A 135394-nucleotide genomic window follows, 5' to 3' on the forward strand; every position below is an offset into this window, starting at 1 on the left:
TCCTGAGTGAATGCGGGCGTGAGTCTTCAGGTTGGCTGGTCGGTTGAACTGGGCGCTGCACACGTTGCAGCGGTACGGCTTCTCACCTGTCAGAGCAAAGGTCACTCTTGAGATAAAGTTTCGTTTCTAAAACAAGCACGGAGACGGATAGAAAGACAGAATGGGAGATATAAAATATATCCTCACCTGAGCTGGTAGACTTGGCTCCTTGCAGGTTACCAGAGTAAGAGTAGGGCGCGTAGAAGTTCTCACGTTTGATTGCAGGTTGGTCAGTGGTGCAGGGTGAAACTGGAGATACAAGCATGGACATGTTTAACACACCTTTACATTGACTGACACAGAATAAAATGCTTAAATCTACTGTTTTGCTTCACACCTGTTCCCTGCTTGTGAGTTGGGGGCACTTTCAGGGGATCCACAGAGGGGGGTGGCCCGAGGGGAGGGGCTCGGCCAGAACCCTCGTAGCAGGAGGCCTGCCCCTGTCTGAAGGAGAGGTTCACAACTTCAGATTAACAAACAAACTTCCTGTTTTGAAGTTCTCCCAACTCCTTTAATTCTCACTATTTCAGCTCCGTACCTATCAATCTGACCGGGCACTTCTCCAGACCACGCCTCTGCAGGGGCTTTGGGGTCCTTGACGGGCGATGTTTGATTTTGGGGTTCGTCCATCTCCTCCTCCTTCACTGTGGTAGTAGCACAGAGAGGGTTGAGGACGATGTACTTGTATTTCTTCCAGTTGCAGGCCTTTGGGTCTGGTGAGGCTTTGGTATCATTCTGGAGAAAGAAACAAGTTTCATTTTATAAACTTATAAACTACAGTTAAAGGAGACAATGACATGATTTCCTCGAGACTCACCACAAGGTTCTTGTTACACGTGTTGGACTCGGCTGGAGAGCTGGGTTGGCAGCTGGAGCGGGCAGGGCTGTCCGGCGACGGGGTCCGGGTGCCCACGAGGGGCGACCCCGGCCCTCCTCTCTGCTCCTTTGACCCCGGCTGGCCAAACGGGAAAGCCCCTTGCCTGAGCGAGCCCCCACCCTCCAGTGGGAACCTTGCAGGAGAAACACAGGAAGGGCTGTAATGAGCTAAAGCTGCCGGACAGACAAAGGGACACGAGCACAAACCGCCAGCAGACACACTCATGGAAATCTGTGTACGTATCCTTACACATGTTAATATACTTTCGTTGCCAGTGTATCAATCGATCGGAAGATGAATCAAAACCAATTTTAATAAACAAAGAAATTAGATTTTAGAAAATGTAAGAGACACGCCCCTGATGTGATGCCCTTCCTTCATCTCAATGAAGGGTTTTTGATTTCTCTCACCTTGCTGCTGCTGCCATCGGTCCTGGATGAGGCAGATCTCCTCCTTTAGGGGCCACAGAGGCGACAGACACTCTGGAGTCCAGCTCCAATCGGAGGTGTCTTGCACTTTTATTCTCCGTGCTGAAAAACAGAGAATCAAGTCAAAAGATGGATTTTTCATTTCCATTTATGAATCCACAATAATACAGATGTTTTGACAACAGATGTTTTGCTTCCAGCCCCTCACCAGTGCATGTGCATGAAATCCCGGCAGGTCTCGGCCACGTGGTCCATCTGCAGGTAGGTGGCCACGGCGAGCACCCCGGGGACCACGCCCGGGGTCAGAGGGAGGCGGGAGGTGTACATGAAGTCGAGCAGCAGGGAAACGCTGGACGGATCCAGGGAGTTGGGGAGGGTCACGGTCATGAGCTGCTCCCCACTTCCACCAACACCACGCCCCTGGAGCAGCACACGGCGGGAGTACAGCGAGTAGAAGAAGCCACTGAGGGAGAAGTGAGAGGAAGGGAGAAATATTCTAGATCAGATTTTTAGTTTATCTGCATTTTGTGGATTCAACGCTGAGTGCATGGTGGAGGAATTAAAGTAGAAATGCCGGGGAAAAGATGAGCAATTGAGCAGGAAGAAGTGACGGAGAAGCAGCAGAGGGAAAAACAACAAGAGTGAGTCAACCAGAGGAGATTGGAAGAGGACATTACAGAGGACTGTGTCATAAAAGAAAAAGGTTATTGCTTCAAAAGGCACCGACCTGCAGGCCACGAGCACAGCACAGTGCGCCTGCAGCTGCACGTTCCCAACCACCAGGGTGAAGTCGGTGAGGACGTTGCGGTGCCTCAATTCGTTCAGGTTCAGCAGCACGTCGTGGGAGTGGCGTGTGAACTCCTTCACGTACCCCTCCGGCCTCAGCTCCATGTCTCTGTCGCCCCTGTAACCCCCCAAGACCTCCATCATGCTTGTCTGAAATTTAGAAAACAAATGATTTGTAAAGTGCAGATTTGTTATTAAAGAATTTGTGACAATTTGGATTCAAAGGCCCAAAACGACAACCTACCTGTGTGTAAATGAACAAATAAATAGACTGGAGTGTCCCAGACACATCTGTTAGGTGAGACCAGCTCCCTACTCGTACCTGCACCAGAAAAAACAAGGAAAATCCGACTTAATCCACTTGATATTTACTGTTATTAATATTATAAATATCAGTTGAGTTGACAAACAGCAAAGAGATCATTTCAGATAACTAGTAAGATATTAAATACAACAAATTCAACCATTTCTAACTTAAAACATACATTTAAACTCAAATATGTGGATCATTTGAAAAAGATCAATCAAAAACACAGAAAATCCTCCTCAAAACCAACCCCAGCAGTTATCAAACAGACTAATAATAAAATAATATAAAGAGAAAACAGTTTTCCAGCTCACCCCGACCAGCAGGGACGAGAACTGACGTGCACCAGGCCGACGTCAAACCCCCTGGCCTCAGTGTTCAGTCTACAGTCAAAGAAGTGGAGCAGCCTCCACTGGCGCTGGCCGACACTGAAAGGGGAGGCTGCAGGGAGGGGACTCTTTATAATGTTGCGCAGGAAGCCCCCGTACAAGCAGGGCTGCTGGTGTCTTCCTTCCTCAATGGCCCACGCGCACACATGGAAGCAGCGCAGGAAAAAGGCCCCGGCCCAGGCTCAGAGTATTTTTAGTGGGCTATTAGTTTGTCTAAACCCCCATAGCTCTGAGCAAAGTAATGGCAGGAAAGCAAAGTGTGTTTGTGTGCCACGCTGAGAAAATATATACAAGGACCCCTCGGGGGGCTGCAGTACGTGCCGGGCTATCCAGGGGTAAGCCAGGGACCGCCAGGCTTCCCCCACCAACGCTTTCCTACCCTTCACCCCTCTCCAGGTTCACAGGAAACTGACTGACAGGAAGCTGGAAGTCGTTGCAGCGTAAACAAGCGATGCCCTCATCATTGAGATTCTGTCTCATCAAGCAACTTTTTAAATGATTATCACAAGTTCCTGAGATGTTGGTGCATGATTTAGTATTTCACCTGCAAGGGTATTTCTTGAATATAACAAGCAAGTCGTTTTCAAATAGGAACTGGGTCACTGCTGAGTTGACTGCAGGTAAATGGGGATAATACAGTTCTCCACAACAGTGTCCGGAAGCTTCTGGCCTGCTGCCTGAGAGCAGAGGCGTTGTGTTATGAGGATGAGGAGGAAGGAAGCGAGACAAAAATCGATCGTTGTGGACGGGAGACACCTTCTCCTGGTGCTGAAAAACAACCTTTAACCACGCCCCGGCCGGGAGAGCTGCGACCGACAGATGTACAGGAACTGCGCTTCAATCCCCCCCCCTACAACCACCACACACCACACACACACACACACACCACACACACACACACACACACACACTAATGTAGGCATCCTGCAAGGCTGCTCAGAGACATGAATGAAAACGCCTGCGCAGGACATCCGTCAACAATAAAGTGAGCAGAAGACAAGGGAGGAGAAATGGAGATGGGGGGGTGGGGGGTGTCAGAGGTCACCAATAACTACAAAAACAAGTGGAAAGTTACCTCATCCGGACGGACTGCAGCCTCTGGGTTCACAGAAATGAACTGTGAACTGTTTTCCTTCGCATCAAAGTATTTCACAGGACCTCGTCAGAATTGGAATCGTCAGATAAGCGTGCACACAGCGATTGATTAAGTGCTGCAGCTACAGTGGGAAAGCAAACAGGGAAACATATCCTTGTTTGATTTCCAGCTGCAACTCCCACTACAATGTATAATAGTGTTACAGTTTGCAGGGAACCGGCAGAGTGGTAAAGTGGTTAGCACTCTCACTGTTCTCCTTGTATCTGCAAGGATTTTCCTCCATGGAAAGAAATAAATACGCAGAGCTTTGGCTCCTTAACAAACTATAGTAATTTACATTTTACATATTTTAGGTGTTAAGTGTATTGTGGAGAACGGCACCTACAGTTATACTTGTGCATTTAATCAATCAAATTTGATTTGAATCACCCAAATTCACAATTTTGTTTCGACAAAAGACAGAAAAACAGAAACAACAGCCAGTAAACTCTCGGGATTTCAGAATCAGAATTAGAATTATTTTATTTGCCAAGTACATACAGGAAATTGCCTTGGTGTCATTGGTGCACTGAACATAAAACAACAATATAAAAACAACAATATAAAAACAACAATATAGCACAAAATAGAATAAAATATATACAGTAACAGATTTATGGGCACGGCATGAACACGTATGGAATGGCAGTATATACAGAGACAGTCATTAGACAGAATGTCAGTCAAATCCTGTGTAAAATGAATCGGAAGTGTTTGCAAGCGGTGAGGAGCTCGTGTGTGTGTCTTTCTGCTTTGATTTGTTTGGATGGAGGTTGGATCTATTGTGCGCTTTGTTAAAAGTAAAAAAAAAAGAAAAAAGCATAGGTGTCAAGTGTATTGTGGAGAACAGCACCTACAGTAATACTCGTGCATTTAATCAATCAAATTTAATTTGAATAGCCCAAATTCACAATTTTGTTTTGACTTACGACAGAAAAACGGAAACAACAGCCAGTAAACTCTTGGGATTTCAGAATCAGAATCAGAATTCTTTTATCTGCCAAGTATGTTTGCACATATAGGAAATTGCCTTGGTGTCATTGGTGCACTGAACATAAAACAACAATATAAAAACAACAATATAGAACAAAATAGAATAAAATATAAATATCCAACTACATGAGTGTATTTTGATATAAATCCTGTGTAAACGTGAATCGGAAGTGTTTGCAATCGGTGAGGAGCTCGTGTGTGTGTCTTTCTGCTTTGATTTGTCGGATGGAGGTTGGATCTATTGTGCGCTTTGTTAAAAGTCAAAAAAAAAAGAAAAAAGCATAAAGGAAAACAACAATTAAGAAAACAGAGAGGGAGATGTAGGTCTCGGCTACTTCCAGGCATTGTGAGAAGAACGGATGAAGGGGGGGGGGGGCGGGTTGAGGAAAAGTGAGAACATTACTAAACAGGTTCACCAATGGGCGGAAAACCATTGAGCCTATCCCGTTGGCAAGGCTGGGCAATGCTCATAGTGACTTCCTGCATCTCATCTCGTCTGTCAGCGCCCGTCTCGACCCTCTGGCCCCGTTTGGTGATAAATACAAACCCTCAGTAGACTCCTGAAGTCCAGAGCAAAGTCAATTTAGTTAAATATCACGATGATGAACATATTTCACTGCTGTCACTGCCTGTCACGCAGAACAAAGACAGGGATTCCCCCTGGTTTTGTTGGTTCCTGGTTGCCTGCCTAGAACCACATTGTTCATCTGATAATGATGTGGACTGAGGCCATGCTTTGACTTCCAATCCTCCCGTTGGTGCCAAAGTGTTGATGTGCTCCTGCAACAATAACAGATCTGCCTCAACTCCCTCTTCCTGCCACCGCAGGGCACTCTGGACATATATGGGCAAACGGCACACAGCTTCTGGAAGGAAGAGGAAGCCGGGATATCCCAGGGAGCAGCCCGGGTTGTTTGTTCACTCACCGGCAGAGATAAGGCAAGAAATAAAAAGATAAGTGATGGTTATGAAACCTTTGCTTTTTGGAGATGTGCCTTGGGGGGAGCAGTGGGCGAGAGTTGAGTTAATTGGGTGGGGGGGATAAGAGAGGGACAGTTGACCCAAATCTCATTAACTGCAAAATAATAATAAGCCAGCACTTGAACTTCATATACCACTGCGGCTTATGGAGTGGTAAACAACAAGGTACAACAAGGAAACCCATATAGAGGAAAAACTCAAAGTAGAGCTAATATATTTACAATCAAATCCCAAAATAAAACAACCTTAAATATCAAAACAATAAACATAAAGCAAACTTTGACAGCAGGGAGCCAATCTGAAAAATATAAAACACCATCATGTTGATTATGATTCAAATATTTACTTAAGGAGCAGATTGGGATTCGTTTTTGTTCACATTTATTTAATTTTCGTACATAGTTTATTTTTAAATTGAAACTTGAAAAACCTTCTGCAAGAGAGTTTATTATTTTTTAGTTTTCACCTGTTTATTTAGTTTAGAGTTTATTTAAATTGACTACATAGTTACATTTTGAACGGCAACTTGTAAAATTGTGAAATGTAAAAAAATAAAAATAATTTTACTGTACAAATTGATATATTAGTATACAGTTTATTAATATGTGTGTATATATATAAACACTGTTAATACAATTATTACATTTAATTCATGCATCACCCCATAGAAATACAGTGGGGTCGTATTTACATACAGCTGACTCTTGTATTTCTATTTTGAAAACTGTGTGTGACAGACCACCCACCTCTCTGTCTCCCCCTACACACACACACACACACACACACACACACACACACACACACACACACACACACACACACACACACACACACACACACACACACACACACACACACACACACACACACACACACACACACACACACACACACACACAGCAGCTACGTCACACGTCGGGAATGCGGAGCTGCCGCTTTCTGCTGAAGGCCTCGGGATCCGTGACAAAGTAGGTTAACGACACCCGGGTTAAAAAAGAAAAGTTTTCCCGGGACAACTTCCTCCGACCGGCGGGCGGTTGGACCGGGTTAGGGGGGGGGTGGGGCAGGGTGTGTTTTCTCTGGCCGGGATCGGGTGCTGGTTGTCGGGTTAACTTCCTCCTCCTCCTCGGTGGGTCGCTAGCCGGGAGGCAAGGCACGAGTTCCACACCAGGCTAACAACCGGGTAAACAAGCCAGTAAACAAGCTCTTGTATTAAAGTTAACTAGCCGCTAATCGTGCTAACAAACAAGTAAACAAGTAAACAAGCCTCTCGTTAAAGGGAACCCTGGCGGATCGTCCTCCATTAATGTGTCGTTCCATCATGTAAGTGGCTGGTTTCACACACGGTGACAGATTCGGCTCGAACACGACGTTGATCCCGATGAACGGAAGAAACTTGACCATTGGAAACAAATCTTGTAATGTTTAATATTGTTGTTGTTGTTGTTTAATGTCGCCTTGTTGTTGATGTTGCAGATGAGACCGAAGTGAAGAGGAGCCCCTGTGAAGCTGCTGGAGAAGGTAGGGACATGCTAACGGGATGCTAGTCTTCATTAGCACTGGTGTTCACGTTTTATTGTTCATTTATTTAATTTATTACATTTTGCTTTAACTCGTGGGGGGCGTTTTTGCTGTTTTAACCGTGTTAGCTAGCACACCTAGCCACGGCAAGCTACACGGTGTCAACGTGCTAAGCTAGCTCTGGACTTTCGCCTTCAAAATAAAATAGAAGCTGTGTAAAATCTGTGAATACCAACAATGGAGGATACCCTCCGTCGAGCTAACTTTAGATTCAACGTATTTAAGCGTCACTGCGTTGATTCTCCATTGTTTTGTCCGTATTTTTGACAAGCCTGAGTTAGAGATATTTTACTTTGAAATTTAAAAAAAGCAAACACCGGATGTCCTGTCCACTGTCATCAACTGTGACATCCCCTGAGTTTCAGCACAAGAAGCCAATAAACACACTCCAGCTTTGTGTACATCCCACTTTTCCTTTAACATTGAGATTAATTTCCGAGCCTCATCCATCCTCGGATTTGATCTCATCCGGATTCAGACCGCCGGGCATCAGGTGGACAGTGGAGGTGGTCGGTGGTCCCTCTTGTCCTCCACATGACCACAGTGTCAGGGTTTAATCGTACCTGCAACAATCTCACGACCAGAAGTAATAAAAGAAGGAAGAATCAGATCAAAAGGCTTAAATCCTGTGTTTGCATTATTGTACGGCTGCATCATCCGTCATTATAATCCTCTTACCGACAGGGATTTATAACGGCCACACACAATCAGTCTGAGTGGGAGATTCACTTCTCCGCTCTGGACAGCCCAGATGTGCTTGTGTCTGTGTTTTGTGGAACTGTGTCAATCACACCGTGGATTAGTTTGTGCGTAAGCCTGATCTGCTTCGTGCACCAACGTTAATCACAGTAAAACGTGAGTCAATCATTCGTACTTAAGTCCCATCAGAGATTCCCAGAGCACAAAGGGATGTGTTCAAATGTCTTCCATCGCCAAGGGTTATATTTTCATCTGCATTTTGTTTGATAGTTAGCAGAGATACACAAAAACAACGGGACAGATTACTACTTTGTGGAAGGATTCGATGTGGGTCAGGGAAGAACCCATTCCATTTTGGTACAAGTACAAAGTACAACAATTTACAAATCAATGATCAACATTAGATTCATTCTCTTTCCTTCTTTTTGTTTCCTTCACTCACACCACTGTCCCGCAGTCAGCTCCTTGTCAGCTCAGCTGTGTGCTCCCAGTGTTGTTATTTATCCCACAGAGAATACATCATATATTGTTATGAGCCAGGTGTCCACATGAACACGGACGCACATCATTGCACAACATTTCCTGCCTTGTTTGTGTGTCCGCTCTGTTTGGAAATCGGTGATACTGGTGTGTAAACACCCGCAGACAATAACCATTGTGGAGGATCGCAACAAATTTGCACCTGTTTGTGTATCTGTATGAGTGTGTACGACATGTGAGCTGGATATATATATATTTTTTTGTTTTGTGTGTGTCTCGAAGCGCACAAAAAACACACTCACACTTTTTTTTTGTGAGCAATGTCTGAACTGCTGGAAATCCCCATGTATTTCAGTGTGGCTGCTCTCTTCCTGCGCCTCAACTAGAAACCTATTGTTCCGTGTATGTGTGTGTGTGTGTGTCCTCGTTGCCATAGGAAACTAAATCTGGAGCATCCTGTAGTTACCATTGGTTACTTATGACATAAAAACACACTACAGCTGCAGCTCTGTTCATGCAACTCATGGCTAAAAACTTAAGTATGCACTCTAACCTTCAGCAAAGCAAAAGCAACATTGTATTAGTTTGCATTCATGATGCCATCGTACTGATGCAAATGAAATGCGTGCAGCAGTTATTCAACAAAATAAAGGTGCATGTACTTTCCTCATTCTGATCTCAGACACGTGCCATGTCCGGTCCCACCTGGCTTCCACCGAGGACTCTGGACAGCCCAGAGCGAGCCGTCCCACAGATGTCCCACTCGGCCGGGTCCGCAATCTACCGAGCCCCCAACAAGAAGAGCGTGTCCGAGTTCCGGCCCAAATATGGTGCCTATGACCAGAATGGAGGAGGAGGGGGAGGAGGAGGAGGAGGGGAAATGGTCAACAGGTACATGGCCACTGGACCCACAGGTAAGACAATAACACAAGTCACACACTGGAGTTGGTGATTGGGGTTTAAACGCTTAAGAAAAACCTTTTGTGATACAGCTACACAGGAAGTAATTTTGAATTATTACACTTCAGATTCATATTTCCATTCATTTGTTCTCGCTGCACACACAGTTCCTCATCACTGCCTCAAATGTGGTTATTTATGGACATTTTGGGGAAGAGATAACTTGTTCTGTGAAACCTCCTTCCTCGTGGCAGCGTCATCAGTAACTCTATCTCTGCCTGCTGATATTTATCTGACATCACTAAGTGGGAACTTCACAGTAAGGCATTATAATTTTATTTTTTTTAACAATATATTTATTGAGTTTTACATATAAGAAACATACATTCAAACATTTATAAACATACAAACGTTTATCAACACCCCCAACCCACAATCAAACACTCAGGGTAAAGAAAAGGAGGCAGAAATTAAATAACTTAAATAAGATTAAATAAAATAATACAAAAAAAATACATATATAAAAATATAAGAATAAATGGAAGTAAATAAAGACATAATTATACAAATACACATAAATAAAATAAAATTCCAATCAATCAAATCAAAAGCCTAGATAAAATAACGTTCTCTTATTCATAATATTAGTTAGTTACAATTAATATTCATCCTATTAGGTGCTGCTATTTTATTCTGTTTCGCTCATTAATTTCCACTTGGCTGCTTTCCAAAAATTGCATGAAGGTGTCCCATATTTCCTTGAATTTGGTAAGACATTATTAATCTATTAATCTTGTAATCGTGCTGTGTGAATCTTTAAGGTGTAACGGTAAAACTTGAAAATGTCCATTTTCTGCCAACTACTAATCAATTAAGACTCAAAGATGAATAGTTTTGCGATGTCTGTTCTTTAATCTAAAGGTGGACCCATTCATCATCCATCTAGCGATCACTATTACTCTCCTCCCCACGCTCCCAAGGAAGATCGCCACTGGGGCCCTCACATGGAAAGCTACGAGCTGATGGTGGGTACATACTCAAACCTGGATCTCCACTGGAAAAGTAGTCTCGATATCATGCAGTAAAACCTGATCACGGTTATTGTGTAGTAATGTTTTTCTCATTTTATTCCGATGTAAGCACCGTGGATCTGAAAAGCCGGTGGGCTATCACTCTAAAATAGATGCCGATATCGACTCCCTGACCAGTATGCTCGCTGATCTGGACAGTCACCCGCAGGACCCCAACACACAAGTAGGAAAATACTCTGTGTGCGCGTGGTTGAGATAATATTTGCGTCGTTGTTTTTGTCATCATTATTTCATTTTATTATCTCTCCATCTCTCCACAGCTGTACGACAACGTGCCTTACAACAAATACCTCTCAGGGGATCACTACAAGCCTGCACACCAGAGTGTAGCCCCTCCTCAGAGTCGGCCATCCATGGGGTACCCCCCTCACACCCACAGTCAATACCACCCCGCACCGCCCTACCCCAACGAGCACCACACACCCCAGTACTCCACCTCCCACCAGCAGGACTACTACTCCCCCTCCCCATCACCTAAACCCTACCCCCAGCCCGTACCAGCCTCCTACACCACCTCCTCCACCCCGAGCGGGCCCAGGTTCAGCGTCCAGGTCAAGACAGCGCAGCCCGTCACCTACTCGCAGACGGGCAGGCAGGCTGAGCAGGCCTACACTCCGCCCCCGCCTCGCCAGCACGTGTCACGCCCCCAACACCAGACTCAGGCAGGTCCCCAGGGCTGGTACCCGCCGCACCCGGGTTCACAAGGTCAAGATTTGCACTCTGACCCGGGGTACAAGGGGGGTGGCCCGGGGTCTGGAGGAAGAGTCAACCAGGCTCCGATGACTAAGAGAGGGATGGAGAATAATCAGACGGGGGCCGGAGCTGCACAGAATCCTGCTTATCAGTCCGGCAAGGTAAGAGCAAGAATCTGTATCTGCATCATGACTTAGAGTCTGTAACTGTTCTACTAAGATAATAACACAGTTAAAAGTTTATAATCTTTCAGCACTTGTGATGTCTTGAAAGTCCGTTTTTGGTTTTCCAGTTATATACTTCACGTAATTGTATGAATTCTCTCTTTTCAGCAGGGTTTACCAACAACCCGGCCGGAGGAGGAGCTGGACCGACTCACCAAGAAGTTGGTCTATGATATGAACCACCCCCCTGCAGAGGACTATTTTGGTACAGTCCCGTCTTGTCCCATTAACGACTTATGACATTAGAAAAGCGGTTCAAATAAAACAAAACCGGTTTGTGTTTGATCCTTTCAGGCCGCTGTGCCCGCTGTGGGGACAACGTGGTCGGGGACGGCAGCGGCTGCATCGCCATGGAGCAGGTGTTTCACGTGGAGTGCTTCACGTGCATCACCTGCCACGCCCGTCTCCGGGGGCAACCCTTCTACGCCCTGGACAAGAGGAGTTACTGCGAGAGTTGTTACATTGTGAGTTCATTGTTTTGAGGATTTATATTTAAATATTTCCTGGTGAATTGGGATTGTTGCTGTACTTTCTTTTTACCATTTCCCTGTTTGTGTTCAGAGTACACTAGAGCGCTGTTCAAAGTGCTCCAAGCCCATCCTGGACCGGATCCTGCGCGCCATGGGGAAAGCCTACCACCCTCGCTGTTTCACATGTGTGGTGTGTAACTGCTGCTTGGACGGCGTGCCCTTCACCGTGGACGCCACGTCCCAGATTCACTGCATAGACGACTTCCACAGGTACCAACACCTTCACACACGCCAAGCTGAATATTGCTAAATATGCCTGGTTTATCGTTTCTTGGAAGTAAAGCAAAGTATCATAGATTTTCACTTAGTGCGAATTTGATGGTTGTTGCAGAAAGTATGCTCCGCGTTGCTCGGTGTGTGGCGGGCCCATCATGCCTGAACCGGGCCAGGAGGAGACGGTCAGGATAGTGGCTCTGGATCGGAGCTTCCACGTCAACTGTTACGTCTGCGAGGTGAGTCAACTTCGGAAAATGCCAGAATCGCCAGGAGCTAGTGTTTTTAAACGTATGAAATAAGTCTGAGAGTTTAATTTGAGTCGACGCTGGTTCCTTTTGGTTTTTAAACGTAGGTAAAACAAGTCTAAAAAAATGAGTCCGTCACTGTGACCTCAGTGTTTGGTGGCTCAGTCCATTGCACAGTTAATTTAGCAAATATGCTCACATTTCATTGGTCATTATTAACGGACTAATCACAGTTAGAGCTTCAATTGAACGATGACACTTTGAAGTTAACGTTTCTCTGTAGCTCTTTTAAACTGAATGGTTCTAGGGACTCGTAAATAATGTATTCAACGATTCCTTAGTTGCCTGGAAAATGTCGGATTAAATTTCCATAAATTATCACATCGTCTACAGTTGAATTCACTCGCAGTGTGCAAATATTGACCGTCCGAGTCCCTGTGAAATGACTGGAGTGTCTGTGTTGAACAGGAATGCGGTCTCCTGCTGTCGTCCGAAGGGGAGGGCCGCGGCTGTTACCCGCTGGACGGCCACATCTTGTGCAAGAGCTGCAGCGCTCGCCGCATCCAGGACCTCTCGGCCAAAATCTCCACTGACTGCTAACAGAGCTCCCTTCTCCTCCCAACCTGCAGCCCCTCTGTTACAAACCCACTGACAGTCCACGTGGTGTACACACGATCGATATCACAGACAGGATTCACCCCCTGCTTTGTTCTGTGATATTAATCGTTCTTGTTTCTTTTTTTACATTTTTCTTTTTTATATGTGGTTGCTCTGTTGGTGAATTGGCAGACATTGCTGCAGCGCCCTCTGGTGGTCTGCTGCTGCCATTACATTCACAGAAAGACATTTTCAGACTCGGCGTTACCGATCCAAGGGACGACAGAGCAACCATTTTGCTTTTTCCCATCACTCAAATATCCTACCACATTTTCTGTATTTTTCTTCATATACAGCTGCCCCTGCTTTTTACACTCAGCTCAGTATTAGTACAACATCAGCCTGACCTGCAGGCAGCTTGGGCTCCACTTAACATGTATTCATTCTGGTACTGCTCATCTGGAGGCTTGTACGTTGTTATTACTGATAGAGATCATGGAGATGGAGGGATATGACAGTTTACGACCTTAAAATTTGTATTTCGGAGAGAGAAGCGACATAAATAAGAAGAAGGCTGTGAAACTATGGGATCTGTACATTTGTAGAAGTGCAGAGCTGCCTCAAAGCAAGCAACTTAAACACACACAAAGCATCTGTGACTGTACACAACAGCCTGGGTTGGTTTGTGCAGCATGTAGTGCAGTGAATCTTTGAAGTGAGTAGCGTCGTAGCACAAGAAATGTAGACGAACGGAATGTGTAGTTACAAAACAAGGGTTTTTTCTCCTCTATAACTTTGTACTGAACGCTACTACAACATTTGCTAGAACAGATATCAACATTCAAAGCTCTTAAAATGTTTTTTTTCTTTTTAAATCCTGCAGAATAACGTTTCTGAATGTCTACGATACACAATCTTGCTTTGGTTCTGTTTTGATATTTGTTGATTTGGTTGATACTTGACTGTTACGTTGAAGACAATGGTGCAATGAAGTCCAACGCTAAAGGAAAACAGGGTGTCAGACGCACATGTGGCGCGAAAACATCAGAAAACACGCGAAGAGTCTGTAAACAAACTGAAGTTGTCGTAAATTTCAACGACTCATTTACTTGACAGATACTTTTACATACTTTTCTTTTTTTGACTTAAATGTAATGAATTCCCCTCTAGAAAGAAAAACATTAATAGTATCTTAGGATCCTCACGTGAAGTTTCTTTTGATTCGTCCTTGCACTCACGTTGGCCGAGTCTCACATGTTCGAAGACTTTGGCGCTTCAGTGTTTGTCACGATCGCGTTTAACCGCCGTTTTTTTTCCGTCCTTTTTTGTACATGTGTAACTTAAAGGGCTAGACATTTGAAAGCAGCCTTACCTCAAGGACGTCATTCAGTTTCATTACGACCCTCTTTTCTTTCTTTTTGAAACTGTGAATTCTGCTTATTGTGCGACAGAACGTGATCTCGCTTACAAACGGTATTGAGTTGTTAATTTATCTCATGTTGTATATACTGCTTTTTGTCATTAAGGTGATCATTTCGATAAGGTGTCATTTTAAAAACCTGTAATCATGCCAACTCATTCATTTTTTTTTTTTTTTTTTTTTTTATATCCTCACTGGGTGTCTAGTCTGAAATGCTGTGAATTGGAGCTTGTAGATCAGAGCCCACGGTACCGCAGCAGACGTCAGTCCGCTGATGAATTCATGCCGAGGACAAGGAGGCATCCGGGTCTGAGTAAACAGACTATTGAAGTAGAAATGACACTTACATGCATGTGAACCCCGTGGTGGATTTTTCTCCTAACGCAGGTTGTAGCAACATGATTTGATTATTAAAATGTCACCAAGTTTATCTGTGTGTTTGTCAATTTTTATACAATTGCTGTCTTTCAAAACCTGTCATGTGTGGAATTCCGCAACAAGATTATTTATCAGGTTATTACATCTTGGGCTAATTTTCTACGAGTTTATTGAATTTTAACAATAAACTTAGCGTTAAAACACTATGTAACTTTTCTTGAGCCACAGCGCCCTCTGCAGCCACACATGGGGATTCATTCGGTTGGGCTCTGAGCAAGTAATTGGTTTTCCTGTACAATGGATATTAGTATTACCCATGATCCCCAGTTTCCTGAACCACAGGAGCTGACGTGTAATTAACAAATCCACCAAAGTCTTTAGAATTCTTAATATTTTGAAAGTTTCCTCACCTAATATAGAAAATAAACACTTTTTTAACGAGGTATAGTTGTGCATCATTGGAAATGCAGTCCTCTGTGTATTTGGTGTTTGATCTTGGGGAAAAAAAGGATAATCTCATGTTTGCCGCCTTAATTTTGACACCTTGTTTAAATATCCTTCAAACTTCATGAATTGCCCCTTTACCACACCAAGTATACAGCCTGACAAATGTTCCATTTTAAATCAGAAAATTTTATTTCATGTACTGTGTACATCCCTGCCAGTCTTTAAAACATACATCCATATTATTGTTTACAATCACCGAAACCTGTATATTTGACATCTTGCAGTGTTTACAACAAAAGTGACAAACATGGATCAATCTATTCTTAAAAGTTTCACACAAAACGATTCCAGCTCTTCTCTTGGTGTTAACACGAGGTGAACGTCTTCCAGAAGAAGTTGCGGCAGCCTGCTTTGCGTTCTCTTTGGGAGAGGGCAAGGTGCCGCCGCATCACCTCCACTCTTCCTCCCGTCTCCACGTCCTCCTCCTCATCGTCCTCCAGCTTGGGAAGCATCTGTTCTACTCTCGTCGCCATCAGCTCAGAGACAAACTGCAACAGTAGCAAGTGAGCGAGAGCCTGAAGGAGGACGGGAAAGCAAATGATTGGAAAAAGAAAGAAAAATAATTTCAAGTCACACGAAAAAAGAAGAGTGAATCTCAGAATATATCTATATATCCATTCAAGATTCAAGATTCAAGATTTGTATTGTCAAATGCACAGAGATAACATGTAGCAGTCACTGTCAATGAAATACTTGGGTCACAGGCTCTCTTTAAGCAATGCTCAGTAATTTCAACCCAAAAAAATAAAATAAAAATAGTATAAAATAGAATAAAAAAGAATAAAATAGAATAACAATAAAATAGAATATCAAAAATTTAAAATAGAAAATAAAATATATATATCTAAATATATATCTTTATAGATGAAGAGAAAAATAGAGCAACAATATCCATGCTTATGTCAAATAAATGTTATTAAAGCTTGCACAAATACAACCAGATATACAGAACTTAAATTAAGAAAACAATATATATTTATTTTTATGTCGTTATGAGTTGTTTATCCTGTAATATAAAAGTTTTAATATCTGCAAGCAAACATGAATACTGATATATCTGTGAAAGGGTCAAATCTGCCTATAACACCACCCAACCCATACATAAGTGGCGCTCTAAAGTGAAATAAACCAGTGGCTTACCTTGTCGTTTGTGAGTTCTTCTCTCGGTCTTCCCGTCTGCATGTCCGTGAGTGGAGCGCCACTGACCAGCAGCCCAGAGGAGAGCAAAGCCACCAGAATCACCTGCACCTCAGAGTGGAGCATCTTCACCTTGTGACGCCAAACCAAAGATAAAACCTGCTCTTATAAAAAAATATATGACCTCTGAGCAATGAGCAATGAGCGAGGAGGTGGTGCAAGAGTTTTAAAGTCGTCAGTGTTTGAGTGAGGAAGTGTTGAGCTGATAAATACGTCTTGTCATCCTCGCATCCTCCTCATCGCCGGGCCGAGCGAAGGATGTGATTGGTGGAGGGAAGGAAACGCTGCTGAGGGTGTGCGTGGTGGAGGCTGTGGTCATAAGTGTCATTGGACGGGATAAGGTCATCACCGGTTGTGACAGCGAGGACAAACAATTCCTGGAATGTATCCAACCGAACCTCCCAGACCTGACTTTTGCGTTTCAAGAACTTTTTAATTAAGAAAATTGAAGTGTTAAACATGGAAAACACGACGTACTGATGCTTTGTTGTGTTTTACTTGTGTCGGGCTTGATTAGCTCGTTAGGCGTCCTGCACAGCACGACTTCCTGTATTGTGTGGAGTGTTGCTAATGACACAATGTGACTCAAATGTTAATGAGGCTGCCTGGACAGTGGGAGCCAGTCCAGCTCTCCACCACCAGGCAAGCCGTCACTTTGAGCGAAATAAACAAGGGAGATTCACGTGGTATTCAAAGAAAAACCATGATGCAAGTGTTTTGTTTGCTGATTTGAGTGGAAGGATTTTCGATTTTCGACCCCTGAAAGGTCATTAATTCATCAATTCAATCTGAGGAGTCAAGATATGATTCCATTTGAGATATTCTCTCAGAAATTATACATTTCTGTTGGACAGAAATAAAATCTGCAAATTACTTTGTGATTTCAGCTTCATTTACTCTAACTACATCTTTACTTGCACCTCTGCAGGAATCTCACATGTTATCTGTATTTACATGATTTTTTGAATGCTTTGTTAGTTAGAAAGCAGAAAAAAAATCCTGCTCCTTGCATACGCTTTAAATCAATTTTCGTTTTATTCAGCCTAATAACAGAGATAATAGATGAATACAACCTGATACTAACAAGTACATGACTCCGATCTTTGCCACATCATATTACAAACTATTCTCCGAGCTTTCTCATTTTTTAATTCTTACTTTCATTTGGAAATTATTAAAATAAGTGGGAAAACAGCTGTGTATTTGAAATATTACAGGTTTAAAAGGAGGACATAATCAAAATCGATATCTTGTTCCTTAAGTGACATCAACCAGTATCATTTTCTCGTTCTTTAAATAGACACTGACCTTTCCCCGGGGCTGCGTCTTCTCATTTCTTCTCCACAGGACGCTCGCTGATCAGTCCAATTACTGCGTCTTTAATCACGACACGACTTGTTCTCGACTAACATTTGCTCGTGGAGTGAAGGAGCGGAGGATGTGGTGACGCCAGGCGTCCAGCTGTGCCGCCCTGGATGAGGGAGAGAGCTCCAGCTGTGATGATCTCACAACACACACACACCCAACGCCCACATATGTGCGACTCCATGATACAAACTACTGCCAACATTGTGTCAGGGAGGATTAAATAACTACATTAATAAAAAAAAATATCGAATTTACACACAATCTTCCTCAAATAATTTCCCTTATTGTAGATCACGTTGAGAGGGAACGATGCTGGAACATTTTTATTCCCTTGTCACAGCAAAAATGATTAAATATTAGAAGTTTAATAGAAGAAAACTGTTTATTAAACCATTAAAATGAAGTTAGTTAATGTATATTTAGCATAACCTGCGTTTAGAGAGAAAACACTTTGTTTTAAAAGACAAGAACTGACAATTTGGTTGAATTTGACTTCCTCAATTGACCAAAACTAGAATTGTATTCACATTTAACATCTTTATAATAATTCACAGCAGAAAAGCAAAAGATTGACTGAAGAATAATGTGACAAGGAGATATTGTCCTGGCTCCTATGGGATACATATTTTAACTGGACATGTGAATATACTCTGTTCATTAATATAAAAGGTGTAGCCAGAGGTGGTAAAAGTACACACGTTTTTTACAGATACTCGTGTTAAAAATGACTCAAGTAAAAGTACTGATTCAATCTCTTTACTCAAGGGAAAGTATAAAAGTGCATTCAAGCAAAGGTGATGAGCCTGTCTAAAAAAATATAAGAAGTCAAAAGTTCTGATATTTGTGTTAAAATGAAGGAAGTTAAAAGTTGTCAGAAAAATAAATACTCAAGTAAAGTACACATATCTTAAAAATGTACTTAAGCACTGTAACAAAGTATTTGTACCTCACTCTGGGTGAAGCCTATCATATAATGTACACAGATTGTGTTGTTTCTTCATGAGCCAGATCTCACTCTGACCACTAGGTGTCACTGTAAGACCACATCTTAATCCAGCACCTCACTGCGTTAAATGTGTTTTTAAGCTAAACGCAACTTTTACGTAAAGTCCAACACAAACAAAACGTTAACAACGACTTACTTTGACTTTGTGTACTTACTCAGAGGTAATGAAGTGTGTCTGCGTTCATGAAGATGGAGGATGTTCCTGCTAATTAGCTCCTGCAGGTGAGTCAAGATGACGTCACTTCCTGCGAGGTAAACGCAGGTCCCAGTTTTCACATCCACCACTTCCTGTCTAGAAATGAAAATAGCAGCGTTCCATATTCAGAGTGGGTGAGTTTCTGTATGTGAAAATAAAGTGGAGTCAGTGTAGCAAACTCATACAGTGTGTGTGTGCGTGTGCGTGTGCGTGTGCGTGTGCGCGTGTGCGTGTGTGTGTGTTTCAGTGTTGTGTTGCTCCTGCTCTCCTCTCTGAGTGTCTCCAGTCCAGTGTCTACAGGTGAGGACAAAATACATTGTTTCATTAATGTACAGATGTTCACATTTCAGATAAATCAAACATGATCACACGGGGGAAATATTTCTTCTTTGTGAGATAATGCACAGGATGTGGAGGTAAACAACACATTATTAAAAAATGCAGTCTGCGATGTTATTAAAGCAAATACTGGAGAGAATATTACATTGTGTTGTGGATTCAGTAAATGTGAAAATGCATCGGACCCACACGATAAGAAATTCAAAGGTTAGTCTTATCATATGATTTTGATTATGAAATGTATTTTATATTTCAATGTGTTTATGAAGTGTATTTTATATTTTAATGAATGATTATGAAGTAGATTTTATAGTTCTATATTTTACACAAGCTTTTTCTTTTTTTTTACCTATGTAAAGTGACTTTTCGCACTGTTAAAAGTACTATATGAATGAAATGTATTATTATTTTGTATGTGTAGGGACAGGACATTATAATAGTAATAAATACATACTACAAGTAATCAAGTGTATTCTATAAGAATCAAATGTATAGTTCCACTGTTATTCATTGCAAAAGATGTAAGTTTTAACATGTGTAAAAATCTAAATATTACTCATTAATATTACTGATCAAAAATGCCTTTAATAATATTTTCCAGGAGCTTTTCAGACCAAATGTCTGGAGCGTCACTTCTGGTTGTCGGTCAGGTCCAGCTTCCTTGGCTCGACGACCCGCTTAGACTTCGAGGGTATGCGTCTCAATTCTCATCCAGATTTGTTGATGTCCATTTACTTCCATGTACTGTAAACGTCTGTGGTCCATAGACGGGTCTGGATCCCACATCCTGTCTGACCAGGAGGCCGCTCTCTGTGGCTACACCGTCCTGATCAATGAAGTCGGAGACCTGGTGTTTCGAGCCTCCTTCCGGGCCTGTCACGTCCACACCCAGGTACATGTGACTGACATTGTGTGCTTCAATATGTCATACATTTGGTGCCCCTTTATCTTTAATCGTGTATCTGCCCTACAGACGGGCACAGACTATCACCTGCGTGTCTGGTTTGTGAACCTCCAGTTGGGGGGGAAGGTGCTCGGGCTGCTCCCCCTCCAGCTCACCTGCTCCCTCCAGGAGCGATGGAGCTCCAGAGAGATCGTGTGTGAGGAAAACTACATGGAGGTGATTCACTAACACACGCAGTCATGTCATCAGGATGTTTTGGCAGGATTATCCAAAAACATTAAGAATGGAATTTGTTTTGCTGTGCAGGGCAGTAATTCTTGTATAAAAACTCGAAAGGTTACTTTTCAAACCCATGCTGCAGAATGGATGAAGCTGTCAATGTGTTATTTTCTCTCCAGGTGTCCCTCTATCTACCCGCCCTGCCTCTGAAATCAGAAAATGGCGAGAAGGTAAGTGTTGGCAGATGATCAGACATTTGTTTGTGTCACGACTTTGCAATTATTGTCTCTATCACGACGTAGAATTCCTAAAACGAGAGGAAATCTTGTAAAAAGTCGAGTTTTGCCAAAAAAATGTTCATCCAAGATGTTTTCAGCTGCGTGTCGTTTAGAATAGTGTCAGATGAATTGATTGGATGTCCCTCACTCAGGCAGAGATGGCTGTGATGTTCCACAGAGCGGACCGGCCGTCAGAAAGAGCCACGGTGTTCTCCCTGAGCGAAGCAGCTGCTCTGAGCTACCACGTCTCCATGAGTGAATCACGTCTCACCCTCCGCTGCCCCTACTCCTCCCCTCTCTCCTACAACACAAAGGTACTCGGAGGAAATATCCTTCACTCAGGGTTCAACCAGTATCATTCACTTATTTTTTTTATTTTTTTTAGAACTTTATTGAAGAGAAACACAAACATTCCTTGACAACATCACAAATTATATATGACAGACTGATTAGTGAAAAATAATAAAGAAATAAAGAAATAAGTGGACATTTAAGACATTCCATCGTACCACAGGAATTCCCTCAGCTAGAGAGGTATCCTGCAATAGGTAGCCACCTCCTCACAAAAACATCAGACCTTAATTGTAATTGAGCAGTTAAAGCCTCCATCCATACACCTCCCTTAGCTTCTGTTTCCACTGTGCCACTGTAGGTGGCTGTGGATTTAACCATTTTATTGTCACCATTTTCCTAGCAGTCATTAAGAGTATATGTAACAAGTGTTCTTGGTCTCTTGTGTACATGCCTTCAGGAGTTAGATTGAAAAGAAACTGTCTTGGGGTGAATAGTATATTAATTCCCAAAACTTTATCTATCTCGCTCTTTATCCCCTTCCAGAAAGGAAGCATCATTGGGCAATCCCAAAATATGTGTGAGTGGTCGCCAACCATTCCACATCGTCTCCAGCAGTATATTGCCGCTGGATTATCTGCAAATTTAGAGACCACGGAGGGGGTCTTAAAGAATCTTTCACTTATTTAAAGTACTTTTTGTTGTTATTGCAGGTGAAGGGAGTAGATTTGGAGATTGTCAGTGCAACCATGCTTTACCAACTCCAGAGCAACTTCCTCGCTGTTGACACCACTGTCGCCTGTGTCCTGAGTCAGTACAGTTTAATAGGATTAGGCTATTTTTGTAAATACCACAGGGAAGGGTTTCGAATGTTCTCTCCCCTCTCCCCCAGATGAGGCGACAGCAGATGGGTCGGACCTGCTGTGGACTCTCCCTTTCATTCCTTCTCCTCTAGTTCACGGGCAGTTCCGGGACAGAGGCGTGAGGGTGGGGGTTAACGGCCGAGCTCTGAGTGAATCTGAAGCCAAAGAGAGACGATACAAGATCGGCCTAAAGGAGGGGAGAGTGGAGGTCAGGATTCCCACAGGAGCCTCTAGTGGACACATCAAGGTACATGGATAAATAAAGTCATAAATAGCTAGTAATACTGTTCTCATAGATATTTATTTTTGTTATATTTTATTAATCGTTTATCCTTTTCAAATCTCTTTTAATAATTTGTCTGTGACTTCAACAAATCGACTCCTGGGGGTTTCGGCCTCTAGTACGACTGCTGTGATTTATTTTTCAGAGCGGTGTTGTCAGGGGACAGTACGGACAGCACATGTCCGTGGATCTGTTTTTCATGAGGCAGTGGGCGGATGAGCGTTGGCCTCTCACACAGCTCCGCTCCCTCAGGCTCCTGAAGACTCCACTCATCCCTCAAACCCTTTTCTTAACCAGGAGTAAGGCTTTTTTTTTTAGATCTAAAATCATATTTAATGCAAATTCTGTTGCTAAAAACAAACAAAAGAATTAAAAATACATCAAATTACACACAGGAAACTCGTTGAATAGTTTCCACGTGTTTCTTTTCACAGAAACATCCGAGGGATTCTTTTCTGTTACCTTAGGCCCGTTTGCTCCTGACGTCTCCGTTCAGAAGGTGACTGTAGATGGTGGCGGTGACCTTTTGACCTGGACCCAAAGCCGCCAAACGCAGAGTGGCGGAGACATTGTTGTTTCCAGACTCTCCCAGGTCAACGGGAGCGTCTCCGTCCAGCTCAGTTTCCTGTTGTCGCACCCAAAAATAATCCCAGAGGTGAGAAACACGAGACATGAAACATCTTTATCAAGTGGAGAAGTTTAAAATAACATTTTAAACGATGTGCGGTTCTGATCCCAGTTTATAGGTGCTGGTTACACGACGTACAGCTTCACTTTCATCTTTACTCTAAACATCTCACCCAATAAAGAAGTGTTTTACCATCAAGTCTCCATAGAGCATAGTGTGGAATACACAGGTGAGTTATTCCTTCTTTTCGTTTTGGGGTTTTCTAAACTTATATATGAAGGGTCAAACATAGATTTATATATAAAGACTAGATGTTTCGTCTGCGTTGCCGGCCAACGGAGCCGGACGTCACCACATGGCGGCCATCTTGCTAGAGGTTGCTCGTTCACCCATAACATTGTGTTGTAGTGGTAAATAACCATAACTTGCTCAATTTTCAACCGATTTTGAAACGGTCTGGATCGTTATAAACGTCAGAGATGTAGTTATGACACTGCATAAATTATTAAATTTTTTAGAGAATAACATAATCATTCATAAGTATGCAGTGTCATATCTACATCTCTGACGTTTATAACAAACCAGACTGTTTCAAAATCGGTTGAAAATTGAGCAAGTTATGGTTATTTACCACTACCAACACAATGTTATGAGTGAGCGAGCAACCTCTGGCAAGATGGCCACCATGTGGTGACGTCCGGCTCTGTCGAGAGAGGCATCTAGTCTTTATATATATCTATGGGGTCAAAGGTCAACTTAACTTTTTGCCAGTATTTAAATCTAGAACTCAGGAAGAGAAGGAGAGATGACTTGGTTATTCTTCGTGGTTATTCCAGCTGTAACTATACAGCGTTTGTCTGATGATCAAATTATGATATTTGAAATATACTTGAAATGGGTCATCTATTTCACTAATTATTGAAATGTAATTATAATGAAAAAGTACATTAAATTCATAGTTAATGGTATGAAACACCTCTCCCGCTGCAGCACCAGATTCACCCCGACTGGAGGGGAAGTGCACAGCGAGCAGCCTGCTGGTGCTGCTGCACCACGGGGCCCAGGCCGAGCTGCAGTGGGAGCTCTACCTCGGCCCCCGGAAGCTCGACTGGGAGCTGGTGGAGATGGGCGGGTTCTTGGTGGAGTCTCAGGACGACTACTTAACTGTGGAGATCCCTCTGTACAGCCCCGGGATGAACTATGAGGTCAATCCATCCCCCCTGCACACAGACATAATTAAATTCTCATCTGTCAGGGCCTTGTGATTTACAGGTTATCTTTGTTTTCATCCCCTGGACCATATTGAGTTTTATCTCATTTTAGTTAGATACTTTCTCACCAATGCTTTCAAAACATATCCACTCTGTTTGCTCTTGTTTAAAGTGTAATTTCCTTCACTGTCACTCTACTTTGCAGCTGTTTGAATGCCCACGTTTCCTCTGTTCCTCCCGTGTAGGAGTTGACTTTGTGGAGTATCGTTGGCGGGGTGCACGTGTTGGTTGTGGACGCAGAGTCTCTGAAAGTACGGGACAGCCTTCTCCACAAATGCACGTTTCCTGTCACAGAACTTTTAGGTACGACACAGAAGCTCAAACTGCAGCTGAATCTATGAATCTTCCATAACATCCCTCACACTTCGGTTTCTCTCGGACAGTGTGTTTGCCAGAAGGGAGAATGCTGGCCGTGGTCGACACCACCCACACCATCCCGCCCACTCACCCCAACCGAACCACCCTGCTGGACCCCAGCTGTGCTCCGATGGAGACGGGCAGTGCCAGAGCTCTGTTCAACTTCAGCCTGGACTCCTGCGGGACGACCGTCACTGTAAGGGACTTTCATTATTCAGACTCCACTCAGAAAACATGCTGTCGGGGGCCCCTGCTCTGATCTCCTCCTGTTTCTTTAGACTGAGGGGAATTTCCTGCTTTACGAAAACCAGATCAGCTACAACCAAGCTTTTCTGCCTCTGGATGATCCTGTTATACACAGAGATTCTCCGTACAGGTGAGGAAACAACGCTGAGCTCTGTTTGCTTTTTGAAACAGTCTCATTATGTTGGATTCACATCTTGTCTGTTGTAGACTGACGATCCAGTGTCGCTACCCTGCAAACGAAAGCAGCACTCTGTCTCTCCCGTATCCGGTGTACTCACCTCGGGACCTTTCACCCACGATGCCGGTCAATCGCACACGCAGGGAAGCAAACGCAGGTAAATATGTGTTTGTGTAGTAGTAAAATAATTTGATCTGCTCATGATTTGTGGAAATGATCTATAGAAATGTGTTATATAAGAATTCCTCCCTGTCCAGGTCAAAGAAAATGGAGGGTGAATTTGTAGGAACAACATCAAGGTATCAGTGGTTCTAAAACTATTAAAATCATTAACTGTGCAACATTTTATACATATTTACCTCAGTCTCAGTTTTCCCTCGGATTTGTCTGTTCAATCATTTGAATACAGTATTTGATGTTTAACATCTGTCTCTTTTCTGCCCATGTCTCCATCCTGCTGCTGCTCGTGCTCCACACATTTGTTTCTACATACTGGAACTGAAGCAAATAAATAACAGCGTTACATTTTCTTTAGTTTCTTTGTTTTATATCGGTTTCTTCTCTTTATATATTTTATTATTGGAAAACTAAAAAGGAATTTTCCTCTGCTTTTGTTGAATTTTCCAATAAAGAATATTATGATAAACTCTAACAGAGGCTTTGACTTCAAGTTATTCTAGTTATTTAGACAAATGACTTCCCAGAGGAACATTTTGCTTCTCATGATTGTCTTGATTTATTTCGCATTAGACAACATCTATTTAAACATGATTGAAATCCTGATCTGTTTCTCACAAACGCGACTTAAAGTTATATTTTTCAGGAGTAAAATAAATGAAGGCTAAAGGAAAATAGTACAAAATCTAGTTCAGGAATGTCTAAATGAAAAAGGCAAAGCAATCTTATTCAGATTTTCCCTCAACTCTGGGTTCTCCTGAAACACCAGTGCCAAGGAAGGTGACATTTTAAAATATGTATTGAATTTTGGTGACCGACTCCAGTGTATTGATAAAACCGGAACAATTTGTTACACAGAATGAAGTGAACACATTTGGTTCCGTCTCCCTTCACCTGCATAAATTAAGCTGTTATTGTTCGTTCACAGACGTTCATCGTACAGAGTGTCGTGATCTACTTCATGATAGCTGTGGATCTCTCGTTCGCTGGAGGGGAATTTCACTTTGAGGCAGTCGTGAGTCCAGCGTGAAAACCCAGTAGTGAGTCCTGAAGGAAGTTCATGATCAAACTGATGTGCTTCTCTTCCAGATGGAACAGGCCTGTGCCCCATCAGTGAGCAGTATGCAGCCGAGTGTGGCTACACAGTCAGTGTTCACCCTCGTATTTCAGCTGTCAGACCGACAAAAAAAGTACACATACACAGGGTCTTCTGCGGCAAAATAGGAATGCATATAGAAAGCCCAACATTTCAACTGTCTTTTAGGATGATGAAGTTCTCACATTCAACCCGATTGTAACCCATAGTGGTCGGTTCATCACCTATGCCTTGAATGAGACTTGTTCTAACTCGCTCCCCAAGAGGTTACATGTGAGGCCAACTACATGGAAGTATGTTTGGTTAAACTTTTGAAGTAATCCATTCTGGGATCAGTGTCAAACTGGAGCACCGGCCTTTTGACTACCTGTGGCGCAAGCAATTATCTTACCACCAACTACAAATATTTGTCTATCATTTAAAATAAGTCAGTTCAAGCTTTATGAGTTTGAATTACAGGTTCAAATAGGAGAAACGAAGGCTGGAGTTTATTTTTTTATAAATCATTTTATTATTCATTTAAAAGTCAAGGCAATCTAAAACAGACCGAGATTGACTTTGACCTGTGAAGATCCTTCAGGTCCTGGATACGGATTTGGGATACTGTAAACGTGTCTGCACTTTGTTGTGGTGACCAGGCTTCACCAACACAGGTCTGGTACGTCTGGTTGCAGGCACTGGAGTTTGAAGCACCTTGTCGTACACCATTGCGGGTTTTTGTAGAACTAGAGGCGAGAAAAACAAATAGTAAGAAATCAAGAGGTTTAGGAGACTTGTGCATTCCGACCAGTGCGCTTCTTACCTTGAGTTGAGAATACAGAATGAACAATGTTGCCGACACCCGGTGCGTCAGATTCAAACTTGTAAAAGGAGAAGAGACGATGGAGCCCAGCCAGAGGATATGTACACTGCACTGTTACCCTATAAGACAAAGTCAGCGATGCAGTCATAGTAGTTCAGAGAGGAGTAAATAACTGAAAGAACTGGAGGCTGTAGATCTGTACCGGTCAATATCATCGCTGGAACTTGATGGATTTTTCTGAGAAATGGGCTTCCTGCTGAGGGAAATCTCGTTTTCGTACGTCACATATTCCTTACCGAGCTGGAAAGACAAACATTTTAAGTACAGTAATGTTAAAATGTAGTTGATGATAGAGTGCTGTGGCTATGTTAGCCCTTAGTTATCAACTCCACCTTTATTAGGGAGCCACAGCTGTTGAGAACGAAAGAGAACAGAGCCCTGGTGTCGTCGGCATCTTTGGGTCGACACTGCGTGCTCAGGAGGTTGGATCTAGCAGGGATTCCTCCACTTGAGATGGCCATAGACAAGTCAGCCACCACAGTCATCTTGCCATCAGTGGAACACACTGCAGAGAGACGACTTTTAGTCAATGTGTCCAACCCCACCTGTTCTCATGGTTCAACAGACAGGATGCCCTTACAAATGAACTCGGCAGTAGTGAATGGACACGTCTTGACAGTTGAACCCTGGACCTCTGATGTTCCTTGATATTGAATGAGGATTTCAAAAGTGCCAAGGAATCCCGTCAGAGTAATGTCCTGTAAAACACGGCTTGTTAAAACTTTACATGTTCAAAACCACTTGCTCCCTGCAGTAAGAGTCTGTGCTCAGGTAGTTTTCCACATCGTACCCCATACACGTATCCAGGCGTGAAGAGCGGCACTTTGAGCCGCAGACTCTGGCTATCGTTGGTCAGGATGTAGCCCTGCTGGGTTGCCAGTTCTGGCGTCAGCAGGTCAGAACCGATACGGATCTGCCACAGGTAATCAGAAGGCCGGTGCTCCAGTTCGAAGATGATTCCAGACCCGGAACAGATGGCGTCAAACTCTGGAGGAGCTAAAGGATACAGTAGAATGAAGAACTCGATGTTCCTATTCGTTTGACAGTAAAAATACGAGGTGTGTGACTTACCGATGTCCGATAGTGCCATGACTGACGTCACGTGGAAAAACGGCTCATTCTCTGGCAGAACGGTCAGTGTGAAGGTGACTTCCAGTATGTGCTGCATAGCTTCATCTTCTTTGGAGAACTGCAGACAGAAAATACAGATTCTTACTGATTTAGCTGGACGACAGGTTGACAGCACCACTTGTAAACCAGAGATGGTTTAAAAGACAATTTACCTTCTTAATGACAGCAGGGTCATCAAAAGGCACCTGCAGAGTGTAGCCATGGGTGTTGTTGGGATGAACAACCTTTGTGATGCTGTGGCCACCCTCAATTGTAAATATATAAATAGGTGCCTCTTCATTTAGCTGAACAGCAGAGAGCTCGACATCCTCGGGAACATCTCCCAGGTAGATTGTGAAAACTCGTTCTCATCGACTGTTCCTGAAATGAAATGAGTTTAGATTGGGCTCGTATCAATACAGGTTAAGTCAAAGATAGACTTACGGTTCTCTGTATAAACATGACGTGGCAGAAGAGGAGTTACGAGTGTCCTGTGAGAGCGTTGTCTGGTGTCAACATGTTCCTCATCCCCTTCGATTTGCTCCAGGTGGAGATGAAAGATGTAGTACTCGTAGAGGTCCCCAGACACAAAGCTCTGAAAAAGATTGAGTTTAAGAAACGCCATCATGTCAGAACACACACCACAACTGATCAAGCTCCTCTAAACCGCACCTTCCTGTATCCTCCTTCCGCATTATAGGGGATGCTGATCTCTACTGAGCCGTTGTGCCTCTCCACAATGAAGCCGCTCTCCTCTGCAACCGACTGCTCCAAAAGTTCACCATTGAGACCGACATTGACCTGTGTGTAGGTCAGACCAGACACCAGCGGGTTCAGCATCTCAGGAGTCTCCCACACCATGTATCCAGCATCATCGTATGATCCTTCAGCTGTGGAGAAGGCACCAATAATAAAACCTTCACTTATATATCAAGGACAAGCCACTGCATAAAAACATCAGGATACTGACAAATGGAGCAAGCAGCCTCAAGGTGGACCATGAGGACAACCCAGCTTTGTCTGGAGAACAGAGTTGCATGGATGACCTCGACTGGAACACCGTTCACCTGGAGAGAGACAAGTCAAAACCTGCTTTAGAACAAATGCTTCACAAGCCAGACTGTACAGATACCGCTAGTGTCGAGGACTCAAATATTATGAAATATAGATAAACAGCCGTGGTTTACCTCCTTGTTAAATGAGTGCGGTTGTCCATACGGTGTACGAAACAAAAGCCGTCCCGCTGTCATGTCAAACAAATAGCCCTGTGTGCGAGCTTCAGACAGTTCCATCGGTTTCAGCTGCCCTTCCTTCTGGAACATCACCTGCCAGTCTGAGGTGGCTGAACCATATGCCTGGGAAAAAACATTTTAAACCAGTTTTTTTAAACAGCCATTTCAAGTCTTTACTTCCTCATCTCCCAGAAAGCAGAAGGGTTTATACATACAGTTTGGACGGCAGCATCCCAGTCTTCTTTCTTTGTCCCAGTTGGACACACCACGTCACTCCTCACAGAAACCTATGGCGGATGAGGGTTAGCAAGCAGCAGAGACAGTTCTTAGATATAAATATTACAATGCAACCAAGCGCACCTCCATGTAGTTGGCCTCACAGGTAACCTCTGGGAGACCAGGGCAGACTAGGAGAACAGGTCTCATTCAAAGCATAGGTGACTTCCTCTTCTTCATGGGTAACCACCAGGTTGAAGGTGAATGTGAAAAATGTATCATCCTTAAAGATAGTGAACAAGAAATGTCAATGGGGCGAGTAGGCCTCATGTCCTGTAATTGTCTTTGTGTGGATAAACGACTGCGTACTTTGTTGTCAGTGTGACAGCTGAAGTAGGAAGCTCGGAGCTCCAGAATGCCTTTAAGAGGGAGAACACTGACAGAGTATCCACACACAGCAGCATACTGCTTTGTGATGGGGTAAACACCTGTTCCATCTGCAAAAGAAACATTAGCTTGAGGCCCAAACTCATATTGCACTGGTCAATTTAATCCTAATGTGAAACAAGTCAAGAACTACGTTAAAATGGAGTTACAGATTCATTGGTTGGGTTAAATGGCTTCCTCCACCCCTGGGACATGTTAATCCCTGCGGTAGGGGTTAAAGGTGCAGGACTCACCAACAGCTTCAAAGTGGGATTCATTCCCAGCCAATGAGAGATCAGCAGTTATCAGGAGGTAGCGATCACGACACTCCGTACGAATTTCTGTATGAACAAACAAGAGCTTAATACATGCTGATGGTTGCAGATCCGTGTGTCTGCAGCCTATGACTCTTACCACATTTTGCAGTTGACCACACTGACAAGAGAAGGACGAACCTGAAAGACAAAAACCCTATGTGTGAATAAATCAAGCAACAGGTCAACAAAATACTTGTAAATGATAATCAGAGATTCTTACACGAGGCTGGAACCAAACACCATAGTTGCTGACGTGTTGGCACAGTGTCTAAAGCTAGCCTGGCTGCTAGCAAACTACACCTGCTACCACACACAAAAGTCAAACACTTGCTTGATAGAACCTGATCAGGCTGGCAACATGTGCTTCTGTCTCCTTCACCTGCTTTTATAGGTCACTTCCTGCACCAGCCAATCAGGTGACACACACATGTGCGCCTCATTGGCAATCACAGGGATGACCAATCACCTGCAGCTGATCAGGGCAGAGTTGATTCACGTCATGAGGTCAAGTTGTTATCTTATAAAAGCAGGTGAAGGGGCGACAGGGCCTCATTGTGCCAGTGTGATCAGGTTGTATCAAGCAAGTGTTTGACTTTAGCTTGTGGTAGCAGGTGTAGTTTCCTAGCAGCCAGGCTAGCTTTAGACACTGTGCCAACACATCAGCAACTATGGCTTTTCTCTTTTGGTTTGGGTAAGTTGGTTTGTTGGCGATAACACAGGGTCATGTGTAAAATGGATGTTCAGGAGTGTCAGTGTAAATGATGTGCGTTTGTCTTGCAGCATGGCCTTACTCCTGTCTGGATTGTTGCCTGCAAAATCGGACGACATCCCTGACGGTAATTGAAGGAATGCTTGTGGGCTCGTTAGAATCGTGTGATTTGTAGAGAAGTCAACCTGTTTGTTTTCACAGGAGCTCACAGTACCGAGTGCCGTGACTGCTACTTTGTGATGGCTGTGGATGTTGCGTTCACTGGAGAGGAACTTCACTTTGAGGCCGTAGGTGAGTCCAGCACTGGTTCATTAGGGCCTAAATCTGGGTTGAGGCCTATTGTCAGATAGAACCAATAGCTGATGGGCAAACATTGACCCAAGAAAACTTACTCTTATCTTTTAAAACTGTAGATTTCGTTAATTCAATGTGATTGTGTGATTCTTTTGGGGGGTTGTACAGGCTGGTTTTGGTTATGGTGGAGTTGCACCCCCCCTTTTGCTGTAAAATGCCCTATAGCCTGCAGAAGGGGCAAGCAGCCATTACAGGGAGCTAAACAATTTTCTTTTTCATTAAACCATGCTTCACATAATCCTGACACCTGTTAAATGACTCTACATCCACTATTTAGAGAAGAAAGGTTCCTCTTAACCTTTAAATGTTTAAAAAATATATATAGATTTAACCTGATTTTGCAGAAACTGATTTTTTTTTAATAATTTGTGCTGGTTTTATACTACTTTCCATTTCTTTCAGATGAAACAGGCGTGTACCCCATCACTCAGAAGTATTCAGCTGAGTGTGGCTACACTGTCAGTGTTCTCCCTCGAACCGGCCAAGTGGAGCTCCGAGCCTCCTACTTCAGCTGTCACACTGACAATAAAGTACAGCCAAACGCACACACAAAATACAGGTGTTCTGTGGTTAAATGGGAATAAACTGAAAGCCATCCTATTTTATTTTTCTACACCTTCAGGATGATAAAGTTTTCACTTTCAACTTCAACCTGATTTCAAACCAGGAAGGAAAGGAGGTCACCTATACCTTGAACAAAACCTGTACTCCCTCTCTGCACTTGTCTCCCAGGGAAGTTACCTGTGAGACCAACTACATTGAAGTAAGCTTGTTTATATTTTGAATACTTTTCATTCCGTATTCAGAAGTTGACTCATTTTGATTTCTCTGCAGGTGTCTGTGAGCAGTGAGGTGGCCTGTCCATCTGGAGAGACCACTGATGATTGGAATGCTGAAAAGCATGTATGTTGATACCTGGTTGACTGCAACTGATTTTGGTTATCTCTAGCAGCCGTTTGTATATATTTTTATTATATTCCAGGCTCCAGCTGCTTCAGACTGGCAGGTGATGTTTCACACAGCGGAGGAGCAGTTGCAACCCATGAACCTCTCTGAAGCTCGTGAGCAGGGCTACATGATTGACCTGACGGATAGACGTATTGTATTTCGTACGCCCTATGGACAACCTCACTCATCCAGTCTGGAGGTAAACTGCAGTGATGCAACGTCTTTCTTGTTGGGCATTTATTCCAAAACGAGTTCTAACTAGCTCTCTCCAGGTGAACGGTGTTCCAGTAGAGGTCGTCCATGCAACTCTGTTCTCCAAACAAAGCTGGGTTTTCATCATTGTGGACCTCATGGCTACTTGCTCCATGCGTCAGTATTCCAATCTTTAATGCCGTGGCTCTTTTCCCTTGACGAACCAGTAAATGTGCATTGTGTTACACTCCACAGATGAAGGATCATATGATGATGCTGGATACATGGTGTGGGAGACTCCTGAACTGCTGAACCCGCTGGTGTCTGGTCTGAACAACACACAGATCAACATCGATGTCGGGGGTGAACTTGTGCAGCAGTCGGTTGCAGAGGAGATGGGCTTCATTGTGGAGGAGCACGACGGCAAAGTGGAGATCAGCATCCCCTATAATGCTGAAGGAGGATACAGGAAGGTGAGAAGGCACTGACATCAGATGGATAACTGAAGGTTGACGACACATTAGACTTTGAAACATTTGCTAAATTCAAGGTCCAAAAATTTAAATGGTAAAATATGTCAAGATTATCTTATTCGAACTTGTATGGATGATACATAAAATATGATGCAGTGGAGGTAAAAATGGCTTTGAGAGGATCTTGCTACACCATAGATGTCCTTTTTAAAGAGACTGCATGGTAGCTCTCCAAAACTGAAGCCAAAACCCCTTGAGCACCACCTGGTGGCTGATGTGAATAATTGTAATGCATTCAATATTTACAGCAGCCAAGTGTATCACTACAGAGGAGTGTGCTGCTTTCTTTGCCTCTAGTAGCATTTAAGAAAAGCAATAGAAGAAAACAATTGATCTGAATTTTGAAAGTTACCATCTCTTGCAGAGCTTTGTGTCTGGTGGCCTCAACGAGTTTTACGTCTTCCACCTCTACTTGGAGCAAATCTTTGTGAATAAGGATCAAGAAGAGACCAGAGTGAAGTATCACAGGACGCTGGCCAGTCCCATGCTGCCGCTCGAAGTCTTCACTGTAAACCAAACTGTTGTTGAAGAGCACACGTTCACCATCTACCTCGGCGACATCCCTGATGACATTGAGCTGTCTGCAGTTGAGCTGAATGGCCACAAGTGTGATGCTCCCTTTACAAATACAAGCGGCCACACCGTCATCGAAGTCTTTCATCCCAACAACACCCATGGCTACACTCTGACGGTGCCTTTCGATGACCCTGTTGTCCTACATCAGGTAAAAGGTCTTATGATTGGAATATGAACTTTAAAATACTAGTTGAGGTCAGTGAAAGCGGTTGAATGCTGAAGACTACTTTTGTTGAATATTCAGCGTTTTCTGGACTTTGCATTTTCAGCAGGAAATGCATTCTCGAGTTTTGTTTTCTGTCTGTAGTTCTCTAAAGAAGATGAAGCTATGAAGCACATCCTGGAAGTCAACTACACACTGACCGTTCTGCCTGAGAATGAGCCGTATTTCCACCTGACCTCAGTCATGGCACTATCGGACATAGGTAAGTCACAAACCTCGTACTTTTACCGTCAAACCAATTGGAGAATTGAGTTAAATTGTACTGTATCCATCAGCTCCTCCAGAGTTTGATGCCGTCTGTGCCGAGTCTGGCATCATCTTCAAACTGGAGCACCGGCCTTTCGACTACCTGTGGCACATCAGTATCGGTTCTGACCTGCTGACTCCAGAACTGGCAACCCAGCAGGGCTACATCCTGACCAATGATAGTCAGACTCTGCTGCTCGAGGTGCCGCTCTTCACGCCTGGATACGTGTACAGGGTAGGATGAGGACAATTGCACTTAATATGAACCTGCAGTTGGTTAATGGAACAAGTCTTTGTACTAAGAGCAATTATTGTATCTGCAGGACTTTAGTTTGAAGGGCTTCATTGGTACTTTTGAGATCCTGGTGAAGGATCGTGAAACATCAGAGGTCCTGAGATCAGCTGTCAAGACTTGTCCATTCACTGCTACTGAATTTATAGGTAAGAATATCCTATGCTTCACTGGGTTATTTGTGGACTTAACACACAGATGACTTGTGTTTTTTTTTTTTTATATTTGTCTCTGTGCAGTGTGTTCCAGTAATGGCAAGATGACTGTGGTGGCCGACTTGTCTCTGGCCGGCCCAAGTGGAGGAATCCCTGCTACATCCAACCTCCTGAAAACATTCTGTGAACCCAAAGAAGCAGACGACACCAGGGCTCTGTTCTCCTTCCCCCTCAACAGCTGTGGATCCACAGTCAAGGTTGTGCTCATGACATTAAACAAATTAACCCTGCCTGGAATTTATGAAGTTAAGATGCGTAAATATTCTTTTTTTAATTTAGCTTGTGAAGGAAAAGGTGACCTATCAAAATGAGATTTTCTACAGCAAGAGGCACTCCAGTGACAGCCAGGTGGCTTCCGAGCCGATTACCGAGAGGTGTGTGTGTATATCACACTTTCATTTTCAAAATTCCTCTGATGGATTGTGGTGGTAATTCAATCCTTGTCTTCCAGGTTGATAGTGCAGTGTGTGTACCCTCTGGCTGGGCTCCACCGCCTCTTCTCTGTGCACAAGTTTGAGTCTGACACGCCCGGCGTCGGCAAAATCATCCGCACTTCCCAGTCCTCCACAGGTACAGTAGAGCGCCACCTGATGGACCTCATTGGCTGTCAGTCGTCAAATTTGTCGTAGATTTTCAGCTCTGTTTGTGTTCCTGTGCAGAATTTCAACAGACCACCACCGTCAAGCCGAGTACAGAACATCGAACCACACTGGCTGCCAGAAGGACAACCAGAGCACTTGCAGTTTTCCACCCAACTGCTCGCTACATCAGAGTTTATCCATTTCATAAATATTCATTGATAAAAGGCAAAAAAAACAACAATTGTACAATCAAATTTAAAGGCTTTTTGTGACCGTTTGTTAAATTTTCACATTTCTTCACAGGACCTCAAGGAGCTTTACAAACCAAACTGAACCCTGCCCTGATTTAAAGGATGTAAAATTTCATATTTTTAAAAGATGGAATTGAATAAAGCTGTTTTCTTAAATTCTGTTTTTGCACCTTTTAATTAACACCTGCATCAACAAAGAAAGCTGTTAAAGGTGTCTGGGGTTACATCTTTATTTAAAGATTCAAGTTTAGATTTTGTACAAAGATGCAACTTACTTAAAATGGTTTAGATGTGGATACAAGTGGGACTTCGTATTCAAATGGCAGTTCAGAAAAAAAGCACATTTATTAATGAAAAGTTCCCAGTAAAAAAATGTGCACAAATTAATACTGATGTGAAAGGCCCTCGATGCATTCAGCTGTTGTGATCCAACAATTTCAAAGTATACAATGCACTTAATGCTCCTTGATATCATGGCTCTTTTTATAGATTGGCACACTTTACATATTTTGCTGTATAAGGGCTTGATCATCACTCTAAACAGATTTTTAGGAATCTCTGTGCAGATTAACTTGTTTTTAAATGTGCTGATGGAGGAAAGTTAAGGGCTCATACCTGTTTCAGTTATATAAGACATTTATATAGCACTCACCTAAACATGGTTTAAGCGCTTTACGAAACAAGTCAAATATTAAAATCAATCGAAGGCGTCCTTATTAAAAAAAAAGCAATTTAAAATCAATATAAGTGTTGATAAAATTAATACAGCATTTAAATTGTTTAAGGATTAAATAACTAAAATTATCTTTATCTGGCAAAGGTATTTTATCTTCCAAATATGTTTGGAGGGGATCATTAAGTTTTTTGTCCGACCATCAACTAACATTTCATTTTAAAAACTGTATTCAGTCTTTGGTCAAATATCTTTGGCATTATCTGGTGACACCCGGTGCAGATAGCTAAATAATGAAAAAGTAACATGACATTTACCCCAAGTTAAAATGACTTAATAAAAAATGACTTAAGTGTTTTTGGAATTGTATGTGTAAGTTTGGATTCATTGGAGCGGTTCAGTCAAACATACATCCACCACTAGGGGGCGGTAGTTGTCACTGTTCCCACCTGTTAGCAACCAGCATTGGTAACTTTTTAGGTTATTTCTTCTTCTAGCCACGTGTGACTGTTTTGGAGCCTCAAACCTAAACACACGGGTCCACCATGACCCTCAGAGAAGACCATCCACCCGTGAGTCCTCCACCACTTTTGTTTTTCACCTTTAATGCAACCTTGAAAACATGCTGCTGGTTTATCACCTCCATGTCCCATGTCCCCCCCCCCCTGTCAGAGGTCCAGGCTGCGGGTGGTCCCCCCTGTTTCCTGCCGGACCCTGCAGCATCCCTCCCTCCTGCCCCTGTACCTGGCCGCTGGGCTCGCTCGACATCATGGAGGCTGGGACTACCACACAGGTGAGTCCACATCTGGGCGACAGCTTCACGCAGCCTCTCAACATCTGTCTCACTCCGGCGTCTCCTCCCCAGTCCACGCCATCACCCCCGAGGAGTTCCACTACACTGACCCCACCATGAGCTGTGGGAGGAGGATCCCCAACATGCTGACTGATTTTGGGGTAAGTCTGCAAAGTGCTGGGCTACTCGTGTTGGGTTTGAAAGAACTCCTCCTAGAGCTTTCATCAGGTCAACTTTAAATTCAGAGTGTAATCTCAAAAGCATGGAGACTAAAATGACCTCGATGTTTTAAGTTAAATACTTTAATACATGTTTTTTTCTTTGATGCACAGCTCTTGGTTACTTAACAATACACAGCTCAAATAAACTCAGAGAAGTCATAGAACCATGGTCAGAATTGGGACATTTCCTCAAACCTTGATTTTGTTTATGAGTGGGCGATGCATCTTATGTTATGACATCTTCGTCAAAGATGTCATAATAACATAAGATGCATCGTCCACTCGTCAACAAAATTTTGTCTCATGATCAGAGTCCCGGACTGAACAGATCCATTAGTCTGTATGTTGTGATAGGGATAGCGCCCCCTACTGACCAGCGTGAAAACTAAGTAGTTGTTACGCCACTGTACATTTTCCAATCAGCCCCAAATTGCTCATGCTACATCATGACCCCGGACCTGAACAGATCTTTTAGTCTGTATGGCTGTTATTCCTTTGATGTATGATGATATATACGTTAAAAACATTACATTCGTCAGAGGCGTGCCTTTAATCTTGCCTTTGATCATCATACAGTAAACCACATGCACAGCTGAACTTCAAAGTCACAAGCCAGCTGCTTATAACTGTACAAACACGGGACAATCAGTCAGACAACTGCTGGATGCATGCAATCTTCTTGAATTAGGTAATATTCAGAAATCCCAATTGGGAAATTGATCAATTGAATCCTGGTAAGGCTAATATCTGTTGATATCTTTAGTTATCACGTCACATTGTTATTCCTTTGAAGTTTTGAGACAGATTTTGAGGGTTGAGTAAAAACATATTTCCTGTTTACTTACCTTTTCTGTACCTTTCTATGTTTTTCAGCATTTAAGCTCTTAAAAAAACTTTTATTTCCCCCTTTCAGTTTTACGATTGTTTCCAGCTCAACACTCCACCGCCTTTGATGTCCTCTTTTGTGAAATCATCGAACAGCCCAGACCCTTTTAGTCTCGGACCTCACCCCACTAGAGAACTGGGCAGCCTGGATTGGAACATGAACCCGAACTATTTACCAGTGAAGACCAGCCGGGCCATTATCCAGCTCACCCCGGATGAGGACGTGGCCGTCACTAGCCTCCTCAAACTGCGCTACCCGGAGTCTGGATCAGATGATGAGACCCCCACTAAGGAAGTGCACCAGCCCTCCTCTGGGGACGAGAAACATCAAAGTCAGGAGGATTTGGGGAATAAGCCGCAAGCGGGAAAATGGACGGAAGAAGAGCTTGAAGCGGCTGACACCCTTCTGAGTTTGTATAGCTGCGCGAGGGACGAAAGAATCAGTGCTCAGTGCCTTCAGGAAACATCAGCGACACCTTCTGATCCTCCGCCACAACAGGATGTGGATTTGGAGTTAAGCAACAAAACCAAGACATTGAATGCCTTAAGAGCATTCTTATCAAAAAGTGACTGGTTTCAAACCTGAGGATCTCATTGTCACTGGGTGTCTTTTAAAATAAATATTTTACAGCATGTCTTTTATTTAGTAAATAAGTCCAGCATTTTTTTTTTTGCTCCTTGCCGTTGTTTTTTTTGCATTCAATTGACCTAAAAATCCTTTATTGGTTCATGATGAAAATGTATTTTCTATGTTTCACTTTAAAATCCATCAGTGTTCATTAAAAATCTAAAAAGATCCACACTCTAGCTTGTTATTGAGAAACAAACACCGACTGTAGCTAAAAGGTTTTTATTAAAAGCACTGCAAGTGTTTTTTTCGAAGGAAAAGAATCCCCCACTCATTATTTACAACACATTGTACATTTGCAGTTAATACATAAATAATACAAACTCTTCACTGCAGGTGGAGCTGCAGCATTACTCCACAACGGAGCTTGTCTCCTGAAACCGGAAAAACATCTACAGCTCAGCTACCATTCACACATGCATGTCCAAAGCTCTTGTGCTTCATAGAAGTCTGGGGTTTGTCGTTTTTGATTCATTGGAATTACTGACTAGATTCTCCAGCAGTCAATCTCCAATCTTTCATATCCAATCACAGAATGTGTCTTAGACTCGCTGGCAGCTGACGTCTTGTCATGTGTGACAGGAATGAGGAGGATCTCTAATCGGGTATGCATGTGTGAGGTATTTTTTTTTACAGGAACGCCCGTCTCATTTCTCTGCAGCAGGTTTGACTTTTGTGCGAGCTATTGCCGGAATGATTAGCACGTCGGTTTGGCTGCCGTGCATGCTTCCAGGAAGAGGCTGGTCTCAGTTATGGAGTGCAAACATGCACATACCTCATAGTTGCTTGGAGCATCAGTGATAAATGATTCACGTGTCCCCAGGTGCTTAAAAGCACGCATACACACACACACAGTATAAATAAATTGATGATTGCAGGTCTTTTGTGACGTCACCTTTTCATTTCCCGGGTGATAGAAACTGACACTTAAAACCAATAAAAGCCCCTGAATAATCTTTGTACAGCGTAAACGTCCATTTCAAGTGAGGGTGCGGGTCTTCGAGACCATGCTCGCAGCCTGAATGACTCTGTAGCGTTCTCGGAGGTTTCGCCTCCGTACGTGCTCGTTGGTGATCTCTATGACGTTTCCCACAGGGAACCAGCCCTTCTGCCCGTCTGACAGGCGGCTGCCTTCGTACAAGCCTGAGAGGAAAGAGAGGAGAAGCAGGGGAGGAGAGGAGAGGGAGGAGAACAACAAATAGGGGAAGATTGGAGTATCGTTCATGCAAGGAAGTCCAAACAAATCAATAAACTGCTAAGGTGGAGGGTGGAGGATTGACACAGTTTTGAGGATCAGGTTTAAACGAGCAGAGTAAAGAGAGAGGGCATGTTAATGACAAAATCCCATCAGTTAATTGGACTATTTCAATAGGAACCCTGTCCCTACTGCAATTCACACTGATAACATCTAATTCGGGCACATAGAAAAGTCTTCATCTTGTTTAGATTTAGAAAACCAGCTTTCCTCTGCTACAGATAAATAATTGAACAACTCTTCCTCTGTCGGTGGAGTTCCCAGACTTTCTTACCTTCGTTTGTTTTGCGGATGATGTTCACGATCTCAGTGGGCTCCAGGGTGAGCTCGTCCGCCTGCTGGGCGACGTACTGCTCCACACACTGCACCTGAGGACAGTCTGACACACAAACACAGGAAATTTCAAAAAACTGTTGATATATTGAGATATATGCTTCACGTTTTACTGCTTGCCATTGTGCTTCCTCACCCCAGTCTTCATAAATCACTTCGTCTTCATCGGTGGTCACTTTGGTGGGGTTCGGGAACGCCGCCATCCACCTGTGCATGTCTGACCTGTTGAAGATAAACGGGTTGAATGTGTCATGTGTTATGACAACATTCCTCCTTCTCCCTTGTTGCAACATGAGGCTTGTGTTCTGTTAACTCACTGGGAGGGCGCTTTGAAGAGTCGCTCCATCATTCGCCCCTGGTGGTTTTCCAGCAGCGTGAGATTGAAGCAGTGGTCGCACGGGCCGCTGCCACTGCTCCCGCTGCCGCCGCCTTCATCCATAGGCTGCAACTGCACCAGAGAGCGGTGGGCGTGGTCCATTACCACAAAACGCTCCGCACTGCTAAAGAAAAAGAACGATAACTCACAGGTTAGTGCTCCTGTTAGTGAAGCTGCTGAAATGCTTCTTCATCAGTCACCCCCGATGGGTCCTCAATCATCGGCTTTGTCTGACACACCCCCAGCTACATCAAGGAGAGCGTTATCAGAAGGTACAGCTGGATATCATCAGCGTAGAAGCTTTAGGAGATACTCCCGTATTTCATATAACAGGCACGTTGCATTTGTTTTGGAGTTTCTTCTCTGTGGCATCACTACCACATCAAAATTCTGCTCTAGTCTGCAGTATCAGTTCCCATCACCCACCACTTCCTGCTCCCCGTGAGGAAGTGTGGGGTATCCCACCCCCCCTGCTGTGATGGTCACATTCATCATTGTTGAAGTGGCGTCATGACAGCTCATTAAAAAGAGACAGTGGGAAATCTCCCCCAATCTCATTGCTACTGGGCAAATACGACATAGCAACTGAAGAGTGAGATGAGTCACAAGGTTAATTATCAGCGATGATTTATTGTGGCTTATAGTAATATGTCCTGTTTTCCAGAAGATGCTGGAACGAGGTTTACTTTCTCTTTCATAGTCAACGCTGTGTCATGACTTACATGCAAAGACACCTGATTGTTTAGGGCACTAGAGCAGAGAGAGATGCCTGAATGAAGCTAGTAAATTACTGTTTGTGACAATATAATGCGATAAGGAAGATGGTGTGTTTTGAAAGGTGCTATATAAATACAGTTTGTTGTAATAATAATTAGTATTATTGATAGAAGTATTGAGAACCATGAGCTGAAAATGTTGGCATCACTCGCCCTTGCTCTCTTGCGATTTATTACTGTGGCAATGTTTATTTTTCTTATCAGTGTTCAAACACCGCCCGATGCCGCCTCACCCCTTCTTGACGGCAATGACAAGCAGGTCGTTGAAGAGGAAGAGGTAGACGGGCGTGAACTTGGCCCTCATGTTGAACAGAGTTCCTCCTTTGGACATCTCCTGCAGCTCTCCCTTCTTCTCCAGGAACCGGTTCTGAGAGATGATCGGGATGGCCTGAGGACGGAAGAGGCCACGGACAGAAACGTTAACTTCTTTATTCCAAGTCCGGCTGAAACCTACGTATTCATCTCTGCCTGAATTTACCTTGAGCTTGTCAAACTCCAGCGTCTGAGAGACGTGGATCAGCTCCTCCATCTGTCTCATCTTTCCCACCTGGGTGTTGCACTCGTTGATGATCTTTGAGCGAGGACAAAAAACAAAATGATCAAATAACAGCGTCACGAGGGAAGAATGTCAGTATCTTTCCACACCTCATGTTCCCTCCAGCTGTCATTATATAAAGCTGGCTGTGTCTCGCAGGGAGTATCAGGTTCATTCACTCTTTTGAGGAAAAAAAAAAAAAAATCAGGCTCTAACTGCCATTGTCCCCACTGACACGAATGAGTCACTGTCACCGCAGAGCTCGTTCAATAGGAAATCCTTCACAGAGACAAAGGCTGACGTCAAATTTTCCCTAAGGCGTGTGCAGCATTTGAACACATGGACCTGTGGTCAGAGGAGAAGGGTGAGGAGTGAGGGACGCTTACCTTCGACATGGAATCCAAAGCCTTCGAAGCCGTCTCCTCCTCTTTCGTCCCCTCCTTTGTCCTCTTCAGAATGTTCTGCAACGACAAACAACCACTTTCCATTTCTGCGACGGACAAACAGCATCAATGGGACGCATTTTTTCCATGTGCGTTTGAAAAATAAATAATAAAAGGGGGTCATGAGGTCGGGGCGTGTCAGAGTGTTTGCTTGTCGGTCAAGCGGCGGCGGCGGCGGGATAGATTGTGTTGGAATGAGGAAATTCCACACAGCGTCACACTCTGATGGATTCAGACTAGGGCCTGAACAAAGCTGAGGGTCAAGTATACTAAATATTCTGCAGACTTCTGTTCAGAGAAGTATTTAAAGGTCGCAAAGGCCAACTGCATAGTAGTCACGCTCCACTCACATTTCCATGACACTGATCGTCGTTTTCCACCATCAAACCAGTTTTTTTCTCTGCAGTGAAAAGGTACTGACTACACACCATGGATTTATTCAGACATTTCAGTCTATATACCATCACGTAGTCATTTTTATGCGATAATAACCCCATTAACAATAGTCATGTAAACCTCAATGAAGCTGTTTTCTAGCAACATGTGGAGTGTGTATAAATATGCCCCTGTTTTTAATAATTATATATTATCACATTATTACTTAAACCCACCTCTGTGAGCATTTTGATTCGTGTTATCCGCTGGAAGGGCAGCAGCAGAAAGGACATGAAGGGCAGCCGCTGGCACTGCGGTGACTCCTGGAGACGAGTGATGACGCCGGCGAACGCCACGTTGTTCTTCCTGCAGACAAACATATATAAACAGATTAATGCCGTATGCAAGGCAGCTGAACTGTTCCTATTCTTATGCAACAGGATTTAAACTAAGTCTCCCTAGCCTCTTTATATGTGTACTTTTATTCTGTCACCTTTTTATTCCTCTGTTTTATCTATCTCTTACTTTTGTCCCTCTTTTTTTACCCTATATTTTCAGATAAACCCTACTATACTCGCATCAGACTGCTGTTTTCAGTTTGTCTATGTACAGTGTGTCTGTTCCTACCAAATAAACCATGAATACATACATAAATAAATAGCGACGAGCTTTCCTGCCATTTGCAATATGATGTGAGGCAAAAAAAAGCTGAATTCCTGGACTATTAGGCTAAAACCAATCATTTTATGAATCTCAAATTGGTGAGAAAAGTGACATTTTAGAGATTTGAAGCTTGTGGCAACGTTTACGTAGTTCTGCTTCTTACATGAGAGCAGTGAAGGTCTTGTCTTGGTAGATCTGGTTGCGGACGTAGTCGATGTAGGCCGGGAACTTGTGTTGGGCGTGGTAGTGGATGATGTCACAGATGTCGGGGAAGACCCCGTCCTCGAATATGCGCTCCTCCAAGTCTTTCAGGAACCTGTGGGAGTCAGACAGCAAAGCTTCAAAACCAACAGGAAAATCTGTCTTGTAGTAGTAGCAGCTTTTATCGTCATAACTTCTCCCTGACCACCGCATGGCCTCGAGTCAGCAAATGACTCATCACCAACGCCGAATGACCTCCCGGTGGCTCAAGTCATTAATCATCCCCTTATTTCCCCTTTTCCTTCCTTCTGCCGCTTCTCTCACCTCTCGCTGACCTCTCTGACCCTCAGGATGTTGGAGAACAGAGTCTTTTTTTCCCGGATGATCATCGTGACCTCCAGCTCGCGGCTGTCCAGGAAGTGTTCGATCAGGACGCGCAGGGATCGAAGGTACGAGGCCTCCGACGTCAGGACCTCAAACATGCTCTGCCAGGAAAACAAAGGGTGGAGAAGTGGGTGGTTATTTTTTTGGAGCGGATCTGATGTTGCAAAGTCAGAAATGTGACTGTAAAAGCTTTCATGAACTTCATATGGGGCAAATCAATATAACGCGAGTGATACAGAGAGGGAGCATGGAGCTTAACTCATGTAAGAGCTCCACATTATTACTTTAAGATGTGATTGACAACTTTCATTATAACTCTACTGGATCTCGAGTTTCTCTCCTCGCTGCCTCATTGATTTTTTTCTTTATGGCATCGCTCTTCTGTACATTAGCCCCTGCCCCTCCCCCATCTCACCTCCTGGTACTTGCACTGCTCGGGGGTGAGTTGCTCCAGCACGCCGCTGTCCCTCACAGACGGCAGGTCCTGCCACAGAGTGCTCTGATGGGGCGGGGCCACAGGGCTTCCCCTGGGGGGTCCGGCACCGGCCCCGGAGCGACGGGCCGTCAAATCCATGGCAAAGTCCACGCTGGTCTTACTGATGTTCCGGCAAACGGTCTGCCGCCGGATCTCCTTGTTGATGACACTGGCGCGGTATGTTTGGTAAAGAGGCTCTGAGAGAAACAAGGAACACCAGGAGGTTCAGCGTGGAGCCGGGACACGTGTTGTCCTCAATACATGACACAGACATGTTTGACTGACAGGATTCCCTTCGCTCTGAGCCGGAGCAGCGAGTTACATATTGAATTGCTCACTGAGTTACTGGTTTACTACCAATGGTTCAAACTCTACCAGCTGTACGCAGTCCATAGTATGTTTGGTTGCAGTATAGAATTGGGACATATGTTACGACTGTGAAGTGTAAACATTAACCCCTCAACGTGCAAAGAAACCAGAGAGTTACACACAAACATTAAAGCTTAATCTGAATGTTGCCTTCACTGACATTAAGGGTTGCAAAATTCCGGGAATATTCAAAGTTGGAAACTGGGAATTAACAGGAATGTACGTGAATTAACGTGAATTAACGGGAATAAACTGGAAATTTTGTGGATTAATGTATACTAACTGTATTTACCTTGTCATATACAGACATAAATATAAACATTTTGTTTTGTTATTGGCTGATTTGAGCCCTGAGGAAACTTTGGGCACTTCTACATTGGATGGGGTGAAATGTCTCCACACATGAGATAGTGCACGTGGCATTGTTCTGTAGAATAAGATCAGAAAAAAGTTTGTAAATAAACACTAATGCAATGCCAGAGATATAAATAGTTAGCAGGCAGCAGGCCTCAATAGCCCTGCTGTAGTGTGCAGGATGCTGGGAATTATCTGTGCATGTGATGGAAGAAGAGCAGGGTTGAAATTCAACGTGCAGTGTTTGCTGCATTCCATACATCTTTAAAATAGAGCTTTGAATGATGTTTTTATTGCTCAGCGTTTAATTTGTGTAGTTTTTTTTTTTTTTTCAAAATTCCCAAAATTCCCGAGCTTAACTTCCCATGGAAAGTTTCCGCCCCTTTGCAACCCTACTGACTTTTTATGTTGTGTTTGTTGTGGTGGATATTTCTAAATCAGGGGCTGCAATTTAAACAGAGCGTCCAATTACATGTCCAACATCCAAGTCCTGATACAGTACAGGCATGTTTGAGTCTTTCCTTGTTTACTGGGAGCTGTGTGTCAGTCTTACCATCCTGCAGACGGGACTCCCAGCTGAACAAAGACCCCCGCCTGAGGGAGCTGTTCATGTAACAGGAAGTAAGGACAGAGGACAAATGGATCAGACAGTGAAAGAGACAGTTAAATATGTTTTCTTATTATCGACAGATACCATAAAAAGACGAAAACCATTATAACCTGAATACGTCTTCTCTTTATCTATCTCAATTAGATTCATCTTGTTAAAAATGAAAGGTCTCAAAACTCACAGTTCTTCCATTAGGTCGTCTTTCTCTCCTTCACTTCCTCCATTCTCCTCTGCTTCTAAAAAAAAGAAAAGTAAATCACGTCCTCGCTTTCAATTACACAGAAAATTGAATTTGTGAATCGTTCACATTCTCATCTCAGGAGAGGATGAAACTGTGTGTTTGTAACAAACCTCTTTTCGGCGTGAGGGACTGCATGGAGGCGCTGCTGAGCCTCCGGGCATCCGTGTTGGGTGGCGGTGGCGGGGGTCTGTGAGGCTGCAGGGGGGGTGTGATGGCTCGCTGGAGGCCCAGGCCGCTGGGCGATGAAGGGCGCAGGGCCCGCCACTCCTCCATGGTGGGCTGCGGGAGAGGAATCCCGACCCGGTGCATCGGCGAGAGGCAGTGGCCGTCTGGAATCACAGGCATCCTCGGCGGGATGGCGGGCGGCAGGTCTTTCTGGCCCGGGACGTTTTCGGCCTTCATCTGGAACTCGGACGTCGGGTCTGAGGTGCTGTAGGACAGTTTAGATCGACGCGCCGGTTTGCGTACCAATATGAGAGGAATATCCAGTTCCTTGCACACGGGTGTTGTCTTTTTAGGAGCAAGGCTGAAAAATGGAAGCGTGGCCTCGTAAATATTGTCTTCTTCTTCTTGCAGAGATACTTGGTGGACTGTGGGCGACTTAGTTCTTTTTGGGGGAACAGGGGGGGACTGAGAGCGAGTGACAGCGATAGAGGCGAGGACACTGTGGGGCCCGGGGTCCGACCTCCGCCTGTGACCATCGGCGATCAAAACGTCCAAAGTCTGGTTGAACTTCGACTTATCTTTCCTGTTTGGCATGTCGGTCTCATCGAGCTCAGAAAACCTGTCCTCTTCCTCACCGTCCCCGTCCGGCTCTATCTCCTCATACTCGTCCCCCTCCTCCCCCGTCTGCTCCTCCACATCAGTCTCATCCTCCTCTTCTCCTACCTCCTCCTCCTCCTCCTCCTCTTCCTCACCATCATCCACTTCCACCGGCACCCATATGAGTTTCATGCCAGGCCGCTGGCGGTGGCACACGCAGCCGCAGCTGGGGTCACAGCCGGGACTGAGAGGCGTGTCCGGGCTGTGGGCCGCCTCCGCGTCACCTCCTCCAATCAGCTGCAGATCCACCTCCTTCCCATCAGGCGCTGCATCGAAAAAAAGGCAACACACATCAGCTGCTTTGAAATGAAAAGGAAACTAAATGAATTTGACTTCTTCTTCCTGTTCTTATTGTCTCCAGACAGAACGGCTCACTTTGATTAAGAGCTCCCCTTTTTTTCCCACATCTGCTTTTACGCCACAGGCTGGACTGTCGAGTCAGCAGTTTCTTCACTATACAACGCGTAATGTGTCTTTAAATATTCATGGGAAAGTCTGGATCATTGAAAAGGAAACATCCAGTATTGACGAGAGGAAATGGACGAGGGCCGGAGTTGAACTAAATGCTTCACAATTTCTCTATCTGTCAGTACTAATATATTTTGAACAATATAGTTCAACCAAACAAAGATTATTCTTTTCACTCCCTTTTAAATTGTTCCTCAGTGCTTTTGAAACTTTTAAAATATAGTTGTACATGGATACAAATCATATTTAGCCTTTCAGACATTTTTAAGTGAGTTTAAAAAGCCACTTGACCCTTGATCAGCGTGTTTACGTCTATATTAATAATTCATTAGTCAAACCATAATCAATATATGTGTTTGTTGCAGCTGTACCACTAAGTATAATATTATTTAAATCAATATATATTGGCAAAGAAAGGCCTGCTGAAATGCTTTCTGTTTCGGACAGAAAACCAAAACAAGGAAGTGAAAGGTGTTACAAAGAAGGAAATATTGACACGCAAACAATAAAATGTCAATTCTTGGGTTTCCTCTTTTCTGGAACCTGGATGAGGTTGATCAGTTTGACATATTGAGGAACATCCTATATCATACAGACTGAAACGGAAAGAATGTCAAAGTGTTTAATGGGATTTATATAACATCTATATATGCTGTATAATCACCAAGCAACAAACCCATTTCTGACCTAAAAACTGAAAACTTAACCAGAAAACAATCGTTTCAAAGTGTCAGAAAGGACAAACTGATCCTCACAAAGACACAAGTACACACACACACACATGCACAAACATGTGTGTGTGTGTGCTCAGGTAATCAGCTGACCGGCAGAACCTGTTAATGGCTGTTGGAACAGATCAATCAGCCAGCAGCACCACACCCGTCTCTGCAGAACACTGACAGTCCTCTAACTTTAGCCTTCGCTTACTTTCAAGACGATGTTCTTCCTTTCAGTTTTATCAACGCAAATCAATCTTGATCAAAAACTACATTCAGTCTGACGTCTGTGAAACGCAGTGTACCTGATCGACCTCCCTCCACGCCGACGCCCTCGTCTCCTCCCACGCTCTTCGTCTGTTTCTGCAGGATGCGACTCCTCTTCATGGGCAGCGGAGGAGCCTGCTCTTCCTTTATCTGGAGCTGCAGGCTGCTGCGGCCGGGTTTGGGCTTTATTGTCGGCGGCCTCTTGAACCGCTTCTTCGTCGTGAGTTCCGAGGTACCGTTGGGTCGCTCCTCTGCTTCCTCGGACTCAGAGTCCTGCCTGCTGAACTTGTGTACAATCCTTTTGACTTTCCCGGAGGAAATGCTCGTACCGTCGCCTCTGTCTCCCAGAGGTGGGGAGCCGGTTTGAGTCGAGGGTTTCGGGGGGATCTCCGGCCTTTGCTTGGCCTCGGGTTTGAGGACTGGAGGCAGCATCTGACTCCGGGTCACTTCCTGGACAGACATCGTAGCTGGAGGGTGGTCGTCTCTCACGGTGTGTTTCACTCAGCCCTGACCAATCACAGGTCAGGCTTCGAGGGCAAAGGTCAGTGTGAGTGTCATCGCCACCTGATGAAGACAGAGAAAAGAAAGTTGATGCTTTCATCCTCTTGTGAAACAACTTCTAACTTTAAAAAGTGCTATACAATTATTATGATTATTAACATGCATTTAAGTTCCCTGGTTAGGCTCAAAGTTTCAGTTTCAAGGTCCACGTGTCATAGTTCTCAAACTTTTCGTCTCGTGGCCTCTTACGTAACATGGTTCACTGTAATTATAGTAATTTTCTGTAGCTGAAGCAAACATCTGCTGCAACGCAATAAACACAACACAATTTCATTGTGTTCATACGTTCCTAAGATGAGACTGTGAGACGAAAAGACAACAAATCCCTCAGTTGGGCCTCTGAGCAAAATGAACTTTGCCCATTTAAAAAGCCCACTCCTTCGTCAGTAGATTACGTTTTCACAGCATACAACAGGAGGTAATGTTAAACCAGACGAGTGGCTGAAGGTCATTGGTTTACAGCCCTGGAAGATGACAAAGGGGAATTCCTCTCATAGTCTCTGACGTCTCTCTGCCACTTCTCAGCCTTTTTTCTGATGATCGGAGCTCAAACACACAACTTGGTTTCTTCATTTACCGCCTTAAAGGCCGAGATGTGAATGGTCGGATGTGGTATTAATAGTTAACCACTATTTCAATACAGATGTACATTAAGAACCACACTGTCCACTGTTCCCCTCGACTGGTTGAATCCCCTCAATCGCTTTGTTTTACCTCTCAGACACTTTACACTTGCTCATTAACTCCTTATGCTGTTTGTACAAATTGTCGCTGAGCAGGTTTTGTTTTCACCCCTGTCTGTTTGGTCGTGAGCAGGTTTACCCGTCCCGAGAGAGCCAATCACAAGTGTGGAGCTTGAACTATGTCACTTCACATCTGGCACTGGAATAGTTCCCCTGTCAGCTCACTTCTGTCCTTTCTGTCTACCAGTACAAAGTGTTGTCTTTAGCTAGTCTGACTGCACAGATCGTAGACTGCTTATAAAAACGGACGACACGTTTCCACTTCCTCCTGCTATCCTGTAATCTGCCATCTTGTGCATCTCCCATCCAATCACGAGTCAGTCTCAGCCGTCAATCATGAAGTTTCACCCTGTTTTTAATGGCTTCACATAACTAATTAAAACCAGAACTACATTAAACGACAGACATTCATTTTTTGTTTTAGTCTGGTCAATGTCCCACCCATCAACATGGAGGAAGCAGGGTTTATGACCTGTACTACAGCTAGCCACCAGGGGGCCATCAAGACGTTTTGGCTTTACTGCTATGTTGTCCATCTTTATAAACAGTCTATGAATGAATAAACAATTACGGGATTTCTGTTGGCCAACAATAAATGAAGTTGCTTTCAGCCAGTCTACAGATGTGTTGTGTGTTTCTGCCAAATCTTTAATCCTTCAAAACTTAAACCTCGACACATTTCTTCACTCAAAAAACACTGAGCCTCTTTTCTTCCGCCTGTAAATGTCTAATAAAAGAAATATGAGAACATCAAATTCATTTTTCCATTCTGGGCGACCAAATGTCCACGCTGCAGATTCCTCTCACCATGTGTTTTACTGGTGTGTGTGCCTGTGTGTGTGTCTGAGTGTGTGTGTGCGCGCAACAGCTGATGCAATATCAAACCAAACGAGGGTTACTCATCTTCTGACTCATGCACAAATGAGAGAGCTGTTATACTGCACTGATCTGAGTGACTCTTAAAAGAGGTCGCACCTACTGTATTCTGGATGTTATCTAAGAGAAGCCTCCATCAGAAAATCCCAGTTTAAAACTCGAGTTGTGGAGTTTGAAGGAGTTAGAAAGAGGAGGGAGTCGTTAAACAGCAAAGGTCTGGAAGATGGAGTTGGTAATGCATTGTAGGTTGTGTGTTTTTGGAGCTTGATCAATAAATCTGAATAAAAGTCGGGATATCAGGGCCTCTGCTGCCTTTTCTTATTTGAATCTGCCCCCCTCTGCAAGTCAAATCTGCAGAACACACCTAAATAGGACATTCACAAGGTGCTTTACTGCTTTATGACACATTTAGAGGCTTTTCATTTCATTTTAGTGTCTGTGATTTTCATAGGAAGTTGCGACCGCACCAAACAACAGGTTTAAAGACACGCAACACAGCCAAAGACAAGCAGGTAAACAAAAAAAGCTTCAGGGTTCCTGATCTAACTTGACTGGAGCTGCATGTTTCTGAGAAAGTGCACCGGCGAGTCGGACCAGTTTGGAAGGCGACGTTCCTTCTGCGGCTGCACAGTCACCGACCTCATGATGAAGAGACAGACTGGGTGTCACGTTTCAGTCTCAGAGGGAAACATTTTTGTGTTTTGCGGCCGAAACAAACGTACAAAAACAATCACAACACGACAAAGCAGGACGGAGCGGAATGAAAACTGAGTGGAGTCGATTATAAAAGCGACTTCAACCTGTGCATCTGATACATCACAGTGTGTGTGTGTTGTGTGAGTGTGTGTGTGTGTGTGTGTGTGTTGTAGGTTTGTAAAGGTTTCGGTTTTGGCCCTCTGGTTATATCATTGTCCACAAGGTGACACATAAACCTAAAAAGGAGGGTGTGTACACAGATAAAGCACTCACAACACATTCTGATATGTAGTACACTTGAGGACACATCCCACCCCCCCTCCCTTGACTTTCTCTCCATCAGCCCCCCCCAGACTTCAGGTCTTTTGTCCGACCATCTTTGTCGACCTGGTTCGTTCAATAGCTGCATCCTGCGGTCGACTGGACTGGTCCCAGTCCGGCTGGGTCAGTGGGCCACTCATTCATTCCAGTGGGTTTATTTGTCCCGGTGAATCCAACACGTATCAGACACGGTGTGACCCCCCCATTAGGGGCCGCTCGGCAACAATCCTTAAGTGCTTTGAGAGGGGGTCCATCAACACAATGCATGTGTGTGTGTACAGTTTACCATCTGCTCTGGAGACTAATGGGTCAGTGTGTGTGTGTGTGTGTGTGTGTGTGTGTGTGTGTGTGTGTGTGTGTGTGTGTGTGTGTGTGTGTGTGTGTGTGTGTGTGTGTGTGTGTGTGTGTGTGTGTGTGTGTGTGCGTGTGTGTGTGTGTGAAAGTAAAATGGGTAGGGGGTCTTTAAGAGAGCTGCAGCAACCATTATGATACATGTGATGAGCCTGTTAGCTCCACGCTGGCCAGGAAGCAGGGACGGAAACAGGGCCGGGTCTAGGCAGGGGCAAGAGGGGGCCTGGCCCCCTCAAATAAATGTTGTGCCCCCTCAAGCTAAATCCCAATTTATAATAATAATAATATAATGAAGCACAATGCCCCCTCAAGATTTGTGGCTGCCCCCTCATACATGCCTGTCTAGACCCGGCCCTGTCACGGAAAAGGTGTGACGGAATAGAGAATAGAAAACACACACACACACACACACACAAACACAAACACACAAGGGGTGTTATTGTAAAAACATTGGTTGTCTTATGAGGCTGTGTTATAGGTAAATAATATATCACAACTTGATCACACACTGAATCCTCCAGTGGTGGTTTAACCGGTGTGTGTTTGCAATGTAAATAATCATAAACATGAGTAAAGTGTCATGGACATGTTTGTGTATAATAATAATAATGATAATAAGCATGTATTATATGGTCTGTAGAGTGGGAAATTCTGGTTAAAGAGGTCAAATAATAACAGAAAATACTGTAGTGAAAATAATAAAAATTACTTTACAGTAGAACAGTGTCAGTTTAATCTTAAACCGGCTTTCACAGGTATTTCTCTTATGTCTATGGTAATTCTGCGGTCTCCCAATAGGGAACAGGTGCTTTCAGACTGGGAAACCTCCCAGTTCAACCAAACTCCAGTGGAATAAACCAGTAATAATCAACATGAACATGAACGAAAGCAAATCAAACTTACCGGTGTTATTGGGACATGTCTGCTGGTGTCTCCTCAGCTATTCGGCTCTAGTGTCCTCGGTCCCACATTGTGTAGTTTAGTGTCTCCAGGACAGAAAGCTGCGGGTTCGAATCTGCCAGCGACGTCAGAGCAAGTTTATGCCTGAATGTTAAAATGATGCACGAAGGGGTCTCATTGTCTGAGTCTGAGCGGAGCTGCCATCATCCCCCTCCTGCCCCGACGTCTCCCCTTTGTTACCCGGAGCTCCGGCTCTGTGAGAGGGGAGGAGAAGGGAGGCAGCAGGGGAGGAGAGGGAGGAGGAGGAGGAGAGGGAGGAGGAGGAGGCAGGAGGGAGCGACCAACCAGAGAAGCCCAGAGGAGAGGAGACACGATTTCAAAATAAAACAGTGGTTCCTACTCTGGTTTGACAGAAAATAATATTGTGGGGAAAAAAACAATGAGAAAGAATAAAAGATAAACTTGAAGTTCATGCCTGGTGTCTGGCAGATGAAGATCCACCACAAACAATCCATTTACAGACAATCAAAGAATCAAAATGACAATTGCAATGTACAAAAAAACTATTAGAATATATTATAAAATGTATAACAAAACAGATGTCTAATAATTTTCCTTTTTTTATTTTTAGGCATCTTTCACAGCACTCAAAGTCTTGTCAAGTTATGTATTTATTAAATATATCAACTAATTACAGCTTCATATGTTATATTAAATATTATAATATTATATAAAACATTTGCAGAGCCATGTAAAGTTGTACTCTTTACATGTGTTGAATAATTACAACTTTACACGAACCCTAACTTTACATACTTATACTATATTTAGTATAATACAATATATGTTATTACTTATCTTTCTTTCTGGTGTCCAGTTGAATCCACTCTCCATCATTGGGAAGTTTGATTTGAAGAACATCAAAGTGTGTACTGTATTTACTGTGTTGGCAAATTGTAAGTGAACGGAATAAACAAGTGACTGAAGAGGGATTTAAATAAAAAATAAGACAGGGTTTGTACAAGAGTGCGTGCGATTAGCTAAAAATGTTATGTGTAGACAGATATTTACATGTAGGATTAGAACCTTTAATTCTTTTGAATGAGATTCACAATTGGTTGAAACCATATTCATTCATGGTTACGAGAAGGAACTCTGTAAAAGTCGTGCCACACACATATAAAAATTACTTTAAAGATATTTTCTGTTATTCTCTCGTATGTCAATGTTTCTGGATCTGTTCTCAAACAGAAAATTTGCTTCAGTGACAGCAGGGTGATATGAGGCCTTGTATTGAGACTTTTATTTTGAAGAACAAAATATACAAATAGCAGTTTCCGGCTCTTCAATGTAAAATTCAACAACTTCTTACTTCTGACAATCAAGTGAACTCATCAAAACCCTGAATATGTATTTTACTGTTGATATTACAGATCTATCTTATTATATTACTCTTTATTAATCATTATTTAATAGAGATCAATTATATTTTATGACACGTTTTAATATGGTGATTGGAGCCTGTAAATAAAGAGCATATGATATAGTAATAGTGGTATTTATATATAGTACAAATAAACTTGATTGATAGTAAATAAAGATACATTTAAATACATAAAATATCACTGTGCTTGTTTTCATGTTCAACAACAGGTGTATAGAAGCAGGTGCTTTTCTTCTACGTCACTGCCCATCACCTCTGTTTAAATCATATATCTTACCGCCATCTAGTGGCTGAGTTGTGAAGTGTTAAAACTGAAGAAAGGATTATTCAGGGTTTATTGTTCTTTAAATCTGTATTTTATAGTGTTGGAAATAAAAATACTCTCAAGTCAGAGTTTAAAATTCAAGATTCTTATTTATTTTGTATTTATTATGTCAAAAAACTGACTGGAAACTGATTCTCACAACTTTCTCATAATAATAATAAACAATCTCATAATTAGAATGTACAAAGCCAAAAGTTTTAGATTGTCAATCTCATTAACTGACTTCCCATCTTTTCATTTTGGGTTAGGGTTAGGGGAGTGAATTTTTCCACTCAAATTACATTCATAACTTTTATTTAGAAGCTCATACATGTTTTCCATCTCATGTTGAACATCTAATCATTTTGACTTATACTTTGTCACAATGTTAACTTGCCGCCTCCTTACTTTTACAATATATATAATATAACTACAAGTACTATTCCGTCTCATGAAGCACTTGACACTAAGTCAGGATTTTGATCTGCAAATGTAAAGATAAACATTATTATATTAGTTGTAAATATACAAAGTAAAAAATATCAGATTATTGACTAAGAGTGAAGATTTGGATAACATTTCTTAAAATGTTATGTTGGAGTTGATAATTTAAACCTTTTATCATAATTCTGACTCAAATGTCCCCTGCTGCAGTTTATCATCACTTTATCTGTTCACATACATAACTTATATTTCGTGGTTAAACAGTTGTTTTAGTGACACATGAGCTGTAGAGAACTTGTTGAAGTTCTGTGCCTCCTGCAGAGACGCACCAGGACCGTTATGAATGAGAAAGTAGACCCGGTCGCTCTGATGGACGTGAGACGCTGCGGGACCTGATCACTTCAGACCCGCTTCCACTGATCGATCAACTAACAGGACACCGCCTGTGACCCCACGTCGGTTAAATCGACCACCAACTCGCGTTGAGGGACCCACAAGTGGCTCGACGAGGATCTATTCGACGTGGAAGCTCCCCGCTGCGCACAGACACTGCGGCATTTGCTCTAAACCCGGGTGTGCGCTCGTATCCCTCCGCGGACAGAGGAAGTGCTTGCGGACCAATCACATCTGTGTTTACACCATCACCTGTCACACGCACACACACCCTCCGCTACATTTCTCTCTGTCAGGTAGGAATCCGCTATTTATGTTTATTCTGCCTGTTTTATTCCCTGGAGGTCCGGAGGGGGTCGGAGCCCTGGAGGTGGCCGGCGGAGGAGCCGGTGCGTCCGGGGCGAGCTGCGGTAGCAGCAGGCGGGTTAGCCGGGTTAGCTCCCCCGGTGCTAGCGGGTTATCTAGCCCGGCTTGGGCTCTTTCTTTTTTTTTCTCCCTCCAGCCGATTATCAGAAAGTCCTTGCGCCTAATCATCCCCGTGCTGAGGTCGGAGCTCCGCTAGCTTAGCCTGCGAGGCTAGCGAGGCTAGCGGGGCTGGCGGGGCTGGGCTGCAGCTCGCCGGGCGTTCGAACCTCCGGAGCTAACATCCTCTAGCTAGCAGGTGGAGGGATAAAGGTGGAGAGGTGGAGAGATGCTGGTGGAGGGATGCTGGTGGAGAGATGCTGGTGGAGAGATGCAGGTGGAGAGATGCAGGGATTCTGGTGGAGAGATGCAGGTGGAGAGATGCAGGGATGCAGGTGGAGAGATGCTGGTGGAGGGATGCAGGTGGAGAGATGCAGGGATGCAGGTGGAGAGGTGGAGGGATGCAGGTGGAGAGGTGGAGGGATGCAGGTGGAGAGATGCAGGTGGAGAGATGCAGGGATGCAGGTGGAGAGGTGGAGGGATGCAGGTGGAGAGATGCAGGGATTCTGTTGGAGAGATGCTGGTGCAGGGATGCAGGTGGAGAGGTGGAGGGATGCAGGTGGAGGGATGCTGGTGGAGGGATGCAGGGATGCTGGTGGAGAGATGCAGGTGGAGGGATGCAGGTGGAGAGATGCAGGGATGCAGGTGGAGAGGTGGAGGGATGCAGGTGGAGAGATGCTGGTGGAGGGATGCAGGGATGCTGGTGGAGAGATGCAGGTTGAGGGATGCAGGTGGAGAGATGCAGGTGGAGAGATGCAGGTGGAGAAGTGCTGGTGGAGAGATGCAGGTGGAGAGATGCTGGTGGAGAGATGCAGGGATGCAGGTGGAGAGATGCAGGGATGCAGGTGGAGAGGTGGAGGTATGCAGGTGCAGGGATGCAGGTGGAAAGATGCAGGTGGAGAGATGCAGGGATGCAGGTGGAGGGATGCAGGTGGAGGGATGCTGGTGGAGAGATGCAGGTGGAGAGATGCAGGGATGCAGGTGGAGAGATGCAGGGATGCAGGTGGAGAGGTGGAGGGATGCAGGGATGCAGGTGGAGAGATGCTGGTGGAGGGATGCAGGTGGAGAGATCCTGGTGGAGGGATAAAGGTGGAGAGATGCAGGTGGAGAGATGGAGGGATGCAGGTGGATAGGTGGAGAGGTGGAGGTATGCAGGTGCAGGGATGCAGGTGGAGAGATGCAGGGATGCAGGTGGAGAGATGCAGGGATGCAGGTGGAGGGATGCAGGTGGAGGGATGCTGGTGGAGAGATGCAGGTGGAGAGATGCAGGTGGAAACATGCAGGTGGAGAGATGCAGGGATGCAGGTGGAGAGATGCAGGGATGCAGGTGGAGGGATGCAGGTGGAGAGATGCAGGTGGAGGGATGCTGGTGGAGAGATGCAGGTGGAGAGATGCAGGTGGAAAGATGCAGGTGGAGAGATGCAGGGATGCAGGTGGAGAGGTGGAGGGATGCAGGAATGCAGGTGGAGAGATGCAGGGATGCAGGTGGAGAGATGCAGGTGGAGGGATGCTGGTGGAGAGATGCTGGTGGAGAGATGCAGAGATGCAGGGATGCAGGTGGAGAGATGCAGGTGGAGAGATGCTGGTGGAGGGATGCAGGTGGAGAGATGCAGGTGGAGGGATGCTGGTGGAGAGATGCAGGTGGAGAGATGCAGGTGGAGAGATGCTGGTGGAGAGATGCAGGGATGCAGGTGGAGAGATGCAGGTGGAGGGATGCAGGTGGAGGGATGCTGGTGGGGAGATGCTGGTGGAGAGATGCAGGTGGAGAGATGCAGGTGGAGGGATGCTGGTGGAGAGATGCTGGTGGAAAGATGCAGAGATGCAGGGATGCAGGTGGAGAGATGCAGGTGGAGGGATACATGGATGCAGGTGGAGGGATGCAGGTGGAGAGGTGGAGGGATGCTTGTGGAGAGATGCAGGTGGAGAGATGCAGGGGTTGAGGTGGAGAGGTGGAGGGATGCAGGTGGAGAGATGCATGGATGCAGGTGGAGAGGTGGAGGGATGCAGGGATGCTGGTGGAGAGATGCAGGTGGAGAGATGCGGGGATGCAGGTGGAGAGATGCAGGGATGCAGGTGGAGAGGTGGAGGGATGCAGGGATGCTGGTGGAGAGATGCAGGTGGAGAGATGCAGGGATGCAGGTGGAGAGATGCAGGGATGCAGGTGGAGAGGTGGAGGGATGCAGGTGGAGAGATGCAGGGATGCAGGTGGAGAGATGCAGGGATGCTGGTGGAGAGATGCAGGTGGAGGGATGCAGGAATGCAGGTGGAGAGATGCAGGTGGAGAGATGCAGGTGGAGGGATGCTCGTGGAGAGATGCTGGTGGAGAGATGCAGAGATGCAGGGATGCAGGTGGAGAGATGCAGGTGGAGAGATGCTGGTGGAGGGATGCAGGTGGAGAGATGCAGGTGGAGGGATGCTGGTGGAGAGATGCAGGTGGAGAGATGCAGGTGGAGGGATGCTGGTGGAGAGATGCAGGGATGCAGGTGGAGAGATGCAGGTGGAGGGATGCAGGTGGAGGGATGCTGGTGGGGAGATGCTGGTGGAGAGATGCAGGTGGAGAGATGCAGGTGGAGGGATGCTGGTGGAGAGATGCTGGTGGAAAGATGCAGAGATGCAGGGATGCAGGTGGAGAGATGCAGGTGGAGGGATGCATGGATGCAGGTGGAGGGATGCAGGTGGAGAGGTGGAGGGATGCTTGTGGAGAGATGCAGGTGGAGAGATGCAGGGGTTGAGGTGGAGAGGTGGAGGGATGCAGGTGGAGAGATGCATGGATGCAGGTGGAGAGGTGGAGGGATGCAGGGATGCTGGTGGAGAGATGCAGGTGGAGAGATGCGGGGATGCAGGTGGAGAGATGCAGGAATGCAGGTGGAGAGGTGGAGGGATGCAGGTGGAGAGATGCAGGGATGCAGGTGGAGAGATGCAGGGATGCAGGTGGAGAGGTGGAGGGATGCAGGTGCAGGGATGCAGGTGGAGAGATGCAGGGATGCAGGTGGAGAGATGCAGGTGGAGGGATGCAGAGATGAATATCTCTGCTGAGATGATCCTTCTTGCTGTGGGTTGTGTTGTTCAGCGTGAGAAGAGAGAAATATGATTCCATTCCATCCAGATGTGCATTTGGAAACACGGCCACGATACGAGTCGTTCAACACTGATCATTTCTGCTGTAGTTGCTCCTTTCTCCTTCTTAGTTCCTTCTCCTGCTCCTCCAAGCAGCACGTGCCATGGGTGCAGTGTTCTCTGCTCGAAGTCGTGCAGATGATGTTGTAAACTTGCTGCCTTTCGACACATTACTCTCCTGACCTGAACTTTTATAGGAAGCATGGGACTCAACATTTCAAACACTGTCCTGAGGCTCCACCTTAACCATCATCATGAATATCGACACTTTCAGCGTTAAAGGCAACTTTCATTACGCAGAAATCCAATGATGTCCTCAATGAAGCGGTTTTGGACTTATTACCACGCTGCCAATGAAGAGAAGCCATCACGTTACTGATTAATTGTGTTTTTAATTGTTTTTGACGCAATCAGAAAGTGTCCAGCTTCAAAAACAACAATCCACTTTCAGTCTATTTCCCCCGAAATAACATAGACCCAAGAAATCCTAACCTTCCTTCCGCAGACATTACTCCCATTAACTGTTTTACCAGCAACACCTTTGTCAAGTGATACATCAACCTCTTGCCTCATTGACAGCGACACAACGCCCCCTAGTGGTGGGAAGTTTATCAAAACAAAACAATAACTACTCTAACAATCAGTCTTTGGTCACACAGCAGGAGTCTGTGATAAGTTCCCCCCCCCCCCCTCCTTGTGAACTCAGTGTAAAACAACAGGGGCTGAATTCACTTAATATTGAGAAAGAGATGCCTATTTTGAAAAGGTTAAAAACTCCCAGGGCCGTTTAATCGGTGACAGGATAACACGGTGACCATTGGTGGAGAGATGTGGACGAGGGAGGGGAGAGGGAGTCAGACCCACACAGTGGAGGTGCACTGCGGTGTGGGTGTTTACAGTATCACACAGTGTCTGTGCAGTAGAGCCTTTCTGGATTCCACCATGTTCACACTGCTCATCTGTTTCCCCCCCGTGCATCCAGGAGCTGGAACACACACTCACACTGAAGCGACCGCGGTAACCACTAACTGGACGGACTCTCTGGCAATCGACCCTTTGCAGGTAAGCCTGGACTCGCTTTGCACCGTGGAGACGGACTGAGTTACTTCTGCTTGAGCCTGACTGTATATTTCCCGAATGGTTTGTGTTTTTTTATTCCTCCACATCCGTCTTGCACTCCTTCCCTACCGCTCTCTCTTTCTCTGCTGTGAGGCTGCGTCTTTACTGGATTCCACATGACAGTTTATAATCTGACTTCACACCGGGAGCAACACAAAAACACTTCAAGAGAAAAAAAAGAAACCCCGCTGGAACATTTGATAGATTTGAGATAAAGACACAAAGTCCCTGTTGTGCTCAGCGTCACACAACAGATCAGCACATGAATTTATTTGCATGCCTGGTTATGAAAAGCATCTCCGCCGTCGGCACCAACATGAAATAATATTGAATAGAAGTAAGTGATCAACGGCATCGTGGACAACAACGAGAACTTCACAACATGAGTTTAACTGGAAAACAAGTAGGAGACATAAGAGACTTGATTTCTTCATCAGCTGTTAATTGGAGACTCATTTTGATGAGGAGTGCGTAAACATTTGGTTTTTATGCTTTGAAACTATTTTTAAATGGCTTATAAAAAAGCACAATATTCTCCCTGAATTCCCAAGGCTGTGTTTGCTTTCACAGAGTTGGTCTCTCGTGCACAGTCACTCGAGCAGCTCAGAGACCTGCAGATTTTGTTTATTTTATGGGATTTCACTTCTTCTGCATAACAAGGAATGTGAGCATCAGTTGTTTATTAGCGGAGGTTCAGCTCTGCGTGTGTGACTTGTGATAACCCTCTGCCCCTGAGGCTTTGTATCACTGTGTGTTTGTTCGAGGCCGGTGAAAGTGTTGATTTAGCACCTCAGGTGGGGTGGGGGGGGTATCAATACCACAGAGGCGACCTCAAGCTCCAGGAGAGAATAGACAGCAGCGCATTCAAGGGAGGGACAACACGAGACACACTTCGAAGAGGAGCTTCTGTCTGTGTTTTCCGATTGTGCTGTCAGTATTCGATGAATATGAGATTTCATGCAGATGCTGCAGCTAATTGTCTCATCAGAGGTAATAGGGTCTAAGTAATTCTTGTTTTTCGTCCAACAATCTTCTCCACATTCAGTGGAATAGCGGAATAAGTCTTGAACGATGAGCTCAGTGGCAGTGTTGACCCCGGAGAGTTTTGCGGAGCATCGCAGCGGCCTGAAGGACCAGGACCTCACAGGTAACATCCACATTACCTACTATTATCACATTATCTACTCAACTCTTTTTACTTTAGTTCCTAAGAGCCACCATCAGCCTGAGAGATTAGGGAAAGGAATTTAGATTTTCTCTTACTTGTCGTTATGCATTTGCTTGTTCCTTTTTATCCTGTATGTGATGTTATCTAGAAACAGGTTTTATCGGCATCTCTCTTTTCATCTCGGTCTTGTATCTTGTTTTCATTCTTACATGCACTCTGTTATTCTCTCCTTCATCTTTACCTTTTTTTTTTTAATCTTGATCTCTCCGGGCCAGGCTGCGTCCCGGAGGATGAGGCCTACATCCCCACCTACCTGGAGGCCTTCCCCCCGCTGCCGGAGAAGGGAGCACCAGGGGAGAAGACCGGGGAGCCGGCTTCAGCGTGGGGGGGCAAGATCAGGCCCATCAAAGCCTCTGTCATCACCCAGGTCCGTCAAGCAGCCACGGGACACACACATAGTAGTTACTAGGGATGGGGGGAAAATCGATTCAGTTACAAATCGCGATTCTTGTGGATGACGATTTTAAATCGCCATGCTGCCTCCTTTTTTTTTTTTTTTTTTTTAAAAAAAAAAAAAAACAACACATTTATTCGTTTATACGGGGGGGATATATGGGGGGAGCAACATCACCCCAGAGCATGTTGACCAGCTCTTGTTTTTGCACAAGAATCTAAACATACCCAAGCACTAGCTTTGTATCGCCTACATTAAAACAACAATAGCCTACTTTTTGTTTATTTTAAAGTTTATATTTTAAGTAAACTTTTATTCATTCTATTTAATTTACCTTTTATTTATTGTTAAAAAGAAGCCTAAGTGGCATACATTTCTTAATCTGGCAATTTGTGTGCATGTGACAGGAGCTATACAATAATAGGGCACATTTTTATTTATTTTCTCTATTGGCTGCCCAGCAGTCATTAAGTTAATGTGAATATTTGAAATAAAACTTGTAAAGCTCTAAGTGAATTTGACTGTGTTGTATTTGAAGGTATGATTCAACATTTTTCCATGGTCCAGTTATAAAAAAAAAAAAATAACGAAAATAAATCCCAGGAAATCGTAATATCGAATCGCAATACTTACAGAATCGCAATACCCACAGAATCGCAATACATATCGTATCGCCACCTAAGTATCGTGATAGTATTGTATCGGGAGGTCCCTGCCGATTCCCGTCCCGTTACATGTACAGATGTTTTGAGTGACACACACAAAAATATTGAGGAAAGATGAAACTGGCTTTCAGCTTCTGCTTTGCAAACTTTAATGTCTAAAATGTGTGCAAAAAATGTAAATTCACTGCTATCACACGTTGAACATCTGTCTGCTGAAATTTGGAGCCATTTCAGTGCTGTTAAATCTGCTCGATCCCATGTGCACCTCCTCCCCTGCCACCTGCTCTGTCCCCAGGTTTTCCACGTGCCCCTGGAGGAGCGGCGCTACAAGGACAACAGCCAGTTCGGGGAGGGCGAGGAGGCCAAAGTGTGTCTGGAGATCATGCAGCGGACGGGCGCCCACATCGAGCTGTCGCTGGCCAAAGACCAGGGCCTGTCCATCATGGTCACGGGAAAACTGGAGTCTGTCATGAAGGCTCGCAAGGAAATCGTAGCTCGACTGCAGACGCAGGTAAATCTAGATAGATAGATAGATAGATAGATAGATAGATAGATAGATAGATAGATAGATAGATAGATAGATAGATAGATAGATAGATAGATAGATGGATAGATGGATAGATGGATAGATGGATAGATGGATAGATAGATAGATAGATAGATAGATAGAGAGATAGATATATAGATAGATAGATAGATAGATAGATAGATAGATAGATAGATAGATAGATAGATAGATAGATAGATAGATAGAGATAGATAGAGTACTTTATTCATCCCCGAAGGGAAATGAAGTCGTCATAGCAGCCGGTATATTTGAATACAATAAAATACAATACAATAGAATAAAATAAAAAATATTGAGGTAGAAAGAATAAAAACAGAAACACAAGATAAATAGCTAGATAAGGTGCAGTGGCAAGATGATGGTAATAGTACTGATGATATGATGGTAATGTTATTGTTAGACAGTATATAAAAATAGTACAGTATATAAAGTATATAATATAACATAATATATATTTATATATGATAGTAATTATACCAATATAATAGCAGTATATAGTTATCAACAGTATATATAATAATAATATTAAATATAATAATAATAACATGTACATATGTATAAATATGTGTATATAGACTTATACATACAAAGAATATACAAAAAGTATGATATAATATGATATGATATATAGTAGAGGTATAAATATAAGTATTTGACTATACAATAGATAATGTAGTATACTATGAGTGTAAGAATATGTAGACAGAGTGTGCAAAAGACAATATTATTGTATAGAATGATATATAATATCAATATGTTTTATATTAACACGTATCACATATGATGTGAAGTAAGTGTTCCAGTAAATCTACGTCTGCACCGAACCGATACTCTTGAAACTTGGTTTAAAGATGTTTTTTTATTCCCCAGTTTCACTGATTTCTCAGGGAATCATTCATTGATTTTTATTGAGAAACATCAGGCATATTCAGGGAACTGATATGAATGAATGGGACTGTTTGGCCTTGGGGAAGGTTTGCTCTCTGCTTGGTGCCGAATCTTGTTCCTCTATTTTTTGTTGTGTTTATATAATGACAAAATGCTTCATGTTTGGGTGCACAAAGTTTTCTTGCCTCGAACTGTTGGGTTGCATAAGCAGATAATTAAAACACAATGCATCCCGTTATAATACGGGATGGAATCGGAAACTACCAAGGAAGCAGCAAGTACAAGCTTAGAAAGGTTTAATCAGTGGATGGCTACTTTAGCTTGGAGTTGTGATCACAGTTTTATTTCACAGTTGTAGTTGTGCGTGCTGGTACAGTTTCTATTTATAGAGATGTTAAATCCTCATTAGCTTGACAGAAATGTAGTTTTGCAAGTTTTTTTTTTATGTCCCGACAATGAATACTGCAGGGCAGGAGAGTGCCACCACTTCAGCTGACAAATGCGACCTGACAAGTTTTAATGCGGCAATCTTTTACTTTTATCGGTGTTTTTCAGTTTTTCTCTGTAACGGTGCTTAATTTTGAGGAGATTGCTCCGTCCACAGATAAACAAGGAGGCTGAGGAATTAGCAGCTGATAGAAAAAAACAGACTTGCTGAGCGGGTCGGCCAGTTCGGCAAAGAAAAAGTTGAGGTGAAAAATGACCGTCAGCTCCCGAGGGCGACCTCTGTGGGCTTCAGCGGCAAACCTGCTGATTTCCTCTTCAGTCGGTTCACTGAGGTCCAACTGTTTAGCTGAGCTGCAGTTTTTTGATACAATAGAATGGAGAAACAATCCGTTCTCTTCCAAATCTTCCGTCTAGCACTTTATGAGAAAACCTGCATCTTATGTGGGAAACTGAACCGTGTCTGAACCTTTTATAGATATTTAAATAATAAGAATTATGCTCCTCCAGGCCTCGGCTACGGTTGCCATCCCCAAGGAGCACCATCGGTTTGTCATCGGCAAGAACGGCGAGAAGCTGCAGGAGCTGGAGCTGAAGACGGCCACGAAGATCGCTATTCCACGACCCGACGACCCCAGCACCAACATCCGCATCACCGGCACCAAGGAGGGCATCGAGAAGGCTCGCCACGAGATCCTGCTCATCCACGCGGAACAGGTCGGCATCAAGCTGTGGTGTGGTTAAAAACAAAGGAGTAGGTTAAGAGTACAGGGATAAATGCGTGATAAATGATTGTGGTTTTTTTCCCACTCTGTCATTAGGTGTCATGAAGGATGAAACTGTCTCTTTATACATAATTAATCGTACTCTTGATAGAATATTGGATTACTTCTTGATTCTGCCGCCTTTCTAATCAGCAAAGTCTCCTTCGGTATCTTTGAAAAACCAATATTTACATATTCTGTTGTCTGACCGAGTGATGTCCGCCTCACACCCCCCCCTCACCAGGACAAGCGTGCGGTGGAGCGTCTGTCCCTGGAGAAGGCCTTCCACCCCTTCATCGCCGGCGCCCACAACCGGCTGGTGCAGGAGCTGAGCCAGGAGACCGGCGCCCGCATCAGCATCCCCCCCCCGAGCCTGCCCAAGGACGAGATCGTCATCACCGGGGAGAAGGAGGCCGTCGCTCTGGCGGTCAACCGCATCCGAGCCATCTACGAAGACAAGGTACTGTCCTGCTGGTTCAAACATGAAATCGTCTGGGACGCTTCCGTTTCTTCTGTTTAATGCTGTCGCAACTTCCTGTATTGGTCTGAAAGTGTGAACTATACAAAAAAAAAAAGTGTTAAAGATGCAAAGGTCAGGATCGAGCAAGTTATGTGTGAAAGCTCCGTTAGATAACAGAGCTGTGATATTCATACGTGCAAAAGGCAGTTTCTTTATCTAGCTGTGGATTCTGGTGGTTGAATTTAAGAGGGAAATCTGGACCTTTGTCTCTGTCCCTTCTGTCAGAAATGGAAAATCCTTAAATGCAATTTGTGTTGTCACATCTGAATCGAAAATATCAGTTAATTTAATCATCTTAAATTCGCTTTGCTGCTGCTTAACACTATTTTCTGTCTATAATCTTTTTAGAAAAGGCTGAATATGTTTTCATCTTATCAACAAGTCTGGTGATGAATTTTTCAACTGATGGCTCTTTTTCATCCAAATTCAAAATCTCCTAAATTAAGAAAAACACAAAAATGCTGAATGGACACACGGAACGAAACACAGAATCAAAAACAAGGAACAAACCCAAACAGTGGAGCAGCAGGTTGTAGACAGATCCTCTCCGTGGCCTAGATCCTAAACCTAATCTATTATAAAAAAATATTTGATTCAGTTAGACAACCTGTGTGTGTGTGTGTGTGTGTGTGTGTGTGTGTGTTTTTGGAACGAGAAGCTTTCCATCAACGCTGCAAGAACCTATTAAAGATGGAGGGATGAAGCGCGGAGAGGAAGTGTGTGTTTGTCTGTGTGTGCAGCGGATAAGCGCCGGGGACGGGCGAGCCGGAGATAATGTGGAGAGAAAATTGGATTTTACCAGGGAACAACAGGATGAGAATGCTAATGCAATTTAGTTCATATGTATGAGAGGCAAAAACAAATGAATTTCCTCTGTTGCCTTCGTGCTTTCAGTCACTCGCTCTCCTCGCTCCCCTCTTGCTCGCCCTCTGTCTGTTTGTTTCTCTTTCTAAATCCACATTTACCCTCTTTTTCACGTCAGCTTCTATCTGTTGTGTTCTTCCCACTTCCTGTTTTGGTAATTTCTCCTTCCGTCACCTCATGTGTTCCCATCCGTACCTCACGTTCCTCTCTGTTCGTCCAGAATCTCCTCCTTTTCCATGCTGCTTATCTCAATCTTGTTATCCCCCCCACAGAAGAGGAAGACCACCACTATCTCCGTGGAGGTGAAGAAATCTCAGCACAAGTACATCATTGGTCCAAAGGGCAACACCCTGCAGGAGATCCTGGAGACCACAGGGGTGTCCGTGGAGATGCCTCCTCTGGACTCCTGCTCGGAGACCATCATCCTGAGGGGGGAGCCGGACAAACTGGGACCAGCTCTCACACAGGTCTACGCCAAGGTGAGGAGGAGAGAAGGAGTGGGACATGGACGGAGGAAGAGCAGAAGTTTGCTCTTCTAATCTCAATGCCGTTAAAATAACTGGAAAGGAGGGATACATTTTGAATGGTGGGTTTTTTGGTGTGTGTGTGCAGGCCAAGAGCGTGATGGTGCTGGAGGTCACCGCTCCGGCCTGGCTGCACCGATTCATCATTGGCAAGAAAGGACAGAACATCGGGCGGATCACACAGCAGCTTCCACGGGTAAGAAGGAAAGCAAAAGAGGAGATCAGCAGAGAGGAAACACAAATCCCACATCTTGCAACATGTCAGGCAGCGTGTGCGACCTTCCGTGTTGTAGAAGTAAAAAACAGTATTTCAGAGTTTCACGTAGGAGTTGAGGAGGGACGAGGAGTTGGCAGCAGGAAGTGACAGCAGCTTGGCAGAGGAGACTTAAAGCTGGAAACTGAGACGTGTTTATTGAGCTTTGGGATTTAGGAGAAGAAACACAAAGTCAGGCGGGACAAGTGGCATTTTGATCGAGTGTTCTTTGTTTGTGTTTGTGTGTGTGTTTGTGTGTGTGTGTGTGTAGGTGCACATTGAATTTACGGACGGTGAAGAGCGCATCAGTCTGGAGGGGCCGACGGAGGAGGTGGAGCTGGCTCAGGCCCAGATACAGGAGATCATCAAGGACCTGGTTGGTACATTTATTCATTAGCCTTTTTTTAACAAAACCTCCGGCTCAGAACGTGAACAAACCAAAGACTGCTCCAACATCTGAGCAGGAACTCGGTGAAGTTTCTCTACATAGAGTCAGTTTAAAGAACTTGTACAAAGAGATATGAGATCCGGAGATTTAACTGAAATGTCAGAGTCAGTTGCTCCCAAAATGAAATGTGGAATTCACAGCAAGCAAGTGGGTTTGTTGTCATGAATATGTCTGACCCAGACGATCTTCTGCCTACGTTCCTCATATTATAAACACCAGAGAAGAGACAGATTCAGTTCTGCACCACGTTGTACCTTTTTTTAAACAAAGTGAAAAATCATAAATCTCCCTGTTTGTTCAGCTGGTGAGGATGGACTACACTGAGGTCATCATAGACCAGCGCTTCCACAGACACCTCATCGGGAAGAACGGAGCAAACAGTGAGTAAACTGGGGCAGCTGCAGTGCTGGGAGGAAAGTTTCCACCGCATGAAGATATATAAAGATATATAGAAATGTAGGAGGCTGGCGTTTGATCCTAAAGAGATGTAGGTTGCAACTTTGCTGTTACATCACATCAGAATCAGAAGTATTTTATTGCCAAGTACGTTCACACATACAAGGAATTTGCTCTGGTTATTGGTGCAAACAATGAACATAGAAACATAAAAACGCAATAAATACAACACACATAGAAGAGCAATAAAGAATAGGAAACCAGTATATATTTACTCACTGTTTACTTCTTATTTACTCACTTTTTACCAATATTTATACAAAGTAACATTTATTTTGACATAAACATTTCTGAATAAAAATATATAAAAGATAAAAGATATAAAAAGTGAAGTAAAAAGTGAAATGCTAAATGCAAAACAGTGAACAGTGTCAGATTGCAATATGCAATGTAATGCAGTATAATATAATATGATATAATATTATGTGTTAATTTAACACATCCTAGAGGTGTGGGGGTGGAATAAAAGTCTGAGTCAGGTGGGGGTCCCGGGCCTTGTTGATAAGGCCAACTGCAGTCGGGAAGAAGCTGGTCTTGTGGCGGGAGGTCATCCACCTCCTCCCTGTTCACCCCCCCCCCCTCTGCCCCCCCCTGCAGTCAATCGGATCAAGGAGCAGTACAAAGTGTCGGTACGAATCCCCCAGGACTCGGAGCGAAGTGGTCTGGTCCGGATCGAGGGAGACCCGAAAGGAGTCCAGCTGGCGCGCAGGGAACTCCTCGAGATGGTCCAGAGAATGGTGAGAGGAGGAGCTCTGCGTTGTACCATGTGACCTAAACCCCCCCCCACAAAGCCTTTTATCGCTTATGTTGACGCTTCTCTCACGTTTCCAGGAAAACGAACGCACCAAAGATCTGATCGTTGAGCAGAAGCTCCATCGGACAATCATCGGCCAGAAGGGAGAGAAGATAAAAGAAGTTCGAGATAAGTTCCCCGAGGTGAGTGTCCCCCCCCACCCCGGCGCTTTATCTCGCTTACTCATCATCGTTAGATAACAAAGTGACGAGCGTTATCTCCTCTTCCTCCAGGTCATCATCAATTTCCCCGACCCGGCGCAGAAGAGTGACATCGTGCAGCTGAGAGGTCCGAAGAACGAGGTGGAGAAATGTGCCAAGTTCCTCCAGAAGATCATCGCTGACCTGGTACGAGCCTCTGCTTCCTGTGACTGTTCCGTCTCAGTCTCTCTTCTTCGTCTTCTTCTTCTTGACTTCACAGCAGCAGCGTTCTTTCTCTTGCAGATCGAGAGCAGCTTCTCGCTCTCCGTTCCCATCTTCAAGCAGTTTCACAAAAACATCATCGGTAAGGGCGGCGCCAACATCAAAAAGGTGAGACTTACATGTTTGACACTTGGAATTATTTGAGTCTCAACAGCTACACAGGGATTTAATATCAGTATATATCATATTTTATTTTAATTAGCTTGTCAAAGCTTGTAAATCTGTTTTAAAACGTCCGTAATCATGTTCAGCCTGAAGATCTGTCCAGTGTGACATCACGTTACAGATTGAAAATAATAAAATGTTGTTTACTCCACCACCAGATCCGTGAAGAGACCAACACTAAGATCGACCTCCCGACCGAGAACAGCAACTCGGAGACGATCGTCATCACGGGCAAGAAGAGCAACTGTGAGGCGGCGAGAGAACGAATCCTCGCCATCCAGAGGGAGCTGGTGAGAGTTAGTCATCTGTGCTGCTCACACGTTTTCCTGGGAACACAAATACTTGTTTCATGTCAATTTCAATGATATCGTCCATCTGTCTCTCTTCACCTCACCAGGCAAACATCAAGGAGACGGAGGTCGCCATCCCAGCCAAACTGCACAACTCTCTGATCGGCTCCAAAGGCTGCCTGGTGCGCTCCGTCATGGAGGACTGCGGCGGCGTCCACATCCATTTCCCCTCGGAAGGCTCCGGCTCCGACAAGGTCACCATCAGAGGGCCGGTCGGAGAAGTGGAGAAGGCCAAGAAGCAGCTGCTGCAGCTGGCTGAGGAGAAGGTTGGTGGGAGGTTCTGACTTCAAATGACTCAGAAGTAGGGTTGCAAAGGGCAGAAAGTTTCCGGTAAATTTCCGGAAACTTTCTGGAAACTTTCCACGGGAATATTAAGCTCGGGAATTTTAGGAATTTTGAAAAAAAAAAACTATGCAAATTAAACGCTGAGCAATAAAAACATTCAAAACTCTATTTTAAAGATGTATGGAATAAAGCACACGTTGCACGTTGAGTTTCAACCCTCCACTGTGCATTCTTCCATCACATGCACAGATAATTCCCAGCATCCTTCACTCTACAGCAGTGCTATTGAGGCCTACTACCTGCTAACTATTTATATCTCTGGCATTGCATTAGTGTTTTTTTACAAACTTTTTTCTCATCTTATTCTACAGAACAATGCCACGTACACTATCTCATGTTCGGAGGCATTTCACCCCATCCAATGTAGAAGGAAAGGCTGTGTACATTTGCAAATACTGTGCAAAGACCTATGTTAAGAATGACACAACGATGCAGAAGCATATAGTCAAGTGCCCAAAGTTTCCTCAGGGCTCAAATCAGCCTATGAAACAACAAAATGTTTATATTTATGTCTGTATATGACAAGGTGAATACAGTTAGTATAAATTACCCACAACATTTCCAGTTTATTCCCGTTAATTCCCGTATATTCCCGTTAATTCCCGCTAATTCCCATGGAAAGTTTCCAACTTTGAATATTCCCGGAATTTTGCAACCCTACTCAGAAGTGAGGAGCTGCAAAGAGAAGGGGAATAGAAGACAAATACTTACATCCTCTTTTCTTCCCCCGGTTTTCAGCAAGTCAACAACTTCACCGCCGAGCTGCAGGCGAAACCAGAGTACCATAAATTCTTGATCGGCCGCGGCGGAGCGAACATCCGCCGCGTGCGAGACAGAACGGGAGCGAGAATCATCTTCCCGTCGCCCGACGACACGGAGCAGGAGCTGATCACCATCGTAGGGAAGGAGGAAGCCGTGCGTCACGCTCAGAGGGAACTGGAGAGTCTGGTCAAAAACCTGGTAATCACACACTGCTCTTTCTAATCACAAAAAATCACCAGTGTCATATTTTGAAACATCTCCTTTTTTTTATTGCAAACACTTTTCTGTTCCTCCTCCTTCCTCCAGGACGACGTGGTGGAGGACAACATGGTCGTGGACGTCCGGCACCACCGCCACTTTGTGTGCCGGAGAGGCCAGGTTCTGCGGGAGCTGGCGGAAGAGTACGGGGGGGTGGCGGTGAGCTTCCCTCGCACGGGCGCCAACAGCCAGCGGGTCACTCTGAAGGGAGCCAAGGACTGTGTGGAGGCCGCGAAGAAACGCATCCAGGAGATCATCGAGGACCTGGTCAGACACCTTCCAGAAATTACATTTTTGCCAATAATGATGAATGACTTTTGGCAATAGATATCTATAATCTTCAATATCGATGTTCAGGTCAAAGCTCAATCTAGTCTAATGTAATTATCGTCAGTAGTATTGGCATATTACATTATAGGCAGGATCAGGAAATAAAGACGTTTTATATCGTCCTGAAGGACTCGACAACCAGGAACTGTAACCACTTGGCTGCCATGGCAACCAAATGACCTTGTGTCCTGAGAGCAGTCATCTAGGAATTGATGGAGCCAGTTCTCCTGAAGCTCTGTGTTGCGTTTGGTGTCAGCACCGTTGTCACCCAGCTGTGTCCTCCTCTCACCCCCCTCCCTCTCTCTCTCTCTCTCTCTCTTGAGCAGGAGTCCCAGGTGAGCTTGGAGGTTGCCATCCCTCAGCGCTACCACCGAGCCATCATGGGGCCCAAAGGCTGCCGCATCCAGCTCATCACCCGGGAGCATGAGGTTCAGATCAAGTTCCCCGAGAGAGACGACAGCGCCGCAGGTCAGAAACACAACACGACAAAGGAACAGTAGCTACAACTGTGAAACTTGTACAGAGAAAACACAGCTCTCTGCATAGTATAGTCAGGTACAGGGTTTCTGATATGTTGTTACTCCACGGACACAGTATTTACCATTTATTACTCAATCACGGTCAGTAATTGCAACTAAAGGAAATGTACGCAACACGTTTTTTATTTGGGGAACATTGTCTTGTGTTGTAATCTTTTTTTTACTGGTACAGTTTCAGGTCAGGAGCCTCCACCACAGGAAAATGGCGAAGTCGGTCCAGAGGCGGAGTTCGTCGCCCGCAAGTGTGACACCATCGTCATCTCTGGGCGTGCAGAGAAGTGTGAGCCGGCGAAAGCTGCCTTACTGGTGGGCCCCATGTTGTTCTGTCTCTTTTTCCCCCCCACCTCTCTATCATCCTTTCTCTAATCTCGTCCCCGCCTCCTCCCTCAGGCGTTGGTGCCCATCACGGAGGACGTGGAGGTGTCGTACGAGCTGCATCGCTACATCATCGGTCAGAAGGGCAGCGGCATCAGGAAGATGATGGAGGAGTACGAGGTGAGCTCACACTCTGGCGCCATCTTCTGGCCAAGAGACAACACACACGCTGCTGGACACGATTGGATATTGTGATGAATTGAACTCAGTGCACGTAGGAGACAGCGTAAGAGATCTGGGATCGATTGTGTGCGCCTGCAGGTGAACATCTGGGTGCCGCAGCCTGAGAAGCAGCTGGATGTGATCAAGGTGACGGGTCTGGAGGCCAACGTGGAGCGAGCCAAGCTGGGTCTGATGGAGCGGGTGAAGGACCTGCAGGCCGAGCAGGAGGACAGAGTAAATAACACATTCATCCATCTAGCTTTAAGAATACATTGACTGGTTTTGAGCTAAAAATGAACACACACATATTCAGATAATTGAGGCACTGGTCATTTTAACCTCCCTGCTTGTTTCCCTCCCAGGCCCTAAGGAGCTTCAAGGTGACCTTGTCTGTGGATCCCAAATTTCATCCCAAGATCATCGGCCGCAAGGGAGCCGTCATCTCTCAAATAAGGAAAGACCACGACGTCAGCATCCAGTTCCCAGACAAAGGAGACGAGCAGCAGGTTTGTGCTTTTAACTCCTTGTTCCTCCGTCATCTGATCCAAAACCTTTCCTCCTCCTTGACCTCTGTTTTCATGGAACTATCGTTTTATTTTTCCTTCCGTCGCCCGACCTCCGCTCCCAGGATCTGATCGTGATCTCTGGGTACGAGCGGAACGTGGAGGAGGGGCGTCAGGCCATCCAGCAGCTGGTGGCCGAGCTGCAGGAGATGGTGAGTCAAGAGGTCCGCCTGGACCCGAGGACCCACGCTCGCATCATCGGCGCCCGGGGCAAGGCCATCCGCAAGCTGATGGAAGAGTTCAAGGTCAGATTGGTTTATATTTAAAGGCTCTACTTGGAAGTTTTGTTTTCGTTATGGTTTAATTTTCTGAAACCTGAATACGTCTGTTTCCAGGTGGATATACGGTTTCCTCAGCCGGGCTCCGACGAGCCGGACAAAGTGACGGTGACGGGTCTTCCAGAGACTGTGGACAACGCCATCGACCACCTGCTCAACTTGGAGGAGGAATATGTGAGAACAGCCTCAGCTCAGACAAGATAGATATAACAAATCAGTGTTTCCATTCTGCCACAGAAGGTGATGAGCTTCAGTATCCAACAAGGATCTTCTTTCCTTTCTTCTCCTCTCTCTCAGATGCTCAGTGTAACAGAGACTGAGACCTTGGCGGCGTACATGAAGCCTCCATCCCGCTGTGGAGCTGGAGGAGGCTCAGGAGGAGGAGACGATGGCAGCGGAGGTCCTGCCAAGGGCTTTGTGGTGCGGGACGCCCCCTGGAACGAACCAGGGGACAAGGTGGGACGTGCTTGTGATCTCTTTGACCAATGTCTCCCTCTATCGGTTGAAAGACGAAGCTTTGGACAGAAGTTGTGTAAAATGTAGATTAAAAAAGAAAAGAGAAAGTAAAGCAACACTTTATTTCACTTTGTTTGTTTCAGGCTCCTGACATGAGCAGCGCGGAGGACTTCCCTACGTTTGGGACGACTGTGGCCCCGAAGCAAACATCAGCCTGGGGCCCCAAGAAGTTCTGAAGCTGCTCATGTGGAGGAAAAACAACAACAAAAAAAGATACTTCTGTAAAGTAGATGAGATGAAACAAATCTCTTATCAAACTGCTGCTCGCTCGCCTTCCTTCCTTCCTCCTCCTCTCCTCATTAGTGACCTCCCCTTGTCTCCTTTTCTCTGTAAACCCCCCTTGAACTTTCCTCCCACAACCAGCCACAACGAATTATGGGAGAACCATCCCCTTGTCCTCATCTGTCTCTCTTCTTGGTACCTCCACCTCCTCCTTGAGGATAAAAAAAAAAGAGAGAACGTCCATAGTTTGGCTGTCTAACTCTCCCCTGACATGACCAGTGAGTGAATCATGTTGAGAGGAGTCCGAGTGCACTGGGGAAACTAGGGGTCACGGGATCATGCGTCCAAGTTGCAAAAGCTAAATCTTGGAATTTTTTTGTAAGCTCAGTGAAAATAAGAGGGCAGCCTGTGTTTTACAGTTTGTAAAATCAACATATTTTAAGGTTCTTTCCTGTGTTTCTTTTTTATGAGGTTTCCTTGTCAGCTCAACCTTTTAGTGTGGTGCAGTAGTTGAAGCAATGACCTGTGTGAGTGTATGAATGTCGGCATAAAAAAAAAACAGCTGCTGCCGCCGACTCTGCAGGTTTTAATTTAAAAATCCCGAATCTAAAGATGTGGAAGCTTATTGTTTGTATGTTTTATTTATTCAAAAAGAAAAAGAAAGGAAAAAGAAAGAAAGAGAACGGAGCCATTTTATTTGAAACTACTGTGATAATGCGTTTTTTTTTTTTTTTTTTTTATAAAAGCAATCACTGTAGCTTGATGCTGACAAACTTGTGTTCGGGAGCGAATGTTGTGCTTCAGGGTTTTGGAAAAATGTTACCAGTTGTTGTAAGTGTACAAAGAACTTTTTCGCTATTTTTTTAAACTGTGGGATTTTTGTTGTTAGTTTCTGGCATATTTGAAAAAGACTGAATGTGTGTGTGTGTGTGCGTGTGGAAGTTAAGATGTACATTTGAATGAAGCTGAACCAAACTTTTACATCATCTTTGTCAGTTCTGTGTCTCCTCTCTGAGCCGTTCTCGGAGCCAACGAGTTTCCGTCGACATGCACACGATGCTGCTTCAAATCCACGATCTGGTTTCCTCTGGTCCAAGTGCTTCAGTGACATTTTGTAGCAAACACCTCCGTTGCCCCTTTAACTCCCCTTTAACTCCCCCCTTTTCCAGTCCTGAGACTTTAAAAACTCAAACTGTGCTGTTCAGTTTACCCGGATCTCAATTAGGCTTCCCCCCCGGTGGTCTTAAAGGAACAAGACCTTGCACACTTGTTGGTGTTCTGAGAAGATTGATCCTGCTCTGATGTCTGGGTGTGAAGAGCCGAGCCGGGAGAAGATTAACGAAGCTCAGGATTAAGACTGAAACCAGCAGGAAGAATTCGGAAGAGAAGACATTAAAAGGTTCAGTGTGTAAGATTTAGGTGAAAGGGATCTATTGGCAGAAATTAAATATAAAATAATGCTAGTGATGTATGTACTTATTGTTGTTTTTCATTATCTTACAATGGGCTCTTTATATTTAAATAAATTATATTTACATCTGGAGCAGGTCCTCTTTTTACAGTAGCCCAGCTAAACACCTTTTGAGTTTTTATGACAACTGAAGCTACCACAGGTTCCGTCATGTTTGGAAGTGAGGGTTGTTCAGCTGTAACATGCAACTTCACCACAAGGTGTCACTAAATTCTACACACTGAACCTTTAAAGCGTAAAGAAAACGTCTACAAACACGTAAAAACGCACAAATTGTTACGCTATCTTGTTTATGTAATTGCTTCAGAAATAAAAATACTGCAATTTTTGGTTTTACAAAAAGTAATGTGCAAAACATTTTTGGAGATAAACGATTATTGTGATTAAAGTAAAGTTGGATTAATTTTTTTCAGTTACGCTAGCTGTTTCCTCATCAGGGTCCAACATTAAAAAACGTCCGAGCTGGTGCAGAAAGATTAGTAACCTGAACTATGCAATCCAACAGGATGATCCAGCAGATCACCGTCTGTCACTGTGTGGTTTCGATACTTTGAGTTTGTCTCATTATCAAGTTGCTAATTCTCTCCATTCGTTTTCTAATCGCTTCACGTGTCTGTTCTTGTTCCCGGAGCAGCCACCGCTTCTGTAAAGAGAGAAAAAAGCAAACCACAACCCACTATTGGCCTTAACGAGCAATTAGTCTACAGCATTTGGAAAGGTGTGATTGTGCAACGCTGCAATAACATGTCAGTGACCGAACCTTTTTTTCCTACTCTTAAATAAAATGTGAAGAAACAGAAACACGAGCACCAGTAGGTTTTGTCTTATTTCTTAATTTTTCTTTTACATAAGAATGATCTCTCAACCATCCTTCTGTGCATACTGTCTGTCAGTTTATTTTCATTTTTTATAAATCAGGAAGATATGATTTGTTATGTAACAGCCTGTACAACGCAACATACAGAAAAACAAAAAAAATGATACAAATCAAATTGTACAAAGCAGCACTGGGCCATAAATGACCCATAATAATAATAATAATAGTAATAATATTTTTCACATTTCTTTTGATTGGAAGTTTTTCTTTTTTCTTCGCAAAAAACCCCGTAGATCTTCTGCCAGTCCACAGCAGCTCGAGAAGGTGTCAGAGCTTCTGTGTCGCTTTTTCTTTTTGAGTTTGACTCGTCGAAACTGTGCCTTTAAAAAATAAAAAATTAATGTTAGGGTTTCATGTTCTGCAGCAACAAATTGGCAACAGGACTGAGAACGATGAGGGAACTGACAAGATAACGCTTTGGAAAGCCGTTCACGTACAATCAGTCTCTAAGTGGATGTTTCGGATGAAGTCGAACTCTCGTACAAACATTTATTGACCAATGCAAATCAGCGATGTTTGACCTCGTGGAACCACAGACCCCTAATTTAATTAACAATAACATTCACGTGTAAACGCGGGTCGCGACGTGCAGACGTCCTGCTGATCGCGCCGCCTCCTGGGCTGTGGCTCTGAAAAGTCCTTCGCGGTAAACAGTACGACATGACGGATAAGGGGGGGGGGATACGCTTCTGGCTTCTGACTGTTCAAGTAACTTTTAAAAGAAATAAATGGCATTTGGGGGAATTTTTGATGCCACTCGTTGCCTGCTGCCACTAAAATGTAACGTACAGCTGCTTCCCTAAGCTTGCTCCGGAAGTAGCTTAATATTTACTGCACAGACATAACAGTGGTGTGATCTTCCTTTTTTTACCAAAATGTCTAATACTTCCTTTGAATCCTTGAGTCGCAACCCACCGAAGAAAGACGTAAATAAATCTGTAGCACTAACAAAAAAAATCACGGGTAGCACACAAGCTGTCAGGCCGGAGCGGGATTTCCGTTCATGATCTATATATTTTTTTAGCTTCTTAAAGGTGTTAAATGTTCACATTTCTTTCCAGTTTTACCGTCTGTGTTTAGGAAAAAACGCTGGGTCCTTTTTAAAAAAATAATATGCAAACATGATTAATAAGTTAGCCCGACGGTTAATGTGGGGACACGTAGAGGACAGCAACATACAGTGGTACATGTGTAAACATTATTTTCTTCCTCCAGTTGTTAAAAGCCGCACGTAAAGAAGTCACAATCACAAGACACTCTCGGGTTCAGTCTCAGTTTCGTGTATCTGCGTCTTTTATGTTTCCGTGAAAACATTGTCTCTTCTTCTGTTTGTTTTGATTTTTTTTACTTGCCCCACGTTCCTTCTTTTTAGGGCGACGGTCCGTTAATGTGCAGGTTGGCAGGGGACAGCTCCTCCTAAAGTAAAACACTGACCAGAGCAGATGTGATGATTGTTAAAATAAGTGCAGAAAGAAAAAACCTCTGTGAGAATGAAGGGGGGAAAAAAACAAAATAAACTGCAGCGAATGAACAAACGTGTCGTGTCGATGAGAAGTCCGTTTTTAAAAAAAATCGCCCACAAGTCCGAAACATAAAGTGCAGGCAGTGTCTGTTCTTCTTTGAAACCGCCGTAGGCCCCGGCCGTTAAAGGAGTCCGAGAGCAAACAACCCAAGAAATAAACAAAAACAAAACAACAAAACAAAACAAAAAAAATCAATAATGCTGAATTGTCAACAATCCACAGCTGGATTCCAGAGGAGTCTCTCGCTCAAGGCAGGGGTTGGATTTGGTTGTCAGTTTATTAAAAGTCCGAGCGGCGCCACGTTGGACGCCGCCCTCTCCCTTCCACCCGAATGCCTCCCTCGTTCCTCCGGTCACTCGATCCGGACCAGCAGCCCGTAGAGCAGCGTGCCGCCCTGCTCCTTCGTGATCCACTCGATCTCAGAGTTGCTGAAGCGCGGGTCCAGGGCCTCGCTGTTGCCGAGCGTCTGGGGCCCAACCTTGTAGGAGCCTGGGCGCACGCACACCTGGAATCCCACCTGGGCCTGGTGGCTGCGGTGAGAGCGGGGGTCCTGAAATCTGGAAAAAGGAGAATTTCGGTAAGTGCTCTGTCGCTTTACTGTATTATGCAAAAACACAATTTCTCTGTGGGTCTCAGGGTTTTTCTCTCTGTGTCAGACACGTGGACTCACTGCACTTTGGGAGCAAAGATCTCCAAGCCGGAGTAGCGCATGGTGGGGGAGAGGCGCACTCTGGGAACCTCCCTGCCGGGGGCGCTGTTCTCCTCTGGCTCGCTGTACCCGTTGGGCCCCTCCGCCTTCACCGGAGACACCGAGAAGATGGACGACGTCCCTGCGGCGTGCAAATTACACACCTTCAGTTTCAGGTACACACTTGATGCCGCTGAGTGCAACAGTCGTTTACTCCAGTCAGTTTCTGGAATGATTTATTGACAACTAGGGTTGCAAAATTCCGGGAATATTCAAAGTTGGAAACTTTCCATTGGAATTAACGGGAATAAACGGGATATATACGGGAATTAACGGGAATAAACTGGAAATGTTGTGGGTAATTTATACTAACTGTATTTACCTTGTCATATACAGACATAAATATAAACATTTTGTTCTGTCATAGGCTGATTTGAGCCCTGAGGAAACTTTGGGCACTTGACTATATGCTTCTGCATCGTTGTGTCATTCTCAACATAGGTCTTTGCACAATATTTGCAAATGTACACAGCCTTTCCTTCTACATTGGATGGGGTGAAATGTCTCCACACATGAGATATTGCAAGTGGCATTGTTCTGTAGAATAAGATGAGAAAAAAGTTTGTAAAAAAACACTAATGCAATGCCAGGGATATAAATAGTTAGCCAAACAATTGGAATCGTCTGTAAACATATTTTACAATTGATGGATAAATGAATGGAAATAGGCTAGATGAACAGATGAACGATCCTCAATCAGCATGCTAACATATTTTCCCCAGTAATATCATCGAAACTTACCTGACTAGTCTTGCACACTACAGCAGGCCTCAATAGCCCTGCTGTAGAGTGAAGGATGCTGGGAATTATCTGTGCATGTGATGGATTCCATACATCTTTAAAATAGAGTTTTGAATGATGTTTTTATTGCTCAGCGTTTAATTTGCGTAGTTGTTTTTTTTCCAAAATTCCCAAAATTCCAGAGCCAAACTTCCCATGGAAAGTTTCCGGAAACTTCCCGCCCCTTTGCAACCCTAGAGACAACACCGACGCGTGCAGAGAAAAGAGGAATCAGAACTCCTCCTACCGGGCAGCAGTTGGCTGTGGTCCAGCGTGCGGCGCAGGGCTCCCACACTCGTGCCGTGGTAGGCGATGTGCCACTTCTTCAGTGCATTGGAAACCTCACAGTGGGGCTTGATCCTGCACAAAGAGCACACACACAGTTCTAGAGAGCCGCTAGTTTTCCTCTCCCAGCAATAAACGTGTGTGAGTGAGAGAGCGTCCTCTCACCTGAGGGCGAAGCGGCACCACCCGAATGGCAGGGCGTAGTCCCGGGGGGGCTCGCCTCTCTTGTAGTACGCCTCGTCGCCGCGGAGCTTGTGGCAGGACTCACAGTAGCACAGGTTGTACTTTGCGTCCTCGTTGAAGTAGCCGTCTGAAAGACAGGTGAGCGACGGGGGTGAAGACAGGAAGCGATTGTTGTGGTTTTAGTCGGGAGGCGGAGCTAAGACTCACCTGGTAGCGTGAGCAGGTCCTTGAAGCGGGAGCAGAGCGCCTGGTATTCACACGTCTTGTTGGGGTTGACCTCTGGAGGCGGCGTCCAGCACACACTCTCTTTGATTCCTGCAAATAGAAACACAACTCAAGGTAAAGGACTAGAGTGACACCTAGTGGTGAAGTTGAGTATTGCAAACAACTTATTAAACCAAACTTTACTGTGACGTTTTTAAATCACATTTTGTGATGTTTCGAATCAATCCAAAAAAAATAAATAAAGAAAAGCCTTCTTACCGTCAACCATGTCGGCCTTCTCCATGTCGCCCTGACAACGGGCCTCGCCACTCTCTCCTCCCACCGCTGGCACATTGTTGGTTACTATGGTGATCTGCCACGACAATAAAAGATTCATGAGCCTTTAATTGGGTTTTAGGTGATAGCGATGCAACAGTTCACCACTAGATGTCATTACATTCTACACACTGAACCTTTAAAAAACATCTACTGTGACTGTGGAGGACAAATATGATATTTACACCCTTTCAGATACTGAAATGGAAAGTAGGTAGACAGACCTGTTCACACTGGCCGTAGAGGTCGATGAAGGGGTAACAGGGTGAAGGGATGTCCTGCGCCGCCACACCCTGGTCCATGCCATTGACATAGAGGTGGAGACAACTGTTGGCGTCCACCAGCAGACCCAACACTGTCCCCTCTGGACAGGTGTCCAGATTAGGACCATAGTTCTCACATGTCTGAGCAGGAGAGAAGAAAAGTTGTGTTGGAAAAGAAAGGAAAAAAATAAATGAGTCAGGGGAAAAGGAAAATACTTAACACAAGTTCGATTAAACAATTTTGACATAGAGCAGATTTTTGTGTCTGAAGTGTGTGTGTATACCTTTAGCGAGTTGTGGAAGACAGAGTCTCTCTGCAGCAGCCAGGCGGAGCGTTTGAGGCAGCACGCCGTGGAGGGGAAGTTGAGCCGGTCGGGGGAGTGGCCTATCACCCCTAACGACAGCGATGACGTCCATGATGGATTGAGACGATCGATCTGAAACTGGAAACCAAAAAGGAGGCTGTTGATGCACAGTGCACAAAAGATATGAGCTTCTATTTAGCATTTTTAATTTAAGTATTATATCAACAGATTATAAAATCAATTATCTGAATTAAAGGAATTCCACGTCACAGGCAGTAAACGGTGCAGTACCTGTAGCAGCTGCTGGCGAGCCAGCGGCAGAGCAGTGACCAGCAGGCCCTGGTTGTAGCTCGACACTCTGGCCGCTGTCAGGTTCTGGTTGGACAGCTGGATGTTTTTGCCGTGGTTCTCCAGGAACGCCATGACAGTGGGCACCAGTGCACACGGCTCAGTCTCAACCTGGAGACAGCAAGAAGTGACACAGAGAGTGATGTGGTGAATAATGTTTGAAAGAAAATATTCAAAGTAAAATCTGATTCACAGATCCTTGGGCCAAACTGACCAAATGTGTGCCGACAGCCTCTCTTCAGGCTCTTACCTCTCTGACTGGGCTGCTGTCCTCCTCTCCCTCACTGCAGCTCCCGGACGAGAGCGAGGGCTCCTTCACATTCTGCATGTCCTCCAGCAGCGAGGAACTGACGATGGACACCGCTGTTATCCGCCCGTACAGGTCCAGCACTGCATAAACATTCTGCAACAAGCAAGAAAACAGGGCTGGATGAAAAGTCACTATTACACAGAGTGTGTGCGTAGAGAGAGAGATAAAGAGGGAGAGAGAGAGAGAAAGAGAGAGTGCGTACCTTGGCCACTGCAGTAGCAGCAGATCCCATGTCTTCTCCGTCAATGAAGATGTGCATGGTGTCATCGCTGCACCTCTTCACACCCACACGGTTCCCAACCTGGATTCACACATTCAGATTAGATTTACTGTGTCAGCGAAAAACCTGAAGAGTGTCGATGACGCAGAACGACGACTCATCTCCACAGCTCAGTTAGTCCAGACATTTCAGAAAAGGGTTCTGTACAATGAAATATGTGCTTAAATAAACTGCTGGTGAAAGATAATGTGATCTTTATCTTTTCAAAAATATATTGTGAATATTAAAAATATGAATTGTGAGAGGAGGAAGACCCCGATTTCTGTCTAAGCTTCTCAGGAGGAGCAGGACAATCTCAGAGCTCTGTCCACACCTTAAGCCCAGGATTTGAAACCGCCTGAGGGGCTGTGTCAGTGAGTATGAGGCAGGAGACCAGATCACAGACAGTTTAAACCACCTCACTTTGCTTTGAGCGACTCTTGACATCTTCTAAGGATTGTAAATCTGACCGATATCCACGAAGAGCTGCCAGAATTACACACATGTGGCTTCTGTCGGCTCAGTAGCTCAGAGGGTGCAGCTTACCGTGAGCCGGTCCAGCGAGCAGCCGTAGTTCTGGCGCTGCAGCACGCCGTTGCGACGGACCTCAGAGCCGCAGAGCAGCCAGGTGACCTTGGTGCGAAGGAGCGGGAGGGAGGGCGAGAGACCGGACAGTGGGCAGGACGGCAGCTCGGTGGGCGCCAGCGTGGTGAGACCGATATGCAGCGAACCGGACCACTGCTCGTCCACTTCATCGATCCTCACCTGCAGAGAGACACAACGGGAGAGAAGAAATCAACTATGAGCTAGTAAAGACAGAACATTGTTATTGAAGTATGTTTTCTATAGGGCTGGGCAAGTTAACTCGTTTTAATCAAGTTAACTCAAGTGATGAGTTAACTCGATTAATTATTTTATCTCGCATTAACTCAGGTTTGATTATTTATTGTTTTATTGTGAAAGTCAGGCTTTTATTTTGTGAAAGTCTGTTGCTGACTGCTGCAGAACAGGAAAAAAGAAAATAATTGGCGGATTAAAACGAGTTAACTTGCCCAGCCCTAGTTTTCTAATATATGTAGCTTCCAGCTTTTAGGAGATTAATGTGGCATATTTAAAAAACAACATACAGAGTGGGTAAACTGGTTGCTCTGAACGTCTCTTACCTCAAACAACTCGTCGGCTTTGAGTTCCTTCGCACTGAACACGATGCCGTGGGCGTAACCTCCGACTCTGATGGCCTGGCAGCCCTCACCGAGCAGCACCACGTTCTTACCGTGTTTACCGTGGAGCCGATGAGCCACGCCTGCTACTGCCGGCACACAAGAGAAGAAGAGAGATGGACATGAGGCGTTGCAGACAATTGATATGCAAACACGAATCTTGTGATAGTTAACTCTAAACCCGAGTAAGGACCATGTACCTGGAGAGTGGATGGGGAAGCTCTTCTCGGTGATGTTGCTGGTGCAGAGGCTGTTGTCCAGGGGACCGGAGGAGCTGGTGATGGACACCTGAACACACTGACCGTACAGGTCGATGACTGCAAACACCTCTGAGAGACAGACAGGGATGGAGGAAGATACAAGAGGATCAATAACAAGTTTCAGTCAGTGGTATCTCTACTCCATGTTTCCCGATTCCACATTTCGGACTTCTATAATCTACCTGGTGGCAGGCCGGAGCAGGCGACCCCCTGGTCCACGCCATTGATATAATAGTGGAGGTCACCAGTGGCTGAGCGCATCATGCCTATCCGTGAGCCCGTGGTCAGAGAGTCCAAGTCACAGCCGTAGTTGTTGCGCATCGTGTTGCCATCTTGCATGATGGCTGTTCCACTGGAGGAGGAAACAAAGGACGAATCTTCAATTCAAGGGTAATCACTGGACTAAATGCTAAAATTTGAATATTCTGATAATGTCTAGTGTTTTTAGAACTAGTGAAGAACAGCTGCACTACCTTAGCATCCAAGTGTCGTAGTCGATGTCAGTCATGGTGTTTGGAAACTCGAGCTCCTCTGGCCGGATGGCGGTCACTCCTGCAGACACAGACATGGCTGATTGAGTAACGCAGCCGTGGTTAAACATGAAGTACCAACAAACATCCAACGTCAAAAAATGTTGTCGAATAAATGTGAGGTAACTTCGATCAGAGCGAAGGAAGAGAAAAGGAGGAGCTAAGTTACTGTTTGAAATATCTCACCTGCTTCTATTGAACCCGACCAGCGGTCCACCATCTTCTGAATGATGATTTCAAACAGCTCTCCCTCTCGAAGGCTCCTACAAGGAGAAGACACATTCAAATCCACTGCAGACCATGTGGTTCCCTCTACATCTGTTCATTTTAACACCTTGTCAAACTAAGTATTACTAAATGTCCCAGGACACACATTTTATTGCTAAAACCTTCAAATACTTTGCACTCTGCTGTGTTGTTGTCAATCTGTGTCACAGGAGATTTTATGGCAGTAAATGAAAACTACGGCATAGGACAGAGAAGACATGTGGAAGCTCTGCTGGTTAAACCTGAAACTAACACCAGCAGCTACAAAGTGATACTTCTGAGTTTACGTGAAAATATAAACACAGAGTGAAATATGATGCCTAAATTGTGCCGGTGCATCAGCAGCAACCACATCAACAAGCTGGACGACTTTTCCTACTTTCCCTACAGCAGAATCTAGTTAAGTATCTATCCACAGTTGGGGAGACGCTGATTATGTTTAATAATCCATAAATCATCAAAAGTTACTTGTCGCTTGTTTCATCACCTGCTGGAAATGACGATAGCATCGTTGAACTCGCTGCGGCAGTTCTGGCGCAGGGCGGTGCGCCCCCCATTGGTGATGACGGCGTTGGTGCCGTGCAGGTGGTGGAAGCGCAGGTCGCTGTTGGTAGGGACCCCAGCCACTGAGCAGGGGCTCCCGGGGGACATGGCCGTGGGACCCTCTGAGCAGTCCTCTGGGAGAGGGGGGAGGTCCACTAAGAAAGGAGGTAATGTTACACGCTGGACTCTCAGGTTATTTTTGCTTACAAAGTTTCTGCCTCCCTCTCTCACTAGAGTTGCAAAGGGGTGGAAAGTTTCCGGTAAATTTCCGGAAACTTCCCGGAAACTTTCCATGGGAAGATTAGCTCGGGAATTTTGGCAATTTTGAAAAAAAAAAAAAAAATACGCAAATTAAACGCTGAGCCATAAAAACATCATTCAAAACTCTATTTTAAAGATGTATGGAATGCAGCACACGCTGCACGTTGAGTTTCAACCCTCCACTGTGCATTCTTCCATCACATGCACAGATAACTCCCAGCATCCTTCACTCTACAGCAGGGCTATTGAGGCCTGCTGTAGTGTGCAGGACTAGTCAGGTAAGTTTCGATGATATTACTGGGGAAAATATATTAGCATGCTGATTGAGGATTGTTCATCTGTTCATCTAGCCTATTTCCATTCATTTATCCATCAATTGTAAAATATGTTTACAGACGATTCCAATTGTTTGGCTAATTATTTATATCTCTGGCATTGCATTAGTGTTTTTTTACAAACTTTTTTCTCATCTTATTCTACAGAACAATGCCACATGCACTATCTCATGTGTGGAGACATTTCACCCCATCGAATGTAGAAGGAAAGGCTGTGTACATTTGCAAATACTGTGCAAAGACCTATGTTAAGAATGACACAAAGATGCAGAAGCATATAGTCAAGTGCCCAAAGTTTCCTCAGGGCTCAAATCAGCCTATGACACAACAAAATGTTTATATTTATGTCTGTATATGACAAGGTAAATACTGTTAGTATAAATTACCCACAACATTTCCAGTTTATTCCCGTTAATTCCTGTATATTCCCGTTTATTCCCGTATATTCCCGTTAATTCCCATGGAAAGTTACCAACTTTGAATATTCCTGGAATTTTGCAACCCTATCTCTCACCCATGTCGTCCATGATGGTGGCCTGAGCCGCCTGCCCGTAGAGGTCGACCACGGCGTACACACTGGGGGGGATGTTCCAGGCAGCCGGGCCCTGAGCCACGCCGTTCACAAAGAAGTGGAGGCTGCCATCTTCTTTCCTCACCACACCCACTGTGTCACCCGCCTGCAGGAAGGAAAAAAGAAAGCAGAAAGAAAGAGTTAAAATTAAACTTTTCTGCAAAGAAAAGGCTCAGGGAGACGGGGTAAATAGTCAAGAGGTTAAACATGACTCACCTGGAGCCGGTCCAAGTTGTGTCCGTACTCGTCCAGTATTGTTGTTCCATTGTGCATCACGCCGTTACCCGTCATCATCCAAGTCCCTAGAATTAATGGTATTCACATTTATTTTTCTACACAGAAACGTTTATTATACAATCTTCCACTTCTCATCGGGTACATCAGCAGAAATTTCTGGGTTTTATTTTCACCTGAGCGCAAGTTGGTCATGGTGGAGGGCAGCTGCAGGTACGCAGGGTTGTGCGTCGTGACACCGATTTCGATGGAGCCCGCCCACTTGTCCACCATCTGGTCGATGCAAACCTGGAACACCTCGTTGGAGCGCAGGGGCCGGCTGCTCAGGACCACGCCGTGGTTGAAGTCATCAGTCGCACTGTGGAAGTAGAGACATTAATTAAACAGTGCATTGACGTTTTGTGCTAAAATGACGCAACTCGGAATTTAATTTAATTTATTTGTATTTGTATAATTATGTCTTTATTTACTTCCATTTATTCTTATATATGTATTTTTTTAAATTATTTTATTTAATCTTATTTAAGTTATTTAATTTCTGCCTCTTTTTCTTTACCCGGAGTGTTTGATTGTGGGTTGGGGGTGTTCATAAACTTTTGTATGTTTATAAATGTTTGAATGTATGTTTCTTATATGTAAAACTCAATAAATATATTGTTAAAAAAAAAAAAACATGACGCAACTCATTTGTACAAATTCGTCATTGTAGACGTTTTTTTTCTTGCTGGCTACAAAAACTGTACTGTGCTGCAATCAGTTTTTTTTACAAATATTCCTTGATTAAATATTTAATGTTATATCAAATATCATACCCTCGGCACCATTGTAAATGAGGGTCTTGTCCCTCAATGTGTTTTCTGAGGCTTAAATAAATATTCAATCAATATCTGGGCAAAGTTACTGTTGAAGTTTTGTTGTTCAAACAATGTTTAACATTTGGGGTTTGTTGTCTTTGAGTAGTGTCCTCCATTCATCCATTAATGTTGTTTTTAGTGTGTATTTTGTTCAGCAAACAAAACTAAAGTGATTAAATGAAGTGAAAATGGTCAGTGTCTTGCATAAGAAAATAAACAGTGGTAAGAAACACGTAAGAAAACCACAAAACCCAAGGTCTTAACAAGTCATAACCGAGCACGCACACATCAAAAACCTGTAAATAATTCAGGGTCAACAAAGCGACCCAGAAGCAGAACGGAGGCGGACTCACTGTGGCCGCAGCGCCGTCCTGCCCTCACTGATGATGGCCGCCTTCTGGCCACAGTTGGAGTGAAAGAGCAGGCGGTCGGGCCCGTCTGCGTCCGGGGTGAGAGAGAGAGACGGCCGGGGCCGACCGACGTCCGGGGATAGGGCCCTCATGATGGCGTTGTTGCGTCTGAGGCGGTCGCTGTGGTTGTGGTTGTGGACGATGGTGACTTTGACGGCCATGCCGTAGAGGTCGACCACGCCGTAGACCACGCCGGGGGTCTGGGCTGCCGCGACGCCTGGGAGGAGCATCAAGTGGTTAGGGGTCGAAACAAGAACATTCTCAGTCACACTTGTTTAAGTTACATCTTTATCAATAATGGCTATTTTACAATAAGTCAACATAAGGATAATAAAAAAAAAACACCTACTAAGAATCTCAAAAAAACTGATATGTTCATGTTGTACTCGGCCAAATAATTTCTGTTCTGAAAGTTGTTGTTTATAACCATCACAATCATATCACCCCCCGTCCACTACTGAGCTTTCTCATCAGTCTCACCTTGGTCGATGCCGTTGATGTAGAAATGAAGCGCTCCGCTGGCTTTACGCATCAACCCTATGAGATCTCCCTCCTAAAACATGATGGGAGTAGTTGATGGAGATATTATAACAGACGGATATGTACAGTAGGTGGCAGAATGAAATGTGTGTGTTTGTGTGTGTGTGTGTGTGTGTGTGTGTGTGTGTGTGTGTGTGTGTGTGTGTGTGTGTGTGTGTGTGTGTGTGCGGTGTCGAACCTGAAGCTCGTCAAGGCTGAATTCACAGTATTCCCTGCGGGTTCCTTTCCCGTTGGTTAGGATCCCACAGCCACTCATCATGATTGTACCTGAGGAGAAAAATAATGACTCAAACATCTCTGTCTTGGATCTTATGTTTAGTTAAGGACAGTTTCTTTGCGCATGTGTGTCTGTGTGTGTGTGTGTGTTACCTGAGCGCAGATTAGTCATAGTTGCAGGATAGTCCAGGTTGTTGGGGTTGTGCGTGGTCACACCGATCTCTATCGAGCCCGACCACTTGTCCACCAGCTTATCAATACGGATCTGAAAAAAACAAACCACGTAAAACACATTTAATCTCTTCTGGCAACGACGGGTTTTCATTCATTTCATTAAGCGGTTCAATCGTATTCACCTCGAACATCTCGTTGTGTCGGAGCGGCCGGTTGGTCATCACCACGCCGTTGTTGAACTCGTCCAGCGGTCTCCTCCGCTCCGCCGTCTTGTTGTTGTTGCTCAGTTTGATCAGCGTGCCACACTTCTCGTGGAACAGCAGCACGTCGTTGGTGGTCGTCCCTCCGGTCAGAGCTCCTGGCCCCGACCCTCCGTTACTCGCGGGACTATTATTAGTATTTCCACTTTCTCCACCATCACCGCCAGTTCCTCCTCCTCCTGATGTCCCTGTCCCACTGTCACTGTTCACTGCTCCTCCGCTGCTGCTCCCTCGGTCATTTCTGGACGAGCTGTCAGTTCCTGTATTTCCTCCGCCACCTCCCCCTCCTGCTCCTCCTCCGCCACCTCCGCCCTCCTCCCCTCCGCCGTCGTCCTCCGAGCGATAAAAAGAAACTATTGCGTTGTTGAAGACGTCAAAGAGCTGGTGCTCCGTCAGAACTGAGGACAGAAAGAAAGAGGAGAACAGTTAAGATACATTTATTTGTCCCAAACACATGCACAGACATGCACAGGCACACTCATGCAAGGAGGGAAATTTAACCTCTGCTTTTAACCCATCTGGTGCAGGACACACAGAGCAGTGGGCAGCCGTGTACGGCGCCCGGGGAGCAGATGTTGGGGGAGTAAGGTGCCTTGCTCAGGGGCACTAGACAGGGTAGGGAGAATCCTCTTGGATTTTTGGACAGATCAATCCAGGTTCGTCTTTTTGTTGTTTCTCCGTGGAGTCGAACCAGAGACGAACCAGAGACCTTTTCTGCCCATAGTCCAAGTTTCTGCCACTAGTCCACCGTCGTGTTGCAAAATGTGTATCTGCTGATCGGAGGAGGATTTCCTTATTACCTGTGTCGGGCTCCAGGGTGTTGGGGAACTTGTCTGGTCTGCTGTGACTGCAGCTGAGCTCAGGCACTGACAGGAAAGCAGAGGAACACACACAACGGATGAAAAAAATCTAACAAACAGCGTTAAACAAACAAACTAAACCATGGACGGAAATGCTCCCTACCTTCATCTCCATTCATCATTCCATTCATTGCTGCCACATTCATCAACGCCGCGATCCCAGCATCCTCCCGACTTCCACACACCACCACCTCTTCCTCCTCCTCCTCTTCATCTTCCTCGTCCTCCTCCTTGTCCCGCTCTATTGTCTCTCTCTCCCTCTCGGCGGAGGGCGACGGCGGCTCGCAGCTCACCACTGTCACTTGAGTGCACTTGCCGTACAGGTCCACCACGGCCCAGAGCTTGGGCGGCAAGCCGCTGGCGGCCGCCCCGCAGTCCTGCCCGTTGACCCAGAGGTGGAGCTCGCCGCGGGCGCTGCGCTGGATGCCCACGCTGTCGCCCTCGGACAGCTGGTCGAGGTCGCGGCCGTACTCCTCCAGGACGGAGCGGCTGTCTCGCAGCACCGAGCAGCCCGACACGATCCAGGAGCCGCCCTTGAGGCCTGTGGCGCTGCTGGGGAAGTCCAGCCTGGCCGGGTCCAGCGCCGTCACGCCGATCTCAATGGAACCGCTCCACGAGTTCACCTGAGGGGGGAATAAAGGAAAGAGTCAGGGCGAGGTGTGAACAACAGAATCAGGAGGAGACTGTAATGACAAAACACTTCTCAGCAGCTGTAACGCACTCGGAGAGGAACCATCTGAGCGGGGATGTGGGAGTGGGACCGTTTGAAAGAGTCAGGTTCTGAGCTAAAAACAGGAAAGCGTCTATCTATGGAAAACAAAGTCTGCCTTGTTGTATGATCCATCTTGTTATTTTTAGTCGTTCTGTCAGTGAGGAACGGAGCCAAAGGAGCGCCGCTTTGAAAATGAAGCAGGACGGAGTGGACGCGTTGTACCACGTGAATCAAAACTGATCCACGTGACAAGTGTAGTAGGAATCATTGAATCTTTAAAAAAATGAACCCAGGGTGTAACAAATGTAATTCTCATTAGCAGAACAAGAACAGAGGAGACTGGTGCTGCTCCGTCCTGCACGACGTCACCTTTCAACATCCAGAATGAGACGTTGAAAGCATATTAGTTGTGTGCACATCCCGTCCTATATTTAGCCCTGGTGCAGGAGACCAGATCAGAAAAAGAGAGAATTACATCCAGCCATCACAGTCAATATGATCTTCTGGCTAGAAAGTGCTCCACATGTTTTGTTTGAACAGACGACTGTGACAAAGGAATAATAATAAAAAATGTTGTGTTAGTTTTGTGCCTATAAACAGTACACATACCTGTTTTTTATGTCAAATATATTCACTTACAGACAGAGGGGGTTGAAATGTTGAAAGGAAAAAAGTGCACCACTACTTATTTCCTCTAAAGATTAATAAAAAGGTATAATTTCTGGAGGCCCCACTTTCTACAAAATGCAATTTCAGCACAAACATGTTGGTCACACACTTTTAAATTTGATCTTTGAGTCTCTGAGGGAATTTTAAGCATGACAGTTTTTTCCGAAACAACTACTTAGAGATGTTCCGATACCATTTTTCCTTCCCTCTCAGGTGATAAGCCCTTCTGCAGTTTCTCTTTTTCAAAGAAACACCATCGGGAAAGTAAACTAACACCACTGACGCTCATGTTCAACACATGCACACGGAGCTAACAATATTTCAGCCCCTTCCTTCCACGATCTTTCCCTCCACACAAGCACCTCACTGCAAAACTCGGTGTCTTTGCACGGCATTGAACTCATATCACATAACAAGCAGCCTCAGATATCCGTTTCTTCCCAGAAACATAAAACTCAACATAAGCTCTCAATAATGTGTTAAGTCATTGATCTTCCGGGGGGGGGGGGGTGAATTCCATTTTTTTTTTTGTGCAGCGTCAGCTAAAAACACAGGGTCGATGCAGCTGGTGGAGATTCACAACCTTGCTCGGAGATGCTTCAGCCGCGGCAGACGTTTGCCGACACAGGGGCACGAACCCACGTCATCTCGCCGAGGAGGAGGAGTGATCTCCTGGCTTCGCTCCACCTGCCGCCCGCCGGAGAAAGACAACATCTGACGAACAGCTACGCGGTTTGCACCTCAAGCGAAAAAAAGGATCGAATCAAAATGAATCTAAAGTGTGAGACGAAGCCACTCTGCTGTCGTCTGCCCCGGCTGCACCACAGGACTCTGGTTTAAAAATCCACATCACTGAAGTGACCTTGGGAGTAACATTGAAGCCCAAGCAGCTCCTGGGATGTTGTTTTTTCTTCTTCCCTGCAGCTCATCTCTGTGCCAAAGAGAAAAGCAAGAAACAAAATGTCCTTTGAGACCAATATAATTATTAAAACGTATGTCCTGTCCCTCCTCCTCTCCTTCATCTGCTCCCCTGGCGTCCTCCTGAGCGCTATGGCGATGTAAGGTAGTGTGCTACGACAGCCCAGGTATGTGGGTTAACACATTTTGTAGTAACTCAGCCTGACCGGGTCACCACCGTGCGGAGGAGACAGACATCTCCTTCGCTCGCTCGGCTCACTTATGTAACACCTGCTGCCCGTGGGTGTCTGCCTCTGAAGTCGCTCTCTCTCTGTTCGAAAGCCCAATAACTACAGGATGCAACCACTCCCGCCAAGTGGGACCACTGAGCTGCCTTTTCAAACACGGGAAAAATATATTGCATGTGTTTTAGATTCAAGAGCAGTGTCCGAGCAGCACTGACAACGAGGCTGAACGCAGAGACCAGAAAACTGGGTACATTGAAATATTACAATCTGCTGACAATATCTAGACAAATAAGGTGTCACTAGGGTCATTCAAAACTCTATTTTAAAGATGTATGGAATGCAGCACATGCTGCAGGTTGAATTTCAACCCTCCTCTGTGCATTCTTCCATCACATGCACAGATAATTCCCAGAATCCTTCACTCTACAGCAGGGCTACTGAGGCCTGCTGTAGTGTGCAGGACTAGTCAGGTAAGTTTCGATGATATTACTGGGGAAAATAAAATCTGCATGCTGATTGAGGATTGTTCATCTGTTCATCTAGCCTATTTCCATTCATTTATCCATCAATTGTAAAATATGTTTACAGACGATTCCAATTGTTTGGCTAACTATTTATATCTCTGGCATTGCATTAGTGTTTTTTTACAAACTTTTTTCTCATCTTATTCTACAGAACAATGCCACGTGCACTATCTCATGTGTGGAGGCATTTCACCCCATCCAATGTAGAAGGAAAGGCTGTGTACATTTGCAAATACTGTGCAAAGACCTATGTTAAGAATGACAAAACTATGCAGAAGCATATAGTCAAGTGCCCAAAGTTTCCTCAGGACTCAAATCAGCCTATGACTAAACAAAATGTTTATATATATGTCTGTATATGACAAGGTAAATACAGTTAGTATAAATTACCATCAACATTTCCAGTTTGTTCCCGTTAATTCCCGTATATTCCCGTTTATTCCCGTATATTCCCGTTAATTCCAGTTAATTCCAAAGAAAAGTTTCCAACTTTGAATATTCCCGGAATTTTGCAACCCTTAGTTTTGCAGTCCCCTTAATATCTATTCTGTATTTTTTTTGCATAATCTGAACCGACAAACGTAGAGGGGCAAAAACACAACCTTGTTGACGGAGGGAAACAAGTAGCGGCTTTAAAACACTTACTGATAGCTTCATTGTTTTGATAATTTATCAGTTGTATTATTATTATATAATATGATCATGAAGTTGTATTTTCAGCCTCATGCTGGCTACAGGGCTGCAACTGAGGGTCATTTTCATTATTGATTCATCTGTCGATTGGTCTGTCCCACTCAGCGTTTACTGTTTGGTCAATAGAATGTCAGAAATAGTTTATCACAATTTCTAAGATCCCAAAACAGCACATTCACGTAGTTTATTTCATCCAACTAGGTCAAATCCTAAAAGAAATTAGATTTAAGATGATTCTAATTGTTTCAGGCTACAAGGCATCTCCAGTTTGAATTCTAATACACAAAATACATGATGTGCCTATTGCCAGTTTATTTTCTGGCCACGTTGGACCACTTGTTTTTGGATCCCTTTCTAAACCCTCTCTCGCACTCACTTTCCAACTCGCACTGTGGCCGAGCGGACGTCAGCAGACAGGATGGGCAGTCATGCCAGTCTGCGTGCTGGGTGATGGAACGTTATTGATTTTCAGACAGACAGTGGATGCCATGACAGAGCATGAGGCCGTTTATCGGAGGCCTTTACCGGGGGCTGGGCGTATAAAGGATAATCACTTAGCCGCTATTCACCTACAATATAAGATGTTTGGCTTTCCTGGAACTCCTGCAGCTCGGCCTGTAGATGGTGATTTTTAGGGATTAAGCTTTGTCCATTAGTCTTGGCCTGACACATTGCCATTGTAAGTGTGTGTGTGTTTGTGTGTGAGTGTGTATTTTGGGAATAGCCCCGGCTCCAGAGCTGCCATGTTGTTGACAAGCTCAGTAGGTTTTTTTGGCAGACTGCGCAGGAAGAAGAGGTTACAACGGACAAGTACTAACTCCTACACTGAACGCAGGCAAAACGTAAACACTGCACAGCCATTGACCCGATATGGAAAGACGAGTACACACAGCTCAAACCTCAGTTGACCGACAACACCACAGCAAAACGAACACCACATGTCCAACTGTCAGGGAATGAAGGGGAATTTGAGTGGAAGAGATTAATTTCGTATTCCCTCACATCTCAAGTTTTAAACAACTTCATACGAGTGTTTAAGATAATGTAGGCACATGACTGCTAAGACTGAGATAAGATCTTTGTGGTAGTTGCATGTGTGTTGTAGTAGAATTACAAGCAACATCAATTTACACATGGTCTGCAGAACAGTTAGGGCTAAAATATTATAAATTAAATCCATGAATCTGGGTTATTGGACGATTAGAATCCTGAGGAATGGACCAACCAACCAACAAGGATCAATCTGATGACAACATAGGCTGTAGAATATAAAATACACACAAGATCATGTTTAAGTTTCTCAATATCTGTTGTGAAGTATCTATGAATTGATGACAATGCAGCAAAGGTCCCATCAATGGGGGACACCATGTTTACAGATGTGTTATTACTGAGGTTTAGCTTTTAGTGGTGATGACCTCTGAATGTAAATATTGAGGAGACTCGTCCCTTCACCAGGCACCTCGGTGTGTCCTCAGTGAGACAGGATCCAGTAAGCAGGAGACAGACTGATCTGAGACAGGAACCAGGAGGCAGACTGATCTGAGACAGGAACCAGAGAGCAGGAGACAGACTGATTTGAGACGGGATCCAGTAAGCAGGAGACAGGAACCAGGAGGCAGACTGATCTGAGACAGGAACCAGTAAGACAGACTGATCTGAGACAGGAACCAGTAAGCAGGAGACAGACTGATCTGAGACAGGAACCAGAAAGACAGACTGATCTGAGACAGGAACCAGGAGACAGACTGATCTGAGACAGGAACCAGAAAGACAGACTGATCTGAGACAGGAACCAGTAAGCAGGAGACAGACTGATCTGAGACAGGAACCAGAGAGCAGGAGAAAGACTGATTTGAGACAGGATCCAGTAAGCAGGAGACAGGAACCAGGAGGCAGACTGATCTGAGACAGGAACCAGTAAGACAGACTGATCTGAGACAGGAACCAGTAAGCAGGAGACAGACTGATCTGAGACAGGAACCAGAATGACAGACTGATCTGAGACAGGAACCAGGAGACAGACTGATCTGAGACAGGAACCAGGAGACAGACTGATCTGAGACAGGAACCAGTAAGCAGGAGACAGACTGATCTGAGACAGGAACCAGTAAGCAGGAGACAGACTGATCTGACACAGGAACCATAGAGCAGGAGACAGACTGATTTGAGACAGGAACCAGAAAGACAGACTGATCTGAGACAGGAACCAGGAGACAGACTGATCTGAGACAGGAACCAGGGGACAGACTGGTCTGAGACAGGAACCAGAGAGCAGGAGACAGACTGATCTAAGACAGGAACCAGGAGACAGACTGATCTGAGACAGGAACCAGGGGACAGACTGATCTGAGACAGGAACCAGTAAGCAGGAGACAGACTGATCTGAGACAGGAACCAGAAAGACAGACTGATCTGAGACAGGAACCAGTAAGCAGGGGACAGACTGATCTGAGACAGGAACCAGAGCGCAGGAGACAGACTGATCTGAGACAGGAACCAGGAACCAGGGGACAGACTGATCTGAGACAGGAACCAGTAAGCAGGAGACAGGAACCACCAGTAAGCAGGAGACAGACTGATCTAAGACAGGAACCAGGAGACAGACTGATCTGAGACAGGAACCAGTAAGCAGGAGACAGGAACCACCAGTAAGCAGGAGACAGACTGATCTGAGACAGGAACCAGGAACCAGGAACCAGGAGACAGACTGATCTGACAGGAACCAGGACACAGACTGATCTGAGACAGGAACCAGGAGACAGACTGATCTGAGACAGGAACCAGGGGACACACTGATCTGAGAGCAGTGCTGCAGCATCACCAGCCACACACACTGTTCCTCCTTCACAACAACACTGACCCACGGCAACAACTCGGCTCCTGTGGCCCCGGACACAACAACACGTCCCTGTCAAGCAGCTTCACAGCCCGGAGACAGACATGCTACCCCCGGCTAGCCTTAGACCGATGCTAGCGGCTCGTTAGCATGTCCGTCCCCAGGCTCCATGCAGGTCGCAGTTAGCTCAGAGGACCGAGGACCGTCTCCCTCCTCCGGCTGAATGAATGGCCGAGTGTGTGTGTGCGGTTCCCCGCGGAGCAGACGTCACAGCCCTGTCAGTGTGAAGCCGGGTGAAGCCCCCCGAGCCGCGGGGACTCGTCCCTGCGGAGGGAGACAGACCCCCGTCCCGGCCCCCCGTCCCTGGTCCCTCGTCCCCCCGGCCCGTCCCACCACTCCCGCGGCTCTCCCCCCGCTCGGCGGCGGCCTGGTGTTGTTTACCTTCTTGTCGATGCGGACGGTGAAGACATCCCGGTCCCTCAGCGGCTCCCGGCTCAGCACCAGCCCGTGGTTGAACTCCTGCACCGGCTGGTTGCGCTGGGCGGTTCGGTTCGAGTTGGACAGGCCGATCAGCTTTCCGCTCCGCGGATGAAGCTCCGCCGCCATCTTCAACGGGCGGCCAGTGTGTTCACGACAGTCGGGCTTTGCGACAGCTGCGTTCCGACTTACGGCAGAGTCGGACGAGCGATACGATAGGACCACGCCCCGAGGCGCGGGACCCACGTTTTCCACTACTATAACTTTCATATCGATGTTCACATGCTCATCGTCATTTGTTACTATCATTTTCACTTTAAATTCTAATATTTAACATTATATTTTTGTTATTGCTGACTTTGATCTATGTAATGCATTGATATGAGTTTGATGTCTGTTCAAAGGACAATATTCATGAAGGAGATCAATATTTCATGTTATATTAGTTGACTTTATTTGCCAAATAAATTCACTTAGGATTGAAGTGGGAAAATTTAATAGATCAACTTAAAAATTCTCCAGTTTACTGAGAAAAACAAGCTTTGGACCTAATTGATTTATTGGAATGAGTTAATGTAACATTAGGGCAAGAATAAGCACCTTAAACCTGCATTAACCTGCTATTCTGCAGAAATGTTCAACCTTGCTTCCAACGCTTTTGTCTCAGTTTGACTGTTTTCTCATGTTTGGCGTGAACTCCTCCATGACCTCATTCCACATTATCTCTAAAGGGTTAACGTTTGACCTATGACCTCCAATATTTTTCTTTCAAATCAGTCTGCAGCAGACTTCTTTTTGAAGATCATTGTCCTGCTGCATTACGCAACTTCTACTGATCTTCACCTGGCCGGAAGAAAACATTATGTTATAAGACAGGGGCTTTCAAAGTCTGATACTGTGGCCCCGTCCATCCCTCTGAGTTGACCAGCTTTGTTTTGCTCAATTCCTTGAGGGCCAAGAGCTTTTTCATCCAACAGACAATTGAACCAAAATAGCCATAATATTGCTGTTTGAGCTTCTTTAACTCTAAACTCTCTTTAATCAAATCAGGCCATTATATTTGACTGTTTGGAACAAAATACTGTCTAGCATTGTGAAATTACTGTATTAACGGTTTCCTTATTTCTTAAGCCGGATTTTAATTTGACATTAACCAACAGGTAATTGCTTTATCAGAGTGTATCATGTGCAGAATGGATGGTAAATCTAACACTGACTGTAAAAGTCCGCTAGAGGGCGCAAAATCCATGTCTTTAATCTCCTCTCTTCCGTCCTGGTCACGATTTCTTATCAATATTTATTCACCGTGTCTGAATCTCCTCAGAGCAGCATTAACGTTTATTTGTCCTAAATTGCAGAAATACACTGTTGCAATGTCGGAGAATTCCTCACATTTATTCCACAGATGAATCTGAATATTCTGTTACAATAGGACTAGTGCAAGATACTTCTATTTATATTTAATAGAACATTCTAATCATTGTAGAGGTTAAAACATACAAATCACACATTCCGCTGAAGATTGAGTATTAGCCGCCTGATCAGAAAGTTTAGCGGTCACCAGGTTATAGTTCACAGCATTACATAGTGTATACAATTTTGCACTTAACATACGTGGCGTCCACCTGCAAACATCTGCTCCACATATTGCACATGCACGCTTTCTACGCAGGGCAACTGTGGGAGGAGACTGACTTCAGTGTGATGGCTAAATCCAGATCCAGGTTCTTCCCTTGGACCTGGATTTCCTTCAGACAGCCCGTCAAGAAGTTGGAGCCAACGTTGTCGTCACCTTCGCCTAAAAGTTAAACCGAAAGAAGATTACATGTGACTGAATTCCTTGTAAAACATTGAGAGATAGGAAGTTTGTCTGACATTTTTGTAGAATTTTCAGTGAATAAATTCACAGATGTCATAACAAAAGTTCAGGAATGAGCCCGTTTTTTGGTGCAAATCCAAATAAAAATGTGGATTTATTGGATCTAAATGTGGTTTCATAACTGTTGGTTCCTGGCAGAGGTATTCACTCTAGTGATACCGTTCTAGTTGAAGATATAAAGCCGGTAGCGGTTTAATCTCACCCAGGAGACTTCCAATGGCCAGACGTCCCTCTCTCCAGGCGCTCCAAACACCAGGGTTTGTCAGTGAAATGACATTTACCTCCTCTTCACCCACGTGCAGCTCCTCTGGTTTAAACGTTAGCACCAGTCTCTGTATATTTTTCCCTATGCTGATCCTTTGTTCGCCCCAAGTGAGCATGATTCCCTGCGAATCCAAGAGAGAGCATAAGAAGTAACTTTGACAAGGCCGAGCAACAGTTTGTGAACTCACGTCTGAGGCGTGTGCGTACATTTGTGTTGTTGTTGGCCGATAACGCGACCGTCGGCTCTCGCCCCGGTGCCTTGACGCTGAAAATGGTCCCGTGCATGCGACTGAAATCTCCCGCCAATGCAATCCTGACCCCATCGTCTTTGTCAAAGGTGAAAACTGCGAAATAAAAATAACTATAAACTAGGGCTGGGCAAGTTAACTCGTTTAATCGAGTTAACTCAAGTGATGAATTAACTCGATTAATTATTTTATCTCCCATTAACTCAGGTTTGATTATTTATTGTTTTATTGTGAAAGTCAGGCTTTTATTTTGTGAAAGTCTGTTGCTGACTGCTGCAGAACAGGAAAAAAGAAAATAATTGGCGGATAAACAATCGAGTTAACTCATCACTTGAGTTAACTCGATTAAAATGAGTTAACTTGCCCAGCCCTACTATAAACGTAATGAGTAGAACTTGTGTTGCAGTGACCTTTTGATCAAACGGTAAAAGTCCGTTATTAACATGTGAAATATTATTTATGCCTCGGATGCTTTGTCATGTAAGAACGCATCATCCAGGCCAGTTGGAAAGCTTGTTCCAGCACGTGTTCCCACCTGACGTCTCGAAGATGGCGGCTCCAGAGCCGGGGAAGTAGCTGCCAGGCTGGATGTTTTCATGGCAGGGCCAGAGCTCGCCGGCCTCCATCTCCCAGGGGCTGTTGAGGTTCAGCCAGCTGCCTTCCCGCACACAGCCGTCCATGCGCGGCTCGAACTACACAACAAGGAACGCAAGAGTGCATTTAGAAGGATGGGGGGGGTGGGGTGGGAGAGCTTGCACCTGCAGATGATTCTGATGTTTGAGGTCATTATTCATCACACGTGTGCAAAGGAGAAGAAAATAGTCCTATAGAAACAATAAAAACACACAGACTAACAAACTGTGATAATTAAATACAAAAAAATTAAAATGTTTGGATACGAAATCTTAAAGGAGAGGTACAGTTTCAACTATAAAACATAATATAAAGTTTTAAGACTTTACAGATATTAATACAGGGAAAATATCGACAATAGAAGAAAATTGCAGCCACTATTTACAGCAAAAATATGCCCAGTAGATAAGTTTATAATGACTCATACACAAAATCCCACTTTACCTGCACAATCATCTTGTCCTTGTTGATCAGGATCCCGCCTAGAGCCATTCGGAGTTTCCCTGAAATTACCTCCTCCATCAGATTGGACTGCATGCCCACCACCAGCCCACTGGAGCCGTCCACATCCAGGATCACAAACTGCCCCTTGTTGCTCACCTCCAGCTTGGTGCCACCAGGAGAGGAAGAAGAAATTCAGACCCAGAGTTCCTCTCCAAGTCGGTTCTAAATGTCTCGTTTTAACAAATTGCCCATTTTGTCACATTCCACACCGGGAACCTACCGTGTGCCACTTCCCGTCGTTGAGTTTGGGGCCTCCTGCCACGCTGACCACCATGTCCTCTTTCTTCATCTGCATCAGAGGGATGCCGTCTTTCAGGGACAGAACAAACCAGTCCTCTCCGTCTTTGGTGTCTCCGTAGAAAATGACGCCTTCTGGGTCAAACGTCCTTAGCTGGAAGGACGACTTGATGCTGCAGCGACATTTGGATAAAATTCAACGGCTGAGAGGAAAAAAGATGATTTAATATTTGTCCAGTTTACTGAGACCAGGGCCACTGCCAGAGAGGTAGAAAGGTAGCAATAGATCAAAGCGTCTGGAGAATATAATGCCAATATAACGAAGGGTTATGTAATATTTATGTTGTTAGAAAAATGGGAGCCAGACGGCAGGAACAAATTTGGGCCCAGAGTTTCTCACTGCACCTGCACTCGCTCTCTCAAATTCTCCTTTGGTACTTTTTTCTGAAAGTTTTCTGCCAAATTCAAATTAACTCCCAGCTCCCGTTCTAATTTTCAAATATACAAGAGTTTTTTTTGTTGGCTCCCAAACCACAGATTTTCCGCGGAGCAGTGGATATTAAAGCCCGGCGGTGACGTACCTGCTGACCTCACTGAGGTTGACTGTTGTGTGGATCAGTGGCCTCCAGATTTCTCTGTCCTGGCTGAGGTAGACGGTGGACCCGCCCGACACTTCTCTCTGGAAGACACCGGCAACGACTTTAACACATAACTCTTGATCTCGATTTTGAGTCAAAAACAACCAAAGTGCTGTGAAGATGCAAAATGCAAGACAGGGTAAAATAAAATTTGTTATGATGTGAATAAAATGTTGGATTTTTGTGTTTTTCATATCAGATTTATTTGTGGTTGAAACCATACGTAACAAGTGATTAATTTTATGATTTATTTATTATTATATTAAAAAAGATTGATTGAAACAACATAGAATTAACTCAGCAGGTATTTTAGACAAGAAAAGTATTTATGCCTCATTTCAATCTTTTTAAATTAAAAGAAAGAAGTCCCGCCCGCTTATTGACTCTGTGACCTCTTCCCGGATTTTAGAAAAATCAATACTGGAGCTATTCATCATTTTACAGAGCTTAACAAACATCATTCATCCACGATATGATAAATGTATTTCCTTTGTTTTTAATAAAGCCAATTGATACACACATTATTTCCAACACTAATCTCTACTGATGAGAATTACACACCTCATTTTGCCATTTTCTGTCATTTCTCACTTTTTGGAATGACAGTGATTGATAAGAGAATTTTAACTTCTGAACATACCATACCACGTCCGTTCTCTTGGACCTCGGCTCCCCATCCCAGCAGAGCCAGGCTCAGAGAGAGCAGCAGTCCGTCTGCCACGGCTTTGCAAAGCACGGCCATCCTTCAGTGCATTCACCGACCCAGGCCTCCCAGTGCACAGTGTCCGGAGCCCGTGGGTGGCCGGCAGACTCCAAAATATACCCTGATGTGTGGGTGGAGATGGTTGTGGTGATACGAGGAGAGATTCTGAGACAGTGCGTGTGTGTGTGTGTGTGTGTGTTTGTGTTTGTGTGTTTGTGCTGGCAGGCTGTCCTAAGGTCCAGAGGGCAAACATGTCATGCAAGCTATTGATCCCCAGAAGGCCTTCATGGCTGTGACTCACAGGCAAGAAATATGGGATGGTGAGGAAACACGGGACGCAAACCGATGACACACGAGAGAGGTGATCGGTGAAAGTAGACGAAAAGGTTCAGGTGGTATATTTTATCTGTGTGTCCACGCTGGGCCTGTGCGGTGACTCATGTAGCGTACAGGACACGATGGCAGGCCGGGTGAGTGACCTGCGCCAGACCACTGATTTGTGTTTACCCATAAAACAGGAACCTTGATTCACCGCGGCTGCATACGGCTCGGCTGCGTGTGTGTTGTGGGATAGAGGTAAGAGGGGAATAGATCGAGCGGAGGTCATTAAAACTCTTTTTCTCTCTCTCTCTCTCTTCATCTGGTTGCATTCACGTGATACAGGCTCCTTCTAGGAAGACTGACGATAAATATCTGTGTTAGGAAAAAGGCCTATACTAGGAAAAGTGCAACACACACAGAGAGAAGACAGTGAGAACAAAAAATCCCTGAGCAGTCTGTTGATCAGATTTGAGGTCAAGATTAAAAATCAAATCTCCCAAAAATATTTCCCGCATGTCTATTAATAGTCACTGACATTTCACTTTGACGTGTCACAGCAGGAAAAACACGTGTTTACATATTTAAACAAATTAGTTTCTACGTCCTGGCATCGTTCACGCTGAGTCATGGTCGTTGCTTATGACGACACTTTTATAGAACAGGAAGTAGAGAAGGGGCTGCTGGCCACCCCCCATCCCCCACACCCCAGTCCAGCCCTCGTTTTAAGGACACAGTTCAGTCTCTGAGACATTAGATCAAACTACAGGGACCGTCTTTGAATGAGATCACACCAGCTGTGATGCTTGTCAATAATGCAGCGATGACTCCCGATTACCCATGATGCAACATGTTGATGAGGGGCCAGGGTGATCTCACCACAAGATGGACTCCAGCCGTGATATCTGTGTTTGTTTTTTAGATGTTGAAAAGTAGCAGTGCCTGGTTTTCAAAAGGCTCCGCAGAGAAAACCATTAGAGCACTGGGACATTAACGCTACAACCACCAGCCCATAGCTTAATATATGCTAGTAGTTAACAAAAAAGTTAACAAAAAGTTAATAAAGAACTTAACGAAGGAGAAGTTAATTGCTAATATTTTCCTCTCATGTGTATTTCTGGGAGTTCCTCATCTGACTGTTCCTGTTAAAACCACTGAGTGTCACTGGTGGGAAGGAGCTTGTTGGGATCAGCTCCTGACTCTGCTGAGAGGAGGCTGTGACGCATGCATGGTTTTACAATCTGCAACCAAATCACTGTGTATTCTTAGGAATTTAGAAAAAACACACAAATGTGCCGTTGATAATATTACTAAAAATAAAAACGGCGATGGAATGTACAACCAAGTGGAATCAGGCACATATCTCCGCCAAGGCCCAACTTTCCCCTTTTGAAACCACATTTAAAGTCATTGGATCCAGCTTTTTATTTGGATCTGCAGCAAATTAATATAATTTGCTCAGAAAGATGAAAGAAAGAATGTTTTCATCAAGATCAATGAAATTATCTCTGAGGAAAATATTATTCCATCTCACAATGTTAAATAAAAGTCCCAAAAATAAAATCCTGGATCTGCCCCCAAACCAAACTTTCATCTAAATCGGTTGAGCACTTTTAGCATTATCTTGCAAAATAACACACAAACAATAAAACTTGAATAAACAATAGAAAAGCAAAGAATCCCCTCATTTAAAATAAAAAGTTAATTTCACATTTCACTGCAGATTCCCAGCAGTGTGAAACCAGGAATCTGCCGGTTTCAAGCACGTGGCGCGTATTAAGATTTCAGAATCAACATGTCAAGATTAATAGAAAATAAAAAACTTGAGACCGGACTAAGACTGATTTCATTGGGTCATCAGGTTAATACTTTATTTTTGTTTGATTGCAGCAAAGAGAAAGAAAGGGAGACGGAGACGAGAGGAGAGAGAGAGGACGAGGAGAATATGGGAGGAGGAGGAGGAGGCTACAGACTTTGGGAGAGCTGTGGCTACAAGCCTTTGTATCAAATCTAAAGACAAAGTCATCAGGCAACATTAAAACATCTCTTAAAAATAACATGAACATATTTGTGTGGGCTCTATATGGCACAGTATTACCCTAGACATGTACACGATACCAAAAACAGTTTAGCCACACCCCTACGTCTATGAACAGCTTCGTAGCAAACAAAGCCGTGAAATCTATCTCCAAATCGTCTCTCAAGAAAAAAACGCTCATTTTTGCTCCCCAAAATTTCTTATGCCATAACAAGGCACCTTAACCAGTTGAAACCTGGCAGATCCACGTTGTACGATAGATAATTATCTTATATATCAAAGCAGAGGCACATTCATTTTAAACTAAAACATACAGTAAGTAGTTGTATATTACCACCAGATTCCAGTCCAGTCACTACAATACGTCGATTTGCATGCTTTTGGTCTGTATGATAAAACCGTGATGGCAAACTATGGCATAAGAAATGGTCCAAATAAAACAAAAAACACAAACATGTCCATCTGCAGGAATGACTTGAGATTGTACATTGGAGACAGCAAGGCTTTTTTTTTTTCTTCTTTTGTTTTTTTTTACACTGAAACGTACCCACAGAAAAGTGTCAGACAACAACATAAAAAAAATAACAGGTGGCCCATACGCTGTCCAGGGATAACGCTGCTGCTCAGGCAGATTTATTTTGGTTTTTCTTGTTCACGCACTCACTCGCTCGCTCTCGCTTCACAAAGACCTCACGCACGCAATAAAAAGGCTTGTAACCACACCCAAGGGGATGCTTGTGCGCCCCTTCAGTTGGTCACGTTGTGTTTTTTTAAAAACACACCGGCCTGATTCCTAAAAGGCGTCCCGGCACCGTCGACCCCCCGACACACACTGAGGCCCGGCTGTGGGGACTTCACTCAGAGGCGCACGAGTGTGTATGCTTGAGGGAAGAGGGCGGATTCAAACAGCTTCTAAATAGTGGCCGTGAGACGTATGATGTGGAAGATAGTTTTCGTGGAAGTCCTCCAGACTGCTTTTGTCGATAATTGATGATGATAAAATAGTAACGGATATGGAAGATTAAAAAGACCAGAAAATATAAAAGGAAACAAAAAAGCTGTGCGCACAGTGCCAGATTTTGCCGAGGATATAAACGGTAAGGAAGCAAGTGTTGCTCATGCGTTGTGGATACAGAACCCAAGTTTACTGACATGTTCCTAGGACTACTGTATATATGCATACCAGACGTTATACGGTTGTTTTACAGGTTATTTGTGTCATAACTGAAACAAAGAGGAACTGAAACCAACTCTACCATTAATGCAGCTGTACTTCATTAACCTCATGACTAAATTTACATTCATATTTGTACGTTTACTTCCCCGCCCCACCCCCTGTTTTTTTCACTGAAGCCACTTCCATCTGGTAAGAGGGCTAAACAACATAAAAACAACAACATAGTCCAACAGAACAAACATATAGAGATAACATTACACAACGAAAAGGCCCCAGGAGGGCATCTGGGGCAGTTTTTCAGCCACCACTTTGGCTGCCATCTCAGCCTTTTTCCTACCACTAGGTAAATAACAGGGCAGGAGGGGAAACAGTTCAGACTATTCCCATCTCCCTTCAGTCGGGGGAACAGGAACAGTTTATTTATCCCCCCGAATCACTTCTGTGGGGCCTTCCAACAGCTCTGTGCCCATATATTTCTTTTCCTATATCCAGAAATAACTCAATACCCTGAATCCATTTGTCTTTTTCCTCCCTGTCGCTCTCCTCTTCCTGGCTTAGGACACGGAGCCTTTTTTCCCCTCTTCCAATCAAGGAGGTAAAAGCTACGCAAGGTGAAGGCTGTCTGGTTTTTTATTCTTTTCCTTTTTTCTTGAAGGAAATGAGATGAAAAAAAAAATGGAAGTGCAACGGTCTACCAGCCTTCAATTCTTACCCAGTGGCCAGCTACATATCCCAAGCAGCTACAAGTGTCCCCTTTAAGTGACCACTACTTTTTTTCTACTTTGTGCACATAAGGTACAAACTATGGTGAATGCTATACAGATCCAACAGTGTCATCTGGCCACAAAGTAACACGGTTGAGACAGGAGAAGCTCAGATGATCCGTCGTTGTCACGCTCAGCCATAGAATTTACTTCTTAATGATTTGGATATGAGGGATCACTTCTAAATGCACTTTTATACATTGACCTACAGTAGCTATTCCAACCAGGGTAGGAATGCTGTGTGCGTCTGACACGGAATGACCTAGCCATTCATGCACGTACACCCACACACACACACACGCACACTCACTCACACATACGCAGCAATACCTGCTTAAGCCAACCTCTGCATGCACAAATCCCTACATACATGTGCATGTACATGCTCATATACATCTTTCATTTAACGACAGGTTACACCTGCACTCGCAGCCTCACCGACTGTCCTCTCATCCCTTATCATGCCCACACGAGCCTTCCCTGAAGAGTGTTTATCCTCGTTTTGCCACGACTATAAAGGGAAGCTGACTGAACTAATTTGTCACACAACACACACACCCTGTTAGAAGATCTTATTCTTATATTATAGATAATATAATGAGAAGGAGAGGAAGATTAATCAAGCTCTAGAACTATGACACACTACAGCAAAACAGGAGAAACACAGGGAAAGGTGAGCAGGGAGTAAAGAGAGGGGAGCAATGACACGTCACTAGATTATCGGCCTCTCCTCCCCGTTTCTTTGCTCCCTCTCTTCCCTTCACAGCAACTCCTGATTCAATGCCTAGCTCTGATCTCTACTGAATACAAGAGAGGCAGGGGCTCTGTGCGAGCGTCGCCAGTGACCCAGTGAGCACAGACCCCTCCTGCTCCTCCTAAACAGGCCAGGCCGTCCCCTTTGGAATATATTCCTTTTAAACCTCCTGTTGTACTAAGGTTTGCCGCTGCTGTCTCGTTGCTTCTTGCCGCTGCCACTGCTGCCGCTGTACAGGCCGGGGTTTGCCACCAGGGGGTGGGGTGCTGCGCTCATGTACGGTCCAGCAGCGGCTGCGTAGTTGAAGAGGGCTGGAAGGAAAGGCATAGTCTCCACCTTGTCCCCCCCAGGTGCCATCATGTTCAGAGTCACAGGAAGACCTGCTAAGTTATAGGGGTAGGCCAGCAGCTGGGGCCCGTAGAGCAGCTGGTAAGGGTCTGGATAAAATGGCAGCTTGGACAGGTCCCCGCCATGAGGGACCATCACTTTTCCCAGTGGGCCAAAGGGAAGATGTCCACCAGGATAGGACATGAGCAGATTATCATCCTGCTTCTTAGCAGAGCGGTAGCTGTCCGGCACAATTAGGGGTAGGGGATAATCCTGGGCAGGGTAGCCCACTGGGGTGGCGCCCCCCTGCTGGGAGTCTCTGGAAGAAACAGTGTCCTGGTGCTCGGGCTCAGGTGGCTGAGGGGCTCGGGGGAGTAGCAGAGCGTGGGCAGAGGGGCGGTCGCCGGCACCAGCTGCTCCAGTGGGCAGTGTGAGCCGGTCGAGTCCTTGTGAGCCGGAGTGAACCTGACGGTTGGCGTGAGATAACAGTCCAATGATGGAGGGAGACCGACGTGGGGACTTGGGAGTGTGCCTGTGTGAGGAGGGTCCATTCATAGTGGTTTGAGTGGGTAGGTGCTGGGGGGACTGCACAGGACTCAAGGGCTCCTCTTTAGGGACCAACAGAGCCATTTGGTCCTCTGGGGCATGAGTAACTCTGCTCATTTTCTGGGCCCTCTCCATCTCTCGTTCTCTCTCTCTCGCCTTTTCTTTCTCCCTCTCCCTTTCTCTCTGCCTCTCTCTCTCTCTCTCCCTCTCCGTCTCTCTTTGCCTCACTATCTCCCTCTCTCTAGCTAGCATCGAGGACATGGTGAGGTCTTGTGCTTCATCGGGAGAGGGACTCCTGGACAGTGACTGAACTCTTAGATCTTGGACCCGAGGTGCTTCCTCATAACCTGCGTGCAGGAACACACCACTCCCGCCCAGCCTCTCCCTGTCCATAATGACCCCATCCCGTTTCACGAATCCGCCCTCGGAGCTGGGAGCTGTTGTCATGGAAACAGGAGCAGCAGCAGCGGTTATTCTGGTCTGTGACGTCATGGGCACATTCGGGGAGGTGTTGGTGGGTGCCACGACGTGCACAGGGCTGGGTATTCTGTAGATCTGGCTGTCTAGGCTCTTTCGGCCGGGGCTGCGGTAGTCCAGACACTCGGCTCCGTTCATGACGAGCACGCTCTGGAGAGCGGAGGGTGCGGCCGGCGTGAATTCATGTTTAGTGGGCGTGAGATTAACTGGACTTTCTAGTGGAGGGTCTGCTGTCTGTGGGCTGGGCTGTCTCTCTACAGCTGGATGTGTGAGCCCGGTTAGCTGAGGCTTGTCTGTGGATTCTGACGTGTGATGTTCAGCCGTCAGTTCACTGAGGCGACCTTCACGCTGCTGCGAGGCCAAACAGTCACCACTGATGGGCGGGTCTGGTGTTGAATAGCTGATAACTGAAACAGAGAGCGCACTGGGAGCCTTTCCCTTCTCCGTCTCTACGTCTCTGCTCACGTCATTAATAACGGCCTCTGTTGTTTTTGGCTCCGGGGCATTATCTTCCCTTTCTCTCTCCGGGGAGCTGCTTAACTCGTGGCGTCGGATATGGCGAGTTAGTGCCGAGGATGTCTTGCACACCTTGTGACACTGTGGACAGGTGTGTCGTGATAATGCTCGTCTGCTGAGGCGACTTGGACTCGAGTTTCTCCCAGCTAAACCCACTTGCCCCCCCCTTTCTTCACCGTACTTTGAAATCTCTGGCGCAGATTTGATCCCGACCCCTTCATCCTGTTCAGCAAGTGCCACTTTAGGGGGTGCAGAGGGGGCATCCGTGGGCTTGGGATGCTGGGCTCTCTGGTGGTCTTCCAACTTGTCCCATGAGGGGAAAGTGGCTCGGCAGAAGAGGCACACGAACTCCAGCAGATGGCTCAGCTCGTGTTTGTCTCGCTTCCTGGGGCTTGAGAACCAGCGGCCACATGTACCGCACTCTGCTGCGTTCCCGTTAGTCCAAGGCCGCCTCTTTATTCCCGTGGGAGCCCCTGAGGTAGACGGAGGAGGCTTTGGAGAGTGCAGAGGAATGGAAGCAACCTTATGACAGGCCTCCTGCTCTTCTGTGTCTTTGCTCTTATCCTTTAAAGGAGCAGAGGGACAGCCCCTCTTTTTCCCCTCTCCCTTAACTCTGTCAGCTTTTTGGGGCTCCTCATTCGTCCCATCCTCTTCCTCATCTTGGGATTTCTCCGTTTCTTTATTTACACAGTTTTTGAGCCTCTCCCCCCTCCTCTTCAGCCGGATGGAGCGCTTGTATTTCAGTTTTCTCTGCCAGCTCTTCACCCTCTGCAGATGTGCTTGGGCCTTCCTTTTAGGCTTGTAGGAGTAGTAAGGCCGCCATAAATTATCCTCCGTGTCATGGTCACTGTCCTGCTCCCTCACCTCCCGGCGGAAGTAGTACTCCCTCACTCCATCGGGGGATTTGGATCTCTTTTTCCTCACCTCCTCCTCCTCCTCCTCCTCCTCCTCCTCCTCCTCCTCACAGTCTCCCTCCTTGTCATCCTCCTCCTCCTCCATGCTGGCTCTGCGGTGCTGGCGGTGTTTATGGTGATGGTGGTGGAAGTGAGAGTGGCGTGGATCCTTGACCTCTCGCGATGTTTCACTGCGTTTGGACTTGGGGGGAGAAAGGCTCTTGTCTCTCCGGAGGTCTGTCTCAGAGATGCTGCGCTTCACGATGGCCTCCTCGCCGATGCGGACAGTGATCTGGCACAGTGGCCCGGCCTCTCTGACATGTGACCCTCCAGATGACGGCGGCTGCTTTGAGTTAGAGGTGTCGCTCCTGCTGTGGGACTTGCGTGATTTGTGAAATGATCGACCTGCCTCTGCCTCCCGTCCGCCTCTTGAAGTTGAACCATTCTCTCTGGTTTCTGAATTGTCTCTTGATCTCTTCCTATGGCCGTCTGCACTATCCCTTTGCTTTTTAATTGGCCTGGGGCTGCCCTTGTGTGAAGTCTGACTGGTGCTGGTTTCAGGGGACGGGCTGCTTATTGGGCTTTTATCGCTTCCAGAAATAACCTGGTTGCTATGTACGATGACGGAGGATGACACTGCTGTTCCATGAACTATGACAGAGGGTTTTGTATGTCCATATGTTATCACAGAAGGCATGCTCGTTTCTTTACCAGTCTTGGGAGTTTTGGTTTTGCTGCTACTAGACATTTTGAAGTTGCCACTGCCTCGGCCCTGCTCTGACTCTCGGGCCTCGCTCTCGTGGTTTTTAACGCGGTGCATGTCCGCTTGGGGGAGGGGTGTTAGTCCAGAGAGGTCCCTGTGTTCTGGAGCCACAGAAACAGGGAAGTCATCGGGGAAGGCATCTGGGTCAGGCTTAACACTCTGGGGGTGGGCTCCGCTGATTAGGCTCTGTAGGTCCCCAGAGCCCAGAGCACAGCCCAGACCGGGCAGGGAGAGGGGCGGTGTGTCACTTGGTGGTAGAAGCAGGCCATTATGCAAACTGTCACTGTACGTCTTGTACGCTCTCTTCTGAGATCGCATGGGGAGAAGGCGGTAGAGCTTGAGGGCATTAGCTTTCTGCTTATAGCCGCCATTGGCTGTCTTTTCACTGGAGATGAGGCTGGGGTTAATCCCGTGAATGGTTTTCTGGTGCGTTTTGAGATTGTAGTAGGTGGCGAAGGCGTCCCAGCAGAAGATGCACTGGTAGCGGCGCTCTCCCGTGTGCCACACCTCGTGCTTGGTGCGGTACTCGGCCAGGGCAAAGACTTTGTCGCAGTAATGGCAGGGATATTTGCGGCGCCACGAGTGCACATTAGAGTGACGCTTCAGGCTGGATAGGGTCATGTAGGATCGCTCGCACACAGAGCAGAAGTAAATGACATTGCCGTCAACCACCTTCACAAAATGGTGCTCATCACCCGCCAGTAACTCTGCGTCTGCTGCATCATCACCTTGGATACGCGCCAGGAGGCTCCGTGCTTTCTTTCCCGGCCGCGCCTTACCGATGTCTGCTTGTCCCACAATCATTCCCCCCTCCACTCTCACCTCACCCTCCTCGAGCGGCTCCTCCTTTGGCTGCACAGTGAGAGGAGGAGGGCCCAGGCTGCTGGAGGGGAGGCCTGGCATCTTGCAGGAGGCCTCGTGGGATTGCAGTCGTTTGCTGTGGATGAAGACTTTGCCACAGAAGCGGCAACTCAGGGCCCGGCTGCCACGATGCAGCCGCATGTGGACTGTGAGGGAGGAGGCCGAGCTGAAGAGCCGGTGGCACACACCACAGATCAGCTCAGGCTTCAGGCTGTCGGTCGGAGGATAGGAGGACGAGTGAGGGGGAGCGGTTAGACCCTCAGATGGGGGAGGAGGAGGTGGTGGTAAGGGGGGAGGGAGGTGGAGGGTGGGTGGATGAAGGCTTGGTCCATGAGGGCTTCCCAGTTTCCCAGCTGGTCTTCCTGTTATCTTTTCTCTCCTCTCTGCATCCCCACACCTCTGATAGGCGGATGTGCCCAGGCTGAAGAGGATCTGGGCCGTCTGAGAGGGCGACACTGTGCCGTTGGCGATCCTGTGCCTCTCGTCCCATCCGTCGACACCATAACAGGCCCCCAAAGACCCGCTTGAGGATCTTGGGGGTGACCTCTGAAACTGAGTCTCTGGATTGAGTTTGGAGCATTTCAGAGGAGGGGGAGATTTGATGTCCTTCCTGATAAGTGCATGAACAGTCATGGGAGACGAGGAGGAGGAGGGCGAAGAGGACGGAGAGCTGTCGTGCCTCGGGGGCTTGAAAGGTCTGTGCTTTACATCCATGGTGGCATCCAATTTCCACAGTGACCCCTCATCCGAGCTCTTGGAGGACGGACGCCGTCGGTGGGGGGAGGGAGAGGACGAGGAGGAGCTGCGACAGTGGTTTGGTGATGTCAGAGAGGCTGGGAGGGGGGCGGCACTAAGTGGGAAGCTTAGGGTAATTTTTGCATTTTTAGGTCCATCGACCATGTCCTCCAGTCTGTCCTCCATCATGGCTTCTCCCCTGCCTCCATGCCTTTTACCCTTCATCTCCAACTGCTCAGTTTCCCCTTCCTCCTCCTCCTCTTCCTCCTCCTCCTCTTCAGACTGAGAGGCCACCCCACAAGACCAGGCAGGCTTGTGTAGTCCTTCGATCTTTTGTAGGCCGTACAAATTGACAGGCGGGTGCAAGGGTGAGGAGGATGGAACTGCCGGAAGGGCGTCTAGAGCCACTAATGACAGTGGCGGGGAAGTCCAAGGTGTCAACCGCTGACTCTGGTGACACGTGGCGTCCTTAGCTGCAGTATGTGGTCGGGGAGTAAGCCCAGGCGCCAGGTGCTGTTCACTCAGAGGTGACTGAATAAGGCCCGCGTGGAGGGGGTCCCATACCTTTTCACTGGACACCATGACCAGCCCCCGAAATCTGAAAGAGAAAAGAGACAGAATATATTAGCATTATAGACATCCTACTGTAAATGCATGACACGAAAATGGACATCAACATAAAGTAAAAAATGAACAATACACCGAAAGCTTTGTCAGAAGCAGTCATGGCGCTCATGGAACACTTGAGAAAAAGGCTCAGAAAACTGAATGCCCTCGCAATGCTGAACTTCGGCAGCTCGGCCAGGAATGGTGAGTGTGAGGAGGGAGAGGGTAGGGGGAAGGAATGAATCTGCGGCAGTGCTGGTTTAGATTTCAGCGTGCCACAGCCAAGCCTTCAGAAAGGCATTCCAGAGATCCATCTCCGTCGGCTGTGACACAACATTCCCTATTACTAATTGGAAGGCGCTCAGATTTAATCAAGATTCCCTCAGAATAGAGTGTTAATTTAGATTCATGGTCCAAACACACAAAAAAAATAGTCCCGCGCTCTTTCCTATTTGAGCAAGGGCTTTGTTAGCCGTTCCTGGCAGTGGCTAATGTTTGCCGGGCATGACTCTAACCATTTATTTGTGAAGGCAAAGGTGGGGGGGAAGAGGAGACGGGAGGGAGATTGCATGCATGTGCGCCGACGTTTTTTCCGCCCTCTGCATCCGGTGCAATCTCAGCTGAGCTGCAGAAGATGAGCGACAGGGCTATTCTCATTTCCATTCTAATTCAACGGGCCACTGTGGTGGAAGCAGCAATTCCTCCTCGTACAGAGTACCCTGCAGATTCACGTGCAATAAGCAATTTGCTGTTATTACTTATTGACGAATGGTTTCATTTGTTTACGTCTGCAGATTAGGCGGAAGAACAGAGACACAGCGAGGCCGTAATGATGCGACGAGATGAAAAAATCCTCAGTCATGCTTTTCTGCCTGCGTTTTTCAAGCAGCAAAGCAGCCAGGAAGGCAGGCCGCTGTAAAATTCCACAGGCAGCCCTGAACAGGCAGAAACTAGGTCAGCACTGTTATTGCAGAGGGAAGAGGAGGGAGAGAGGGAGAGAGGGAGAGAGAGGGAGAGAGGAAGGGAGAGAGAGGGAGAGAGAGAGAGGGTGAGGGTGAGGATGAAGCAGAATGAAAGGGTGATAGAAAAAGGGAGAGAGGGAGAAAGAGAGTGAGGGTTAGGGTAAGGGACAGAGCAAGAGACAGAGAGAAGGAGAGAGGAGGGAGAGGGGGGGGGGGTCTCAAACCGGAACAGTGAGACACACTGCACTGGCAGACAGACGGGAGCCCAGGCAAACACACACACACACACAGACACACACACACTCAGACAAATAAACATGCATGTGCTCACGTATGCCTCCAGGCAGGACAGACAGACATAAACAAAGCAGTTGAACGTGGATGGACCCACTTGTAAATGACATTCAAAACCAAAAGGTGAATCTGAGGCCGACGTGTCCCTCAGACTCCGGGCGGGCACAGGTGGAATAAAGTGCAGTCAACAAAAGGAAAACAGAAAAGTGTCTAGTGATGACATACTTGGAGCAAACAGTGGAAAATACTTCTTGTCGTACGGAGACAAAAAGAGAAGAAAAAAAAAGATGGGGTTTGCTTCGCCGGTTCGTGCACAGTCAAGAGGATCTGTGTCTAGAAAGGAGGATGCACACTGCTGTCTCCCCGGGCCTCTGCCATTTCTCCCTGCTCTGAATTGAATCAGGCCTCCGCTGTCGCTCACACTCGCTGAGCGATAGATGTTGTGCAGGAAATCCCTCACGGCAAGCCGGCTACAAGTGGGCGGACACACTGAGAGACGGTGCTGGGGCTCAAAAATTTCACCATCTCATCTGATGCCTGCGCTGTGGACAGGAAAATGCGTATGACGCCCCCTCGCTATTTTTCTTTATCTCCCTGTGACGCACACAGCCACAGCAGAAGAAGCAGAGCATGCACAACACGCCGTCTGGCTGTGACAGGCCGCTCTTAACAGGCTTTAACGCCCCGGATTTACTCGCACACACAGAGAAGTGTGCACAGACGCACAGGACATGCATAAAAAGCTCCGTCATGGCACATGCTTCAAACACGTCAGACACACACACGAGCACATGTGACCGCGAGTGTGACATAACTCTCGAGCAATGAAATCAAAATAAACAGCAACGGTGTTTCCACTCTACTCTGCAACAGGATGTTCTGCACAAACAAACATGTTGGCCGGCCTGTGAAGTGTTCATCTACAATATTTACACTTGTGGCACTAGAAAACCACACAGCACCAACAGGTGCTCAGCTGGAGCCAGACAAACTAGAGTCTAGTCAACATAGAAAACACATTGGCTGTCACATGACCGAGGTTCTTCACTCACAAGTGGAAGAAACGTTATGCCAGGTCCGGATTTGATTTTGTTCCATATCACAAGACAAATGTGACGAATGGAAGAGAAAACCCTGTCGTCTTTGGATTCTGGGTATTTCCTTTTTGTTGTTGAATTTTAGGAACTAAAATGTCACTAAGCAGAGCTCATGTTGGTGGAAAAAAAACACTTGTGTCCGGATCTGTGACAAACTTTAATGGGTTTCCTCATGACCCACGTCCCGTCCTTCCACCATGTGTCAGGAAAATCGGTTTGGTAGTTTCGCATAAATCCTGCTGATTAACCGTTTAACCGATAAATACTTTCAGTTAATCTGTTTTAAAAAATCCTTGGACATGGCTTCCATCTGAGCAGCTTCCTTCTGCTGAGCGTCACACGGTTAACAGACAGCGAACCCGACAGACAGCATGTGGACATGTTACCATTTGTGAAGAGAACAAGTAGAAAAGCTGCTGAGGACTGAGTAGGCCGGAACATTTACGCCGTTTACTCAACTGTCTCTCCGGTGACAGCATGGATCCGGAAGTTATGCCGATGTCGGCCTGCTACAGCGACTGGATTGTTCCCGACTGCGACAGCACTGTGTGTGTGTGTGTGTGTGTGTGTGTGTGTGTGTGTGTGTGTGTGTGTGTGTGTGTGTGTGTGAGAGGGAGTTAGTACAGCAGCACTGCAGGTATGTGATGATGAGCGAAACTTCATTTTCTATCGACTCTGCTGCTGTTTGCATAAGTAATGATAAATCAATAGTAAAAAAAAAATGATTTACTCGATTAATGGTAAATAACTGGATTAAATTAAAAATGTCCATTGCACCTAGGAACCCACCCAGCAGCAGATAGAGGTGGAAACACAACCTCCTGGATGGAGCTCAGAACATAAACTTGCAGACGGGAAAAGCAGAAGCGCTGTTTGGCTCAATAAACCATTTTTTTTCCCTGCTCGAATTTTCTGGACCCACGCAAATCAGTAAAAAACATTTACCATGACTTTGAGACACTTGTTCATTAGCATTTGAAAAAATAAAACATGGGACGACGATGACCTTGCCAGCCATTCATTAATAATCCACTGAATTTAAATGGACAATCAGTCACCGGGGACATCGCGGCTGAAGTGGCCTTGCATAACATGAGGCCGGACGGCAGAGGAGCTCGGCTGGTGCGGCGGCTCACGGGCCTTGAACCAGCCATTGAGCAATCTGTTTATTCCGCTGACACTGGTACTTGTGCTCACGGTGTTAAAACTAATATTTTGTTTGCAGTATATCCTCTCAAAGGAAACTCCTCCACACTCACACCACAAGAGCTGTAATATGATGCAGTTAAAAAGCGTGTGTACAAACTAAGGTTTCATTTGGCTCTAAAATAAAGTGTTTAGTGAAATACTTATAGAAGACTGAAGGTCTGATCTTAACAAACTGCATTTTTAACACTGTTAATGTGCCGATTAATTCACTTCCACATTGTAATATGTAAACAGCAGACACTTGTACACAATCCTCATTAAACATTATTAAATATAGTGCAGCTTCTGGTCCCAGTTTCCCATCCCAATTTATTTTGATTTGAACTAGAGTCGTATTTTCATGATTTAAAGCCGTAAGCATTTTTCTAACATGTGGGAATAAAGCAACATTGCTGATGCAAAAAAAGACGGTTCAAGAAATATGATCAGCGAGGCTGTTAATGAGTTTAAAGACGATCTAAGCGACTAAAATGTGAGTTTATAACTGATCACAAACATATCCCTCACCGCACAGGAAGCCTGTGTGTGTGTGTGTAAAGCTTCAGTAACCTGAAGTATCTGAGCAGAGATGGGCCTGGTGTATCTGCGGGTACGAGCTAAACCAGGAAGTCGTCTGCATTGTGCAAAATTTGTTGTTTGCCTCTGATATTCAGCATCGTCATTGTGTGCGTTCACGTATTTCCTCAGTTAAGTTGTTGATCACGCGTTACTGATAGAAACGATAATAGAAAGTCCAAAAATAAATACAAAGTTGGCATGAACTAAAATTATCTTTTGATTCTTCAGCAGTGATGAGCCATCATATACGTACTTGTGTGTGTGTGTGTGTGTGTGTGTGTGTGTGTGTGTGTGTGTGTGTGAGGTCAAGGGGAGTGCCTGCAAGGCGGAATGTGGGGGGCCTCGGTTTTCCAGCCGGTGAGCCAGCGGCGAGGAGCATGTGGGGAAGAGGAAGGTGTCGGTTCGGCTTTCTCCCCAGCGAGGGGCAGCCAGAGGGGCCCGGCTATCAGAGCAGCAGTTGGTCTGTGAAGAGGAGGGTGTACGTGTGTGTGTGTGTTCGTGAGGGTGTGCACGGGCGGGCGGGTGGGCCGGCGGGGGGGGGGGGGGGGGTGGAGTGGGCATCGTTAGCAAGAACAGGCTACTGAACTCTCCGCAACCCCCCTGAACCGAGGGAGCATGGTGGAGCCGGCCAGATGGGATAGCGGGCGGGAGGAAAGGAGGTGAGCGGAAGGGGAAGCTGGACCGGGGAGTGGTGGAGCAGAGGTGGTGGTGGTGGTGGTGGTGGGGGGGGGGGGACTTCAAACACGTCTCCTCCATGTTCACATTTCATGCTTTCCTTGTCTTTCTGATCCCTCTCAGCGTGACTGACTGCCCCCCCCTTCTCTCCCTCCCCATGTGAAAACTGTCGTATCGTGGTGTTTTCGCATGCCGCTCCACGCACCAGCGGGCCGAACCCACGTCTGAAACGCCATTCCCTCGCCACGCTCTGTTAGCTCTCAACCCAGCACGTAATTCCCCCATAATTCTGCTCGCTGGAAAACACAATCAGGAGCGGCTTTGAAAACGCTGCAAGCCAAAAAAAGAAAAGTACCCCCGGAGAGCGGTAACACTATACCGGTGACCTTTTTGAGGTAATTTCCCCCAAAATCATTTTCAATTTCATGCAGGGTCCCGGTTGAAGGGGGGCGTGACATCCCCCAGTGGACTTCTCGGTCTAAAACGACCACGGAACATTTGATTGTTTGTACGGTTCAACCAAAGTGCCAGATTATCGTAAAACTTCATGTGTGCGAGCGACTGTGGCAGGTCGGAGAAAAGGAACAACTGCACCGCTTCCCCGAAAACAACCTCATAGAACAAACTAAACAAGGTAAACGAAGCCAAACCAGCTCGGTCCTGCAAGCGACAACATCACAACAGTGCGTCCCAGCGTCAAACCACACGCCTACTGTCTGACCTATGACCCCTGGATCATACTTTCCATACATTGAGCTCACGGCCGCTTGGGCTTGGCCTCCATGGAAACCAGGAATGTGGAGTAGTTGGCAGCAGATGCTCTGTTGTTTTGGAAAAAATGAATACAAAAAGTGAGGAACAGGGAAGCAACACAACCGGGGGCCTGGTGACAACAACACGAGAAACACAACAGGCTGTTAAAATGGAGGACGAGCGGGACGGCCCAAATCAAAGAAATGGAAAAGACAAGAGGAGGAGGTGGGGAAGGAAGTGGAGATGTTGACGGTGGCCTGTGTGCTGCACGTTTTCTCTCCTCTGACGTTGTCCCCAAGTTCATGGCCAGGGGGGAGGGAGACACTCCCCCCCCCAACAACAAAGCTCACATCATATCTCAACGCCTGTGCTGACATGTGCTGGCTGACCCTCCCCTGCCCCCCCCTCACCTGAGAGGGCTTTGGGCGAAATTAAAAGTTTCATCACAACCTCCGGCAACGAGTCATCGCTCTTGAAAAAGAGAATTGCGTGGTGCGCCAGCGACCGGAGGATGAGGGAGACGAGGCCTGTTCCTGGCACACACACACACACACGCACACACACACACACGCACACACACACACACACACACACGCACGCACCTAAACCGTTTCCACAAGCGCACAAACACACACACACCCACCCGACACTCATAAGCCCGACACACGCATGTTAAATAACAAATAAAGAAATAAAACCTTGTCCTCCTTCTAGACGCGTGAAGCAACTAGGGCTCCAGCAGCAGGAGTGGAGCAGGAACAACAAGCAGGAAAAACAACAGAATTCAGCCTCTCCTCCTCCTCCTCCTCCTCCTCCTCCTCCTCTCTTCCTCTCATTCTCTCCCGTCTGTCTCTCAGGAAGACAAGCATACAAGAAACACGTACCTCGGAAAACCTCCTGCTGCATCTCTGCTGCGATGTGTTCTCTCCCCTCACACTCCCTCTCTCCCTCTCTCTCTCTCTCCCTCCCTCTCTCTCTCTCTCCCTTGGTCTGTGTATATGCGCACGACTGACTGAGTGTGTGTGTGTGTGTGAGAGAGAGAGGGAGAGAGAGTGAGCACAGGGAGAGGCGGTGCACACACACACACAGACACACACACACACAGACACACACGCACACACATACAGGCAGCAGTGTGTGAAGACAGAGGGCAGGAGCGATTCTCACACTCGAACTTGCTCGCTCTCCCTCGCTCACTCCCCCTTTTTCTTGCTCTCCCTCTCCTCTCTCACTCCGGTTTATGCCTCTGACACACGATTCTTAGTGTTTTTGCTTTTTTTCTGCTTTTTTTCCAGCAAGTGACCCCCCCCACCCACCCAGGCCCCCCCCAACCCTCCCACCCCACTGAATCCAATCTTCTTTTTATTTGGAAGTGTTGTTCCCTCTCTCTCTCTCTCTCTGTCTCTCTCTCTCTGCACACACATGCATGCACACACACACACACACACACACACACAGGCACACACACTACTTTATATACACAAAGCCCAGCGATAGGGAGAGGGAGGGAGAGGCAGAGGGAGACATAGTGGGAGAGCAAGCAGGCAAGAGGACGCCATTTAAGCAGTTTGTTACGAGCACTGCAAGTCCCCAAAATGGCTGAAAACAAACAGGAACCACGCCAACTCGAAAAACCCATGGGCACGGGGACGGAGAGACAGAGAGACAGTGGGGGGAGTGAGGGGAGGGCGAGCGAGGGAGACGTGGAGAAAAGTCCAAACACGGAGAAAGGGAGAGAGGACAAACTGGTGGTAGTCTAATGTCGGACGGGAGCAGTTGGAGTGAAGTTGAGGGGGAAAATGGAGGCGTTAAAGGAGCACTTCAGTGGTGTGGCTCTGCACTTTGGTAAAGTTTGGGTCCTTACAAGGATCCTGACAAAAAGAATCGTCAAAATCAATGCATCAGAGGCTGAGATAACGAGACTTTACCGGGCCGGGCTCCAACAACAAACGCTGGGACCTACAGTTCCCATGATGCAACTTGATAGCGTCTTTCCTTAGACTCTGCCTGCCTGGCAAAAGCCCACATCTCTCACACACACACAGCCCGTCCTTGGTTTCTACGGCTGAAGGGCATCATCAAAAATAGCACGGTGGTAAAAACGTGGTTCACGTGGCGGAGGTGGTGGCGCGGACGTGTTCCTTCACGAAGCCGAGAAACAATTAAACAGGAGCCAGAAAGGCCGGTCGGACCGATGAACCCATTGATCTGAGGAAACGAAACACTGCACCGTGGTTTTAAGAAAATGACTTAACAACTTTGGAGAGCTGTCGCCACGACGGTAACTCTATCCGTGTATTGACTGGCCGTCCGCTTACACACGCGCGCCGTTAAAATTACAGCTGAATGTTTTAATCCTACAGGGCCCTTCATGCCGATTCCTGAGTGCGGTGCGTGGCATTTGATACGAGTCGAAAATTAACACAGGATTATGACGCGTGCCAACAGCAGCAAAAAGGGCTCCACCAAAAAACGGGTGGCAAGAACATGACTCTACTTTGTCCGACTTTAGAAAACACCCTCCAGGTTTTTATATAACTGCTTTCAGAGGCGGTGTGTGATTCCCCCTGTGTGAGGTAGAAGGTGTAAAATATTTCTAAGAGAGAAAACTGGCTAAAGGTGGACAGGAACCGGGATGGAGTCAGCCTTCGATTTGTTCACACCGCTCGGCTAAGAGGTTCAAGGGATCGATCAACTGCTTTCAGGTCTGTGTGTGTTTGTGTGTTTGTGTATCTGTGTCGGAGCTAAAAACCACAAATGACAAAGCTTCCGTGTTTTTTTGCAGCAGGAAAATGTCGCCGACCAAGGGCCTGCCGCTGGGTATCAATCATGATGCATCCGTATCCAGGCAAACCGCCTCACAAAAGCGACTGTCTTCTGTTCTGCTTACTCTCGGCCACGCACGTCACGCTCGGTGGAAATTCCACATATCTCTCCGCTCTCCCTCCGCTGGCCGCCGACCACTTTGGCGGCGGCCTGAGATCAGGAGGAACTCTCTCTCAGCTGGAACAAGGCGGCAGTAGAAACCAGGAGGGGTGGAAGAATGTTCTAGTTATGCTACAACACCATCATACTTCCCACTGTCCTTTTGAGTGGAACTGCTGCTGCTACCCCCCCCCCCCTCCACCCCACCCCACCAGTACCCACCAACTGAACCTTGACGCCAACAAACCCGCCCTCCTCCTACTCTTTCCCTGCCCTTTCCCTCTCTCTCTCCCTCTCTTTCATCACTCTCTCACCCTCATTGTACGCTGCCACACTTGTCTCCATGGGAACCGCTCGGGGATTGGGTGTTGTTCCTGTGACCTCTCTGGGCCTTGGAGTTGGAACACACCCCCCCTCTACCCCCTCCACCCCCGCCCCCACCCATGCACCCCTGCACGTTTTCAAAGCAGGCTGCCTGTGAGTGGACGGGATATGTGACGGCAGCTGGGAGCAGGACGGGACGGTGCAGAATCTTCAATTATAACTAGAAGTGAAACGATGTGTGTGTGTGTGTGTGTGTGAAGCGATGGAGGCTGGGGTGTGTGAAGCAGAGTGCCCGTTGGCAGAGACAATAGCATGTGTGTGTCTGTGTGTCTGTGTGTGTGTGTGCGTGTGATCCAGGAGCGCGTCCACACATGTGTGTTGGCATTGTCCCGTGGCTGCAGCCAGCCACCGACTCTGTATTCAGAGGCGCCCCCGTTGTCCAGCCGTCCCCATTCATGGATGTTTGGCGAAACGTGATCATAGCTTTTCATGCTGTGCTACCAAGCGACACACACACACACACACATCTGAATGCACAAAGATGAAAAACAGAGGAAGCCATCTTGCATCTTGTAGCAATGTGCGAGAAGAACGCAGGCCAGGGGGAACAATGCAGGTTTGGAGAGCCACGTGGGGGCGGCAGAAACAAGACATGAACACATCGCTCTCATATTATTGTCTTTTTGTGTTGATTTGTGTCACGTGTTGGCAAACAGTTGACTATTTACACCTCCAACAGGTAGGGATCGACATAAGCTACTTTCTTTTGTGTCTTTTTTGGGGCTTCACTTACTCAGGGAAGAATTATATAACTCGTCGGTTGCTAAATGCTAAGGCTAAGCTAAGACTTACGTATTTTAGCATGCATAAACACAACGAAGCGAAAACAGTGCGGCAAATTCTCTATGGCTCTGGATCGAGTATTAGGCCCAATGTAAGATGCTATTGTTTTCAAAAAATGTTTCGAAAAAATTGAGGTTATCTTATATTTCAGGACAATTACATGTTTGTTAACTGCAAAAGTGACTTAAGTCTTTTACAGTGTTGCATTATGGGTGATCAGTGGCCGTACGTTGCTGCGCGGCTAGCCAGAGTTTTTTGCGTCTTTACGGTGATGCCATCAGAGTTATTCCACTTAAAAAGTGTGACAGAGGGAATAAATTCGAGACGACTGAAGAACAAGTTCTTCTGCCTCACCCCCGACGTCCTCACTGCAGAGATGAATAATGTGACTGATAAATGATGTTTGAGGAAGGAGAGTGAGAGAGGAATTGACTCACCACAGTAACTCAGTCTGCTGACGAGTGGCCACTGGGAAAGTGAGCTGTCTGCAGACGTCCAACCCATACATAATTCTGGTAAGAAGCCAGATGACTGTGGAGGGAAGAGAAAAATCCAAAAGTCTTATTTTAACAGTGTTGTTTTTTGTGGCACACACTGAGAACAATGTGAGGGATTAGTTCATCAGTGAGCACATGCGACTAAACGATAGATAAATAGACAAATTCCCTTTATTGTGGTTTCACAGAAAACAAGAAGATTAGTTGCAACAGTGCAGTAAATTCTACAGTTGCCTTGAGTGCGCTTGGAAAAACAAAAACCTGTCTTGTGTTTTAATAAAAATGCATAATGTGCAAAGCAGATTTTCTTTTCATAAAATACAGTATAAGGAAACAGTTATGCGATTAGTATTAGTGCGTGAGTCTACTGTGTACAAGACATATTCACATCATAAATCCAGACTGAATTCTTAGTAATAAGGACACACATGTGTGTGACAGTAACCCGAGGCAGGCTCAAGCATTAGTAAACATCCTCAGAGATCTCGAAGAGGGGATGACTAACCTGCTCTCCAGCTGACTTGGACTGAGATCAAAGTGGGAAGTCAAACGACGACCGAAGAGTTCATGTGTCAGTGGTTGTCTCAAAGAGGAAGCCGGGGCTTTGCGGCGACTCCGACGCGGCGACTGCTTGCTTCTGTGGCCTGCACGTAGACATGTGAGGACAGAGCAGAGGAATGAAACCACAGCACATGCATGCTCTCCACGTACAGATAAGCAAGACAAATGTTTACATTTTAAGCTAGACACACACACACACTCATAATGGTGTTTAAGCCCTCAGCATCGTCCTGCAGACACGGGGGCGATACAATGAATGATTTGACATTACCTCCTGCGGAATAGGGAGAGATGAGCGTGCTGGGGCATGTCCTTATTATTAACAAACACGTCCCTGCTGTGTCATTACAAAATGTAATGAGAAAATCCAGCCTGTGAACAGCTACCTTTAAGATGAACTTTCACTTCTAGTTCGAGAAAATCGAACGTAGGATGTCTATAAAACGTAATGCCTATTCACAATAAAGGTGAAATGCAAAGTCAAAACTTAAATACCCTGAGAAAAGTTGGAATGTTCTATTCTCATTATATAACCACTTGTCCATCAGAGTCTATCTCTGACAACACAAACAAAACATTTCCATCTTTTCCAGATGAGTCAGGAAGTAACGACGTGAAGTCTGCAGCCTTTAAAAGGTCAGATGACATGTTTTTCCTCTGTTGTAATACTGGGTTTCTCCGTATTACTCCTCCGTGTATTGTTAAAATGCCAGATACATGTCAAACATTCACTCTGGTTTGTTTTTCTGAACAAAATCGAACCTTTTTCTTTCCCCCAAAAGTCTCAAAATCCTTTCTTGACGCATCACAGGGTGAGGATAACCAGCCTAATAAAATGTTAGGAGAGACCTTGAGGTAAATGGGCTTCAACTTGGCACCGGTGGAGAGGATTTCAGCCGGGCCAAAAAAAAATGTAAATATTAGAGTTCTGCCCCTGACATCCTCTCTCACACGGGAAACATGTCAAACCTCATGCTGAGAGCTGCAGCAGACTCTCAACTTTCATTACAGAGGTCACTGCCACCATGGTGTTATAATATTACTCTCCAAAATTAGATGAGATTAATTAATTCAAGATAAATAAATTGCGCATCAAGCTGAGCAACAGAGGTCTTTTGTAGCCAGTTTTTCATGTGCGTATAACTTATATAACTTTGGATATTTTGTGCTTTCGTTATCACAATTCTACGCTTCCAAACCACAGAGCTGGTGTAAGAAGAAAATCTGAGGGTTTGTGAGATTGACTATAAACAGACAATAAATATATATATTTCTGCCACACTAAGTTGTGTTGATTTCCAGCAACAATCTTTTCATCTTGTGAACGATTTAAGCTCGCAGCTACTGCAAAGATTATAAAAGAGAGAAATAACTTATTGGTTTAGCAGATTAGTCGTTTGACGCAACTGTTGTGGAGCTGTCGCATGAAGAAGATGATTTAAGGCGTCACAAGCCCAGAAAATGTTGGGATCAAATCTCGCAAAATAACAAAAAAAGGCTGGAATTACAAATGATATGTTATGTAACCTGAAGAAAACCAGTCCATGATGCTGACGTCACATTGAGAAATCGTTTCCTGTGACATTTTGAAAAATCTTTACCCAGATCCTCTGTTAACTTTTGCACAAATCACTGCATTGAACCAAAACTGCATTTCGACAGCAGCTGAGTGAAGCTGTTCTAACATTCTGAGCTTTTTAGGCTCCGGTAAAGAGGAAAAGACGGAAAAACCCTGAAAGGTTTTAGAGTTTCACTAGAAACAAGTGTGAGTTCAATGAGTTCAACACTGCTCCACCTCTCGCCTGCAAGACAACACTGAAGGGCTGAAACACACACACACAACTCAGAGGCTGTCCTCCGCAGAGGTCCACAACCTACATGCTGCAAATGTCCGAGTAAGACTCTAAGGACAAGGGAGGATAGTCGCCTATGAAGTTGTTCAAACTAAATAAATAAGCTGAGGATCCAAAGTATCGGATGGCAGAAATGTTTTTGCATCAGCCGCAGTCTGACAGGCCTGATCCAGATCCCCGGAGCAGACGCACTGTGCTATAACAAGCATGTTTGTGTGAGCCGTGAAGAACTGCTGAGTCACACAAACTGTCCCTGGGCACATACAAGAGATAAAAAGCTAAAAAAAGGAATTAGATGGGTGTAGGCCCCATGAGAGAGTCACAGTTGGCATGCGCTTAACAATCAGTTTGAAACGCAAGAAACCACTGGCAAAATATGGTTGTATAACAGCACAGAAAAAGGCAAAAGGAGAAGAGGAAGAGCGGGTTTGTAGTGTGGACGTTGCCAAAGGAGACTGGAAAGGATAGGTGGAAAATCATCTGGGAGGGGGTGCCTGATACGGTGTGGAGGAGAGAGGAGGGGAGGGGGGGGGCGGCGGCTGTTTTTTCCACTGCCAGAGAGAGGGAACGGCTAAATCAAATTAATTAGCTCCTTCATCTCCAGGCAGCTACTCAGGCATGCTTTACTGGCGAGAACCGGAGGGAGAAAGGAGGGAGGCCTGTGAGCACAAGAGAATGGGAGAAAGAGAGATAGGCCGTGGCGGCCGGGTGAAAAGCTTGCGGTGTATGTGCACCATTCAGGAGAACAGGGCCGCGGGGGGGGAGGAAAGGGGGGGGGGTGCACAGCTCTCTGATAAGCGTGAGGGTTGTTTTTGCTGGAGCCGCTGTTGAGGAGGAAGTGGCTGACGCCGTGCACTGCTGCTGCTGCTGCGGCGCTCCGGGGCGATGCTACTTCCTGTTTCTAGACAGCCTGTACTTTAAGGGCACCGTAACCAACCCTGTCTCTGCACGCCTCTTTAAATAGCACGCTGACACTTCAATCAGAACCTCCCGGAAACGTCGGGTACTGAGGAACTCTTGCACAGACAAAGGGAGAAAAAAAAGGAACATGAAGCGAACTTGTCCTGTGATCAAAAATAAAACGGTAAATCACCCCGACTCGTTGTGCTGACAAGAGAAGAGAGGGGGGAAAAAGGGACAGTAAAGAGGGAAGAGGAAAAAAGAAAGTGAGGCAGATGGTCAGAGGGAACGGCAACATGCCAGGGGAAACACGGCAGTAGGAGAGAAACCAAACACAGAAAAAGTGAGAAGAGAAAAAAGAGGCAGTACGTTTGAGAATGAGCCACTGCAAGCAGCAGGAGGCCATCTCCGAGAGAGCAAGAGAGAGAGGGATGGACGGCCTGGAACGAGAGAACAAAAGACAGTAAAGGAGAGCGTGAGAGAAATTATCAAGGTTCGAGCATAAGAGGTGAAGAGGAAGGCCAAGTGGATTCACGATACATAAATTGGAGCTCCCCGAGATCTCAAAAATAGGAGAGAGGAGAGTGATAGGGGGGGAAAAAATAGGATGCAGGGCCGAGGAGATCCTGAAAGACAGCAGCAGGGGTCAGGACCTCGGGAGACGAGCACAGTGGACAGCTCGGTGCAGGGTTGCCCAGACGGGACTTGGCTGCACTGTGAGAACCCCAGATTAGCACTAAGCCGATTGCAACGCGAGGTGGGATCAAGAGCAATTAATTTAGCACCCAGATAGTTCCAGGAAGGGGCTGAAAAGAACCTGAACAAAAAAAACGCAGATCTGCTTCAAAACTCTGCGGCAACATCTGAGTCAAACACTGGGTGACTAAACTATTTTTTTTCGTTAAATGAGCCGCCTGAAAAGGAATCCTTGCAGATGAGAACTTGGAAGGCCTGAAAAGAGTGTGCGGCTGATGAAAGGATGGACAAGGGAAAGATGAAGACGCTTGGCAGGGGCTGACATCAGCCAAAACAAACACCCAGAGAACAGGACATTCTCTCGCGAACAGAAATGGGCCGGACTGTTCCAATGGGATCGAAGAGAGCATGCCTCTGACCTTGCGTCACCCGTCTGTATTACAAAACATCCTGGTGCATAACTTAAGGCAAAAGAAGACCTAAGAATGGGGCTTTTTTTGTTCATCTAATGGGGAATTTACTTCTCGCCTGCGTACAAGAAAAACTCTGACAAGGTTTTGATCTCAATTTGAATCTGAGAATGAGGTAAACTGGGACTTTTTACAACCATAGTGTACACAATGTGAGTAACAAACTTTCTACAAACCACTGAGACCCACAAAATCCATCATCACAGCCTTAAAGGACATTTTATATTTAGTTATTCATGCTCCCAGTGATTGAATTCTCTTAGAAATTGTGAGTATAGTCGGTTTTTTGGTGGATTATACTTCACCTGCAATGACTCGCTTGTTCAATACAATAATGAGAATCCAGTTATAGTTTTGTCTTTTTAAAATTATAAATCAAACCGAGAAAATAAATGGCCTTCGCCTGCCACTGTGCTCTGCATCTGCCCGTCTCTCCCTCTCTTCTTGTTCTTTACTTTATTGTGCTACAAAGCTCCTCCCTCCCTCCTCGTCCCCACCAAACCCTGACAACACACACACACACACACAGGCCGACTCTGACATCATCAGACAAGAGCTCCCCCTATAGATACATGAATCATCTCCCTTAACAGGAAATCATGTGTCTGGAAGACGGTCACGTGGGCCACATGTACTGTTGATATGTGAATTTGGATATATGGAAAGCTGAGATCGAAACACAAAGCTCTACCAAATAAAAGTCTGAGCTTAAGATTTGCACCAACACTTCACAGAGCAAACCACTGTCACCGACCTGTGCTGATACAGTGTAATCGTCCAACTCCCAAAACCATCAGCAACTCCTCCATTTTAACATGGAACCAATGGGTTGCACTGACTTAGATTAAATAATTTCTAACCATTTAATTGCAATTCAAATCAATTAGAATACATATTTAAAAAGCACCATTTCAACATGTAAAAATTTAGCAACTTTCACCAGGACGAGGTTCATGTTTCATGAAGAAAATATACTTACACTATAAGAAGTAAAAAAATAAATATTGACTCCTTTTAAAGTCTTATATCGTAAAATACCTCATTATTATTGAAATATATCATTGTATTATGACATATGTATAACCTTGTGTTATGTATGACACTGTATAATCAAATCGTATTTAACAGATTTTGTTCTGTAAGTACATTCTACGGCTGTCAGGTTAACGCAGGTGATTGATAATCACATTTCCCTCTGAGATGTTGTGGAGACCAAATGTAAATGAGCATAAATGTGGAAAAACAAGTTCAGCAACACAAAGTGTTCAGTTTCTTTCAATGAATATGGATCAGACCTAAGTCAGCTGTGACTATGATTTTTGCCCCCCTCTGGGCAACTTGTGTGGTTGTGTAGTTACTGTTTACATACACTGTGTACAAGCACTGTCCTGCTCTCATGTCTAAAGAAGTCACAGTAAAATAAAGGCAGTGTTAAAATTACCAGATTCCACAACCACTTAACACATTCTGTTAAATTACTACCAGACTACATACCTGACGACCCCTATGCAGTAACCTCCTCGGAGCAGTGGGGGGAGCAGGTCTGTGACAGCCTGGTGGGACCCGCGTCTGCACTGAAAACGTGGTTGTGCAATATCTTTGCAATGCTGATCATTCTCAGTGTGAGCCAGAGGAGGGAGCCAGCTGGTCAATAATGAATCCTTTGTATAGTCATGGCATTGCATTGCATGGCACATGGTGAACAAAGTGATTTACTGTCGCATTCCTCTGTGCATTTCCAAAAACCTGACATGCATTCTACGTCTTTTCCCAACTCGGGACAGATTTCACTTCATAAGGATACTTGCAGATGTGGCACCTAGCTTCACTGCTGGGCACGAAAAAGAGACTGTCCTCTGCTGGACCTGGAGATGATGGCAAAGAGGCAGGTTCATGCTGACAGGGGAATACAAACACACACACATACACACACCTAGATACCAGTCACACAGCTTTACACAAAAAAAGGAATAAATCCACCCAGTCGAGATGTTGGTTCAGTGTCTTTATTTAATCCAATGGCAGCAATAATTACAACATGGTCTTTTTTAGCACTATAACAGAGTCATACATTTTATACACACTACAAATTGTCATCATGCGATCACAGCACGTATACATATTGTGGAGTGGTTCAGACATTGTGTCTGGCTTTTGCTTGCACTTCCTTTTTTCACTGTAATTACACAAAGGGTCGACACAGACGTATTTCAGAACCTTTACAACAACATGTTCCTCTGCTTGAATATTGATGATAAAACTCTACACTCTCTGGAGGAATGTGACATTAACAAAGTGCCTTTTTGTTTTTGCTTTGGGACATTTTGAATAACCAGCGGGAGCCAAAGCGTTGTTTCACCACTTACCTTGGATGGAACTAGCAAGGAGCTAACCCCACAAATCTATTGTTTAACCAGATAATTTCTCTGCCGACAAGATTGATGCTAAGAGTGTTGTTGATTAAACTATTAGCTTTTCACCTAGTATTGGTTAAACGGCAAGAGGCAACATTCTTCCAGTGCTAGACCAGTAAGCTTGTAGTTAGCAAAATGGCTTCAACTTTCGACGGTGACGAAGAGCCCAGACTGTTGAAACACTGGCCAACCGGCTTTTAAATGTAATCGCCCGGCCTCGTCGTAACACACAGGCCTCACTGTGTGGCTTCGTGTGTAATCACGGAGCTAATTGTTGCTTTTTAAGGGAAGCACACACATATAGGGCTGAACTAGGAAGTCAACAAGAATATTCCAGACTCCATCTTTCTCATTCACAACAAGAAGACTGTCCTCAGACACCGCCATGTTGAGTCGGACTAAGCTAGCTCCTGTAGCATTTCCCTTAATCCTGCACACAGTAATATAATGATAATAAACCTCGTCTCCACTGTAAACAAACCCCGCACATCACCGTCTCAACGACGGGACGAACGCTCGTTAACACGACCGGGGGATTAAATCGGATAAGTATTCATTAGTAGGCAGCTAGCTGAAGGTTTTGTCCCACAATATGTAAACCTAATTGGGATACTCGATCCTACATAAAATGGCCTATTCCGGACACAACACTGTATAATCGCGTTATTATGAGCTATGAAAGGCTACATGGCTAATACAGAGGACGAGTGGAACAGTGAACAAGCAGCAGGGAACATAACGTCGGTGCTAGCTAAGTACTTTAAGCTAACCACATCTAAGCTAACTACATCTCCAGCAGCATTGCTAATACACCAAACGTTGGAATTTTAACAGTATTATCAAGCTAGCTTCTGATATACGTTTACAAATAACACAGTTTAGGCAATTATAACATCGGTAGGTTAATTATTAAACGAGAAAATAATACAACCGCCAAAACGACGGTATTCCGGTTGGCTCTCGAAAAGGGGCCTAGGTCACACTTGCACATTTTCACAAAAAAAGAAATCCGTAAAGACAACAGAACGACAAAACCTGACATGCATTCAATACACGACACGCGTGCGTGTGTGAAAACAGTCAAAACACTTCACAAGTTGACGTTAAATTGACACTTAAGGCTTCTCCCGGACTTTCCTGCGGGCCGCCCGGGGAAACCCGCTCCGCTGCCCGGCCGGCGTCCGTAGGCGAGTCCGAGGCTTGTGACGAAGTCCCGCAGATCCCAAAATTCACGGGGCAAAAAGACGACGCGTCGATATTTCCCTGACGAGGCTCGAGGAATAATCCGTGTGACGGTGTTTTTGGACTGAAATCATCGTGTGTTTCGACACTTTCCCCCGGTTTGATGCAGCCTCGGTACGGGCCTCGGCCACTTTTCTTAGAGCTCAGGCTGATCCGGAGCGAGACGAAGCAGACAACAGAGGTTTTTTTTATTTTGCTCTGAGGGGAGAAATCCACATCGGACACATTCGGCAAACATCGGAAAGTGGGAGGGGTTTGTTGAAAATATCCTAATGAGGCTCGTTCCCTCTCGGCCATTGGTCCTCGCCCCTGTCCTACTTAATATTGATGACGTGGCGGACCAATAGAGCACGGGCAAACGTCATTTTCATTTCCCGGATGCAAATTAATCAACGTCCCGCCTACTTGGTTCGAAGAAAGCCAATAGAGAGGAGTTCAGATTGAATCACGCCCGCCTTCGGCTCTGATTCGTCGAGAAAACAAACGTGCTCTCTCATTGGCTGTGCGTGTGACGCACTGAATTATTCACGTCAACGTCTTGAATGGCCAATGAGCGTTTTACTACAGAGAGCGACGCCCCGTCCTTCGAAGTGGCAGCCCCTGCCTTTATGACTCAGCAGCCCCGTAGCAAGCACTCGGTCTATATAAAGCCGCGCTGGCCAGTTTAGCGCTCACAAGCGCTGAGAGCGCCCCAGAGGTTAGACCTAAAACAAGGGGGGAGCGTTTCGGTCTAAACCATCTGGACAGAAAACACTATTAATTGTCCCTCGCCGGCAGCCTCCTGTGGGATATCGTCTCCGGAGCCTTCCGGTCCCTTCCGGCGGCCGAACCGGAGCCGTGTGGCCGTTTCACGACGGTTCCTGCTCATAGAGCGGCGTGCCGAGGACGGACGCGTCTCTTTGAATAGACAGGATGCACGGACCGCCCTCCGGCGACAGCGCATGCCCACTGCGCACGATCAAGAGAGTTCAGTTCGGCATCATCAGCCCGGATGAGCTCGTATGTTTTCTGCTCGGGGAGTGGGGGGGTTCTGTTGTTGACTTTCTCACCGATCACACGCACACTGTTATAGCGACTAATGTCCTAGTTCGTCACATACAGAGGAGACATGGTTCTGCGTACAATGGAAATGCTTGCTATTGCTGTTAGCCTAGCCTAGCTAGCTGTGTCAGGCTAGTGGAGCTTGTGTTAACTAGCATGCTGCAGGAAGCTCGAACAAACTTAAAGCACAACATTATCCATGCTATCTCGTGTGCTGAGCCCCCTGTTATTCTTGTAATGTAACGTTTTCTTATTAAAACTGGATTCTATTTTTTAAAAACACAATTTGTACTGTTTTTATGCTTGAATTGATTATTAAGACTTGAGTGCTGGTTATCGAAGCAACAACATACTTAGCTTTATTTTCTTCTTCAGAAACGGTTGTCCGTCACAGAGGGGGGGATCAAGTACCCCGAGACCACAGAAGGAGGACGTCCTAAACTTGGCGGCCTTATGGACCCAAGACAAGGTGTCATAGATAGAACGGGACGATGTCAGACATGTGCAGGTACAGTGCAATGTTAGCATGCCATGCTAATAACGTGTTATTGATCACTAAGCTGAAGTCCTAAGTTAATGTTTGTAATGCTCCTCAGGCAACATGACAGAGTGTCCAGGCCACTTTGGACACATAGAACTGGCAAAGCCAGTTTTCCATGTCGGCTTCGTAACCAAGATCATGAAGGTTCTCCGATGTGTGTGTTTCTTTTGCTCCAAGCTATTAGTGGATAATGTAAGTATAATATTCAGCAAGGTTACACTACACACTGATATTCTCAATATTAATGTTTCATTTCAGTTGTATGTTTCAGAAGTGTTGTTGATGGATTTGTTCCATTTGTTGTTGCCTGCAGACCAACCCAAAGATTAAAGACATCCTGGTAAAATCTAAAGGGCAGCCACGAAAGCGCTTGACACATGTGTACGAGCTGTGCAAAGGAAAAAACATCTGTGAAGGAGGGGAGGAGATGGACAACAAGTTTGGAATGGAGTCACATGAGACAGAGGAGGACATTTCTAAAGAGAAGGTATTTGGGTCGTGTCTGATTGTCATAGTTACTGTGTGTTTCAGCCCTCAACATCTTCGGACCTGCTCATGTCATTGATTTCTCATATCTGACCTCCACTGGTTGCTCTGCAGGGTCACGGTGGCTGCGGGCGCTACCAGCCACGCATCAGGCGCTCCGGCCTGGAGCTGTTCGCTGAGTGGAAGCACGTTAATGAAGACTCGCAGGAGAAGAAGATCCTGCTGAATCCAGAGCGTGTCCACGAGATCTTCAAACGCATCTCTGACGAAGAGGTCTTCATCTTGGGCCTGGATCCCAAGTTCTCCCGTCCTGAATGGATGATTCTGACTGTGCTGCCTGTGCCTCCACTGGCTGTGAGGCCGGCAGTCGTCATGCAGGGATCTGCTCGCAACCAGGTGAGACGGTGATATCTGCGGCTGAAGGTTTGGTTGTTGTTTATTATCGACACTATTAGCTAACAACTTATTTCTATTTTAAAGGACGATTTGACCCACAAGCTGGCTGACATTGTTAAGATCAACAACCAACTGAGAAGAAACGAGCAGAGCGGTGCAGCGGCTCACGTCATCGCTGAGGATGTGAAGCTGCTTCAGTTTCACGTAGCCACAATGGTGGACAACGAATTGCCCGGCCTGCCGAGGGTACGTGAGAACCTCGATGCCTGTCTACACACTGTCCGATATCAACCCAAATATCATAATGTGTGCTGACTTTTTAATGTTTTGTTTTCTCAGGCAATGCAAAAATCCGGCCGCCCTCTCAAATCCCTGAAGCAACGTTTAAAGGGAAAGGAGGGGCGAGTCCGAGGTAACCTGATGGGAAAGCGTGTGGATTTCTCCGCTCGAACTGTCATCACCCCGGACCCCAACCTGCAAATCGACCAAGTGGGCGTACCGCGGTCCATCGCAGCCAACATGACCTTCCCGGAAATTGTGACACCCTTTAACATTGACAGGTACACCACAGTATTTGAGGTGTAAAAACCTGAAAAGTTTGATGGCAGCAGATTTACTTACCAATACCAAATATGTCTTTTCTTAGACTTCAAGAGCTGGTACGACGAGGAAACAGCCAGTACCCCGGAGCCAAGTACATCATTCGTGACAACGGAGACAGAATTGACCTGCGGTTCCATCCCAAACCAAGTGACCTTCATCTGCAGATCGGCTACAAGGCAAGAAATGAGAAACACGTGTTTAACAACTATGTGTTTAACTCGTGTTGTTCTTTTATTTAAAGACGATGCAACATACTTTATTTCAAACTGACAAATTATTTTCTTTCTCTCCGTTCAGGTGGAAAGGCACATGTGTGATGGTGACATCATCATCTTCAACCGACAGCCTACACTACATAAAATGTCCATGATGGGGCACAGGGTTCGGATTCTGCCCTGGTCCACGTTTCGACTCAACCTCAGGTACCTTATGAAGACCAGACCTAGTCTTGTACTACGTTTTAAATAAAGTAATTTATTTAATAGTGGACCACACTCCTCAAGAGTTTGGCGTATACACGATTTGTGTTATTGCCTCGATTTAATTTAGATTTCATTGCCGGTTGTTATTTGGTCTGACTACAAATGTCACTAATAAGTGTTTGCAAATGATGTTTAGCGACTTTAACATCCTGGTCTCTCTTCTCCCTCCAGTGTCACCACTCCATACAATGCTGACTTTGACGGGGATGAGATGAACCTCCATCTACCTCAGTCCCTGGAGACGAGAGCAGAGATCCAGGAGCTGGCCATGGTGCCGCGTATGATCGTCACCCCCCAGTCCAACAGGCCCGTCATGGGTATCGTGCAGGACACACTCACAGCTGTGCGCAAATTCACAAAGAGAGACGTCTTCTTAGAGAGGGTAAGGACAGTGGTAGCAACTCGAACATTAACCTAATGAACATGGAGTGGTGGTTTTGTGTGTTCCATCAGGGTTGTTCCACTCACTGTGCAATTTGCCACCACAGGGGGAAGTCATGAACCTCCTCATGTTCCTCTCCACCTGGGACGGGAAAATGCCCCAACCGGCCATCATCAAGCCACGTCCACTGTGGACAGGCAAGCAGATCTTCAGTCTCATCATTCCAGGACACATCAACGTCATCCGCACACACAGCACCCACCCCGACGAGGAGGACAGCGGACCTTACAAACACATCTCACCAGGGGACACCAAGGTACGAAGCTGGATCAATTCAGTATAGCTCAATGAAGAGAAAGTGGTGACAGTGCAACTAACCTCACATTCTACTCATGAAGGTCATTGTGGAGAATGGCGAGTTGATCATGGGCATCCTGTGTAAGAAGTCGCTCGGGAC

General features: G+C 45.5%; 11 protein-coding genes across 15 annotated transcripts in view; 4 read left to right on the forward strand and 7 right to left on the reverse strand.

Annotated features, from left to right (window-relative positions):
- bcl6b (BCL6B transcription repressor) overlaps nucleotides 1-2906 on the reverse strand; it is a 4469-nt gene extending 1563 nt beyond the window's left edge. Inside the window, exons 1-10 of the mRNA XM_061066028.1 lie at nucleotides 2752-2906; nucleotides 2375-2452; nucleotides 2072-2280; nucleotides 1553-1807; nucleotides 1327-1446; nucleotides 857-1049; nucleotides 578-774; nucleotides 377-483; nucleotides 187-288; nucleotides 1-86 (exon numbers count right to left, since the gene is read on the reverse strand). The exon at nucleotides 1-86 is cut by the window's left edge and continues 45 nt beyond it. Coding sequence (XP_060922011.1) covers nucleotides 1-86; nucleotides 187-288; nucleotides 377-483; nucleotides 578-774; nucleotides 857-1049; nucleotides 1327-1446; nucleotides 1553-1807; nucleotides 2072-2274 — 1263 coding nt within the window. The 5' untranslated portion in view covers nucleotides 2275-2280; nucleotides 2375-2452; nucleotides 2752-2906. The remainder of the gene's footprint in view (nucleotides 87-186; nucleotides 289-376; nucleotides 484-577; nucleotides 775-856; nucleotides 1050-1326; nucleotides 1447-1552; nucleotides 1808-2071; nucleotides 2281-2374; nucleotides 2453-2751) is intronic.
- A 3927-nt stretch (nucleotides 2907-6833) lies between these two features.
- Nucleotides 6834-15041, forward strand: trip6 (thyroid hormone receptor interactor 6). Of its 5 annotated transcripts, XM_061066408.1 has the most exons (12): nucleotides 7027-7118; nucleotides 7215-7258; nucleotides 7412-7456; nucleotides 9378-9609; nucleotides 10517-10620; nucleotides 10736-10849; nucleotides 10947-11540; nucleotides 11712-11808; nucleotides 11898-12067; nucleotides 12165-12343; nucleotides 12465-12585; nucleotides 13063-15041. In XM_061066408.1, exons 4-12 carry the CDS (start codon nucleotides 9387-9389, stop codon nucleotides 13192-13194), a joined length of 1734 nt encoding a protein of 577 aa, XP_060922391.1. In that variant the 5' UTR covers nucleotides 7027-7118; nucleotides 7215-7258; nucleotides 7412-7456; nucleotides 9378-9386; the 3' UTR covers nucleotides 13195-15041. The 5 variants fall into 5 exon arrangements, with proteins under 5 accessions (XP_060922389.1, XP_060922391.1, XP_060922390.1 ...); XM_061066406.1 differs by lacking the exons at nucleotides 7027-7118; nucleotides 7215-7258 and adding an exon at nucleotides 6834-6903; XM_061066407.1 differs by having other exon boundaries at nucleotides 7215-7456.
- A 760-nt stretch (nucleotides 15042-15801) lies between these two features.
- Nucleotides 15802-16759, reverse strand: sst5 (somatostatin 5). Its single transcript, XM_061066485.1, has 2 exons — nucleotides 16637-16759; nucleotides 15802-16011 (listed from the first exon to the last, which is right to left on the reverse strand). The coding sequence occupies exons 1-2, from the start codon at nucleotides 16757-16759 to the stop codon at nucleotides 15802-15804; spliced, it is 333 nt and encodes a 110-aa protein (XP_060922468.1).
- Nucleotides 16760-26969: 10210 nt separating this feature from the next.
- LOC133028776 (uncharacterized) lies at nucleotides 26970-29963 on the reverse strand. The gene is made up of 14 exons (XM_061095812.1): nucleotides 29958-29963; nucleotides 29813-29884; nucleotides 29553-29720; nucleotides 29336-29432; nucleotides 29038-29255; nucleotides 28786-28960; nucleotides 28539-28726; nucleotides 28327-28444; nucleotides 28046-28251; nucleotides 27836-27953; nucleotides 27588-27760; nucleotides 27398-27495; nucleotides 27196-27314; nucleotides 26970-27118 (listed from the first exon to the last, which is right to left on the reverse strand). The coding sequence occupies exons 1-14, from the start codon at nucleotides 29961-29963 to the stop codon at nucleotides 26970-26972; spliced, it is 1905 nt and encodes a 634-aa protein (XP_060951795.1).
- A 1374-nt stretch (nucleotides 29964-31337) lies between these two features.
- Nucleotides 31338-35758, forward strand: zpax4 (zona pellucida protein AX 4). The gene is made up of 16 exons (XM_061095813.1): nucleotides 31338-31392; nucleotides 31467-31556; nucleotides 32022-32149; nucleotides 32454-32522; nucleotides 32602-32766; nucleotides 32840-32936; nucleotides 33015-33232; nucleotides 33657-34016; nucleotides 34176-34293; nucleotides 34367-34572; nucleotides 34661-34778; nucleotides 34869-35041; nucleotides 35124-35218; nucleotides 35296-35414; nucleotides 35504-35616; nucleotides 35729-35758. The coding sequence occupies exons 1-16, from the start codon at nucleotides 31338-31340 to the stop codon at nucleotides 35756-35758; spliced, it is 2154 nt and encodes a 717-aa protein (XP_060951796.1).
- Nucleotides 35759-39791: 4033 nt separating this feature from the next.
- arhgef15b (Rho guanine nucleotide exchange factor 15b) lies at nucleotides 39792-49001 on the reverse strand. The gene is made up of 15 exons (XM_061066469.1): nucleotides 48578-49001; nucleotides 46377-47354; nucleotides 46207-46261; nucleotides 45969-46009; nucleotides 44633-44889; nucleotides 44158-44318; nucleotides 43796-43948; nucleotides 43206-43335; nucleotides 42538-42612; nucleotides 42095-42187; nucleotides 41850-42004; nucleotides 40782-40961; nucleotides 40601-40686; nucleotides 40406-40510; nucleotides 39792-40019 (listed from the first exon to the last, which is right to left on the reverse strand). Exons 1-15 carry the CDS (start codon nucleotides 48999-49001, stop codon nucleotides 39856-39858), a joined length of 3057 nt encoding a protein of 1018 aa, XP_060922452.1. The 3' UTR covers nucleotides 39792-39855.
- A 6798-nt stretch (nucleotides 49002-55799) lies between these two features.
- hdlbpb (high density lipoprotein binding protein b) lies at nucleotides 55800-76643 on the forward strand. Its single transcript, XM_061066046.1, has 28 exons — nucleotides 55800-55868; nucleotides 60134-60213; nucleotides 61316-61417; nucleotides 61714-61865; nucleotides 62853-63068; nucleotides 64968-65174; nucleotides 65466-65681; nucleotides 66878-67084; nucleotides 67218-67325; nucleotides 67654-67758; nucleotides 68132-68210; nucleotides 68884-69023; nucleotides 69118-69222; nucleotides 69313-69426; nucleotides 69523-69609; nucleotides 69825-69956; nucleotides 70064-70282; nucleotides 71100-71321; nucleotides 71430-71648; nucleotides 72038-72179; nucleotides 72423-72556; nucleotides 72641-72745; nucleotides 72887-73021; nucleotides 73150-73293; nucleotides 73416-73595; nucleotides 73686-73802; nucleotides 73926-74084; nucleotides 74228-76643. The coding sequence occupies exons 3-28, from the start codon at nucleotides 61342-61344 to the stop codon at nucleotides 74318-74320; spliced, it is 3813 nt and encodes a 1270-aa protein (XP_060922029.1). The 5' UTR covers nucleotides 55800-55868; nucleotides 60134-60213; nucleotides 61316-61341; the 3' UTR covers nucleotides 74321-76643.
- Nucleotides 76644-77525: 882 nt separating this feature from the next.
- neurl4 (neuralized E3 ubiquitin protein ligase 4) lies at nucleotides 77526-97004 on the reverse strand. Its single transcript, XM_061066047.1, has 29 exons — nucleotides 96817-97004; nucleotides 89897-90416; nucleotides 89734-89799; nucleotides 88856-89331; nucleotides 88653-88764; nucleotides 88462-88550; nucleotides 88224-88296; nucleotides 87687-87960; nucleotides 86656-86837; nucleotides 86462-86547; nucleotides 86189-86351; nucleotides 85023-85233; nucleotides 84455-84531; nucleotides 84212-84290; nucleotides 83921-84090; nucleotides 83679-83807; nucleotides 83422-83567; nucleotides 82805-83023; nucleotides 82202-82300; nucleotides 81940-82092; nucleotides 81633-81800; nucleotides 81321-81479; nucleotides 80998-81177; nucleotides 80717-80810; nucleotides 80441-80548; nucleotides 80216-80360; nucleotides 80013-80125; nucleotides 78908-79067; nucleotides 77526-78794 (listed from the first exon to the last, which is right to left on the reverse strand). The coding sequence occupies exons 1-29, from the start codon at nucleotides 96979-96981 to the stop codon at nucleotides 78590-78592; spliced, it is 4821 nt and encodes a 1606-aa protein (XP_060922030.1). The 5' UTR covers nucleotides 96982-97004; the 3' UTR covers nucleotides 77526-78589.
- Nucleotides 97005-98172: 1168 nt separating this feature from the next.
- shbg (sex hormone-binding globulin) lies at nucleotides 98173-102139 on the reverse strand. The gene is made up of 8 exons (XM_061095763.1): nucleotides 101896-102139; nucleotides 101199-101296; nucleotides 100601-100790; nucleotides 100321-100482; nucleotides 99779-99935; nucleotides 99203-99339; nucleotides 98934-99117; nucleotides 98173-98650 (listed from the first exon to the last, which is right to left on the reverse strand). The coding sequence occupies exons 1-8, from the start codon at nucleotides 101995-101997 to the stop codon at nucleotides 98517-98519; spliced, it is 1164 nt and encodes a 387-aa protein (XP_060951746.1). The 5' UTR covers nucleotides 101998-102139; the 3' UTR covers nucleotides 98173-98516.
- Nucleotides 102140-104120: 1981 nt separating this feature from the next.
- zbtb4 (zinc finger and BTB domain containing 4) lies at nucleotides 104121-119234 on the reverse strand. The gene is made up of 4 exons (XM_061066179.1): nucleotides 119166-119234; nucleotides 109972-112725; nucleotides 109800-109875; nucleotides 104121-109730 (listed from the first exon to the last, which is right to left on the reverse strand). The coding sequence occupies exons 2-4, from the start codon at nucleotides 112707-112709 to the stop codon at nucleotides 107187-107189; spliced, it is 5358 nt and encodes a 1785-aa protein (XP_060922162.1). The 5' UTR covers nucleotides 112710-112725; nucleotides 119166-119234; the 3' UTR covers nucleotides 104121-107186.
- Nucleotides 119235-131695: 12461 nt separating this feature from the next.
- polr2a (RNA polymerase II subunit A) overlaps nucleotides 131696-135394 on the forward strand; it is a 13262-nt gene continuing 9563 nt past the window's right edge. The window contains exons 1-12 of the mRNA XM_061066417.1: nucleotides 131696-132005; nucleotides 132423-132555; nucleotides 132644-132780; nucleotides 132902-133075; nucleotides 133189-133470; nucleotides 133555-133716; nucleotides 133810-134030; nucleotides 134117-134249; nucleotides 134371-134495; nucleotides 134727-134937; nucleotides 135044-135253; nucleotides 135336-135394. The exon at nucleotides 135336-135394 is cut by the window's right edge and continues 110 nt beyond it. Of these exons, the coding sequence (XP_060922400.1) occupies nucleotides 131919-132005; nucleotides 132423-132555; nucleotides 132644-132780; nucleotides 132902-133075; nucleotides 133189-133470; nucleotides 133555-133716; nucleotides 133810-134030; nucleotides 134117-134249; nucleotides 134371-134495; nucleotides 134727-134937; nucleotides 135044-135253; nucleotides 135336-135394 (1934 nt within the window). The 5' untranslated portion in view covers nucleotides 131696-131918. The remainder of the gene's footprint in view (nucleotides 132006-132422; nucleotides 132556-132643; nucleotides 132781-132901; nucleotides 133076-133188; nucleotides 133471-133554; nucleotides 133717-133809; nucleotides 134031-134116; nucleotides 134250-134370; nucleotides 134496-134726; nucleotides 134938-135043; nucleotides 135254-135335) is intronic.

Source organism: Limanda limanda, chromosome 22 (assembly GCF_963576545.1).
Source record: "Limanda limanda chromosome 22, fLimLim1.1, whole genome shotgun sequence".
Classification (NCBI taxonomy): domain Eukaryota; kingdom Metazoa; phylum Chordata; class Actinopteri; order Pleuronectiformes; family Pleuronectidae; genus Limanda; species Limanda limanda.

Bases quoted from the DNA above. Each gene is read 5' to 3' on its own strand.
- trip6 (XM_061066406.1), top strand. From the start codon at position 9,387: ATGTCCGGTCCCACCTGGCTTCCACCGAGGACTCTGGACAGCCCAGAG. The intron at 9,610-10,516 runs GTAAGACAATAA...TTTAATCTAAAG, and splicing joins CATGGCCACTGGACCCACAG to GTGGACCCATTCATCATCCA. The intron at 11,541-11,711 runs GTAAGAGCAAGA...CTCTCTTTTCAG, and splicing joins CTGCTTATCAGTCCGGCAAG to CAGGGTTTACCAACAACCCG.
- sst5 (XM_061066485.1), bottom strand. From the start codon at position 16,759: ATGCTCCACTCTGAGGTGCAGGTGATTCTGGTGGCTTTGCTCTCCTCT. The intron at 16,012-16,636 runs GTAAGCCACTGG...GTCCTCCTTCAG, and splicing joins AAGAACTCACAAACGACAAG to GCTCTCGCTCACTTGCTACT.
- LOC133028776 (XM_061095812.1), bottom strand. The intron at 28,252-28,326 runs GTAAGTCACACA...TGTATCCTTTAG, and splicing joins CATGGCACTATCGGACATCG to CTCCTCCAGAGTTTGACGCC. The intron at 27,761-27,835 runs GTAAGGGCATCC...GTCTCTCTGCAG, and splicing joins CACTACTGCCGAGTTCATTT to TGTGTTCCACTGATGGCAAG.
- zpax4 (XM_061095813.1), top strand. From the start codon at position 31,338: ATGGCCTTACTCCTGTCTGGATTGTTGCCTGCAAAATCGGACGACATC. The intron at 34,779-34,868 runs GTAAGAATATCC...GTCTCTGTGCAG, and splicing joins CACTGCTACTGAATTTATAG to TGTGTTCCAGTAATGGCAAG. The intron at 35,415-35,503 runs GTACAGTAGAGC...GTTCCTGTGCAG, and splicing joins CACTTCCCAGTCCTCCACAG to AATTTCAACAGACCACCACC.
- arhgef15b (XM_061066469.1), bottom strand. From the start codon at position 49,001: ATGTCTGTCCAGGAAGTGACCCGGAGTCAGATGCTGCCTCCAGTCCTC. The intron at 47,355-48,577 runs GTACACTGCGTT...TTTTCGATGCAG, and splicing joins CGTGGAGGGAGGTCGATCAG to CGCCTGATGGGAAGGAGGTG. The intron at 42,188-42,537 runs GTAAGCGTCCCT...CCTCGCTCAAAG, and splicing joins CTTTGGATTCCATGTCGAAG to ATCATCAACGAGTGCAACAC.
- hdlbpb (XM_061066046.1), top strand. From the start codon at position 61,342: ATGAGCTCAGTGGCAGTGTTGACCCCGGAGAGTTTTGCGGAGCATCGC. The intron at 67,326-67,653 runs GTAAGAAGGAAA...GTGTGTGTGTAG, and splicing joins TCACACAGCAGCTTCCACGG to GTGCACATTGAATTTACGGA. The intron at 69,223-69,312 runs GTGAGTGTCCCC...CTCTTCCTCCAG, and splicing joins TTCGAGATAAGTTCCCCGAG to GTCATCATCAATTTCCCCGA.
- neurl4 (XM_061066047.1), bottom strand. From the start codon at position 96,981: ATGGCGGCGGAGCTTCATCCGCGGAGCGGAAAGCTGATCGGCCTGTCC. The intron at 86,838-87,686 runs GTGAGTCCGCCT...CTACTTCCACAG, and splicing joins AGGACGGCGCTGCGGCCACA to TGCGACTGATGACTTCAACC. The intron at 80,361-80,440 runs GTGAGTCTTAGC...CCTGTCTTTCAG, and splicing joins GGACCTGCTCACGCTACCAG to ACGGCTACTTCAACGAGGAC.
- shbg (XM_061095763.1), bottom strand. From the start codon at position 101,997: ATGGCCGTGCTTTGCAAAGCCGTGGCAGACGGACTGCTGCTCTCTCTG. The intron at 101,297-101,895 runs GTATGTTCAGAA...GGTGTCTTCCAG, and splicing joins AAGAGAACGGACGTGGTATG to AGAGAAGTGTCGGGCGGGTC. The intron at 99,118-99,202 runs GTACGCACACGC...TTGGATTCGCAG, and splicing joins CGGCCAACAACAACACAAAT to GGAATCATGCTCACTTGGGG.
- zbtb4 (XM_061066179.1), bottom strand. From the start codon at position 112,709: ATGGTGTCCAGTGAAAAGGTATGGGACCCCCTCCACGCGGGCCTTATT. The intron at 109,876-109,971 runs GTCCAAACGCAG...CCGCAGAGCCAG, and splicing joins AAGAGCCTTTCTCCCCCCAA to CATGGAGGAGGAGGAGGATG. The intron at 109,731-109,799 runs GTGAGGAAAAAG...GAGGTGAGGGAG, and splicing joins AGGAGGAGGAGGAGGAGGAG to CAGGACAGTGACCATGACAC.